This window comes from Hippoglossus stenolepis, chromosome 3 (assembly GCF_022539355.2).
Source record: "Hippoglossus stenolepis isolate QCI-W04-F060 chromosome 3, HSTE1.2, whole genome shotgun sequence".
NCBI classification, from domain to species: Eukaryota; Metazoa; Chordata; class Actinopteri; order Pleuronectiformes; family Pleuronectidae; genus Hippoglossus; species Hippoglossus stenolepis.
The window spans coordinates 30,617,518-30,761,696 of record NC_061485.1 but is presented as its reverse complement, the minus strand read 5'-3'; the positions used below and the strand labels follow the sequence as shown (position 1 = coordinate 30,761,696).

The 144,179-nt window shown below is 40.2% G+C and overlaps 6 protein-coding genes across 9 annotated transcripts in view; all 6 read right to left on the bottom strand.

The window, feature by feature from the left end:
* LOC118104808 (serine/threonine-protein kinase 35) overlaps positions 1-17,956 on the bottom strand; it is a 19,669-nt gene extending 1,713 nt beyond the window's left edge. The window contains exons 1-3 of one of the 3 annotated variants that reach the window (XM_035151995.2): positions 17,279-17,955; positions 14,680-15,421; positions 6,153-8,738 (exon numbers count right to left, since the gene is read on the bottom strand). In XM_035151995.2, the coding sequence (XP_035007886.1) occupies positions 14,703-15,421; positions 17,279-17,768 (1,209 nt within the window). In that variant the 5' untranslated portion in view covers positions 17,769-17,955 and the 3' untranslated portion in view covers positions 6,153-8,738; positions 14,680-14,702. Of the gene's footprint in view, positions 1-6,152; positions 8,739-14,679; positions 15,422-17,278 lie in introns of those variants that run through there. The other 2 variants (XM_035151996.1, XM_035151994.1) reach the window with 2 other exon arrangements.
* A 26,086-nt stretch (positions 17,957-44,042) lies between these two features.
* arfrp1 (ADP-ribosylation factor related protein 1) lies at positions 44,043-59,650 on the bottom strand. 2 transcript variants are annotated; one of them, XM_035152145.2, is made up of 7 exons: positions 59,277-59,650; positions 50,128-50,215; positions 49,604-49,686; positions 46,443-46,524; positions 46,080-46,150; positions 44,594-44,694; positions 44,043-44,274 (listed from the first exon to the last, which is right to left on the bottom strand). In XM_035152145.2, the coding sequence occupies exons 1-7, from the start codon at positions 59,367-59,369 to the stop codon at positions 44,187-44,189; spliced, it is 606 nt and encodes a 201-aa protein (XP_035008036.1). In that variant the 5' UTR covers positions 59,370-59,650; the 3' UTR covers positions 44,043-44,186. The 2 variants fall into 2 exon arrangements, with proteins under 2 accessions (XP_035008036.1, XP_035008037.1); XM_035152146.2 differs by lacking the exon at positions 59,277-59,650 and adding an exon at positions 57,113-57,228.
* A 5,270-nt stretch (positions 59,651-64,920) lies between these two features.
* On the bottom strand, positions 64,921-68,174 carry LOC118104952 (acidic mammalian chitinase-like). Its single transcript, XM_035152274.2, has 11 exons — positions 68,150-68,174; positions 67,995-68,021; positions 67,697-67,901; positions 67,352-67,408; positions 66,620-66,785; positions 66,393-66,517; positions 66,182-66,305; positions 65,914-66,096; positions 65,694-65,810; positions 65,472-65,604; positions 64,921-65,168 (listed from the first exon to the last, which is right to left on the bottom strand). The coding sequence occupies exons 1-11, from the start codon at positions 68,172-68,174 to the stop codon at positions 64,921-64,923; spliced, it is 1,410 nt and encodes a 469-aa protein (XP_035008165.1).
* Positions 68,175-81,052: 12,878 nt separating this feature from the next.
* Positions 81,053-82,819, bottom strand: LOC118104687 (protein ZBED8-like). The gene is made up of 3 exons (XM_035151734.1): positions 82,122-82,819; positions 81,315-82,034; positions 81,053-81,071 (listed from the first exon to the last, which is right to left on the bottom strand). Exons 1-3 carry the CDS (start codon positions 82,817-82,819, stop codon positions 81,053-81,055), a joined length of 1,437 nt encoding a protein of 478 aa, XP_035007625.1.
* Positions 82,820-87,793: 4,974 nt separating this feature from the next.
* chia.1 (chitinase, acidic.1) lies at positions 87,794-93,281 on the bottom strand. Its single transcript, XM_035152907.2, has 11 exons — positions 93,263-93,281; positions 92,380-92,409; positions 92,072-92,276; positions 91,198-91,254; positions 90,892-91,057; positions 90,010-90,134; positions 89,598-89,721; positions 88,977-89,159; positions 88,551-88,667; positions 88,235-88,361; positions 87,794-88,013 (listed from the first exon to the last, which is right to left on the bottom strand). The coding sequence occupies exons 1-11, from the start codon at positions 93,279-93,281 to the stop codon at positions 87,805-87,807; spliced, it is 1,362 nt and encodes a 453-aa protein (XP_035008798.2). The 3' UTR covers positions 87,794-87,804.
* A 3,061-nt stretch (positions 93,282-96,342) lies between these two features.
* cntn2 (contactin 2) lies at positions 96,343-143,936 on the bottom strand. The gene is made up of 23 exons (XM_035152906.2): positions 143,564-143,936; positions 133,662-133,813; positions 127,059-127,200; positions 126,092-126,267; positions 125,759-125,854; positions 125,168-125,380; positions 123,895-123,997; positions 123,487-123,668; positions 123,219-123,355; positions 122,329-122,458; positions 121,166-121,316; positions 116,211-116,338; positions 115,327-115,502; positions 113,744-113,864; positions 112,625-112,783; positions 112,195-112,344; positions 109,448-109,518; positions 106,017-106,251; positions 104,365-104,480; positions 103,854-104,040; positions 102,292-102,404; positions 101,081-101,249; positions 96,343-99,762 (listed from the first exon to the last, which is right to left on the bottom strand). The coding sequence occupies exons 2-23, from the start codon at positions 133,717-133,719 to the stop codon at positions 99,656-99,658; spliced, it is 3,120 nt and encodes a 1,039-aa protein (XP_035008797.1). The 5' UTR covers positions 133,720-133,813; positions 143,564-143,936; the 3' UTR covers positions 96,343-99,655.
* Positions 143,937-144,179: the final 243 nt, after the last annotated feature.

Genomic DNA, 144,179 nt, shown 5'->3' with positions numbered 1-144,179 from the left:
ATCTAACAGAACGAGGACAGACACAAATCCCTGATCTGAAGCTATTAGAAGGTCATTAGTGACTTTTGCCAAGGCTGTCTCTGTGCTGTGATTAGCTCTAAACCCCGACTGAAAGTCTTCATATACATTACTTTCCTGGAGAAACTCGCACAGCTGATTGGCTACAACCTTTTCAAGGATTTTTGACAGAAAGGGGAGGTTGGATATCGGTCTGTAGTTGGCTAAAACCTCCAGATTTTAACCCTAACCCTTTAGGAAGGGGTTTGATTACAGCTAGTTTAAAGGACTGTGGTACATATCCTGATGATAGTGACAGATTGATTGTGTTCAGTAATGTACAATCAATTAGGGGCAGAATTTATTTAAATAATTTTGTAGGAATGGGATCTAAGATACAAGTTGTTGGTTTAGAACATGAGATTATTTTGGTCAGCTGATCAAGGGTGATCAGAGAGAAGCTGTCTAAATAATTGATAAGATTCTCAGCTGTTTCTGAGATTTCTATTCTTGATTGGGTATTAGTGCCAACTGAGGGCAGGAGATGGTTGATTTTATTTGTAATAGTTAGAATTTTATCATTAAAGAAGTTCATAAAGATATTGCTATTTAGGGATCGAGGAATACTGGGTTCGGTGGAGGTGTGACTCTCTGTCAGCCTGGCTACAGTGCTGAAGAGAAACCTTTTTTTATTTTCTTCTATTAATTTGGAGTAGTAGGCAGCTCTTGCTTTGTGGAGGGCCTTCTTATATGCTTTAACACTATTCTTCCAGGCTAGGAGATATTCAACACGGTTGCTGGAGCGCCACTTCCTTTCTAGTTTTCTTGACACTTGTTTTAATTCATGTGTCTTGGAATTATACCACGGAGCTAATTTACTATGTTTTATATGTTTCTTTTTTAGAGGCGCTATTGAGTCTAATGTTAATCGTAATGACTTTACAGAGCTATCGACAAGATGGCCAATCTCAGTGGAGCTAGGGTTTTTAAAGAATTCGTTGGTTATAGCGACGGATAGTACGGGTTTAAACGTAATTGGAATTATTTCCTTAAATTTAGCTACAGCACTATCAGGTAAACATCTAGAAAAGGAGTTTTTTATTAGTGGCATGTATTCTGATCATGAAAAATCGAAGGTTATTAAATTATGGTCTGATAGAATTGGATTAAGCGGAAGTACTCTTAGATGTTCAATTTTGACACGGTATGATAATACAAGGTCAAGTGTGTGGTTACAACAATGAGTAGGTTGGTGTACACACTGACTGAAACCTATTGAGTCTAGTACTGAAATAAATGCTACGCTAAGGCTATCATTATTATTGTCAACATGAATATTAAAGTCACCAACAATAATAATTTTATCGGTCTTTAGGACTAGGTTTGATAAAAACTCAGGGAATTCCGTTAAAAATTCAGAATAAGCCCCAGGGGCACGGTAAACTACAGCAAATATGATTGGCTGTTGGTGTTTCTTGGATGGGTGTGGAAGACTAAGAACAAGACTTTCAAATGAGTTGTAGCTTAGTTTAGGTTCAGGATTAATTAATAGACTGGAGTTAAAAATAGCAGCAACTCCACCTCCTCGACCAAATTCTCTGGGAACGTGTGAATTTACATGACTGGGGGGAGTAGATTCATTTAGGCTGACATATTCATCGAGATGCAGCCAGGTCTCAGTGAGGGACAATAAATCAATGTTGTGATCTGAGACTAGTTCATTAACTAAAGTAGCCTTTGATGATAATGATCTTATGTTTAAAAGACCACATTTAAAAGTCTTTGTTTCTTGAATACTGGGTTCGGTGGAGGTGTGACTCTCTGTCAGCCTGGCTACAGTGCTGAAGAGAAACCTGGGGTTGTTTTTATTTTCTTCTATTAATTTGGAGTAGTAGGCAGCTCATGCTTTGTGGAGGGCCTTCTTATATGCTTTAACACTATTCTTCCAGGCTAGGAGATTTTCAACACGGTTGCTGGAGCGCCACTTCCTTTCTAGTTTTCTTGACACTTGTTTTAATTCATGTGTCTTGGAATTACACCACGGAGCTAATTTACTATGTTTTACACGTTTCTTTTTTAGAGGCGCTATTGAGTATAATGTTAATCGTAATGACTTTACAGAACTATCGACAAGATGGTCAATCTCAGTGGAGCTAGGGTTTTTAAAGAATTTGTTGGTTATATCGACAGATAATATGGGTTTAAATGTAATTGGAATTATTTCCTTAAATTTAGTTACAGCTCTATCAGGTAAACATATAGAAAAGGAGTTTTTTATTAGTGGCATATATTCTGATAATGAAAAATCGAAGGTTATAAAATTATTGTCTAAGTACTATTAGATGTTCAATTTTGACACGGTATGATAGAACAAGGTCAAGTGTGTGGTTACAACAATGAGTGGGTTGGTGTACACACTGTCTGAAACCAATTGAGTCTAGTACTGAAATAAATGCTACGCTAAGGCTATCATTATTTTGTCAACATGAATATTAAAGTCACAGACAATAATAATTTTATTGTTTTTTAGGATTAGGTTTGATAAAAACTCAGGGAATTCCATTAAAAATTCAGAATAAGCCCCAGGAGCACGGTAAACTACAGCAAATATGATTGGCTGTTGGTGTTTCTTGGATTGGCGTGGAAGACTAAGAACAAGACTTTCAAATGAGTTGTAGCTTAGTTTAGGTTTAGGATTAATTAATAGACTGGAGTTAAAAATAGCAGCAACTCCACCTCCTCGACCATATTCTCGGGGAACGTGTGAATTTATATGACTGGGGGGAGTAGATTCATTTAGACTGACATATTCATCGAGATGCAGCCAGGTCTCAGTGAGGGACAATAAATCAATTTTTTGATCTGAGACTAGTTCATTAACTAAAATAGCCTTTGATGATAATGATATTATGTTTAAAAGACCACATTTAAAAGTCTTTGTTATACTATGAGAATTAAGTGTTCCCTTCATTTTTTTGATTTATGTATGTGTATTATCATTATTTAGTTACTTATTCATTTCTGCATTATGTGCTGTTGATTGTCGTTATTATTCTCTTCTTCGGGTGGGGAGGGGGGCACTGTTGGTATGATATTGGTATTATTAATGTAAATGGTAAATGGTAAATGGTTTTGTATTTATATAGCGCTTTTCTAGTCTTGATGACCACTCAAAGCTCTTTACAGTACAGTTTTACATTCACCCAATCACACACACATTCATACAGTGCATCTATTAGCAGCACTTTGTTGTTCTATGATGTTGTACTGATGTTGTAGTGCGCAGGGGTTTAAGGGGTGATGGTGTGTCTTGGTAAAGAAGTCTGTTTTATGTGGAAAATCAATAAATATAGATTTAAAATAAAAAATATGCCTTACATTAATAGCTCTTTTTTTTACCGATATTGACGTTGTGATTAAAGTTGTCATGTGCATTCATGTGTAATGTAGTAGTGCATTATGCAATTAGTGTAACACACCGTCTGTACCATCCATGTGTCTGACAGGAAGTCTTTTGTGTCAAAGTAAATTTCTAAAAGTACTTAACAGACCCACAGAGGTTAAATACACGAAAAGTCCCATTTGTCAATTAGAATTGAAGCCTTTTGATTGAGAGGTGGAAAATCTTCAAGAAAGACAAGCAAGTCCAGTTGCCTATGTATGCCTTCAGAGCTCCTGAAGATACCATGACCTGAATGACTGAGAATCTTCACAGACATAGTGTTGGTTGGTTATGGGTTTTCATGAGATTTTTTGACATTTGATAGATTTTAAACTACACAAGAGTAAACCTACAGCTCTACTTCTTACAGCAGAATGGCAAAAGACAATAAGGTGTTGTTAAAAGTTACCTAGTGTTCATCATGCGGGCACAGGGTAGTATAGGCACACACAGGCAGAGATGGGCAAAAATACATCAAAATGTATTTTGATACAAAATACAAAATACCCCTCAAATAAATGTATTAAAATAAAATACAAAATACTGGTGCCAGAAAATGTAACAAAATACAATACATGTATTTTGTATTTAAAATATAGTTAATACTTTTTCTGGATTTTCCGTTTTCTCACAATTTGGTATAGCAGAGCATTCAGGTTTGGGCTATATAATGTACACAAAGCTCTGGTGAACCCCACAAAAAGGAAGAACAGTCACAGAATGTCAGTGTAACTAAGCAAAGCTATTTTTATTAATGGGACTTAACAGCCCATAAACTTTGGCTTTGTATCAACAAGAAAATATTCATCACATATGAATAGCATCACACATTAGGCCTATGTATACTATAAAAACAAAATATAGAATTAAAACCAGTTGTACACAGGTAAAGAGCCTAAATAAATTACTGTACATCAAGTTCTGCACAGAAAAATGAATAAAAATAAAAGGTAAATAGTAAATCAATACAAAAGTGAACAGGTAACTTAACAAGTGAGTAGCCTACTTATTTCTCTCTTACATTGGCCAGTGGCATGGTAGGCCACATAGTTCTATATTACAGTGTTAAGTGTCTCATACAGGTTCACACTGACATCTTTATGACATAATAATCCTTCCATTTTGGTTCTTGAGACCCAACCACTGAGTAGCCAGTTTAGTTGCCTTTAAGAACAACTAACTTTTCAAATATTTCTGGTGTTAACCGCCTCCTGTGCGGATGGAATATTATTCCTGCAAACGCGAACAGTCTCTCAACCGGAGCTGAAGAGGGGAGGGTTGTGTTAAATCGAACAAAAAGGAGCTTGATAAGTGGGTACTGCTGAAGAGAAAGCCGGTCTTTTCTGGTGTCCTCCAGAAAACGAAGGGTCTCTAACTCAGCTTTGCTGTGGCTTGTGATCTCCTGTCTTTCCTGGACTTGAGTTTCTTCAGCTGAGAAAACAAAGAAGTCATCTTCCTCATCATCTTGGAGGTTGGAGGAAGCCGTTTCACTCTCTGCCACCAGGCCAAGATCCAGACAACTACTGACAACTACTTTTCTCAAAACTTTTCTCAAAACCTACCAAGATGGCTTGTAAAAGGGGAGAGGTGTTAGGTTGGAGGCTTGTAGGTCATGGAGTTTGGATTGCACAGCAAAAAGGGTAGGGGTAAGTTCACCATAGTAGCAGGATATCTGACCCTGTAGCCGATCTATGGCTACTGCAATAGGTCTCAGGATTTTGCAGTACTCTGCCAGGTAGTCAAGCTCCACCTCTTTGAATGGAGGGAGCTGAAGTTTTTCCATCATTTCAGGTAGTTTGTCTCTTAAAGTGGCCAGCTGATTCAAACTGTCATACGTAGAATTCCAACGTGTTGGGCATGGTGTTTTCAACTGTTCTTTTGTCACTTCTGACAGGAGTTCTGCCGTCTTGGGTCTTTTTGATGCATTCCACAAAGCTGAGCACTTTCCCATGGCTGTGTGGTTCAGACGGGAGAGTGTGGGAGAGTCTTTCATCGCCTGCTTCGCATCAGTGGTACACACTAAGCTCAGTGTATGAGTGGCACATCTCACATGAGGTGGTAGGATGATTGCACCTTCAGACACTTCTTCTTCTGAAGCATTGATGGTTACAAAGGATAGTCCATCCTCTTCTGTGTCATCATTCTCGTCTTCATCTGTAACAACAGATATGTTGAACTCCTTAAAGGCCTTTACAAAATTTGACCCATTGTCAGTCACTGTTGCAATGATGTTTTCATTTGACAGGCCAAATTCTGAGTGGATTTCATCCAATATCTCAGCAATGCGGTTGTAGTTGTGTGGACTTGGGAAATGTCTGAATGCGAGAACGACTGATTCACGTTCAGTTGAATCTGGCTTGATCCAGTAAGTGAATCAGCAGTGGTGCAAACATATTGCACCGTCTTCAGTTTCTCTTTCAGATCACTTTTTTTGGCATTGAAATCTGCTTCTGAAAGTATTTTAAATACTAAATTACTCCACTCTAAAGTATTTTGTTACAAATTACGTTAGATTTTTTATCGGCCCTATCAAATACAAATTACAAAATACTCAAAAGTAATTGAAATACGTATTTCAAATACAAGTAATAGAAATACTGCCCATCTCTGCACACAGGTAACCATTATGGAAACATGCCTATAAATTCTTTAACACTGGAGCTTGACTAAATTCTTTCCCATGTCCCTCCACAATACAAATATTACACATGCATATGGGCGAGGGGTACCTCAACCTTTATTGAGGGTGTGTAATAAGTAAAAATAACAGATTTTCATTCCAACAAATGGCATTAATTACGTGTAGAACCAAGGTCTGTATATTCTGTTGAGATAGGGTGAAGTCATTCATATAGTTTCTGTCAGGATGAACAAATGACTAAATTAAAATCATCCAGACCGGGATTGTAAACTTAAGTCAAATAAAAGCAATTCCTTTGAAATCTGAACAAAATCTTAACAGTCCATCACCATGTGCTCATATTTAGTTCAAAACAAAAATTTCAACCCAGCTAAAATATTAATTCAGTAGTGATGTTAAGGTGGTGGCCAGACTTTCAAGCAGTGAACCAAAGTACATCATGGCCTGTGTTGAGCTAGAGATGTGTACACATCTTTATAAGTGTGAACTTATTTTCTCAAAATGAAGCATTAAAACAGAAAGAAACAATCAATCAATCAGCTGTGGCGCTTATACAATCCAATACTTTATAACCACACAAAAAGAAAACTGCACACACCTAACAGATGCTGAAATGACAATAAACAAAAAAGCTGTTTACAAAATTTAACAATGTCTCAGTAAAGAAAATGTGTAGAAACAAGAGGTAGAACAGACTCTGAAATGATTTAGGGTCCCAGCTGAATTCAACACATGATACACTATTACACACTCATTCAGATGAAGAAGTCCTCAGACTTCAAAAGAACAATCTACTGATTTACAACATTTAGCCATGGTCTTTCACATCACATTTTTGATCACAGGCAACACATAAACTAAATAAAAATCCTGTTCATAAGAGTTGAGAAGCTATCATGGCGAAATAAATATGCGGCTCTACTCGTTTCACATAAATGGCACTTGTTCCAGCATAAAGTCATAAGCTCTTTTTACTACCCTGATTTCAATCATAACATAAATGGGGGTTTCAAGGCACCAGAGGTATAACAACCTGGAGTGGAACTCCAACTGTAATTTCAAGTGTCATTTATATGACAGGCAGCCAGAATCCATGTCAGCAGCAAAGAATTGGGCTTAAATGAAATTGGGAATATCTGTCAAGTAAACTACTTCATAACATAACATCCACCATGTCAGGCCTCTAGGTTAGGATGCGTTTATACTTTCACTTATCTACTGGCTAATATGCTTTTTACAGTGAGACATTAGAAATTCTGCCATACTGTTTATAAAAAGGAAACTATCAATTTAATTTAAAAGTATGGTTGGCATCTGGAAATTTAAGGCAATGCTGTGAATCTATGAACTTATTTTTAACAATATTCAATTTACATTTTTTTTTGTCTTAGATTTTTTAAGTTTGACTTTATCCAATATGACATGTACCATGATGGAGGGTTTTATACAAACTGTTCACTTGTTCTAACTGACAATGAATCATATGTAGCATACATCTGTGTAAACCAAGTTGTCTGGAGAAATATAAACTGGAAAAGGGACTGACACTGTTTTCTGTTGTCATCAGGTAAAACTGTCGAATCTCTCTGTGACCAAACATTGTACTGATGCTTACCAGATCACTGTTGTAACAACAGGTTATCAACACAAAATCCACTAAAACAAAACAGCAACTGTTAGCATATAAAACAGCAAAAACAAATCCAGAGTTCATTTTTATAAGTTTTATAAAAAATAAGGAAAATAAAACTATATGGTTTCCAGTAGTTCTATTAAAGTGCTAGCCATGTGGAAGCCCAAATCCCTGTGAACACACACATTCACAAACATATACACTAGTTTCGTTTTAGAGTCACTGTGCTGCTCCTGATTCGACACAGTGCCACTGTCCCGTTTTCTGATGGGAATGTCTCCAGATGTCTAAATGATGATTTGGCTACATCAGAGGAAGTGTTCCACTAGTAGATGCAATGTTTCACTTTATTAGAATATTAAAGGCAGGACAATCTATCAGAACTGACAAATGGCCTAGTTGTAAACAACTTTGCAACAAAAAGAATCCCATTCAGCATCAAAACTGCAGGTTTCAAGGCCGCCCCACACTAAGACAGGAACAAAGATAACAATGTGAGAATCTACACAATATGGATGATGGTGATCTGTGAACTGCTGACTGAGCACTCACTGCACGCTCCAGCTGTGTCTGAGGTTCACACATCCGTTATAAAACAAAACACCAACTCCATGCATGAGCCCCTTCGCACATGACCTTATTCAAGTTAACGTCTTCATAATTTTGATTTCATTCCACAGGAATGTGGTTTTCGGCAGCCACAATGACTCCCTCCAGTGTCATCTGCCACGTTCAACATGACACCCTGTAAATTCAGATGCATTCTCATTGTTTCTTTAATTCATCAAATCACTTACAAGGTGATACCAACATTGTAGCAAACCACTGTTGGTATAGTTGTGGAATGAACTCGGCCAATCACTTGAGGAAAATAATTCTTAGTACGATTTATTTATTATATATAGTTATCATTCTTGGTGTGGACAGCCATTCACTGCTTTCCTTTGCTTCTCCTTTTTTTTCAGGCTTTATATCAACACAGGGAGACCCTCACTGCTGTAGAAGCTCCAGGTAGCAACACGTGTCTGAAAAATAAGAGTTTGAGAGTTTATCTGCATGTGAGACCGGGTAGAAACAAGATGCAGGGTCTCTTATGGAAATGTCTGGAATTGCTGAGAAAAAACTAAATCAGATAGCACCCTCTTGTGTCATATGATTGGGTAGGGGAAAAATCTGCATGTATAATCTGATTACTACATTGCATGTAAACACTGTCTGGTTACCTCCAAAACCTGATATCTTGGAGTAGCCCACTTTCTAATGTGCATGCAAACATCTGGACTGTGTCGTCAGTAAACTGTAAGTTCATAAGACACAAGATATTAGGGCAAAGTTTCCACATGTGCACAAGAATGATAAAATAAAGGGACAAGATCAACTAAAGCTCGAAAACCATTCAAGCTCCTCAGAAGACTGACATTTCAAAAGATGTCATCCAGATGCTGTTACACAGTTAAAAGGGGTCATGTCAAGAAAACCTCACTTTTCAGGGTTTTTGAACATTTGAATCTCTGGGGTACATAGCCGCGCAGAAAATGTAAATATCCCCACAGCAAATTTTTAGGGGATGTCTGAAAACATGGTAATAAGTGAGCTGCTCAGATGGAACCTCTATGTACGCAGGAGCTGAGGAGCTCATGGAATTAGAGCGCCCCCCTCTCTCTGAATTGGCTCAAAGTCTCCACCCATAAATTCAGAATACGCAAATGTTCAACTTTTTCTGCAAGCATGTATATTACTCTGTTTATGGTGCCATAGATGAGCATGGATCTTTACATTGGGCATATCCAGTTGCAGGAGAGGCTCTTCAACTAGCTGAAGAGCAGACAGGGGCATTCCTCAATCTCAACACACACCATGAATCTTTCTTTCTCTACCCCAGCCCTGCCTCACACAGGAACATCACACTAACCCTAACCCTTAACAGCAAGCAAACTGCACCCACCCTCTGGTACATAAGTGCAAATGCGGTTTACTTGGCTTCTGCCATGTAACGGTCATTGAGCTCTGTTCCTCAGAGAGAGACACTGCTCCTTTCGATGCAATCACTGCTCTAAACTTCCCTCCTTGACGCAAAGTAGTTGTTCACTACCCACAATCGCTCAGTCTCTTTAGCTGCTTTGAGACATGCATTGAACTCTGGAGATCCTCCGGACTTTCTCCGGATGGGCTCTATGTGTGTCAGCAAATGCCCAAGTAAGAGCCTCCGAAATGTCTGGGGACTTTCTCCATCTTGCCCCCAAGTATTAAAGCTCCTATAAGGAGTTTTTAAAGGGGACATTGTATGGCCATTTTACCACAAGTTGATATGGTTCCTTGGGGTCTTAATGAAATGTCTGTAACATACTTTGGTCAAAATACCACAAGGATCATTTAAAACAGCACCCTTTTTACCCTGTATAAAACAGCCCTCCACAGAGTGACCTGTTTTGAGTGCCTGTTCCTTTAAATGCTAATGAGCCAGCTCCCCCCTCTCCCCCCATGATTTTAAACAATATAAATTACATATTTTATATGATATAAATTATCAAATATGCATCCCATACTTTGTATTCCCCTTCTGTTGCCCTGGAGTTTTAATTTTCCCAATCACATAATTAAATGTCCCCCTCTGCCCATCCACTACAAGCACACAAGCAGACAGATAGAGAGAGAAAGAGAGGGGTGGGGGGGGCTGTGTGGCGTTGACACAAATTCCAGCTCACGCATGGGAGAGCGAGCGGTCGCGCCCGAGCAGCTGCTGCAGCCTCCCAGTCCCAACGATCCAGACAAATGCCACGTGAGTGAATCGCGGGCTGACCAGCGCGGAGAAATGCTCGTCCCGTGTGAACAGCCAGGCGGCTGCGCGCTTGGGTACGGCGCTGCGCTGCCTCGCAGCCTCGCTGCGTCCGGTGTAAACCTGGCATAACGAGTGTGGGGGGGCGGGGGGGTGGGCCAAGGCCATGTAGGGAGACTTCCAGTGTATTGTTACGACACAATACACAGGAAGCTCATTCGAGTCACTCAAGCATGACGTTTCTGACTTAGAGGAACCATAACAAAACGCGCAAGTGTTTTTGGGTTGGTAGACATGCCAGATACCCACATTAACGTGTAGAAGCACTAACAAAGTGGAATTTGCATGCTATGTCCCCTTTAAGTGGTTATCAAAAAGTGTTATGTTAACATAAGTGCTACTTTATGACCTACAACAGCAATGTGACAATCAGAGATAACTTTATTTTTCTATAAACTATCCTCAATGTCTGTCGCTGGGACGAATTACACGCAAAGTCAGGGCAACGATTTACGACAAGCTTATGTTTATGCGGAGGGAGAGGAAACAGAAGCAGGCGGTTTACCAGTACAGACCAGCACTCCCGAGTTTGTTCATCGCCATCTCCACGTCTCTTACAAACAAGATGGATGAGATCGGATCAGAATGAGAATTACGACACATACCTTATTACCTTTTGATATTCCAGTCAACTTTAAGCACCTATACATGTACACCTATACGAGTGATTTGGTTTTTCTCAAGTAGGATGTTCCATTCGCCCGCAAGAAGAGGGGAGTATGGATTTCTCGTACCTGTATATATTTATTTAATGAATGGATATGTTAAATCAGTTCTAATATTGTTACAAGATTGTCTTTACTGACAAATGGATTGGCTCTGGAATCGCTCTCTGAGATTGGATTTGGAGCTGAGAGACACTGTGGTCTGACAAAAGGATGTAAACAGATGCAGTCCTTGTTTCATGTTATATCATTACAGTAAAAGCAATCCGAAGAGATCTACAGTGCCGCAGTGTTTTCTTGGGGTCTGTCCTGAACTCGCTATACGTGTCTGTTTTTCCACTTCTTCCAAAACAATTGCCATCTAGTGACACTGGTGAGTGTGCCAGTGAAGTTTACACTTGCGCACGCACGCACGCAAACATTCACGTGACAATTTATACTCGATGGTCGCGATATAGTAATTTTATACATCACACGTGGTACAAGCCGCATTACATCCGAGTATATTCGATATATGTCCCACCCCTGCAGCAAAGAATTATAGATGTATATTAGGGCTGTCAACATTTTTTTACGCGGGATGATTAATTTGTGGAGTTAACGCGTTAATTTTTTTAACGCATGCGCAGAATGACCCGGTCCATGTACCCATACCCGCCCCCACTCACTTGCTTGGAGCAACACAGGCAGTGAGATCAGAGCTCGTTCACGTTAAGCAGCCGGTCAGTGACTTTGTAGAAGAACAGTGAAACAGAGTTTCTCTGGTCACAGCTGCTCAGTGATCAGCGCTGCTGCATCACGATCAGTGCAGCAAGTTTTTTAACTTGGTTATGTCCGTGATGATGTGTGTCGACCATCAGGCCCCTCTCCTGGATGCTGCGTGCTGGCTGCCACTGGATCCCCGTATTTTCGTCTCTGATCCTGAAGGCGTAATCTGCGCCGGCCCCGCCTTTTTCTTCAGAGACTTTTCTCGCGCCATCCTGTCTGTCTTTACGCCTACAAGTGGCGTCTTTGTGTGTGTCACTTTTGCAGTGACTACACCATGTCTTCTGCCGACATGTTCTCGCTCTGTGGCCTTTGGTGCCACACTTAAAACACACCATATCTGCGTCTTCATTGTTCCTGTCATATGCACTTGACATGTGCTTGGCAGGCCGCCGTCCGGGTCTAGCTGCAGTCTTCATCACATTATCGCTCGACTCTGCCGTGCTTAATTTTTCTGTGTCTTCGAAACTTCGTAGTTTTGTTTTAAACACTGCAAACGTTATGTTATCATCATTATGTGCCACGTGTATTGCAAATGGTCTAAACTCCACAGGCAGTCCTTTTAAGACCATAGCTATCAGTAGGCCATCACCTAACGTTTCACCTGCGTTCCTTAGCGCTGTGATGGCGGTTTCTGCCCTTATGATATAGTCCGTGACACTTTCTCTGCTTGTCTTCTGAAGCGATGTCAACATGGTGTACAAGTTGATTATCCGAGGTTTTCCCCTCCCGGCATTATACCCCCTTAATATCTTCAGGGCTTCTCTTGCATTGTCGGGCGCATCCCTCATAATTAGCGAGAGGCTTTTATCGTCTAAATGTTGAATTAGCTGATGCGTATGCTATCAGCATTTTTAGCACCTGCACATCAGGTAGACATACACTTCTTCACTAACAGTGATGACACAAGCTTGCGTCCCTACTTAGCGCTTCAGTGCCTCACAGTGGCATAATAATGATACTGCACCCCCAGTGAAATTACATACAGAACAGTACAGCCTGACACAATCCTTCTGTAACAACTGACATCTCTCAACAGAGATGAAGAGGAATTGAGATGGCTTACTTATCATTTCTTTTTTCATTTAGGTAGTTATTTGATGACTACTTTTGTTATTTTCCCAGAGCTGATGGTGGAAATAGGTAACGAGCGAGGAATCTTGCTTCTCTTCTCATCTCTGTGGAGAATTGCACATGCACAGTATCGATTCAAAACACAACAATGGCTGCATTGTTGCGTTTTTGCCGGTCTGGCAGTTTAACCAGGAGTCTCTGGTTTATGCTCTTGTTTAAGCAGCAGATGTTGTGTTCCGCAATATCACCAGACTCATGCACTTTTGAGAGTTGTTGAGTGAAGAGAAACTTCATAAATTTTGTGAAATGCTGTCTACAGCTAATTCTTAATCATTTGAGCCTTCTTGTAAATTTTTCAAACATATATATATATTAAGTTATTTCTTTTTTAGTATAAAAAATGTTTGTATACGTTTATCCAAGTGTGTTGGCTCAGTAGTGTTGGGGTCGGTTAAACCGCAAGGCACTCTGCTTTCTATTCTGTCCTCCTCGCTTGATTCTCTCTGTCTTACTTCACGACAGATGCGCAAGTCCTCCCATGCTCCATGGTTGTCTGACTCGGTGCATGCTGACAGAGCCACTATGCGAGCATCAGAAAGGAAATGGTGAAAATCGAAACACCCTGATGATCTGCTCCCTTATCAATCTCTTCTCTCTTCCTTCTCTGCCACTATTTCTGCTGCCAAAAGCTCTTTTTATCCTCAATTCCCATAGCGACACAGACAGAGAGACAGTCTCTGTGTGTGTGTGTGTGTGTGTGTGTGTGTGTGTGTGTGTGTGTGTGTGTGTGTGTGTGTGTGTGTGTGTGTGTGTGGACTTGGTGGAGCTGTGCATGGCTCCCTGGTGTCTGCCCTGGACTTGCTGGCGCTGCAGACGGGCTGTGCGCCTTCTCCTGGCTGTGGAGCTGTCTGTGGTCTCTGCATCCATAGCCAGGGACTGTTTATGTTTATTTATTGCAAGTCATATCGTCATCGCGATATTAAACAACGTTAGCGCATATCGCATGTTTTCCTAATATCGCGCGGCCCTACTTTCTTCTTTATCTATCTGTGATCAGATTTCCACAGTCAGAGAAGTGTGCGTGCTGCTCATATGGTTCAGTTATAAAATCCTGCACAGCGTCACTCCTGCAGCTGCTGAAAGCCCAGTTGAAACATGTGACACAGCCCCTGTGGTCTTCATTTGCATATAACGCGGGGAAGAGAAATCCGATAAGTGGTCACTTGGATCACCCAAGACGCATCCTAGTCAGGCGTTAAGATGGCCATAGACCCTGTGATGGGACCTAAAAATGTACTACTTCAAACGACCTGTGATCTGCCCCAAAAATTCTCATCGGAACACCCTTAATATATGATCATGAAATCCAGCAAATAGTCCATCACAAAGTTTCACAGCAGGCATTGTCATATGTCAGTTCAGAAACCACTTTCCTACCCCATGTTTCACATTCTAATGTATAATAACGCATGTTTCAGATTGATGAGAAAAAAACCTCTAACATTATGTAAAGGAGCAAGGTCCTTCAGCTACAAAATTTATATTGCACCACACAGACACATAGCTCAACAGACAACTCATTGAAAAGGTCAGAGAAACAAAAAGGGGGAAAATAAAAACACATACCTGTAAATCATCCTGGTTGAGGGTCAAGCAGCACACATAACCTGATCCATTCTGGCTTGCAGCTCGAAAGCATCAGGCCGGTCCTGAGGATTAACAGCGAGCATTTCCTGAAGCAGCTTCTTCACCCCATCAGACATGCATGACCTGCGTTTCTGTGGGATGTTCAGTACCATCTTTGGATTCTCTAGCAATGCCTCACCCACTGGTACAATGTCTGATCCTTGTCTAACATATGTTCCAAGCAATTCCCGCTTAGACTCTGCATCAATGAAAGTTATTCTCTCCAACATAGCCCAGATGATGATGCCTAGGGCAAATATGTCCGCCTTGGCTGTGTAGTGGCCCTCCCACACTTCTGGAGCCATATAGAAGTCTGAGCCACATGCTGATGACAACCAAAACTTGTTGACATTGATGTTTTTGTTCTTATCTTCACTTTCATTGCCCTCATTGGTGTTACCCAAACCTGCACAAACTTTACTCAAGCCAAAGTCTGCCACCTTGAGGACCGGAGTCCCAGACTTCTCTGAGATGAGGATGTTATCAGGTTTAAGATCTCTATGGACAATATTATTTTCATGCAGGAAAGCGACAGCACTGGTCAACTGAAGCATGAAGCTATTATTAGTTTGTGGGTCAGGCTGCCGAGACAGGATAAACTGGTTGAGGTCACCGGCTTCACAGAACTCCATGATGAACCAGAGATAACAAGGCTCTTCTGGAGGACTGAGCACTCTCTCACCTGAAACAGAAACACACCAGTTAATCACAAATGTGACAAGGAGTTACACATGGATAAATAACATATTTTTCTACAAACAAAAAATGTCACATTTACATGGCCACCAGCTACAGATGTGGTAAATTTCCACATCAATTACTCATTGTTAAGGGAATAATGATGGTATTCATTATTCTTGGTCTCACTTCTTGCACTGCTACAACCACTTACACACACCAGCTGTTCTATAATGTCTGTACCCTCTTAAATATTATTTATTCTAAAACCACCACAAACTCCCCCGAAGTAGTGATCTCTGTCCACGCTGAAAAAGTGTTCTACAGACTGTTTTTTCATTGTCTCCCCCTATTCTTGCCAAAATGCTTTTTTTACACAATTGATCAAACTATTTCTTCTTTCTTATGGTGTGGAAAGGAACTGGGGTTGAACCTGGAGGATAATTGGTGGGACAAGGCACTTGACAAGATTCACACAGGCTCAACTTGCGCTCATTTGACACTAATACAGTTCAAGGTATTATTTAGAATAATTTTTTCAAAAGCGTGACTGTCCCAAATATATCCCATGTCATTGAAGTTATGACAAATGCCATTCTTCATCCTGCAATTTAACCCATATGTTTTATTCTTGCCTATCATTATCTCGCTTCTGGCATAACTACTTTTATACTATGTCAAAAATTCTTTCAATAACTATAACAGTCTGTCCCCAAATTGCTACATTTGGGCTTCCTGAAGATTGTGACAAGTAGACATTCTGGCCTTCACCTCTTTACTAGCAAGACACCATCTTCTGCTTCACTGGAAGACCACTAGAGCTCCCTCCAGCTCTCAATGGCTGAGTGAGGTCATGTCTCTTCTAAAACTAGGGAAGATTAAATATTAATAGCGAGGTAATACTGATAAGTTCTTTAACAAGTGGCAATCTTTCTTAACATTCTTCATCTCTCTTCCTTCTCTGTATCCTGATTGATGGGCCCCGCCCTACCCCACCCCTCTTCCTTTTTGTTGTTTTTAATTATTTTTATTTTTTGTTAATTCTTTATTTTATTAATACTTTTTTTAAGACATCTGTAAAAAAAAAAAGAAAATGTAGAAACTATGGCAAATTTTACATTTGACCCATTGAGCCTCGCTGTACCTCTGATTGTACTATCATTATTTCTATAGGCGTTAACGGTGATTCTCGCTGTCAAAATGTAATTTCTATGCATTCCTTGTGCCATATTTTCAATAAAATAGAGGGGGGAAGAAGGGCAGTAGTTGTCAGGACAATGTGAAGAATACCTATAAACCGAACCCACACAGAAGACTCCATCTTGAGTGTGAGCCTTAAATGTGCCCATCCCCCAAGGAGTCAGCGTCATGGCGACAACAAGTCTAGTTGAAAGAATAATTCACAAAACAAAGATTGCCACACAAACTATACCTTGCAGGTGTAAATATAAGTCATTGACACTCAGCTACATGTTGATGCTACAAGTTACAATATAAAAGACAGAACCACCAATGACACGTTCGAGACAGCCTCCTCTGGGCTTTACATAGAAGTACCTCTGAGTTGACTAATAAGACACCCACATAAACTGATGATTGATAGGCACCAGCAATTGAATATCTGGAAAGACCCTATCAATAACATTGATACATGTGACCATGTAAACAGTCTACCAGTTTCTAAATCGAACCCCAATTGTTATTATTACGTTGTATAAATAAGATAAGTACTTCTATGCTAAAACAAAATACTACCGGACATATAAACGGCAACTTCTCTCATTCAACGCTGAGGGAAGCAGCTCTAATCCAATCACAGTCGTGGTGACTGAAACGGGTAACGTTGGAAAACCGGACTGACCTTTTAGTGAAGTCTCTACCAGACGCAGGTACTGTTTGGACAGTTTGTTCCCGTGACTCATTTTCTGGGCCATACCGTTCCTCTGCAGCACACACTCTTCCAGCTGAACCACATTCTCGTGCCTTTTCTCCAGACTCGCTAAAGCCCAGAACTCCTGCAAGGCGAGTTCCACGTTTTCCGGCGCGTCGCACCGCAGTTTCTTCACAGCGACTTTAGCACCGGACCTCCGGGCCACCGCTTCGTACACGATGCCGTATGTACCCCTCCCCACCTCTCGCAAAAGACTGTAGCGGGGCGCCATGACCCTCCGCTCCAGGCAATCATGCTTGAAGGGGCCCGTGTCCTCCTCCATGTCATGGTCTTCCGTATTTCCCACGATCACACACCGCAGCACACTACCCTCGTCAACCCGTGCTCTCTTTTGCTGCCTGCAAACGACTCGCGCTGTCCTGCTGCGTCTTGGCCAGTTGACTCCACAAACTGTATCCATGTGTCCGCGTGACTATGTCACAAGTCAAACCTTGGGTAGAAAAATGTCCACATATTATCGTGTTCCCTTCGCATCTAGTTGAGAAACACCAACTCAGATACCTGCTCAACAATAGGTCAACGAAGAGAGGGGGTAAACTGATAAAGAAACATTAGCTACAATGCATACAAGTGTTCCGGTCAACACCTTCAAAATAAAACCTGGAGTGTTTTGAATGGCACGATGTGTCGCCAATGCGAAATTCACAACTGAAATGTAGTTCGTGACATGGGATTTTTTGTAAATAAAGTGTTTTTTAGTTTTTGCTTTTTAGGTAATGGAGCCCACTGTACGCTCTATCAAACGAAATTCAGCTGTTCAAATTTGGTAACTTGAGCATAACAAGGCAGTTTTTATGTAATTGTGTAATTGTGCTCTAACCTATATTCAACTTACAGAAGTGTGATGTGGAAACCTAAAGCCTTTTAACAAATATTTCAACTATGAACATAAATAACAGCACTTCACACTTTCATAACAGTATTTGCACTTTATTAGCAGGATTTGCACAGAAAATTTTGCACATTGCACATTTGCACATCTTTCTATCAAGTCATTATTTATTGTTTATTGAGTGTTTGTGACTTGTTGAGGAGTAGTTTGACCAGTGAAAGAGCTGTCATCTTGCAGGTGCTACAGTGTGTAGTTGGCTCCGTCTGAAAGAGGAGGGAGTTAGATTAAGTATCCACCAACGCCGATTATATAAACATATATTCATAATTGATGAACGAAAGTTAAACGTGTGTGCATCTGTGTAAATATGTGTGCTATATATCGTTAAAGTGTGGATTAAGTGAAGTAGTTTGGTGTATGTTAAAGTGTGCATAAAAACTCACCCGTCCTTTCCTCTGTCCGCTCCAGGGTGTTCCATCCAAAACAGTCGCCCGGGGAAACGTAGTCTCACGAAAGGGTTCTTAAGATATCTTACGAAAAGTTATGCCCAAACTTTTGTGTGAATTCTACGAAAATGTTTTAGTGCGCCTGCGCAAACCTCTGCAGCAATATTCTCAAGCAGGGTGGCGGAGATCCCCTTATTCTTGGTGGAAACTGTAATATTTTAAGAATGTTTGTGCATTAAAATGCCTTTTGATTATATTTATGGCGAGAAATGTGTGTTTAAGTTTCAATATTTTTGTTAAGTGAATCTATACGATGTTTGGTTTGTTAGTTATTATGAAGATTTTTCACGTTTCTGTTGGTTGCTATGGGCGCTTTTCTCGCTCCCGGCTTTCAGACCAACAAAAACACCAGTCTGACTCTTTTCAAGTATGTGTTGTTATAAAAAAAAAAAAGGTTATTTCCGGCCTATTCCAGGCTCTGTGTTAGTGCTTATTTACGACTAGGGGACGGGTGCAGAACTGACGTCATAAAGTCCACGTGTAGGGCTCACAGGATACAAAAATAGCAGGTTTTCTACAAATGTAGATGTTAATGTGTGTCAGTGAACACAAATTCAGTCAGCCCCCATTTTTAATGTAAGAAGGCATACACTCTTTCCATTATGATGGAAATGCATTTGTCGTTTACTCATTAGTGTATCTTCCTCCCATTTCGTGCTCAGCATGGTACTTCACGTGGGTGTGTCGTAAGACAGCATGAGCACGTGTTCGAGCTAGCTGCCTGCTGGGGGGTTGGGGGCAAGAGTACATGGCTGCGGACAAGATGGCGGACATCCGTCCTCAACAAGTGCATGCGCAGTAGATGTCCATATACGCATGCGCAACAGACATCTCCTCACTTGACGGGAAATACTGCGATCCTATCAGCGGAAGTTGATCTTCTGTTGTTTTCTGTCCCATGAAGTGGAACAAACTCTTGCACGGATTTAACCCAAGAGTAACACACAAATTTAACAAAATACACAAACTGTGATGATTAGAAATGTACTTTAAAAGTCAACTGACACACTGCACTTTACATTCGGTACCGTCTCATCTATACAGTTTAAGTTAATTCAACAAGTTTTTAAAAAGTCTCCAATTATTTTTAAATAATTTAAATCTAATTCAGTTACAAGCAATTTCTTATAAACAATGGGAAATTGGCGATCGATGGATAGATAGATAGATTGATATTTACATATATCAATATTCACACAAAATACATGAAAATACACAAGGTGCAGTGGAAGTCATGATACTGGTGTGCAAAGAATGATGGTAATAAAATACTAATAAAAAGATGATTATGTTCATAACAATGTTGATGTTAATAACAAAAAAATTATATGCTAGAAAAAGAATGTAAAGTGATAGCATAATAATTATAATAATAATCTATATTTTATATCTGTATGTAAGTTTATGTATGTACAAACTCTTACATATTTTTATATAGTATGATGCTAGTCATCTGGCTGTATTATTACTGCTAATACTATTATTATAATATTTTGCTTAGTATCATTATTACTGCTATTATCCATCATCTATCGATCTAACTATACATTGTTTATTAGAAATTGTTTGTAACAAAGAGACTTTTTAAAGAGAACTTATAAATGAGAGGGTACTAAATGTAATGTGCTGAAGATAGCATCAGAAAATTTGGCCCACAATTACTTAAATCACATACAAATGTGCAAAGTTGATTGAAAATAGAAAAATGTAATTTCTAGAATTAATCTTAATTGAAAATGATAATGCAATAAAAAAGGGTCAGTGTAATCTAAACACCTTCAAGATGAAAAGGTCTGCTCTTCATGACGTTACATTGAACAGTGTGTTCGTAGCGTGGTGTAAAATTTTGACATTTGGCCTTGAAGCAAGTTCTTCAAACCTAAATATATATTTTCCAATTTGCACCAAATCTTCACCAGTTCATCCAAATTCTTCACAAATATACTTCAACTTTTAAGCATTTTGCTTAAGAATTCAAAATAACTGCTTTGACTAGCTGTTAAATCACATATTAATATAACCAATATTTATATGCTAATATATACCAATACTGATATGGACCGATATTACTGGATAGGCCAATATCGGCCGATAATTTATTGGAACCAATATTTAGTATACATCCCTAATATAACCGTGTTTATAACGTGTTGCTATTGGCCTCATTCACCTCACTGCTATATTTGATTTTGACCACTAGATGGAGCCCAAGCACAAACTCTGCTAAAGTCCCCCTCCATTAAAACATTTTCTTTCTCTTGTTCCTACAGTTGGATGTGTGAGCTACAGTGCGGAATGATGTATATACAGAGTTTGACAATAGACGGCTGTTCCCACATTAGTCTGCTGAAAGTGGAAAGTTTCTCTGTGCTTATTGAAAATATAAGTTCCAGGGAAGCCTAAGAGCATTATTTGTGAAATTGCTAATATTTTGGAAGCCAATTCTGGTCCAATATTCAACTTACAGAAGTGTGATGTGGAAACCTAAAGCCTTTTAACAAATATTTCAACTATGAACATAAATAACAGCACTTCACACTTTCATAACAGTATTGGCACTTTATTAGCAGGATTTGCACAGAAAATTTTGCACATTGCACATCTTTCAAATCATTATTTATTGTTTATTGAGTGTTTGTGACTTGTTGAGGAGTAGTTTGACCAGTGAAAGAGCTGTCATCTTGCAGGTGCTACAGTGTGTAGTTGGCTCCGTCTGAAAGAGGAGGGAGTTAGATTAAGTATCCACCAACGCCGATTATATAAACATATATTCATAATTGATGAACGAAAGTTAAATGTGTGTGCATCTGTGTAAATATGTGTGCTATATATCGTTAAAGTGTGGATTAAGTGAAGTAGTTTGGTGTATGTTAAAGTGTGCATAAAAACTCACCCGTCCTTTCCTCTGTCCGCTCCAGGGTGTTCCATCCAAAACAGTCGCCCGGGGCAACGTAGTCTCACGAAAGGGTTCTTAAGATATCTTACGAAAAGTTATGCCCAAACTTTTGTGTGAATTCCTAGGAAAATGTTTTAGTGCGCCTGCGCAAACCTCTGCAGCAATATTCTCAAGCAGGGTGGCGGAGATCCCCTTATTCTTGGTGGAAAATGTAATATTTTAAGAATGTTTGTGCATTAAAATGCCTTTTGATAATATTTATGGCGAGAAATGTGTGTTTAAGTTTCAATATTTTTGTTAAGTGAATCTATACGATGTTTGGTTTGTTAGTTATTATGAAGATTTTTCACGTTTCTGTCGGTTGCTATGGGCGCTTTTCTCGCTCCCGGCTTTCAGACTGGAAGTATTTTGCCATCGTTAATATCTTTCCAATTTTTCAACATAAATAATATCAGTTTCATTGATGAACTATAGGTAACTTGATCGATTATTTTATATCATGCCATTCGTTTTTGTAATTTTTCCTTCACTTCTGTAACACGACAGAGCGACCAGTGAGTCTGCGCAAAGCTCTGTAAAATGGACGTTACGTCATTCATCATCGCCCCCTGCCTCGTTCCCGGCAGTTTATGTGAACTGACTGCATTTGCAAACTCCACTGTTCCACTCACTGCCCTCCCCTTGTGCGAATGTTTACTGTGTGCGGCTGGGGGAGCAGGTGGCTCTCTCCTAGGGAGGCAAAGCTGCAGTGCTTCCCCCTCTCTCTTTTTCTCCTCACAAACTTTTCTGCATGGTGGCTACCGCTGGGCCGAATAAGCCTTTTGGGTCCACAGAAACATTGAGGAGTTGGGCCTTTTCTTTCTGGGAGAGGCTAGATAAATATGGCCACCGAGCTCTCTCCTGGGTGATCATCAGGGCCATGGCTCTTCCAGAGGAATTTGACTGTTTTACAGATAACCTGTCATTCGCTACTTATTCCAACCTCAATCCAGGTCTTCATAATGATAAACCAACGCTGTTTTAAGATTCAGCATCTGCCCGTAGCTCTCTGGCTCTCTCTGGCTCTCTCTGGCTCTCTCTCTCTCTCTGGCTCTCTCTCTCTCTGGCTCTCTCTCTCTCTCTCTCTCTCTCTCTCTCTCTCTCTCTCTCTCTCTCTCTCTCTCTCTGTGTATGAGTCAGAGTGTCTTGTTTGTGTGTGTTTTTTATTTGTCTGTCTCCCACGACCCTGCCAGACCTGTCACCCCAAATACAGGGGCATACACAAGAAGTCTCTGGTAAGTAGTACTGTGCATATACACACAGTACTGGGGATCAATACCAGGGGCGTTATTTATCCCCTGGTAGTTTCTGTATGGGAAGAAAAAAACATAGAGTATGATTAGTTAAGACACAGGTTCAAAAGTTAACAGTAACTTACACAAAGTTAAGACAAGGGTGGGAAAATGCATAAGAAAATATAGTAAAAAGTTATTGTTATTTATTATTGTGTGTTAAAAGGAATTAATGGAATTCTGTATTGTTCAAAGATTAAACAATTCGAAATTGCAAGGGAAATATTACAAAATTGAAATGTTGTAAATGTTATAATGTAAAAAATTGGAGGGAACTTCAACTATTCATTTCACAATCTGCATTCCAGTTTCCTAGATTAATTTAATCGCACCAAAAGTAAAAAAAATGTCACTGCTAGGTGTTTAACAAGGGATGCCTTGTTCCCCAAAACAGTTGTGTGGTCTCTGCATGAATATCTTTCTCTCTCCCCTGCCTAGTTGCTTGACTGCTGGACAGCCTGTTGTTTTGTTACAATTAAATAAATCCAATGTGTTTCTTATCTATTTATATTCTGAAATTAGTCTGGCTCACATGCAAGTTTATAGTTAAAACCTAATAATTTTCAGATGAGCAACAGAATCTCAACACTATTGTAACAACACTTGTATGCCAGGGGAGGTACATGTTAATCTATAACTTTTAATTTTCCATGTACTTCCATGTAACTTTCCTTTGCTGTATAAGGTTTGATGTCAAGAACAAAACATTATATTCAAGAACTATGGAAACCTGGCTACTGTGACCATATCACATATTGTGGCTCTAACTTGTTTAATCTGTATTGTTTAGGCACTATGTCATCAGAAGATGCTCAGAAAAGCAAAAACTCTGACAAACGTTCTCAACACAACACTGGTATCGAAACACTTTTAATACCATGTTCCATTTATCTGTTTTCATTAAGTTATTTGCTCAGGGATCTATATGGTTTTATATTATTTACTTAGATTATATTGTCCTTCTTAGGTGAAAAAAAAATCTCAACCTGCTGAACCTTTTCAGTGGTGAAAACGCGATAAAGATGGGAACATTATTGCCCAAACTACCTAGCCCCCCTCCTATAACTCATGTGGTTAGTTCAATATTACAAATTGGCAGCATGTTACACAAAGTATTTGCTGAAAGAAAATGGTTTGTGATTGTTATGAAATATTGCACAATAAGCGGAGCCTCTTCAAACTCGAACAGAAGTGTTTACCAGAGCCAGGTGTTTGGCATCTTTTCTTGGCTGCCAGTTCATTAATGTTTGGATTTAGGCTCTGTGCTGTGGAACCCCTCAAGATGGAGTGAAGGTGTGCATCAGTGAGTCGACTCCTGTGTTTTGTTCATCTTCATCGCAGAGAAAAGCTCCCCACACAGGTATGCATTTTTGTGCCAGTTCACACTGAAAATGAACTAGTTCACGTTCATAGTTAATTTTTTTAAATTTTGAACTAAGTTCATGGTTCCAAAAATGAACTAGTTCACATTCATTTGTTCCATTTTTTATTTGGATGATTTAGATGACAAACCTACGATCATGAGTGTAGTTATGAATTGTTGGTGTCGGATCATGTATGTGTAAACTATTTTATTTAGTTGCTTTATTGTGGAAGGTTGGTGTGCGTTTCCTGTTATAAGCAGTGTGTGTGTTGGGACTTTTGTTGTGAAGGGATTCTAACGGAAGTGGTTCTGTGCTGCGTAGTGAGACATCTTCCGTGTCCTTCTTCTACTGATACCTTGCATTATAAGCGAAGTAAACCTTCGGCTACATATGCGGGTCGCTTCGGTCACTTTAACACTGAGTCCTGACTAAGCGTCTCGTCTCGTGTTGTACTGATCACAAAATGTTGACGAGTCATTTTCATGATGTTTAAATGCAGCCTCATAAACTCTGGAGCGAATCAAACAAACACTGAGTGACTTCATGTACTGATCAGGTCCTGATAACTAGTGATGAGTGTTTATTAGTTCCAGTGAGAGCAGAGTGGAGGAGGACACAGAAACTCCAGCTCGGTACAAACCAACTGCAGCTTCTGCTCTGATCATGAAGCAGCTGATCACTGAGCAGCTGAGACCAGAGAAACTCTGAGTTTCACTGTTCTTCTACAAAGTCACTGACCGGCTGCTTCACGTGAACGAGCTCTGATCTCACTGCGTGTGTCGCTCCGAGAGAGTGAGCGGGGGCGGAGCGCACGCGCACGCACACACACACTCTCTCTCGCTTCTGGTATTTCATATGATGGCCTGATACGATGATGATTTAAAAAATGAGAGAACGTCCAACGCACGTTCATCATATGAAAACTGATTCGTTCAGTTCATCGTTCACGATGCGGCCATTTAAGATAAGACATGATATTTTATTGCGGGCGATATAATTCCTTGAGTTTGACATGTTGGTTGGTTGCGGTTTCTAACTTAATATTGTACATCCAGGATAATCAATCAATAGCATTACATACACTGATTGCATTGTTGTTAATTTGACTTGTTAGGTGAGCACAACCTGATAAATACCTGTTTTTATATGTCATAAAAACAGGTATTAATGTTAAACCAACAGGCAATGATGGGATGAAAAAAGTACTGAATGGTATTTGGTTAATGTCGACGTACTGTAAAATAAATGTTGTCTGTTTGTAACAGCCTGCACAGACATGATGACTGTCTAGATTATGGACTGGAACAAAAGATGTGCAATACCTCGTACTCAAGATTTTTACAAGGTAATTGTCATGTTTAAAAAAAAAAAGAGGCCACATTGCAATCTCAAAACAACATTTTAATTCTCTATTTTCCCCACAGACACAAAGTAATCTTCAGAGGGAGAGGCAGAGCCTAGACACTCTTAAGGAAGACCTGTCTTTAAATGATGGATTTGTGCAGCGGTGGGTCAACGATGTACAGGACTCGACTGAACATGGTAGGTTATCTCATTGTTCAAAAATGCACAGACAACAGACTTGGCAACCTTGCATTACAGGTATACAATGTACATCAAACTTACAGAACTGCTCTGTGTTGTTCAGATTCACCAGCTGGCAGCAGTGACTCTCTCCTGGAAGAGAGAAGAAGAATTGAAGAGTATTCACTGGGTTAAAGACAGCGTAGAGCACACCTTTACAGTCAAACAGGTACACACGTCGTGGAATACACTCAATCTTTCAAAATGTTTTAACAATGGAATATTTAATATGTTTTGGAATGTGTCTTTTGTAATGTATCGCAGACACCAACTCAGGACGCTTGGTGATCCGTAGCCACATGTGGAGGGAAAGGAACCAGCTTGAGGTCTATGTGGCTCAGCATGACAAAATGGTCCACCCACAACAGCAAATCGGTGCTGTTGATCACATTTTAAAAGCTGGCTACTTATTCCCTTGGTTTTTGCTGCCCAGTGGTATATTACATATTTAATTATTTGTCCTGTGCAAATCAAACCATCTTGTTTGATCAGCTTCTGCTGCTGCATTAGATGATTTCTAACCAGATTGACAAACACATTTCATGTCTGGTCCAGGAATGCACGAATTAACACATTAATTAACACATTACGTTGTCAATGCACACATTTCCATGGAAACATTCAAAAATTGCTCTTTTCCCACATTAATTGTAAGATAAAAAGAATAGTATAACCCTAAACGATTTTTATTCAGTGCTTAACATAAATGTGCTATATTCAACCGCAAAAACAACTTAGATTTCGAATCCTTTAAGACAGTGATTCTCAACCGGTGGGTCCCGTTTTCAGTGGGCCCCAGGCCTTTGCTTGGGCAAAAAGAAAAAAATCCTGTGTTTTTATTTTGAAGGGGATTTTTTAATGCAGCGGAGTGCCATCTATTCACACTCCTTAACAGTATTTGTAAAGGAGTGTGAATAGGATCAGTTTTGTTGGTTGTCATAGATTCAGTGAGTGAGTATTCTCAGCTAAAGCTACATAATTTGGGTCTTTTTGAAAGTACTTCTCAGTAGTTGGACTTTTTTATTTCAAGTTTGTGCATGAAAGCACAGTTGAGTCTGTTAAAAAAAGGCTGAAGTTACTGAATTGTTATGTATGTTGTATTACCTTGTGTCCTTAAGATGCACTTTTTGGTTTTTAATTAAAATGCAGCTAATTGAGTGTAAAAGGGAATATTTCCCTCTCTAGCATCGCCACCTGCTGGTCGTTTTGGTTTATCATTTTGTGTTGGCATACTGTGATATTCTGTACTATCTCAGGTTCAAACTGCACCATCTTTTCATCAAATAAATTTGAGAAGTTGAAAATTGTCCTCGATTTGGGTCGCGGCTTGTCATTAAGGGGTGATGGTGGGTCCGGAAGCCAGACCAGTTGAGAACCACTGCTTTAAGAGATGGTTTTGGAGTATGGGTAGCTAGCTACCCATTGGGTTGTTGAAATCGCAGTCTGAAAAAAGAGAGTCAATTTATTTTAGTCCCACAGAAAACACAAAGTAGTAAAATAAATACAAGGAATTGTAATTATTAACATGAAAATAGAAATAATAATGCAGCATGGTTACATGAATGTAGAATGAGTCTTAGTTTGTGTGATGCAATTTACATAGTATGAATATGTGCACCTGCCTTCCTGTATGTGTGCATCCTTGTATACACATCGTTGTTCTGTGGTGGCATGAATGCAGGTGAAAAAATTTGTAAAATGGGGGGCAGCAATGGAAAGAAATTATTATTATTGGAATCCATCACAAGAATCTGTCTCTCTAACATATCCTCTCACAGCCAGTGTATGCACTTGAGCAGGAGGTTTTAGTAGAGAATCTTTAGAAAGACTCGTACCATAAGGAATCTAAATGTATCAAAAGTAAATTTAAATTTACCTAAAGAACGGGAAATGAAATATGTAACTGTTAAATTGTTAAAGGATACAGTAATTACAGATTATTCTGACTATTTTGGTGACACAGCTACACAGTCCTTGCTTGAGACTAATCTCGCAGTTTTAAAATTTTACTTCTTGTGCTTTTTAAATCGTTATGACGTAGTTTTTTTTTTCTCAATTGTCAAAGTGCAAAGGTCAACCATGCTCACGTAAAATTGAAATCCTTTTAGTCAAGCACAGAGACAAAACTCTTTTGAAACCTTGAAGGCTTTAGAAATTTAATGACACTTTCCAGGTCTACAAATGTCATATCTAGACCTAACTTGATATGGTATTTTCTTAATTCGTTTAAAAATGTGAAATGAATCTGGAAAATACAAAATGGCATAGTGATTTAATCTTACCTGCTGGGTTGACTTCTGTGCCTCTTTTGCTGCCACCTATAGGGAGTTGTGGAATGAAGAAAACGTTTGAGACCCAACATATAAAAGATTGTTACTACAAATCTATCTACCAGGCTCATAACTAGGGCAATACATTCTGTTTCCCATAGGCAAAAGTAAAGTAGCACAAGGTAAAGACATTTTCATATGATATTTAAGGGTGACAAAATACATTTTAAAGCTAGTAAGAAAAGTGTATGCGAAAAAGGACAGTATTACACGTGTCCAAGTGTCTTGTGGTGTCATGGCCTAAGTTTTCTCAAAAACTAGAGTCAGATTTATCATGCTGATCCTTATGATGAACTCAAAATTGTATGAACCTTGTTTGAACCATGGTGAAAGTCCACTTACAAAATGAAAATGTGGGGTAAACATACTTTATGTAAAGGGTTTATTTATAGGGTCTTACCTGGATACTTTGGTGAACAGCTCTGATTGGTGTGTCAGTGTGGGGGAGATGAGGATGGGGAACTTGGTCCAGGAGGTGAATGGGATGTGGATGGTTCTGTGTTAGGAGCTGGAGGTGCAGGGTCGAGTGTATAGTTCGGGGGGTTAGAAAGAATACAAATTAAGGACGGGGTAAATACATTTTGATGTATTCCAGGATGTCGACTGAAAGTAACTTGAATGTTAGTTAGATTAGACTTGTAAACATAAAGACAAATCCCTTTAAACAATGCGTGATTATTGGATCGTCCACAATTTATTGTTGCATGCAAAATATGCAGGTTTTCATAGTAGAGCCTGGCATTTCAACTGAAAGGGAATAGAGAAAGAAATATTAGAGTACATCCATCAGAGGCCATATTATCTTAAGAAAATAAATAAATAAGTCTTTCAATTACTATAGTCTCCTCCTAATATATATATATATATATATATGTGTGTGTCCGGATATTAGCAGTTAACATCAGGACTGATATAGAACTAACATTACTGTCCTTTTGATATCCTGGGTTTTTTATGCTCTAGAAAAAGTGTACGGTAAAAATGGAAACTATTTAAACTGACTGTATTGGCTACATTTATGCTATTAGCAGATATACATGATACCATTACTGGATATAGCATTACTGGATACAACTGTGCTAATCAAAACTAACTCTTGTTGGACGTGACACCTCATCTTACTTGAACACACTCTGGGGTTATGTTAATATTACTTAATGTGTTAGCTTAGTGTGTGCAGTTAACTTTAGCAGTCACAACCATAGACTGTATATAAAAGGTCACAATTGACTTATGTTGGTCTTCACACCACCGTCACAGAGAATAAACATTTAGAAAATAATCAGATTCATGCAGACCATCTCATTTTCAAAGAACTGAGTATAATTAGTATTTAAAGATGAACGATTTACTTACTTTTCAATAACGAGTGACCTCTAGGCGAATGATGCATTCTCATTCGTTTGCATTCTCAGTCGGTAGCGTTGACCTCACACATCTACAGCACCATCCTGCGACTTTTTGACAAAACAACTTCTGTACTATTGTTTCGAATTACAAGTAGATGGAAATCATTGCTAATTGGCAGAATAAAAATATGCACTTAGTTTTACAGTGTCTCCTCTTTAGCTAAGTCCTGTTGTGCCTTATCCCGGCTCTCCCTCTCCTCTACTGGAATGGTTGTACCAGTCTCTGCGGTTTTTGGTTCAGCCATTCAGTGTCCTGACTGTGTAGTCAAAATAAAACCTCTAAAACTCAGCGAGGTGAATAATACCAGGCGGATAGTCAGCTGTCCAATGACCAGACGTCCCGGTTTGTCCGGGGCTGTTACGGTTTCCTGATCTAGATATCTATAAAACACTCAAATGTTTTCAACTTTCACTACCTAATTTCCCCCGTTTCAACACTGACAGGTCTGTTGCTAGCCTATGAGCTTGCAGCTCTCTCTGACAGGACCTGTCAGTATGATACTGGTTGGCTGGCAAGCCTGTCAATCACTAATTTTCATGGCTGTTGCTAGCCAATGGCCTTGAGGCTCGACAGACTAATACGCCCATGCTTGCGGTTAGCTGTCCTGCTGAGGAGAAAATGTATGAATAATAATAACTTTATTAGTATAGCACTTATCTAAACGAGTCAAATCAGGACATAATAAGGTCTCGACCTTAAGTTTGTAGAGAAAACCCAACAGTTCCCACAATGAGCAAGCACTTTGGCGACTGTGGAGAGAAAGAACTCCCTCATTAACTGGGAGAAACCTCTGGCAGAACCAAACTCCGTGTGGGTGGCCATCTTGCTCGACCGGTTGGGAGTTGGAGAGTGGAGGTGGGTGGCATAGAGGGTGTAGAAAAGAGAGATAGATGGGGTGGGGGCTGGGAGAGGGGGAGAGAGAGATCAGGAACATCACACTTGAACTCTGTAAGACTGATTGTTGTAATGAAAAAAATTACAAGAGTTCCAGAGCCTTGGGGCCCTGACAGAGAGAGCCCGGTCACCTTGAGTAGCCAGCCTTGGCCTAGGGACAGCCAACAGGGACAGGATGGCCGATCTCAGGTTACAACCGTGATTATAGGGAGTCAAGAGCTGCAAAATGTATGTAGGGGCCAGCCCATGTTGAGCTTTAAAAGTTATTAAAAGAATCTTAAAATCAATCCTGCGTTTAACTGGTAACCAGTGAAGGGACACGTAATATGAGTTTGTTTTTGTTAAAATACGAGCAGCAGTGTTTTGAACAAGCTGCAAACGAGTTACTACGGTTTGGCTGAGGCATGTATACAGGGCATTGCAGTAATCCAGGCGGGAGAAAACAAAGGCATGTTTTAACTTTTCTAGGTTAGGGCGAGATAGAACCGATTTGATTGAATTATTTGATTAACATGTGTTTTGAAGTTCAGATGAGAATCGATTGTGACACCTAGATTTTTAGCTGTCAGCAGGTGCCAGGTAATGAGGGCAGACAAGGGAAGGAGGAGCTCCAGGTTGGCTGGAAAACATGGCACAGAACAAGTTTTGGGACATAAGTATAGTAATAGACATAAGTATAGTAATAGTATTGACTACTTCTTTTAGGAGTGATGTGGGTAGGATGTCGAGAGGGCTTGAAGACAAATGAATGTGCAGCACAGTGTCTATGAAATCAGGAAGTTTCACTTCCTGATTTTTGGGCAACGTGGAACAGGGAGTCAAACTTAACGCAGAGATGGTCAGAGACGAATACATTCTCTAAGGTCAAGGAATTAATGCTCAGACCGAAGGTAAAGACTAGATCTAATGTGTGGCTGCGGTTATGACACCAGTCACATGTTGAACTAGATAAAAAGTATAGTTAAAAATTCTGTTGCAAAACCATTGGTTGGGTCATCAATGTGGATGTTAAAATTACCAACAATGATAGCTCTATCATAGTTTAAAACAATGAAAGATAAAAGTTCAGAGAATTCAGGAGCAAAATTAACATTTGGTTTAGGTGTGCGATAGATTACTAGACCAAGGACCGGAGCAGTGCTGCAAATTATGAACATAGTAGTCTCAAAACTAGAAAATGTCTCTGTGTTAATGGGGCAGCAAGGGCACCTAGGCCACCTCCATGGTCATTATCCCTGGGAGTGCTTAAATATTCAAAGTTTGGTGGGCAAAGCTCTAGCAGCTGGGTGTGATGCCAGGAGACAACCAGGTCTCAGTTAGGAATAAAAGGTCTAAATTGGTGCGGACGTTTGGGGGCGCTAGTTTGGGGGCGCTAGTGGGGGTAATACTCCGCGGTGCTGCACTCGAGGAAGATGTTCCTAGGGGGCGTGTCTGGAAGGTAAACAGTCAATCTTGTGCAGCAGAATGCACAACATGCTGTATGTTAGCCGCCAGCCGTTTACCAAAGAGCTCCAGGACGATTCTTTCACAAAGTACCTGTCAACGACATGCACATCCACAAACAGTTCACTTAATGCTCCCGGTTTGTGAGTTTTAAACTGTGGTCGCCTTATATGTGAGTGTCGGCCTATGGCGACAGCGAGGAAAGCGTCTACAGCAAAAACCATAACAATAGAAATCCAATAAAAGCCTTTGCAAAAACGAACAAACTAATGATCACACACACTATCTGACAGAAGATTATTATTATATCAATAAAAAGCATATTTTCCATTTCAAATTTGATCAAAAACCCATTTAAATGATGACAATATGTAATTTCCCATAAAGAATAAAATGAATGTCCGCTGTAGTGGAAAATTCAACTGACCAGTGTCTAAGGTAGTGGAAATCCCCCTGACCAGGTGTTTAACTGCTGTGATACTGTCTACCTGACAGGATGGAACCCTTATTTGGCGGTGTCTCACTGCTATGCCCTTGATCAACAGGGTGCATGCCCTTATTTGGTGATGTTTTTCTTCCAACTGCTACAGCGGACGGACAGACACAGATGATCTCATGTCTTTCATGTCTTTTTTCATATTATGTTTTATGAAACGCCTCTTTGTATAAGTTCTGGCTTTTGTGAACTTGCGGCCAGTTCCATTTTGAGCACCCGTGCTTGTTGTGTAACCTCTGCAGAGCTTACTATTAAAAAGACTCAAAGGCAACTCCAGTCTGAGAATTTCATTATTTCAAATCTCAAGATGAATTTCCATCACAACAAGCACGTGTGTATATATATATACACATACATATGAGTGATAAGGGGATGTATTCTCCTTATGTTGTGCAACGTGTATCTACACAAGCGTATTGTTGCAGCAATGTTGGTGGTAAGGGAGAGTTTGCTGTTGAGTGTCACACCCAGGTTCCTAGTGGTCTGGATGAGGGCTACCACAGAGTTGTCAATGGTAATAGTAAGGTCTTGGAAGATAAAGTAGTTTGGTTTTGTCAAGGTTGATTTTCAGGTGGTGTGAGGACATCCACTGAGAGATGTCAGTGAGACAGGCAGAGATTTGTGCTGCTACCTGTGTTTCAGATTGAGGAAAAGAGAGAATTAGTTGGGTGTCATCTGCGTAGCTGTGGTAGGAAAAGCCATGTGAGTGAATGACAGAGCCGAGAGAGTTGGTGCACAGAGAGAAGAGGAGTCAAGTGAAAGTAGAGCCGTATCTTCTGCTTCTTTTCTTTCATGTAGTATATTAAAAACTCTCCGTACATTATGGTGTGGTATTGTTCAATGTTACTCACAACAGTTGATTGACATGTAGGTTTAGCCAATAGGAAGCCCCTATGTTGGTAGGTTGTGGACCAATAGGATGAGACAGTGAATGTGGGGTGCGGGGTCAGATACACATGTGAGGACCCAAATAAACATGACAACGTTAGTACACAGTCTGTCTCACGCGCATTATTAAGTAAACCCGACAATGGAAGCCTTTTCTCCCTTTGACAAATCCATTTTGATCCAGCTCAATAATATGTGGGAGAAGAGACTATTTTGCTTGCCAATATCTTGGAGAGAATCTTAATATCTGAGTTTAGAAGAGAGTTTTGGCGAAACGATTGACATTTATAGGCTGGTTTATCTGGTTTTAATAGTAAAGTGATCATAGGTCCACTAAATGAAGAAGGTAGTGAAGCACTTTCATAAGATTCTTGCAACTTCTCAATAATTGGAGTCAAATTATTTTTTATAGATATCAATTGGTAATCCATCAGCACCAGCTGTCTTGCCGGCACTCATGACATCGATTACAGCTATAATTTCATCATTTGTAAGGTCAAAATCTAGGTAGGTTTTGGCTTCCTTTGAAATGCATGGAACTTTCAAATTATTTGTCAGAGTTGGGTGGATATTCTGAGGAGCATAAAGATTCATAAAACTGTCTGAAGGCGTCATTTATCTCTCTAGGGTCGACAGTCATGTCACCCTTCATATTTCAATTTTTTCATATTCTCTTTCTGATTCCAGTTGTTTGATTCACCAGGCCAGAAGCTTTCCTGATTTTTCTCCCTGGTCATAAAATGTCAGTTTGAGTCATAGCAAGTTATTCGCAGCTCTTTCCGCAGATATTGTATTCAGCCTTAGGCAGTAACAGTTCCTGATGTGTTTTTTTTTTAACTGTCCAAAATATTGGTTTTCTCTAGGGTTTTAATTTTTGAATCTAGCATTCTTAGTTTTTGATGAATACGTTTTAAGCTAGGGGAGGTAAAACCTAGAATTTGCCCTCATAACCCTTGTGTTGTCCCTGCTTCCCCCGGCTGTTGGCTGTGAGCGTTTGGGTACTGATTTAACTAACCCTTGTTGTGTTGTCCCCACTCCTCCTCCTCCTGCCCCTGCTCCTGCTTGGACTGTGGACCCTAACCCCCTCACATAGCCCACCACATATTAGCACGCACACGTAGGGCAATAGACAAGTGAGCAGCGCTTGCAGATATTTGTTACACCTGCGGCACACGGTGTGAGTTTTACAGTCATTTTTCGTGGGGCATATCTGACACCTCTTCCTCTTACTCGCCCCGGGCGGGGCTGCTGCGGCGGCGACTAGGGCTAGGGAGGAGGCCGGACTCTCGGGTCGAACGTGGTCAAGAGCTCTCCACGTGGCGGCGGCGGCGACTTTCACAGCCTTCACAACCGCGGCGGATGCTTCCGTGCCGGGTATGCGCTCCCTTCGTGCAATGAACGGTGTCACGAGAGCCTTTCCCAGCTGCTCGAGGAACACCCTCTGCTTGTTCCGCTTGCCCGGCATCCAGTCGGGGTTGATCTCTCTCCATATCACGAAGGCGGTGTACGAAGAGACGTCAAGGATGTTGTGAAAGACGACCAGGGGCCAGCGCGCGGTCATCCTCCTGCAGCTGTACGTTCCGATCACCTTGTCTAGGTTTTCCACGCCTCCTTTGTTGCGGTTGTAGTCCAGGACGATGGAGAACACCTCTCTTCCCTTGACTGCGAGCAAGGAGCTCGGGCTTGTTCTTCCGAACAGTGCCGACCACGGTGATCTTCCTATCCAGGAGCTGCCGCGCGAGTTCTTAGGAGGTGAAGTAATTGTCGCACGTGACGTTGTGACCGCGCAGTCCCTCCGTGACATCGAGCACTACCCGCAACCCCTGGTTCCTCTCCGGGCGTCCGCCGCCCGGCTTTCCGGTGTAGACTTGCATCTTCCAAGCGTAGCTGGATTTGGCGTCGCAGGCCACCCACGACTTGATCCTGTATTTCGCCGGCTTGCTGGGCATGTACTGTCAGAAAGGACACCGGCCTGGGGAGAAGAAGAGATGAGAGGAGAGGAGATGAGGACGACGACTAGCAGCAGCTAGCTAGCTATAGCTACATAACATAACATAAGATAATAGTAATATAAAAAAGCCAACGAGTGAAAATAGGCACTGTGGTGTATTTAGTTAACATGGATCATTTTGACACGTGTGTAAAACATAATGACGTGTTTACAGCTAGCGGCGCCTGGTTTCTGGACTCTCAGACTCCCTAAGTGTTATTACAATATGTTACTTGTTAGTTATCTCTTCCTGAGAATGCTCTTTGACCTGTTAGATGGAGAGGTTCCCATCTTCAAGTAGGAAGCATGTTTCGAACTAGATGCCCCTATGTATGATGTCATTTTATCTCAAGTTTTGGGCGTAAACAAGTTCCCTATATGAATGCTTGTCCGGCACCGGCGACTCAGACTTCTGCATTGGCCGAGAACGTCTCCGGGTATACCTAGGTACCCGTCCTGACCTGTAACTTCTGTGTAATAAACCTTATTATACAAGAAAGAACGGTGTCCGCGGAGATTCCTTCATCATCATCTTCAACATCACTGCTGCTTAAAATATACGACAGCACTTAAAAGTGTGATATTAAAATGGAAAAACAATAGTGACGGCTATATGTAATTTACATCACAGTGCTCCAGTGTGTGTAGGCATAATGTAGGTCAGCCCTGATAAGCAAATCAGCGGTGCAACCATAATGAGTCTGATAATATATAAACAAGGTTGTAAACAAAAGAGCCCGTGATAATAAGGATATACATGTTTAACAGTTTGTAGCTCTAAACAAAATAAGTAACTTGTGTCCTAGTTTACCTTGAGAGTCCCTCGTTAATTTGTTCACGTATTATACACATCTTCAGTCTTCTTGCCAGGGTGAGTCATTGAAGACTTAAAACTGCAGCCGGGGAGTCGAAATAAGAAGTTTGTCCATCATAATCCACACGGAGGCAGGCAGGATGGAGGAGCCCAAAGCGGACATTTCTCTTGTATAGCATTTACATAGTTGCAAGGATGCAGTGTAATCCGGATAGAGAGATATCTTGTGACCACGAAACCACAGGTCATCCCTTCTTTTGCGGCAGCCAGAGACAAACCATTCGGGTTTCAGCATCTTTATTTCTTTAAGCAAAACAAATAAATCCAAATAACTCAACTTAAAGAATTCAGCAGTTTCTACTGGTGTCTGGCTTTGCAGCCCAGTGTCTTTGTCTCTCTGCTTGTCCGTCTCAGTGTGTCTGAGTGTCTCTCCGTGACTATCTCAGTCCCTGTGTTCCTCTTTGCCTTTTTGAGGCAGCTCAGCTGCTGCCTTTTAAACCTGAGGATCAATCAGCTAACAGCTCTCACCTGCGCTGATTGATCCTCTGGTACCGGTATAGGTGCTATCCCAGCCCTCTCACGATTTTCTAAATCATCAAACTTGTCAGCTAACACATCGTATTCAGCTTTCAGTGTAGAATATACTTTCTCAATCTCCTTAAATCTGTCGCTGTGGCCGGATAAACCCATATCCACCTCGTTAATGTGTCAGGCATGAAGGTCCATGGTGGCTTGTATTGTTTCGAGGGAAGGGTTTACTGGGGCCAGAGCTTCATCAAGCAATTTAGGATCACTGGTTGAGGAGCGCCATCCTTGATGAGTGGTTAGCCGATGTGGTAACAGGTTGCAGGCCTGGTCGTTCACTTTTTGTGGCATACGAGGTGTGACGGTACACTATGTGCCTTTTGGCAAGTGCGTTAATTAAAGAAAATATATAACTCGATATAATGAGAAAGAAGTTGGAAAAAATGTTTGGGAGCCAGGGTTCTTGTGTCTGCTCCATTTACACACTCAGACCGAAAGTCTAGAAGAAGACACAGCAGATGGCGATAATGCACCTTGATGTTGGTTGCCACCTGCCAATAAACCGAACAGAAGAAGTATGACACAAGCCTTGAAGACTACATGCATGTTCAGCAATTGAAGAAGGATGTCAGCAATGACCTTGATAACATTGACTAGTCCAAGCTCTGGTGCCTAGAGTTTGGTCTGCTACATTTAGATAATGGTTGGAAGACCCAAGATGTCTGAGCAACATTGGCCTGTATGGTCTGATCTCAAGTCTCGCACAGGAGTTTAAATGCACCAAGACAAGGATAGAGATGACACAACTACACTGTGTGCACAATTATTAGGCAAGTTTTATTTTTGAGGATTCATTTTATTATTGAACAACTACAGTGCTCTTGGTCAATCCAAAATGTTAATAAACCTCAAACCTGAATATTTAAGAAAGTAAAAGTGAGGTTTTGGCTTTCTTAGGAGAATATCAATGTGTGCACAATTATTGGGCAACTATTAGTGTGCAGAATTATGATGCAACTAAATGAAAAACGAAAATTTTCCCATCTCACTTGTTTATTTTCATCTGTTAAAGTGAGAATAATAAACAAACAACTCAAAATTTACAAATAAACATTTAAAAAAAAAAAATCAGTGACCAATATAGCCACCCTTCTTTTCAATAACAGTAATGTTGTGCAATAGTAAGCAGACTTGATGTTGGCTAATTATTAATAATCATAAAATATGATTATTAAAATTATAAAATTATTAATTAAAAACGATAAAGTTATCAATTAAGAATAATGACATTTATAATTATAATTTATCAAAGACGGGTCACCACCCTGGTATCAGGGACCAACAATCAACCTGTAAAGATCAGTCTCATAATATGAAAAAGTTCAATTAGAAATCTCAATATTTAATATTAATGATTATATAATGAACAGTGAAGGTTTTAAGTTCGAGCACTGACTATCATAATCCAGCTGTATTCACATACATATGCACAAATAAATCACAAAATACCGGTACTTTAAATTACAATGGAATTTATTAAAGATAATGACTAGATGTCAACGTCAATCAATGACTATTATCCCAACACAATCCACTATATCAAAGATAAACACCACAAGCACTTATCACAATCTATAACACACATGTAATACCTATAGTGTGTATATCTGTATGTGTGTGTGTGTATGTGTGTGTGTGTGTGTGTGTATGTGTGTGTGCGAGAGAGGAGGGGGATTCAAGATGGTGTACGAAGTCATGTGGGTAGCGTCGTATGGCCGAATTCAAGATGGCGGTCTAACCGCGTGGGTGGCGTCGTATGGCCGAATTCAAGATGGCGGTCTAACCGCATGGTTTGAACAAAGGGAAATCGAGAACAAAGGATACTTTGATCTATCTCGTGGTTCAAAGCGCCGAATGGCGTCGAGATGCGACCGCACTATCTAGATCCCCAAATGTATATAAAACGTGATGTGTATGGATGCAGGTCGGAACGTGTGTGCAGGCGGGTTTAGGAGAGGAGAGAGAGAGAGAGAAAAGGAAATATGCAATGAGTGATCAGAAGAGATCTCAAACACCGCCAGAGACCACTTTGCGGGGACTTTACCACTCGAACTAAGATCCGTCCAGCTGTGTACCGATCTTTTAATAGGTTAAAATCTCTGCAAAATTGGTCTAACGGTAACAATGCAGCGATATGGCCTGAAACGCAGATTCCAAAGGCATTCTGGGTGTTTTTCGGCCTCATGTTAGAGACGAACTCTAGTCAGGCTTCTCAAAGCCCAGGTAGGCCTCATCATCGGCCTTTGTCTGAGCTCGATCCCCAACAGTAATAAGCCATTCATGGATTCTGTCAGTTTCTTGATCTGTTGACGATCAACTTTTTGTGCAGCAGCAACCACAGCTCATCTTCTCTCATTCTCTCATCTTTAAGGCCTTTACTGGCTAGCCACGCAGTGGAGTACTTTGATGCATGCGATGCAGCATTGTCCTGCATAAAAATCATGGTCTTCTTGAAAGATGCAGACTTTTTCCTGTACCACTGCTTGAAGAAAGTGTCTTCTAAAAAATGGCAGTAGGTTTGGGAATTGATTTTGAGTCCATCTTCCACCCGAAAAGGTCCAACTAGCTCATCTTTAATAATACCAGCCCATACCAGTACCCCACCTCCACCTTGCTGGCGTCTGAGTCGAAGTGGAGCTCTGTGCCCGTTACTGATCCAGCCACGAGCCCATCCATCTGGTCCATCAAGTCACTCTCATCTCATCAGTCCATAAAACCTTTGAAAAATCTGCCTTCAGATATTTCTTGGCCCAGTCTTGACGTTTCAACTTATGTGTCTTGTTCAGTGGTGGTCGGGTTTCGGCCTTCCTTACCTTGGCCATGTCTCTGAGCACTGAACACCTTGTACTTCTGGGCACTCCAGGTAGGTTGCAGTTCTGGTATATGACAGCACTGGAGGATAATGGGTTCCTGGTAGCTTCACGTTTGATTCTTCTCAAATCTTTGGCAGTTAATTTGCGTCTTTATTTCTCAACACGTTTCTTGCGACCCTGTTGACTATTTGCAACAAAACGTTTGATGGTTCTGTGATCACGCCCCATATCTTAGCAATTTCAAGAGTGCTGCATCCCTCTGAAAGACTTTTTAAAATGTTTGACTTTTCAGAGTCAGTTAAATCTCTTTTTTGGCCCATTTTGCCTGAGGAAAAGAAGCTGCCTAACAATTATGCACAACTTGATATAGGGTGTTGATCTCCTTAGGCCACACCCTCCCTCATTACACAAATACACATCACCTGATGTGCTTAAATCCAATAGGCATTCAAGTTTATACAGCTTGGAGTTGGAAAATATGCATAAAAATGATGATATGGTCAAAATACTCACTTGCCTAATAATTGTGCACACAGTGTATAAGGGCTGTCCGACCATCCCTGACAACAGAACGGAAATGGACACCAAAAGAAGCAACCCAACACGCAAAGGCAGCACTCCAGCATGCTGACATCAACCACCTTAAACAAGGAAGAGGCAGTTTAGAACTAGGCCAAATCAGACCTTTGTGGAACAAGGCGACCCCATCAGAAAAGCAAAAGTTTATAGTTTTAGAAGTCTGGCATCAGGAGAAGGCAGCGAGATGTGCCAAGGCAGTCACTCAGGCAAAACAGGATCAGTCAGAAATGGAAGCAAACTACAAAACCCTTCCTTCACCCAACAACCTCCAGCAATGGCTGAACAAAAATCCATCCAGCCCCATTATTCTCAACTCCAGCTACCCTCAAACACATCCTCACAGGTTGTAAAGTCAGTCTCTCCCAAGGTAGGTATACATTCAATTATTTTCAATTTAATTTGTAAAGCGCCAAATCATAATATACATTATCTCATGGCACTTTACAGTTCCCACAATCAGCAAGCACTTTGGCGACTGTGGATAGGAAAAACTCCCTTGTTAACTGAAAGAAAATTCTAGCAGAAACATACTCAATGTGGGTGGCCATCTGCCTCGACCAGTTGGGCTTAGCAGGGAAAGATGGGGAGGAGAGGAGAGATGGGTGATATACATGAAAACACACCAAAGTACTCAAATGCCTGGCAGCAACAATTGAAACAAAGACAACGGCTACCAATGACTTGCCCTCCAATACATTTAGCGTAGTACCAACAACATCCTTTATCCGAGAATGGAAACCTTGAGGGCCTACTCCACTGACTATAAAGTGGTCAGTTGGAGCAGGCCAAAAATTGGAAAATGCGGGTGGGTGTAGGCCTTAGTCCAGACGTGGTACTCTGGTCCAACACCCTACAACAGCACCCTGGCAAGATGCTCATGATGAGGCGAATGAGAGGAAGAGGCTGTTGTATGCAGACATGGCAATTGAGACTGAATGTGACTAGAGGGCAATAGTTTGCCCCAAGGAAGTTGGCTACAGGGGTTTCATTGCAACATCCATCAGTTTACTCAGAGATCTGGAAATTCAGACAAGCCCTGTGCCAGACCATAGAAGAAACATTAGGGACTGCATAACTCTGCAGCTTATGGTGTGTTGTGCCATAATGCATCAAACGTGATACCATGAAATGGTGTGCCCTTCGGCATTCAATAAATTTGGTTATCAAAATAAAATATTAAATATTAATATTTTATTATTAATATTAAATAACTTTAATTGATTAAAGTTACCTCGGGGCACCACCCTTCAAAGGAAGGGAAAAGATAGCCAATTTATTGAATAAGTCTCATAAAGGTTCTAACTACAAATTTGGAACTCTGATTAACAATTAAATTAATAACTATAACCAAAATTACCATATAGATAGTTAGCTAAGTTGAAGGATATGGAGTTCTTGACAGTGTAGAGGTTGGCAAAATTCACTTATGCAACATTAATGAAAAAACATTTGTGAAAGAAAAACATTTATTATGAATATAATAAAGTATAAAAACACAAATTACTAACGGTCTAATTGCTAAACAAAGATAGGTATGTGTGTGTGTCTGTGTGAGTAACACCCTTCCCCCACCTATTGGAATGTTTACGACCTGTAGAGATAATGAGGTGAAGAGTTATGCGTGTGTCTGTGTGTGTGCCAAATTAGAGAAAGTTACTAGATTGGATGCAACGAAAGACTGTGAAGAGCATAACAGACTAACATTACTTTCTCAATAACTTGTACCCAAAATATCACAACACCACAAATCAAACTTATAAACATCATACAGAATCGAATAAACAGTCTTACTTAGCCTAGTATAATTATTAAGCCCAGTTGTGTTACCCGTCCGTGGAAAGGGGGAAAAGGAAGTTGCTGTGCAGTTCGAAGTTTTGTGTCGTCTTGCTGGTTTCTGTTGAGCTGTGTAGCTCAGTTGCTGGCTGAAGTTTGCAAGCAGGACATTGCGTCGCTGCTAGGACGTTGGTAGAGCTTGGAGGGCGAGGTTTCCTTGGTGAGATGAGCTGGAAGCTGCACCTTTGTGCTCCTCTCGAAGAGTTGGATGGGAAGAGAAGATGTGAGCTGGAGAAGAGGCTCGACAGCCTTCCCTCCTGTGGAAGGATTGTGGGAAGAGGCAGGAAGAAGCTCGACAGCCTTCTCTCCCTGGAGGGAGTGTAGAAAGAGCAGAAGAGGGGCAAACAGGCTTATATTGGCCCGGTGACCTCACAGGTCCAGAGTGACGAATGGGAGTTGAAACCTGTGTCCCTGGGGGTTTCACCCCTCTGTGTGAAGTTGATGCCCTCTGGGAGACTGAGTTCCTTGCTCTGGTTTTTGATGGCCCCTGGGAGACTGAGTCCTGGGGGAACATGCTGCTTCAGGCTTTGATGGCACATGTAGGCCGAAGTGTGGTTTCACAAAGAACCATGGCCCAACAGGTGTTAGGGACATACACCCAGGTCTGATCTGCCTGTAAAGGCCTGCATTAGAAAAGAGTGTCTTGTGATTAAAAAGCCAAAGCACCTGTTGAAGTTTAGGTAAACTGAGCATATGTGTCTAAAAACCGATAGTGGTCGCTAACATCTGATAACATCAACTGGTGATTGGCATATTAACTAGTGCTAAAGACCTTCAAACATACATGGCATATTTTCTTTCTTGTCCTATGTTCTAAAAATAACTCAATATTTACTAAAAACCTAACCCGCTCCTCTTAATCACCCCAACAATACACAGTATTTTCTATTTTGGCAAAGGTTTGCTCAAACTTCAAATTATTTGACAATATTTAGGAAACCTGCAGAATGAATTCCCCTCCAGAATTATCACCAACATTTGACGTTGCATTTTAAGCTTAAATTAATGAAAATAGCCAAGCACGTGACATCATTGTTCCCCAGCTGGGCAGTCAGTTATTTACCATGTCTGGAGTTACAAAAGTCATACTTGCCAACAAATTAGCAATTCAAGTATACAGTATCCAAATGCTTAAAGCTGCCTACATTCTGGTTATTGTCACTTGTTCATTTTGGTTGTGAAATACCATAAATACAACATAATCGAGTTGAATTTAGAGGAAGTGGAAATATTTTCAACTGAAGAAACTGTCCCTTGAAAACAAAGTTCTGTGGATTATCCAGAAGCATGAGGATGCCGTTTCTGAAGACATGAAAGTCAAATCTGTTTACAGGTTTAGATACCAATGAGATAAGTGAGATAAAATATATTTTGCAATATGTGTGAAATAACATGAAAATTTAACATACAGTACATAGCTTTGGTTTGTTTGAAATAATACATTTACTATACTCATGAGTGATCACCTTTTAACCACATCGCACATGCTGGTATACAGTTATTCAGCAGAGGTCAGCAGGTTCCTGTGTGTTCAGTACTCTTTTTGGGTGTAGTTGTTACGGATATCATGGCCATTTACCAAACCATCTGTAGTGTCTTGGCAAAATATCAGATTAACAAAAGTTAATTCTAAAAAGTGTAGATCAATAAGTGACACAGAGGTCAGGTGTGAACACCGACTTATGATATCTGCAGCGGATTGAATATGCAACTTTCAAGACTGTCCGAACTTTACACTCAGGTCATGTCTGAAAACGGCTTTAGTATGAATGATGATTGAAAAGCACGCTTGAAGATGTTGCAATGCTGGCTATGTCAACTTAACTGTTTAAGGAAACCACACAACTAGAGCCCTCAAGTGTAAATTGTTGTTACCATAAATGTTAAAAAAAGTGTAAAACAGGCACAATAGCTGTAATATTTTACTTAATTAGTTGATATTTAATCAACTTAATATTTTAGTTTTATTTTAGAAATAGGCTTAAGTTAATTTGATTAAGGGAGAACAGTGAACCACATTATCGATAACAAGTGGAAAAGAGACAGCTGTCCAAAGCATGTCTGAAATTATGTCTCATGATAAAAATACTGCCACAATATTTTTAATGAAATCAAAAAGTCACAGCAGACTAAAGAAGAGTGGAGTTTTCATCAGCTCCAGGGTTTTAATGGAATGTCCTCAAGGAGAAACCCTCACTTCCAAATGAGGGTAAAGAGTTTTGATGACTTCTTATGTTATGTCCTTCTGTCTGGGAGGTCTGTGAATGTTCCTGACCACACATTTCACCATCCATTCTATGCCTTCGTTTACTCCGTCCCTGCAAGAGAACAAGTCTTAAGTTAGTTATATATTATCCTGAACAGTTCCATGAATGTCTGAAAGCAGCCCAAGTCTCCAGAAATTGAGTCACAGACTGTCACAGTCAATAAAACGTGATGCTGGAAAACGACTTAATGATTCTTGTTCAAAGAATTGTGAAAACATTCAATAAGGGAATCAATAAGAATCATGCTAGGGCTGTCGTGATATCCTGGTAATGATGATAATTGTAATTTTTTTTAACTAGTGACACGGTGTTAATAATATACACTTCCCATCCCAAGTTATGTACAGTCTATCATAGAGTAGCATCTTACCCTGTGAGGGCAGTACAAGGCTGGACTAAACAGTCTCTCTTTCCAATTTTCGGGGCACAGTCACTGAAGGCTGTTTTAATGTCCGGTACAGACAAACAGTTCTGAAAAAAGAGGAAACACAAGATGTGACTGAAGGCTACAACTGCAAAGATAAAGCTGTCAAAACCAGTCTATCAAGCTGACACAAAAAGTACCTTGGTTTCAGGTTCTCCGATGTGACTGATGCTTTTCATTCCTAAATATACATCTACTGTCAGTTGGATAAAACGACATATCTGACTATGTTAACTTAGACATTTTTTACATTTTTCCTGACTCTTTTTTAACTGAGAAGATAAAAGGCAGAATGACTGCTAGTGGCATGGTTAAAAAAAAGGTGCAAGGCGGTCTGAAGAAATTCAACAAAAACAAAGTAGAGCCTGCACACTTATGTCACTCCACTTTGTGTGTGTTTGCTGGTATGTGTTTCACGTGAAGTGGTTGAAATAGTTAACCACACCAGCCTATCAGCCCATTGGTATTCCCTATAAATATGGGTGGTTCTCTTTCAACCACGAAAAAAACCAGACAAAGATCCCACTCTGTATCGAAACGTTGATTGATTAAACTCTCTGTGGTACGGAGTGGCCTCAGTGTGCAGGCTCTACTATGGTAAAAAAAAAATCTCAAATACAAATTTTGCTAAGGATGACTTGGGTCATCTCTATACTAGGGCAGATGTTAATGCAACTGATGATTGCTTTCATTATTGATAAATATATGAATAAAATAGTCTATAAAATAGATTGAAATGATAAACAATGCAGATCACATGCCTCAAGATGATGTATTCACCCTGCCTATCTTACCAAGAGTCCAAAACCACAAAGGTTTTCAGTTTACAATGATAGAAAACAGAGAGAAGCTGCTGGAAGCAGAGAATGGTACATTTTCCCTTGATATGAGTCAAACAAGTTCACAACTAGAGTTACTGCCTCATGGTTGTATACCTCCACCAACCAGTCAAGTTGAACTTTACATCAATGTCTGTTCAAACTCATATGTATGAAAACTCTAGCTATTTAGAGCACCTTTGGTATGTTTGTAGATCTGTGATATATGGATACATAAATTAAATTGATTTGAATCTGATCTTCTTGCTCTGCTGTATGCCTATTATTAAGTAAGATCATTAAGAAAAACAAACACTCTGGCCCCTTGTAGTATGTGTTCAAACATGAAATTAATGAATTAATGTGATACGTGAGGTCACAGGGGCCCTGACCTTTAAACCACAAAATGTCTAATAACTTCATCCTGGACTTTCACGAGAATAGGATGGACAAAGGAGATGGAGACAAACTGAAAACAAAACTCCTCTGGCCACAACAGAGGCATAATAGAATGTGGATGAAGGGTAAAAACATAATGAATCATATATTTTTTTAAATGATCATCATCTTTAACCTGGACATGGTCTTAATGAATTAAAAACATCATAGAGTACCGGAACATCCTGCTTGTTAGCCAGCACAAGGAGAGGAACACCTTCTAATACCTCACTGTTGATCATTTTCTCTGTAGGAGACAAAATGCAAATATTCACAAAAAAATAAGAAAAGAACATCTATCATCACATACTTTTCTCAGTTCCCTTATGTTGCACGTATTGTTTTATATAATATGATAAAGCATTTTATGTTATGTTACACTGAACTAAAACACTGATCTGTTGAAGTTTTAAATGTTAAAGCAGATACAAACCATCAATAGGCCATTATATCCAGGAAATGAGCATCGAAAGTTTGACTACAGCTGTTTCAGACACAGATACAAATTGAAGTATACTGGAGGACAGAGGGTAACTCACCAAAGGCCTCCTTTGATTCTGTCAGGCGCTCTTCATCAGTTGAGTCTATCACATAGATGATTCCATGTGACTCAGCATAGTACTACAAATACATATGAGAGAGACACAGGATGTCAGAGCAGGGTCCTGTTCTTAAAGAACCAACAGCATCGGTATGAAGGCAGAAGTGAAGTACCTATATAAAACTAGTGCAGTGCCCATTCTAAGCCTGCCTTTTGGAATGGACTGTTTGCTTGGCCTGTGTTGATGCTCCGGAGCTACTACAGAATTATTCCTTAGTGATTCCCCCTCAAAACAGTTCTACAATCTACTGGTATACTATAGTTAATGTTTTTCATAAAATTAAATAGAATTGTGTGTGGCTTAAATATAGAATTGAATAATTTACCGAACTGCTGGCACACAATGTATGCCGGCTATTTAAGAAGTCTGTTAAGTGATCAACACAATCTTCAGACTCAAGTTTACAACTTTTCAGAACAAAAGCTCTGTAATTCAGCTGGATTTGTGGTAAATTATTGGCATTTATGTATAGCTTTTCTTGTCTTTACAGTACATCTATGCATCTTTCTCAATGAATATATAATAATAATAATGGGGAAGACTGGGATCAAAACGCCAACCCTCTCAGCCACAGCCACACAAACATTGCAGCAACAAAATTAATGTTGTGCTTTTACTTTAAAGACAAATTGCCAAACAGGAAGTAATTCTATGAATGTTGTTGTCATGACTCACACGTAGAAGTGATCTTTACAAAAACCTGCCGAATTCATTTATGATGATGATGTTCCTGGATAAACGGAGCGTTGCTTCTTCTGCAACAATGAAGTTACAACACACTGTTCCGTTAATATTTGCGGGAGGAACTTCTCTCCTGTCTGCAGCAGTGTGTGTGCGTGTCTGCACGTCTCTGTCGCACTTCACACAAACAAAAATAATACATTTATTTAGTTATTAATCAATGGTGTCGGATCATGAATCCGGATCGTTCCAGTCACTTTAACCCTGACCGTGCACGTCTTGTCTCGTGTGTGGCAGGTTAACCGCGCGCGCGCAAAATGTAGGACTTTTTTTGTATGTGTTCAAATAAGTGTCTCATAAACCAACCGCTGCTTCTACTCTGATCCTGAACCAGTGGTGCAAATCGTTTTACAATGTTGGTCGATAGTGGAAACCCTGTGTTCACTTTTCTTTTTGCCATTCTTCTTAAACTAATTCGACAACCCACCTCATTGACATTAACGTTCTCTCCTTATCTTCGCTTCACTGTCCTTTTGTCTGTTTGTGTGTGTGTGTGTGAGTGGGGGAAGGGCTGGCCCTGAGGCCTGTGTGTGAGTGAGTGTAAACTCCACTCTCAGACTGAAAGGGGGGAGATGAGAGAAATGACACAATGCAACAGCTAAATGTTTGGCACACCGGCACGACCAAGGAACAGTTTTAGTCATACATTTTGTCAATTTGATCACATGTGCGACCAAAATCTTTGGCGTGAAATGTTATCGATTTCCACATAGTATTTATGGGCTACACCATACCGATAGCCCAGACTAGGGCTTTAGCTATGTATCAGAAATAATTTCGGTCCTTACAAACACAACGAAAGAACTATATCACGTGACCATACACGTAAACTGGGCATGAGCATCATCTCTTCAGGTGGTTGTTAGTTACAGAAAATACTTGAAATCAGAAAAAGCAATGGTGAAAAGTAAGAGCAGGGATTCCACAAGGTGGAACTGTTACTGACAGTAAGCGTTAACAGTGCTCTGCATTCATGGCTGGGATTCAAGTCATGACTGATACACACCAAGCCGGGAGTGAGTGCAGATTTTAGGGGTGGGAAGTATATCATAGATAATTATAAATAATAAAAAATAATATTTAAACACTAATCTGAAGTTTTTAGGACCTTACCAGTACTTGATGTTTACTTTGTTTAATTCACCCTATGTTGATGCATGCATTTAAAAACATTGAAGAAAAAAAAAAAAATTCCAACATTTTGTACACACTCACAGCCAGGACATCAGGGTTAAAGTGACATGAATGATCTGGATTCATGATCCAACCCCATTGATTAATACCTAAATGAATGTGCTGATCCAGAAACACATAAATATTAATTCAGCAGGTTATTACAAAGATCAGCTCTTCGTGTGAGTGATTAGAAAAGAGCAGAGGAATCACTTATTGACGGGGCTGGGTAATGTGCTTCAATGCAGTGGCGCCGCCAAGGTGGTGCCATGGGGGCGGGGGGATAAAGTAATACCGTGATACAATACCATAATCGTCCCAAAAGGAAAAAATACAGTAATGTTAATTTTAAGTCACAGCACAGTCTCATTTCCAAATGTCTCTTCTGCCCATCCATACAGCACAGATTTTAAACTTAAAATTGCAGTGTGTAGAATTTAGTGACAAAGTGGTGAAGTTGCATGTAGCAGCTGAATATCCCTCACCTCATCCTCCCCTTCCAAACATGAAAGACAACCTGTGGTAACTTTCAGTTTTCATAAAAACTCAAAGGGTGTTTAGTTTGTCCACTCTGGGCTACTACAAGAAACATGGTGGCCTCCATATAGAGGAACCCCCCCTGATGTAAATATAAAGTATTTAAATATAAATGGCCCATTCTAGGGTAAAGAAAACAACAATTTGTATAATTTAAATGAAACACACTCGTGAAAACATCACTAGGATTATTTTATATAAAATTTCTGTCAATAGATCCCTTTCACATAAATCTTACACACTGGACCTTTAAATTGGACCAGCAGTTTTTCCAAATCTCTTTATTTTGGAGGCTGGAAAACTCAGGAGTATTGTGGATACCAGGAATAACCATAGCCAAAGAGATGCATTTTAAACCTAAAACATAGTAATGTGGATGTAGCCCTGCTTTAATCTTAAAATATCCAAGCTTTTTTTCCCCCCTAACTGTTTTGAATACTCCTTCATTAAGCCACCTGACTTTGAACGTATTTGTAGTTTATTTTTTATTTTTTTATTAATTACAGAATATAATGCCATCAGTTTGATGTTGGTTTGGTCAGGGTATTTAAAACATGTTACAGGAAATCTAAAAAGAGTACGTGTCAGTATGTGGCTACTGAAGAATTCCTCACAGGATATTGTTGGTGTTTCATTTTTTAACTCACCTTGTCCCACAGAGACTGAAGCTCATCCTGACCTCCCAGATCCCAGAACATAAGACGAGCCTTGCCCATGTCAATTGTACCAACTAGGGAGGACAGTGAGACAAGTGAAAACAAGCACCAATTGTAAACTATAAGATAAGCAGCATCAGGTGATCACAGCGTAAGAGTTAAGTGTAATAAACAGTCTTTCAGAAAGGAGACATATTAATGACTTTCCAAAGTTATGATTACTATTGCAAATTATTAATCACTACATCTTCAGGAGTTGTACATGTCGACGCATACATAAGTACACTTGTACATGTACACCTGTACAATTCCTGAAGATACCATGATTGGATGACTGAGAATCTTTTCAGATATTAATCACTGCTGATTGAAACTGACATGGAACACTGCTACTCTGATTTTAGAAGAGAGGGGCAAACTGTCAATTTTGAGGGTCTAACCGTACAGTGATGCACCCAGGGTAGTCACAAGCGTATCACTCTTCATAAAAAACACTCACTGAAACATTCACTTACTATTAAGACCAACTGTAGTTGTGATCTTTGATAAATTCATTCCCTTGTAGTTCTTACTGAACTTTGTTTTGGTTTGTTCCAGAAAGGTCTGCAGAAAGAGACAACAGTTAGTCTAGAGGATACGTCAGACTATGCATGTTGTTTAACATGTTACATATAATTGCACAAGCTAAGATATTCAGAAAGGTCATTAGATCACATCATATATATGACACATTGCTGTGATTAAAATACTAAGAGTTAGTTGCTGTAGCTCCACATTGAAAATCGACTAAATTGTAACAGTGTTTTATATTTCAATATTCCGAGGGGGGATATTTTTTTTTAAAAACAGACTTTAGAAGTGCTGATTTACATGAACAAATTTTGCAGCAATAAAAGTAATCAGGGTAACACATAGGCATCATAAATACAATTATCATTGGTATGACAGCTGCACCACATAGAACTAACACAATCAAGCATATGGTCAGTCTCGGTGTGGATTAACAAGTTTACACTGTGGTGTCTCAATATCCTGGTCAATCCTAAATAAGCAACCTCTGGCAGAAACTCAGTGGCTAATTAAAAGTATTACGTATTTATTATTTCTAGTATTTAATAATTTAAATCCCCCTTCATAAAAAAGGTTTTAAGTGAAGATGGACTGGGGGGTTTGGATCCCCAAGGAGGAGAACTCCAAAATCATAGAGCAGTTCAGAACCATCTCACGGATCATCTTGGAAGGCAAGATATTTTTCAGCATCTTGTCCCAGTGGCTATTAAAGTTCCTCCTAATGGATGATTACATCAATATGTCAGTGCAAAAAGGTGGGATCTCTGGAACACCTGGGTGCTTGGAGCACAACAAGGGAAATCATGCAGCTTCTGAGAGAAGCAAAGGAAGGGAGGGGCGACCTGGTGGTCCTGTGATTGGACCTTGCCAATGCTTATGGGACCATATAGCACAATCTGATTGAGGAGGCTGTTCGAAGACACCATGTCCCCAGCAATATCAGCAACCTCATCTTGGAAAACTACAACAATTTCTAGATGAAAGCTACCTCTGGGTCTTTAACGGCGCAGTGGCACAGGCTTGAGAAGGGAATCATTACTGGCTGCATCATCTCAGTAATCCTTTTCGCCCATGCTATCAACATAATGGTCAAGTCAGCTGAGGTGGAGTGCTGAGGACCTCTAACGGCCGGCGTACGTTAGCCACAGTCACAACATCATCACTCCCTGGCAGCAGGTAACTCTTACTAGGACTGTGAAGCTAATCTAATGGGCAAGGATGAGTTTCAAACCTTCAAAGTCAAGTTACCTTGTGCTCAAAAAAGGGAAGGTTGTGGACTAGTTCCGTTTCAAGATTTTTGAGACCACAATCCCAACACTGTCGGAAGAGCCAGTCAAGAGCTTGGGGTTGCTCTTTGACTGCAGACTAAAGGACATAGCTGCTATTAGGCCCTGGTGATATGACCAAAGACTTCTATTTCTAACTTTTACCTCAATTACGATTAATGAATTAATATTTTATGCAGGGAATTACCTCTCTCCTGTCTACAGTAGTGAGTGAGTATGTGTGTGTGTGTGTGTTTGTGTGGTTGTGTGTGTCTGTCCTTCACACATTTATTAATTAATCGATGGTGTCAGAACATGAATCCGGATCGTTCTGGCTGTCTGCGTCATGTTTACATCTCATGCTTAGCAGATAAACTTTGTGGCCACAAAATGTTGGACTTCTTTTCAATGTGTTTAAATATCAAAGAAACAAAATTAACTTCAGTAGCCTATAACTTCTGATTAGTGTTGGTGTTTATTGTTACAAGTAAAGCAAGCACAGGTCAGCAGGGGAGTGAGGAGGGTTGGGAGCTGGTTGTGTAAATTACTTTGATTGGAAGGAGGCTTTGCTTGTGTTTTAACGATGTAACTTAATAGTCATTCCAACTTTACCGCAGGGTTTCGAGCCAGCCAATTCTCCTCTCTTATCTCTGCTTCACTCTCCGTGTGTCAGTGTGAGTGAAAGTGGCGGGGCCTCATCTCCCAGACTCAGAGGAGATGAGAGACAGAGCAGGTAAATGCAGGCGCACCGTTGCGACCAAGGAATTTTTTCGTGGCAATTCACAGATTTAAAGTCTCATGTGCTTTTTTTGTATATCTATGAATTGCCTCGCTGACCGGATCACACAATCTTGCATTGATCAAGATTTTTGTTCTAACTAACCCTAACCCTTGCATTGGCCGGATGTTCCCCACCCCTGCTGTAATGCATTGACCTGCTACAGGCGAATATCCAACCTCCCATTCCTTACTAAGATACTTGAAAAGATCGTTTCAGTGCAGTTAAATTCCTTTCTGTTTTAGAATATAGGATAAGATGGTGAATATCCCTTGTAGTTTGAAAGTCTTATGAACAATTTATATTACCAACTACCAGTATAGGTTAGAAGGTGTTAGGGACATATCTTCAGCTGTGCACCTTAGCGTCATCAGGTGTTCTGGCCTTTTAATCACAAGACACCCTCTACTAACGCAGGCCCATCACAGGTTGATCGGACCTGGGTGCATGTCCCTAGCATCTTGGGGCCCATTTGGGATCTTTCCTCCTGATCCAGAGCCATTGGCTTGCCATAGTCTTTTCCTCTCATTCACTTCATCAACATAATCCTCCCAGGGTACTGTCAATTCTACAAAGTAGATGACTGGCAGGGTGTTGGACCAGAGTATCAGGTCTGGTTTTAGAGTGGTAGTGACAATATGTGATGGGACTGTAAGCCGCTGGCCCATGTACACCAACATCTCCCAGTGTTGGGCTTGCTCCAACTGATGACTTCTAGTCAGTGGAGTAGGCCCTCTGTCTTCAGCATGCTGAAGTGCTTCTTTTGCCTGTTGTCCATCATGTTGTCAGTGATGGTCTGACAGCCCGTATAGATGTGTCTCAGGACTCTGAGAGGGTCATCTTCCCGAGACCCCGGCTTTTGTTGCTCACCCCCTACTACCCATTTGGAAGCTTTGATAATCACCTCTGTTGCCATAGTGAACGCTAGTGGGGAGATTGTGCAGCCAGCCATGATGCCAACTTTGAGACGTTGCCATATGGTGGTAAAATCGGGTGTGGTGAAGTAGAATTACAGATCTTTGAAGTAGGCTTTGACCAAATTTATGATGGGCTCTGGTACTTTGAAAAAGTCAAAAGCAGCCCAGAGGACACTATGTGGGGAACCAAATGCATTAGCTAGATTGAGGATGATGACATGTAGATCTCTCTTCTCAATCTTGGTTGATTGGATTTGGTGCCAGATCATGCTAGTTCTAAAAGTCCAGAGAACCCTGATATTCCAGCTTTTTGGACCAATGTATCCACCAGCTTTTTTTTTTTTTACCAGATAGCTTGTCAGCCTTTGGGCTATTAAGCTGAAGAAGATCTTGCCTTCTACATAGAGGAGACTGATGGGCCGAAATTGGCTAATGTTTGAGGTCCTCAATGTTCCTCCCTTCTTTGAGGTGAAGAGACATTTCACAAACTTAAAGGGTTTTAGGCTTCTTGTATAGCCTCTTTGTCATTTTTTATTCTAGGGTCATTAGCCGTGTGGTTCATCAGTGAGACGTTTCTCTTTTCTTTTAATTGCTTTCATAGCAATTAGTGGGTGTCTCCAAATACCAATTTGTTTGATCCTGCCAGCATGGGAAGCTAACCCATTCCAGCCCCAGTGGGGTCCATTCCCTCTTGTCAGCTGTCTTTCCGTCACAAGGTCTAAAAGTGAACAACACCCTGGAGGAGTTTCAGTCTGGCTTTAGATCCCATCACAGAAATAAAAACTGCACCTACTAAAATAAAATGCGAACTCGGACTAAGCTCTGATGAAAAAGAGGTTTCAATTGTAATCGTCCTAGACCTGAGCCCTGCTATTGATACAATTTACCACAACATCCTTATCAATCATCTTGAGAAGTTGGTTTGTTTGTCTGACAGTGTCCTAAACTCATTCAAAATGTACATCAAGAGGGAGGACGTTTTAATACCAGCATTGGAGATCACGTGTCTGACAAATATGACAGCTGTTTTGGGGTTGCAAAGGGGAACTGCATTGGAACTTCATTATTCTCACTGTACATGCTGCCACTGGGTGACATCATCAGAGTGCACAATGTTTGTTTCCATAGTTACAGAGATGATACAAAACTGTACATTGCTGATGAGCCAAATTATGATAATGCTCGGCGCTCTATTACTAAATGTCTTTTAGCAATAAATACAATAAATACAACCTAAAACATAGCAACAGTTTGGCCATTTTGAAATCAGACAAATGCTGAAAAGCCTCAATTTCTAGCCGACAGGATTACTGTAATGCACTTTTTACAGGCTCCCAAAGAAAACAATAGAGAGACTGCAGCTCATTTAGAACTCTGCTGCTTGGCGGAGAGAACACATTAGACCAGTTCTAACTTCTCTGCACTAGTTGCATCAAGGTTCTCCTCCTGTCATACAAGGCTCTAAATGGGCTAGGACAGAGTTACATAGCCGACTCTCAAGTCAACTAGGTTCCCTCTAGAACACTGAGATAAGGGCTGCACGATATTAGGAAGACATGCGATGATGTTGTTTAATATTGCGATGATGATATGACTTGCGAAAATAAACAGACAGTCCCTGGCTACAGCCGGGAGAAGGCGCACAGCCTGGCCGCAGCGCTACCAAGTCCAGGGCAGACACCAGTGAGCCATGCACAGCTACACTAAGTCCACTTACAGTAAATTTGGGGTCTTTTCATACATTTTGAACATTTTAGCGGCTCTGTCAGTAATTAATCACTCCTCTTGTGGCTCTATCACCCGCACTTTCAAACCAAACGTAACGCGACACCATCTCCTACAGCTTTCCATACATTTACTAAGTTTACAAAGTCAGTTGTTTTTACCCAGTCTGAGTTTACAAGTGTGTCCGATCACACTGTTTGAGAGTGTGTGCTGTTACTTTCCCCTCAGGTTCTGGGATCATAAATAAGCTACACAATTCTTCTTTAAAATCAACCGCTAGTGATGAATCTGACTCGGGACAAACGTGATCACTAGAAGTTTTCACAGTAGAATTTAGTTGGAGATTTGAGCCGTGTTGCTCCGTCAAATCTCTGTGGTCAAATGCTCAGTTTTCTCTCTATTCTCTTCTTATTCTCTTTTTCCGACAATGATTCAATCAGATGCAGCAGGGCTCCATCTGATTGGCCAAATGGCACATGGAACACCATTTATCGCAGTTTTGGCCGTCTTTTGCGATAGGTCTATCCCGCAGGTTGATATCGCGATCACGATTTAAAAATAAACCCTAACTGAGATCATCTGCAGCAAGTCTATTCTACATTTTAATATGCTTGTATTTTCATCTCCACTGTCTGTAAAACACTTGAAGAAAGGTGTTATACAGAAACATTTTCTTATTATAATTATTAAACTCAGTAACAATGACAGACAACAGGGCTACATGTGAACAATATGATCACATGACTAGAATAGAAAAGAAACATGAGATAATTTCAGAGTCAGGCTCACAGATTTAAATTGAATGTGAGTTAGTATTTTTGCTGTTTTGTGTGACGATGAACAAACTATGATGAACATGTGATGATACAATAAAGTGAAGTAATTGTAAGACTATTTGTGTAGCCAAAATAGAGAGAGAAAAGTAATCGTTGATGTCTGATGAGTTTAGTCTATTCTATTATAATCATAGGAAACATTGAAAAATGTGTGGATCATTTGACAGCAGCAGTGACAGAATAAGAGTCAACGCATTAGCAATGTCAGGTATTCTGTCACAATCAAAGAATCCTTGTTGAATTCAAATTAAGTAATTAATAATATTTGCGATGTACTTATTTGGTCTGATTCTGTTGCTCTTTATTATTTCTCACTTGACTGTAAACTCTTTTGCTCCCATTAGGATCATGTAGAATGATGACTCTGGTTTTCCAGTGATCTGATTGAGCTGTTGACAGGTTTTGATCAGATCCTCTTAAATGATCCTGCTGCTGCAGTTTAAATGTGCAGCATAAGTTACCAGAGTGATTAACAGCAGTAAGTAGTGTTGCACTCTATACCGATACTAGAAAGGTATCGTGATAAACAGTTTTTGTAAATAAGCATAAATTTGCAGCTGTCACATGTACATCTATAATTACACATAATGTTATTAAAGTTAAGAAGTTATGATCTTGATCTTTACAATAATCCAAATTATATATAGCACAATGCTAAAAAGTTAATGCTACTTCTCCATTGTCAAAAACCCACCTACATGCATGAAAACAGACAAACAAGAAAACACTTAACAGATAAACTACAATTGTATTGAGCATGGACATAATGAGCATTAATGTAAGTCTGGCATTTCATGGTGATGAAGCTCAAACAGCGGATTAGCCTACACACCACTACACACACTTGGAAGGGGCGGTGTTAACTGCGTATGAACAATCACTGATGTGGACAAGTGAACTGGCAATACAGCTTTATCAATAAAGTCATATGGACCTATTTTCAATCATAGAATTATAAAACATGTCTGGTTATCCCGCTGCTAACACACCCAGTACATCAATATAAGTAAATCCCACAAGTAAAGAAACGAAGAGCGACGCAGACAGTCTGCGGTTCTGTTAGCACATAGCTCGTAAGTGTCAGGTTGGTTATGCTCAGCTAACTTATTCCATCTGATGAGAATCTATATCTTTTATAAAGATACTCATCAGAGTAGGTAAACGGATTGTGTCTGTCTGAAGACCCTTGTTCTCTACAGAGACCCTCTAACAATCCACACCCAGCTCCATGGGATCATTTATTTTAATTTTTTCTTGAGCCACAGGATCCTCTAAGAACGGTGATGTCATGTTTTAAAGGAATTGATTAGTCAGTGGGTGGAGCTTTTATGCTGCTTGAGCTCTTATCTCCAACTTAAACTGCTCTGAAGCAGGTAAGCCGTTCAGCATAAGTTACCATGGTGATTTACCCCGATAAGAAGTGAACAAGCTTTGTAGGACCGGAAACCCAGAATTTAACCTGGAGTTCCCCCGATAAGCACAAATCCGGCTTCGTAGTACAGGGCCCTGGAGTAACTAGAAAGGCACAAGATGACAAAACATTGGAAAAAAAATGAACACCCGGACATAATTTCCATAAAAATCCACGAAAAGGTTGACTAATGCCCTATATTGCAATGTTAAGGGGCATGATTTTAAGGTCCTGCCCAGTCATACTGATCTGCAATGAAATGCAAGGGGTTCTTCCCTTGGCTATGCCCTGTCCCTTCACCAAATAGGTGCTGTTAGGCCTGGACGTCCAAGGATACAGCCCTAAATGTTTATAAAAAAATTGTTGTGAATAGTTTTCTTACTCTTGTGATAAAAAACATTGATCTGAAGCTCAATTCTAAGGTTGTTCTGTAAATACTTTTCTAATAAACAATAATATAGCAACTTCTGATATCCATGTCAGGCATAAAATATCAACTTCCGGTTTAGGTCCCGCCCCTTCCGAGTACAGATACGGATAGTTTAGTTGGTTGAACAGATACAGAAAAAGGTGAACTCCCTCATCCCTACTCTCCAAATTGATTTGATTCATTCACTTTAGACTTGTGTGCTGCACCTAAGGCTTAAAAGGACTAAATCTGATTATACCCTCTACTCTAATCAAGGTGGCCATGCCTGGTCCCCCTTTTCAGCGCCACTGCACTGAGGCGTATTATTCCTTGGTCAACAAGTGACTCTGCTTCTCTGATGTTTTTTAATCACTCACACTTAGAATTGATCTTTATAAAAACCTACTGAATTCATATTTATGTTCCTGGATAAACGGGGCGTCGCTTCTTCTGCAACAAAGAAGTTAAAACACTGCGCCCTAATATTCGGGAAAGAACTTCTGTCGACAGGACTGTGTGTCTGTGTTTGTGTGTCTGCTCTTCTCTACCCCTCTTTACACACAATCTGATAATCACGTTTTTAGTTATTAATCAATGATGTCGGATCATGACTCTGGATCGTTCCGCTCACTTTAAAACTGATGTTCTGACTGTGCGCTTCACGTTACATTACATGTAGAGATGTCGGGTGAAGTGATTTTATAATAACCACAGTTTCATAACATCACGGTTTCATAACCGTAAGAACTGTAAAAACTACAATATCTCACTTTGGTGTCCTGCCTTTATTGTTAAAGTGTAAAGTGAGCACTGGTCAGAGGGGAAGTGAGGAGGAAACAGACTCTGACAGAGACTCCGACGCATCTAAGAATCGAAAAATGTTCACCCCTCTGGGCGAAAACAATATGCTGTGTAACATTTATTTTATTTTATTAAATTACTGCTTCATCAATGTGACGTCTCCAATTTATATTTTTATTTCCTGTTGTGAAAGACTACACGTGGCATCTATTGCAATTCTGTCGGTCCTGGGAGAGGGATCCCTCACATGTGGTTCTCTCTGAGGTTTCTACGTTCTATTTACCCTGCTAAAAGGTTTTCAGACCTTGTTAAAACCCTATGAGACAAATTGTGATTTGTGAATATGGGCTATACAAATAAAATTTGATTGATTGAATTTGTGTTTCCTGTCATCATAAGCAGTGTATCTGTATGGGACGTATATTGTGATGGGTCACCGACGGAAGTTGTTCTGATTACGGAGCTTGAGTAGTTGTGAAAAAGTAAACGTGTCTTGGTTCAAGTACACATTCTTCATGTCTTTATTATACTATGGCCTCTCAGTATAAGTGAATTAAACTCTTGGCTACATTAAAACGGTTAATAGAAAGAGAGAGAGATAGAGCAACAGAGAGAGGGGGGTTTGCGAGCTGCTCCTTCGATGCTGGTCAGAATCCTAAAGTAAAAGAGGATTTCTCCTTTCGCGGTGAACTCCTCCGATTGAGTTTTTCGGCCAGTGTTGGTGGAAATAAAGCTGTTTTAGTGGCTCGCGCACGGAAAACGTGACTCGCGAGAGATTTCACAGCAAAGCACACATAAATTACGTGACTCGCGGGAGGCACGACACCATAGTTAGATATCGTAGTTTTTACAGTTCTTACGGTTAACAAATCGCAGTTATCGTAAAATCGGTTAATCCCGACTTCTCTAATCAGGGGTACATACATTTAGCTCAGGTTTTAATGCAACTCACAGTTTTCCCGGCGTTGTCCAGTCCCAGAATCAAAACGCAGTATTCGTCCTTTTGGAACATGTATTTATACAAACCAGATAATAAAGTATACATCTTGGCAAAAATGTAAACAAACAAGTACTAAGTCCTGCCAATGTTAGCTTGTTAACTTAGCCTAACGTGCATATCAGGGCCAGCACAGCGAGTGCGCCCTCTGTTACTTCATTACGAGGCAGCTAAATAAACATGATAAAACCGAGAGAGACGCACATACACGGCTGCGCTCATACAAATAAAGTAAATAACAGACGGTTTTATCATACACACAGCACAAACTCTACGCGTAACATAACCCGGAAGTAGACCCTGTAAAACTTCTTCTTCTGATGTTTAATGGAGGTTGACAAACAACTTATCGGTGCATTACCGCCACCCTCTGGAGAGGAGCCTCTAAAACGGCTTCCTCTTTTTGGTGTTTTTCATGATAGTTGGCAAACAACGTTATGGTGCATTACCGCCATAACTGGTATGGGGTGTCGATCGGGAACCTAAATACATATATATAAATACATATATATATATACTGTATATACACACAGGGATGGGTACATTATTATTTATTTGATATACAAAAGATCAAATAACCTTAGTGTATTAAAACAAACCACAAAATACACCAGCCATGCCATGTGACAAAATAAACTACTGTATTTTTGTATTTTAAAAATACTAAAAAATACTTACTCAAGGGAGCACATAATCACATCACAAACCACCATGTTTGGTAATGAAGGGCCTACCTTGCACCAGCAACACTGACGACAATTACAAACAAGTCATTCATAAGCAGACAACTGATAGCACCTTTATCCATTGCAACAAAGTTAATAGTTGTATTTGAGACCAAATCTCTCTCAACACAAAACAGCCCCCATTAAGTTATACACTTTGACTCAGAGAATTTGGGAGCTACAATGAAGTTGAGCCAGTGGTGGATGGGATAACAACCTGTTGTTTCATGGCTCTGCAGCACAACGTTGTTAATAACAATAAGGCACTCAACACGTCTGCATTTACTATAGCTGTTTTCAGACATGACCTGCGGGTGAAAGATTGACTACAGAGTTTACCCAAAGTTTGCCTTTCACACATACACAACACAGCAGGAGGTTCTCTGCACAGGTTCTTATCATGACAAACTCTGTTAACACAAACGTTAGTGTCTTCCCTGTGTGTTTTTACCAGGAGATATTTGTTTTCTTTTTGTTTTTTTCATTGTTTGCTTCTGTCATGTGTTAAAAGCGACATCAATGCCCCCCACTCTCTTGCATTGAATCATTGAATCCAGTGGAAATTCTCCGCTGTGTTCACACATCAACTTCTCCTGGATTTCGACAGACTTTATATTAGGAAGACAGGCAAAGAAAGTGTCTCACTCTGACATTTGTGTTCAACATGCAGCTCCTCCGGAGAAAATACGGAGGAATGTAAAAGTATGTCTGAAAGCAGCTTAAGTTAAACCATTAAACCAACAACTCTTAAACGCTTTATAGTATTTTTCCTGTACACAACCAACGAAAACTTAACATTGGCTGAAAGTAGCAAGCTAACATTAAGTGTGAGGTCTGCTAACGTAACTCAAGTTAAATAGTTAGCTAGAACACTCACGTAAATCTGATTTACCCTAGGATACTAAAACGAACACCTAAACCTAACACGAACTGTTAAGAATTGTAGAAATTAAAAAAATTCCATATCCGCATATAGATATTCCTATCCCATTGTCTCACCAACTTCAAAACCATAGGGGATGCAGTTGTTCTCTCCTCCATATTTGGTGGTCTTTGTCTGTCCCAAAAACTGCGGAACTCCCTGATTACAGGGTCTTCTGCCTGCAACACAGAGAGATTGGCCTCTGCCGCCCAGGGAGACACCATCCCCATCTGGGAAACACAGTTTTGGAAGGTTAGTGGTGCATGTTCTTTCTGCAAAGCACACCTAAGATCTTCTGGCAAAAGTGTTGTGGGTGCAAGGGCCACCACCTGCTCTGTGGTCACGTTCTGCCTTGACAAAGCATCTGCATTTCCATTTGCACGGCCTGGTTTATATCTAATGTCTAGATCAAAATTTGCAAGCTCTGAGGCCTACCTCTGTTCCACTGTTCCCAATTTGGCTGTTTGTAGGTGACTGAGGGGATTGTTATCTGTATGCACAGTACATGTTTGGCCCAGCAAATATTCACGAAATTTTTCTGTAACAGCCCACATAAGGGCCAAAAATTCCAATTTCATGGAACTGTAATTTTGCATATTTCTTTCGCTTTTTCTTAGATGTCTGCTGGCAAATGCAATATGGCTGATCTTACCCTCACAATCCTGTGACAATACTGCTCCCAGGCCATTATGACTAGCATCCACATCCAAAATAAATGGCTCGTAAAAAGTCGCTGAAGCCAATATTGGTGCTGTGGTGAGTTTGGTTTTGAGTTTCTGAAAAGCTGTGTAACATACCATCTCCAGCCTCTGCAAATGGTGTTCAACATATGTTGAGAAGATTATTACATCATCCAAGTACATAAGCAAGGACTGGAAACTCAGATCACCAAATATCCTTTCCATCAACCTTTGAAATGTGCTTGTAGCATTGCAAAGGCCAAAAGGCCATACATCTCCATATTTCCTTAACACTATCTCTGCAGCAGCTTGGTCTGGGAGTGTCAAATTGGACAGGTCTACAGATTCCAAATCTAAGTCAGGTGCTTTCCCAGCTGCGGCCTGGGAACATTTCACTGTTACTTGGCCCTGGGAATTGACTTCCTCACTGAACACTATTGTTGACCTATTAGTTTCTGTTAACATGTATTTCCCCTCTACTACATACTTTACGGGAAAGGAAGGGCACCCTTTGACCCCATGCTCTGACCGCGGGTTGCGCTGGGGTGTGTTAGTTGTTCCTGGGTGGAAATGTAATAGCAGTGTCCATGTGTTGTAGTTGAAGAGTGAAAAGAAATAAACGGTAAAAGGAAATAAACATTGTGTTTATTAAGTCTAACAGTTTCAACTACATCAACAGAGTGCAACAAGCCCAGGGTAACTCGTGGCTGCAGGTAAGCCACTTCTGCTTACATTGGAAACTGGGACAGAGGCCAAACCATTTTTGAGAGCTACCAATGCTGTGGAGATCAGAAGGCCTGCAGGAAGGTTATTTGTGTTATTATCTGGTTCTAATAGGAGTGTTTATATGTGGTATTTGTTACCTTTTCGGCCTGTGGCTGGGACCATAACTGTAGTGCCAGCAGTAATCTGGAGGGGGCCATCAGCTTGCATCCGTAGGTGACCAGAGTTGCCATCACTGTGCATAGTTTCTATTAGCTGACACTGTTGTAGGGCTTCCCACCAGCCAGGTGCCGCCTGTGTGACCTGGGGAATAGAGAACAAGGCAGAGCCGTACTCCTCATAGAGGAGAAAATTGCTCCTTTTGTTTGAATAGTGCTGTGGAACTGGGTGGATCTCTGACAATTAACACCCCACATCCTGGCAAAGTCCTTCCAGTGTGTGGAAGAGCCCCGTGGCATGGTCGACTGCCACAGTGTCGAATGCTGCACTAAGATCTAACAGAATGAGGACAGACACAAATCCCTGATCTGAAGCTATTAGAAGATCATTAGTGACTTTTGCCAAGGCTGTCTCTGTGCTGTGATTAGCTCTAAACCCTGACTGAAAGTCTTCATATACATTACTTTCCTGGAGAAACTCACACAGCTGATTGGCTACAACCTTTTCAAGGATTTTAGACAGGAAGAGGAGGTTAGATATCGGTCTGTAGTTGGCTAAAACCTCCGGGTCCAGGGTGGATTTTTTGAGAAGGGGTTGATTACAGCTAGTTTAAAGGACTGTGGTACATATCCTGATGATAATGACAGATTGATTGTGTTCAGTAATGTACAATCAATTAGGGGCAGAATTTCTTTAAGTAATTTTGTAGGAATGGGATCTAAGATACAAGTTGTGGGTTTAGAACATGAGATTATTTTGGTCAGCTGATCAAGGTTGATCAGAGAGAAGCTGTCTAAATAATTGATAAGATTCTCAGCTGTTTCTGAGATTTCTATTCTTGGTGGGGTATTAGTGCCAACTGAGGGCAGGAGATGGTTGATTTTATTTCTAATAGTTAGAATTTTATCATTAAAGAAGTTCATAAAGATATTGCTATTTAGGGATCGAGGAATACTGGGTTCGGTGGAGGTGTGACTCTCTGTCAGCCTGGCTACAGTGCTGAAGAGAAACCTTTTTTTATTTTCTTCTATTAATTTGGAGTAGTAGGCAGCTCTTGCTTTGTGGAGGGCCTTCTTATATGCTTTAACACTATTCTTCCAGTCTAGGAGATATTCAACACGGTTGCTGGAGCGCCACTTCCTTTCTAGTTTTCTTGACACTTGTTTTAATTCATGTGTCTTGGAATTATACCACGGAGCTAATTTACTATGTTTTACACGTTTCTTTTTTAGAGTCGCTATTGAGTCTAATGTTAATCGTAATGACCTTACAGAGCTATCGACAAGATGGCCCATCTCAGTGGAGCTAGGGTTTTTAAAGAATTTGTTGGTTATATCGACGGATAATATGGGTTTAAATGTAATTGGAATTATTTCCTTAAATTTAGCTACAGCACTATCAGGTAGACCTCTAGAAAATGAGTTTTTTTATTAGTGACATATATTCCGAATGTGTTTATTAGTTAAAGTGAGAGCAGGTCAGCAGGAGTGTGGAGGACACAGGAAACTCCAGCTCAATACAAACCGACCTTCTTATCATTGAGCAACTGTGGACCGCAGTGGAAACTCAGTATTTTCAGTTTGTTTTCACTGTTCTTCAACAAAGTCACTTACCGGCTGCTTCATGTTAATGCTCCTCTCATCTCACTGTGTGTGTCGCTCTGAGCAAGTGAGTGGGGGCCTGTTTGTGTGCATGTGTATGTTGAGGACACACACACACATTTTCTCTCGCTCCTGAAATAAAGTTAAATTAAATTGAATCGACCACTGGCTCTTGAGAGCTGGGGACGGGAGGCGGTGAAAGACGCAGCTGCAGGTGCAGCGTGTTTGACACGTTCCTCAGCATTTAACATTCCGTCCTAGGCAGTTGCCTAGTTCGCCTATATGGACGCGCCGACATTGGTTAAGGCCTTTTGAGAGCAGTGAAATGCTGGTTTGACTACCACTCAGTTGCCCTAACTATTTACTGAATGTCATTCCTCTACTCTTGTTCCTGTCTCACTTCATCCTCATTGTGAAAGATACTAAAGAATAATAATAATGACTATATGATATAAAAGTCAAGTTAATCAAATTAAACCTGTTTTAACATAAGCACAAATACAAGGGTATCGTGCTGACACCAGTGCTGAAGAAATATACCTAGCGTTACAGCTGAACTGTGTGCAGGGAGAAACTAGTAGATTCAAATGAACAAATAAATGAGTAGACTGAAATAATGAATGTACTTCAATTCTTTTAAAATGTTTCATATTTCACAAGAAAATATATTGGATCTATACACCAATGATAGTGATTCATGTAAATTACTTTAAACATGGTGTTTATATTTTGTTTAATAGATGTTTAATAGAATTTGCATCAGTTATACATTTGGTCTTCATTCGTGGTTCAGGGCCAGTTGCAGCACTTGCAGGTGTCATCAAAGACAGATCCATTTCCACAGTACCTCACGTGGGTGATACCATGAGCACACATGTAGAAGCTGCTCTTGTCATCTATGTTGGCATACAGGCCGTCAGGTTTGCCATTGCAGAAGCCAGGTCCTGGGGCATGGGTGGTGGTGGTGGTGGTGGTGGTTTGGGTAGTGGTGGTAGCACCAGGTTTGGGAGTGGTGGTTGGGGGCAGTGGGGGCAGCTCTGGATGAGAAAGGGAGGAGAAATGTATGTTACATTTGATGTAATGAATAATCCAGACAGCACTGTGCATTGTTTTATTTCTCCAATACATAGTAGAGAGGATGGGTCATTCAGAATATCATATTATGGTATTTCATAATATGACCCTTCATGTTGGCAATTATAGGCATCTGAAGTACCAGATTTCAGTACAAATGAAACTTAAATCATAAAAGGATATAAATATCTTGAGGGAAAATTACAAAAATGTAAAAAAAAACATAACTTTATGAAAAAATCTGGAGAAACATACAATAAACTCACCAATATCAAGAAGCTTGTGGAGGTGAGCCAGCAGAGGGTGTTTGCCCTCTCCGCAGAATCGTCCAGCAAAGTCATCCAAATCCAAGGCCCACACGAAAGCACCACCAAACTTGTGCTCCTGCAGGTATCGGACCTATTGGGGCAAAATTTAATAGAAATTGGTGTAACTACCCTGGAAACATTGTAAATGTGTTTAAGTTATAGTATTGACATACAACATACCTTGATTTCATAGCTCTCCCTGGTGTCAAATCCAACCCACTCATTGTTCTTAATAGCATAGGGCACCTTCTGGTCCTCTATCCACTGAATGGTTGTGTCTTTCACAAAACCACAGATCTAAACAGTATGATGAGTGATTAAAACCATTTAATGCCAGTGTAACCAATATATTCCATACATCATAAAAAGTTAACTTCCCCCCTATCTATATGAATGACACCTCATAATAGGACCAGAATCCAGCTTCACGTGTGAATTGACCAGCTGAAGCAGGGCCACTGGCTTGGGCTCCAACTCCAGTGCTTGATGATGTTAGACGGAAGGTGCGACCGTAAGTAGCAAATCCCATCCTCAGCTTCTCCACTGGGGTGCCATTATCTCTCCAGTACTTCATAGCAAAGTCCTACAAAGGTTGGGGGCAGATGCAGTGACATTTTTTTAAAGGGATTCTTTTGAGTTATTATTTTCAGTCCTCAATTTCTACTCACTGTGTTGAAGTAGATTAAGTCTCCAAAATCCTCGGAGCCACGGTACAGAGGACTGTTGTGTCCTGTGAACATCTCCCATGTTCCATGGAAGTCATAGGTCATTACATTGATGAAGTCCAGTTCCCTAATAAAATGAAAAAAAACATTCTCAAAAACCTTTGCTGAACCCTCACTTTTCCCTTGAAAGAGTTATTTGAGAAAGGACACTCACTTTGCAATCTCAGCAATCTCATATCCACCATCGATGGTTCCCTTTCCAGCAGACACTGCAGCAGTCAGCATGAGCTGATGATTGCTAGTGGCATTTGCTTCAGCTGCATAGGCTTCAACAAGTTCCTGCAAATTCACATACAAAAATGACAAATACACAAACCGTGACCATGCAACCTTTGCTGTGGGTTTCCGCTTAAAACTGAAGCAAAAGAGATCTACACTCACCCTGCAGAGTAAAGTGAACCTCTGTTTGTCCTCTGGAGGACTTCCACGAGCACCAGGGTACTCCCAATCCAGATCCAGACCATCAAATCCATGAGTCCTCAGAAATTTGATTGAAGACTGGATGAATGACTGACGGTTGGCAGGAGTGGAGACCATAATGGAGAACCTGCAGGGAACATTGAGCTTTGTTATTGTGGAGGTGAGGGGGCTGGGAGAGCAGGACGAACCCAGGAGGAACTCAGAGACTCCGAGACTGGAGAGACGCCCTGACTGAGCTGGAAAGCCAGTCTGATTTATGTTTGATTTCAGTTTATGTTTGGTGACGTTAATAAAGATGCGTAAAAGCAACGCGTGTGTCTCTGGCTGTGTGTGGGAGAGCCCCGTGGCAAGGTCCATTGCCACAGTTATCAAATGAGGCATGATGCAGAACCAATTTTACAGCATTTAGTAGCATTTCTTCCATTTTTATGTGTCAGCTTGATGGCTGCCAATCCATATTCTGTTGTTAGTTATTTATTGCTGTTCTAAGCATGCAGTAAATATATTTAAGAATTAGAAGTGACTAGGTGTCAGCTATCTTACAGAAAACTACATTTTAGCTGTCACACTTAAAACTTTGGTAGGCTTTCAGAATGTTTCAACAGTAAAGCTTATAGGGCATGGACATAACTCCTGTCTGTACATGAATATAGTAATTGATACATTGTGTTAATTTTTTTAACTGTTACTCACTGTGTTGAACCAAAGTTCCACCCACCAACAGCCAAAAGAGTCTTCAGGTGAGGATTCCTGGAAACAACAGAGAGGGTAGATTACATTTCTATCACACTTAAGCCAAGCATGTTATTGCCTCTAACAGGTTACATGAACAATGTATAATTGAGGCTTAATTAAAACTAATGCTTTAGCATTTTGGAAACAAGAGTCTTGAGTCAGCAAAAGTCTCATTGAGCAAAAATTAACCCACCGAAGGCTTCTTTTGAGGGAACTTCACTTCTGCAAGTCTATGGATACTTTGTCTTAGCTTGACCTTTACCCTCTATGCAATACAAGTGTACCTCAACACTGGCAACTTACTTAGTCTTTAGAGCATTGAAGGACTTGTAGAGGACATCATCATTCCACTCATACGTAACCAGCTCATTTTTATGGTTGATCATGGAGAAGGCATAGATCAGGGTGGTGCAAAGGAAGGGGTCCACATCTTGTGGCATATACTTGCCTTCACCAGGTCTGTACTGGGACCAGTTGGTGAAGTAGCACACCATCTGGCTGGCAGATCCTGTGTTGGAGCTTTGATTTCAGTAATGAAATTCAAATGAAAACATTAAGTCATATTCTGGTTGATCAAAGCAAGTTAACAGTTAGGACTTACCCAGCTGGCACATCACCAGACATAACCCTGAAGAATATAGAAAGGTAAGAGTTTAAGAAATAAAGCGTGTGTGTGTGTGTGTGTGTATGTGTGTGTGTGTGTGTGTGTGTGTGTGTGTGTGTGTGTGTGTGTGTGAAAATAAGGAGGATAGGTACCTGCTAGAATTGTGAGCCTGGTCATCTTGAGCTTGACCTTCTCTGGATGCTAAATAAAATAAGATGAAAACAAAATAAAATTAACCAGGGTCAAGAGACACAAGGAAGATGCAATTCTCAACATAATCCTCTGTAAACAAACCTTGGGACTGGATGTGAGAGCCAAGCAACAGCAGCTAAGTTTGGGCTTTTATACAGTTGAGTGTGCACAGAGAAAGTAGGAGGTGTAGCAGCCTTTGATAAATTGGGGTAATAAACCCAATGACTATTAGAACATGTTTTGATAAGATCCTGCTAAGTCTGAAACATATGTAGGCAATAATTTACTCAATGCAGCACTCTGTACACACATTATCAGTTTGTAATTTAGGTCAGTGGATGTATCACTCATTATATCATTAATCAGCCAAATGACCTTAGAATACTGTGGATCATATTCCTGATGAGTAAATTGTTATCACTGTTGTTATGGTAGCTTGACTCGAGATTAAACTGTAATTTAAAGTATGTAAAAGTTCATCAATTGAAACTGAGCAATGGGTGTATGTTGAGGACTTGTGAATAAGTGAGTAACTACAACAATTAAATGTTGACTATTATAAAGTAAGTTATTGTTATTACATCGGTTTTTACGAAATGTTAATATTAAATTAAGATGTAAAACTGTGCGATAATATGAGAATGAGAATATGTTGAAGAAGATTAGGTTTTTTGTCATCATTGGATAGTTTATTTGGGAGACATAGATTATCTTAGGAAACATGGAGAGATGGAGGGAAATGAACCAGAGATATTGTACTTACATGGTATGTATCTTACATCAGGTCAACATAATATTAAGAAATTAGTATTTAATAAAAGTAAAAAATACAATATTATTGTAACAGACTGACAACTATTTTATTTAGTAAGCAAGTAATTCTTAATTTATAAATGAAGTTTAATTTTATTATTTATGACTTTCAAAATAAAATAGTGCTGTATTTCAAAGAATTTAAACTTTTTTCATACAGTTATGGTATAAATACTTTCCCACTGAAGTAACTACTGATACACATGTGACACGATGAAATTCAAAACAAATATAAAGATACATTATGAAATAACTTAGACAAGGCTCTCCTGTTGTAGTCCGTACAGCAGATTAACAGTTTGATCACGTTATCTCTGTACTTTGTTGCACACCGGCCATGACCATTGAACATCAAGATGTTCCGCAGCTGTCCATTTGGCTTTATGGTCCACAATATTCCATGGCTGAAAGTGAGATAAGAGCGGAGCTGGCTGGTAGACCTTAGAACACTCAAGGACTACTCAATGTGAACACCTCAACTATCAGTAAACCTCAAACATTTTATGTTTACAGTAGGATGACATGGGTAAAATTAGCAAATTTAATAAATAAAATAAAACAAGGCACTTCACATAATAAGGTCAAGACCTTAGAATAGTGTGGAGAGAAACCCAACATCTCCCACAATTAGCAAACACTTTGCAACAGTGGAGAGAAACAACCTTTATTCTTAGAAGTTCTGTTTACAGTTAAAGTGAGCTGATTCAACCCAATAGTTCTTATTTTTGAATTATTTATTATCATATTCAAGCAGGGTAAAGTGTGTGTGCAGGTAAATATGTTTTGTTTTCTATAAGTCTACATGGAATGAACATAAAATGCTATAAAACCCTCACATTTCAGATAACTCTTACTCTTACTAGTAGTTACTTGTCTTTCGTAAAAAACTCTTGTTCTCTACCTTAATCTCAGACCCATGAAGGCACTGGAATCACGTTCCTCTGTTTTTACTAACACGTCTTTTAATATTGTATTATTCATACTGAATGAGTATAAGGATACCTCTCTCCTGCACCATTTAACTGGGATATAAACTGACTTATCTCTTCATCTACCATTTGCACCTCTCAGTCTACACCTCTCTGGCACCTCAAGCGAGCCACACCACTCGGATCAGTCTCTCTCCAACCTGACATACATTAAGTGACATACCTCACTCTCTATAATCATCTATAATACACACCCACTCTATTAGACGGTCTATTTCAGCAGATATAATTTCCCATCACTCCCTTTGCTTGCCCCGCTGCTGCATGAGTATTCCTGCAAGTTGCTTCAGCATCTCAGCTGTTGATCATGTGATCGTTGTGCCCCTGGGCTCCGCGGGTCACTTTTTTCTCAATCCGAATGAGTCCAGGTCATCAGGGGAAGAAGTCCGCTTTATTCCTGAAACTCGGGGCTTAGTCCCTCGAGATTAACTCTGAGTCTGAATCAAACATCAGAGCTGTGCACCTGCAATATTCATTTATCAGGCCTTAACCACGAGGAAGTCTTCAACTACTTCCCAACTCAAGAAAAACTACAGCTGAATATTTTAATTCGAACGCTAGTAACAGCGTTAGCGACAGCGTTCCTCCCAAAGCTGAAGCTCTGGCAAAGAAGCCTTGCTGCTCTACCAACTTCTCCCACACCTGAAGATATTAACCCTCAAAGGCAGAAGAAACACACCTGGATCCGCTGAAGATTCCATCCTGTCCTCTCTGCTCGAATGAAATCTGCACTTTACGTTATGAATGCAAGAATTCAATCTAGACGATATAACGCCATCTCCCCTGCACGTGATGTAAACAACACTGTAGAGCCGGTGTTCCAGTTTAACTGGGGATCATGGCAACTGGTGATACTTGTTTACACTCTCTGTGCTCCAGATGTTTTCAGTGGAAGATCCGGTGTTGCAGCTCACATAATTGTCATCGTTTATTTAGTGTATAGACACAGCACAACCTGCACACTCATCTTCACCAACTTCAAACTGCCATGGCTGGATTGGGTTTGGCGTTTATTGTTAAGCTGCATTGTTGGTTGCTTTAATTTGTGGGGTGTCAGCTACAATTAACGTTAAATTAATAGACACCAGTTAGACACTTATATGTTTAAATGCACAGTGGGCAATAAAAGTGACCATCCACTGGTGGTTGCCCAACACAGCTGCAATGGAACCAGCTGTCACAAAGTTTACAAGCATCTGAAAGTAGAGAAAATAATCAACATGTATGGCAGTACCATAAGTAAGACATGAATCAACTGAAAGTGCTTAAAATCTGCCTTACCCATTGCACATCTGTAATCTATACACCACACACTCGACATAGGCAGGACAAATCATCTGTTCATTACACATAGTTATGTTATTTTCTCAAATAAATAGCTCCTGTTTTACAATAACTAATAACAAAAAACTAACCTGCTTCTTTGATTAGCCTTTGGCCTATCTGCATTCTGATAGTTGTGATCCCAAGCTTAGTAAAAATTACATCCAAGTCCTCTTCATTTAAAATAATGTCTGCTAACTGTAACAAGAAACACGTGGAAAACACAGGAATGCGTAAACGGTCCAACCATTTATTTCTGAACTGATTGATTCAAAGCACGTTCATTTACTTTACACACAATAATGCCACATGAGGTTGCATCCTCTTGATGAGAGTGTGCAATTGTGTCACAGGACCAGCGGGAGCAGTTGACGCCTCGATGACTCATTAAAGTCCTGTGTAGCAGAGTAATAATGAATAATACCTCGTTCAAAATCTGTGAACCCCCTCTACACCATGGCCCCCTCTACCTGGTCACTGCTATGCATTTTTTAATGCATCCTTCTGTGCTCCAAAAGGATCCACATACTCTGTTTAGGATACATCATCTGGACAAATGTAAAAACAAGGAATTATTCAAACAACAAGAGCTGTATATTGTGATTATAGCCAAAGCCCCTTACAGTTAGTGTCCAATGTTGGTGCTCGCAGACAGCTCCAACCATGACCTCATAGTCCAAGGTATCTACCTGCATTAAGGCAATATAGTCCACAGAAAATGAATCAGGTTTATACATGAGCAATCTGCTCTAATATTTAAAAATTAATAGAATTAATAAACATAGGACATAGAAAAAAAACATATAGGCCTACAAGTAAAGGAGCATGAATAAAAAAAATCCTCCCTAATATTCAGTGCAATCACATTTTATCACTTACCTTCCTCAGTCCTTTGCTCTTCCCTTGCCAAATGTCATTTGGTTGTGTGTAAACACTTTGTATGGACCCATCTTGGTTAACAACAACTCTGGTTTTTCGGCAGACCACATTTTCTGTACCACTATATAGAAAAAAGTTGACAAATGACTTGCAATAAACATTTTACTTATAATTTGCTATTAACTGTTTCCAAAGTGTCTGACTGGACTTTGATGCCAACTCTTGCAGGGACACACTGCTGGAGATGCGGGTAACGGTGAGGCGGCTGGAAGTGAGGGTGAGACGTCTGGAGATGTGGTTGAGGTGGTTGGAGATGTTGGTGAGGGTGAGATGGCTGGAGATATGGGTGAGGGTAAGACGGAAGGAGATCCAAGTGAGGGTGAGACGGAGATGGTGGATGGGCAGTCAGTCATCATTTGTGGGGGATACGTGGCGTGGGCTCAATATACCTGCTTAGCTGGTCGATGTTGACTTAATGAATAACCTTACTTTTAGGAGTGACAAGGTCAGCACTTTCCCCTCCAATTTCCCAATCATGAAGGGGCCGAGCATGGAGGTCGCCACCTCCCCCCCTCCGTTGCTCCTGGCGTATATTGGCCCTCATGACTTTTTCTCCAACTTTGAAGTTGTCATCATGTTCCATCTCCTCTCTCTTTCTCCCTCATTTTCCCCATGTTGGCTTCAGCTGAGGTGTAATGGGCAGGGAGGTTCTGCATTCCCACAGATTGCGTTTCCTAGGCAATAATAGCCTCCACACCATCATCTGTCACCTGTGTCAAGAAACACATCAGAATGTTGAGTTGCAGCAACCATGAAGTTAAGCATCATAATTTCCATTTTTACCAGAATACACACATTAAATGTGTACTTTACTACATACCACATACTCTTTGGGAACCTCAGTAGGGTACCTGGCCCTTGACCAAACATGAGGAAAAAGGGGGAGTATCTGGTGGTGAGTTTTTTCTTGGTCCTGAGAGCAAACACTGTTGCCTGGAGGTGGCCATCCCAAGTGTTGGGTTTGTCATCCACAAATTTAGTCAAGGTCCTGTAAGGTCATACACACAACATTGTGACCTTAAGCCTGCACAGTGTTAATGAAGACACAAATAGACATTTACAATACCTTTGAGTAGTTCCATACATTTTTTCCACCAAGCCGTTAGTCTGGGGGTGGTAGGGAGAGCAGAGACTTATTTTTATTGCCAGCTTCTCACAGAAATTATAGTTGAGCTGAAAGAAAAGTGGAAACATTCATATTGACCCCATATAATTTAAGATACAGATGGCATGAGGAGGTCTTAACTTATTAACAAATTCTCTTCCTTGGTCTGTGAGAAGCCTTTTTGGTGCACCAAACTTATAAAAAAATTCGGGGATGCACTCAGTGACCTCAGCAGCAAATTTGGTCCTCAAAGGATAAGCCTCTGTCTATTTTGCGAAATAATCTATTATTACACAAATGTACTGGTGACCATTTTTGGTTGGCCTCAGTTTGCCAACCAGATCCATCCCCACAAGCTCAAGATGCTCAGTTACCTGAGGAAAGAGAGCATGTTATTGAAATGTGTTCTTACTCTGGGGTGGGGACTCATTTCAGTGCAGTCACCTCAATTGGGATGTAAGCCTTTTATATTTTTAGGACATTCCTTCTGGCCTGGCATTGAGGACACTCCAGTACCCAAACAAATTTAAGAAATCAGTAAATGAGAAAAAAAACCAATTGAATATGAAAGAGTGTTTAACTTAAACCACCATGCACAGAGAAACAAATTTAGATCAAGCTCACCCATATTCATATGTCCTTTTCCATCCCAGGCCAGTTGTACCGCAAGGAAATGGCATCTGATGTTTTTTTCATCCCACGATGGCCTCCATGCTCACTCGCATGGAAAGCCACAAACACTTCATCTGCCTCCTCTGATGAGGTAACAACTTTGGCAAGATACTCGCCCTGCTTCCGTTTACGGCAAACGTAGTGAAGCTGCCCATCTGAGGGCCATGGTGATATTAGTAACTCAACATTAGTGACTTATTGTTTGGAAGGACAAAGCCTACTACTTACCCTTGAAAGTGTAATTTTCACATCTCCTCTTTATAATATACCGGTCTTTGGAAGATGAAGCAAAAGGATAGGCATTATGCCCCAGGAAGTCATTAATTTCCCTTACTATTTTTGGGTGAGTCCTGAACCATCCCTTAGTTATGCTGCTATAGGTCTAGACTGCTGGGGGAATTCCTATCATGCACTGAGCACTTCTCCCCTTCTCTCTTCCCCCGCATTCATTTATTTATTTTACTACATGTCACTAACTGTGTGTTTTTTTCCCTCCCATAGTCTCTCTCTCTCTTTGCAGGTATATCTGACTTCAGAGATGCAGAATACCAACAATTATTTGTTTTATTATTATCATTATTTTATTATTATTATTATTAGCAATAATAATAATTATTATTAATTAATTATTATATGAATTGTGGCTTCTATCCTCATTATTATCTTTAAAAATTTTTTCATTATAACTAGTCAGAGCTGAAACCTGTAGGTGCACAAGTGTTCCTGGTCTCTCTCTCTCCTCTCTCTCCCACTCTCCTCCCCCTCCCCCTCCCCCTATCTCTCTCTCTTCTCTCCCCTCTTTTGCACCCATCTCTCCTCTCCTCATTTTTCCGGATGGCCGCCCACATTGAGTCTGTTTCTGCTAGAGGTTTCTTCCAGTTAATGAGGGTATTTTTTCTCTCGCCAAAGTGCTTGCTCATTGTGGGGACTGTTGGGTTTCTCTATACATTCTAAGGTCTTGACCTTCTATGTAAAGTGCCTTGAGATAATGTATATTATGAATTGATTAGAACTTTCCAATAGAAAAGTGAGCCATTAAGGAGGTGGAGTGTGGGAATCTCCACCCAAGGTCTCAGGATCCTCAATTACCTTGACGACTGGCTGGTCTGCTTCAATTCCAATAAACTTAGTAGGCCCTTATCAAAGCCTAGACTATCCCACTGTGTTGTGGACAAATTCAGAAGTCATATGAGCTCTCAGGTTCGCCTGCACCTTCTGGGGTTCGAGCGCACTCCAACCGTAGTGTGGCTATCTCATGGGCTTTGTGGTGGGATGCCTTGCTTGCTTCCATATGTGCAGCAGCCCCTCCTTTGGCAAGAGGGTGCTAGGTGTGACTCGCCGATATGTACAATGTATGTAAAAATATAGCGGAGATGGCATTAGACATTCCGTTTCTGAACTGCATCTGATGTGACAGGCACACATAATGATCGGGGCACACTGGATGCCAAACGGCAGCGGATCGGCTGGGACGCTGTTCTGCTGCATCTCGCTGTTGTGTGCCTGTCACACCGGAAGCGGTTCACTGCTGCTATATTTTTACATAGGGTTTGCCTTGAAAAAGTATTTTTACTATGATGTCACTTTACATCAACATTTGAGTGACATGGGACGTTTTTTGTACCGCATCGTTTCGTGATTTTTGCTCAGCCTGTGTGTGTGTGTGTAAGAGAGAGAGAGAGAGAGAGAGAGAGAGCCTACTCCCCATCACCTGAAGATCTTTATGTGAAATTTACAGCCCTTGTGAGGTTTCTTGTATTATCACTGTATTTTAAAAGTATGTGTTTGCAAATAAATGCCGGTACTATACAGTATGGCGCTGTGCATTTTCCACTCCTGCAAATATGTCAAAATAAAAAAACTTTTTAAGACAAATTAATGGATTCAGTCAACAGGAACGCAGGAGTGCTTTTATTTTGAAAAGGGGTATGGGAAGTGTTGCAAACATTTACGTTTGTGACAAATACAATAAAACTGTGGTAAAAGATCATTTTCAGAGTTTATTTAGCTGAGAACAGCGCTTGGAACGCGGGAAAAATCGTTGAGACCTCTTTTCTCTTGAACAGTGGTTTTCAAACTTTTTCTGCTCAAGGCACACCACAGGGCAAGCCTAAATCGCAAGGCACACCTGTATTCTTTTTCACGCAAAACCCTTGTTATCATTAAGTTGCTCTCTTCACACTGGCTGTCAGTCAAGGTCATCGATTTGTCAAGCACTAATAATTCCTACCATCTGACAACTGCGCCAAGGGTGAAAAGGGGCTCAGAAGGTTTTTTAGCGAAAAGATTTTACCTTTGTATTGAGAAATTAGTGCATAAATCAAAAAGTAAGTCATAACTTTTATGCCCAGTCCCATTTCACCCTTTCTCTCTACCCCTACCCCTTGTTTTCAAGGTCATTGTAATAACATTTTTGAGATCTTAAATAAACCAATGCTATTGTTTGCAGTTACTAAAGTGACAAACCTATAATGTCCAAAAAACATCAATGCTAATGCAGGTGAATCAATGACATTTCCAATTGACAAGCTTGGATGAAAACGCTCTGCATTATTTCATGTATGGATCAAAAGCGCAGGTCAGCAGGAGTGTGGAGGGAGAACACCCAGACAGACTCTGACACGATACAAACAAACCAGGATCAGAGCAGAAGCAATGTTTTACAGTGTTGGTCTGTACAGGAAACTGTATAAGCACAATCTATCTATCCACTATCTGTTTTGATTGGAGAAGGGGAAACTGTTAGCATGCTAATTACTGTCGGTGAATGTGAATTATGATGCCAATCAATAGTGGCGTGACTGTGGCAACTTTCATGCAGTTTCTATTTTTCAGAGTGATCTTTTAGGTCTCGCAAAACAGCAAACAGGTGAAGCAGTAAAATACTTACACCACATCCAGTTAGTCACCTCTGTCTCTCATAACAAGAGCAGGACCCCGGGTGTAAGCTCGTCCTCATCACTTGCTGTTGAATCTGTAAATCAGGTCGGTCCAAGCTCCTTTATCTTCTTTTTTTTTGGGGGGGGGGGGGTTTTGTAAAGAAATCACCAGATTGGCCGCAGTTCCATTAAAAGTCACTGTATGTTTACCGGTCAGCTCAAAGCGGATGTAGCTCAGTGACATACCTGAGACGGTGTCAAGGGTCCACCAATCACATTAGTTTTAAAAAGCGTAAATCAATACCTATTCACTGTAAATAAAAGTGGGAGTGTCTGGGGCGCAGAGAGCTGTGTCCTATGGAAAATCTGCAACAACCAATTCCCACACCAGAATGCTACTCCGGTGAGTTGGGGTCTTGCAGACTATTTTTGCTCCAGTGCTCTCTGGTGTTTGATAATCAATACCACATGTACATTTCTGATGGAGTTAAAAATAGCTTTTGTCGTGAGTCTGCTCTCGGGCCGGGCAACACAGTGGGCCAGGGCGGCTGGGACCCGCTCGCGTTACAGAGTGTATTTTCCCAGGGTCTAGCAGAAAATATTAAAGATGAGCTAGCTGTCAAGGATGACACTAAAATCCGTAGATGGATTGATTTCCGTAGCCATTAGACTAGACGATCGCATGAGAGAGAGAAAGCTAGATGGCATGTCACCTGCAAACCCCAGCTTCACTCTCTAGAACCCCACCCTGTTCACTGGCACCTGATCCAGTACCCTGCTCTACCTCTGCCGGATCCACTGAGGAGCCCATGCAGCTGGGGAGGGCTCGGCTCACGGCAACAGAACGACAGCGGAGAACGTCTCTGCCTTTACTGCGGCCAGCCTGGCCACACATCCAGGAGGCGCTGGCTGGAGGACTCATTACAGCTTCTTCATCCCCTGTGGGGCAGGGTTCTTCTTTTTTTTAAAGAAAGATGGCTCCCTGCAGCCCTGTATTGACTTTTGAGCCCTCAACAATATCATTGTTAAAAATAAATATTCACCTGGTTGAGTCAGCTTTTGATCCCCTGCATGAAGCCTACATCTTCACCAAATTAGACCTCCACAACGCTTATCACCTGGTCCGGATCAAAGAGGGCGATGAGTGGAAAACAGCCTTTAATACCCCCCTGGGACACTTTGAGTACCGGGTCTTGTAAAAGATGTTCTACATGATATGCTTAATCGCTTTGTGTTTTTGTACTTAGATGATATCCTCATCTTCTTCAGGAGTTTGCAAGAACATCAACAACATGTCAGGTTAGTGCTTCAGAGAAAAAACTGGAAAACAAACTTTGTCAAGGCCGAGAAAAACTCTTTCCACACACAGTCTGTCACTTCTCTGGGCTACATCGTGGAGAAGGGTCAGGGCAGACCCCGCCAAGGTGCAGGCTGTGATGGAGTGGCTCATTCTGAGACCAGGAAACAAATACAATGACACTGCTGCTGTGTCACTTATTATTTGACAAGATTTCAGAAAACTGTGGTTTAGAACAGATTTAGCTACATCACAATCAGGCACATGTTAAATGGGACATGGCTCCTTCGTCAAAATGAGCCACAGCTAAAACTGCTTATATGATGTAGTAGCATTATGAGGCTGGCTTAATATAATGGAACTCATGTTGAAATAGGTTATCAAATTATTACACCTTAAATAGTAAACTCAAAATATCCCATGATTGATTGTAAAAAACAATCAAGGGTTGCTAACTGAAAGTTGACTACTATCAAGCAAGGCACAGACAGTAAAAAAACATGTCTGTGCTCTCATGCCAGCTGAATGGAATAAACTGAGTAGTGTCCAAAAGTGCTTTTGGACTTTGCCAGCTAACACAATATAGTCATCTGTATAAACGTATGTGTGTAGTAATGCCAAGTTGTGAATTATTTCATAAAATCACTGTTGTCTCGTGGGTTTTCCAGGAAAAATTTTCAAATTCCAGTGTCCCAATTAATTTTGTTGTTATAATGCAATATGATTTTTTTCCAGACCCAAACTCCCTTCAGCCCTGAAGACCGCTGACCTCCTTACCCAGCATGTGTTTTGGTTACACGGTCTACCCATGCATATTGTTTCAGAACGAAGGGCCCAGTTCACCTCTCAGGTGTGGAAGGCATTCTGTCTGGCGCTGGGGGCGTCAGTCAGCTTATCCTCCAGATACCACCCTCAAACCAACGGGCAGACCAAGCAGGCCAACCAGGACCTGGAAACAGCTCCACGCTGTGTCTCCGCCCGACATCCCTCTTCCTGGAGTTCCCACTTAGCTTGGGTGGAATATGCCCATAACTCCCTCAGCAGCTCTGCCACAGGTATGACACCCTTAACCATTATGTTTGGCTTCCAACCGCCTTTGTTTCCCTCCCAGGAGGAAGAAGTGGACGTCCCCTCTGTTCAGTCACACCTGCGCCGCTGCCGTAGGATCTGGAGAGAGGCTCGGGCAGCGTTGGTTCGCACGGCCGCCAGGAACAAGAGGATGGCCAACCGTCGACGCACCCCCGCTCCCACATGTTGAGGGGTGGTGGTGGTGGTGGTGGTGGTGGTGGTGGGGGGGGGGGTTAGGTTGCCCTATTCTGATCAGACAATAAACTCCTGTTAACTTTCCACTCTAACAGTGCTCCGTGTCTCTGTCTCTACCCTGGGGTCCTAAGACACGTAACAGTTGCTGTGCTTTGCTGTGATGCACCTGAGGTGAGTCACTGGTGGCACCCCTGGGCACTCCTTTGGTTAGACTGCCTCTCCACATGTGGCCTTAGCTCACAGCCCCCATTTTTTCCTTTGTTAAGTAGGGCTGACTTTTAAAGTTTTAAGAGATGTGTTATGGAAATTTCAGAGTAATGTCTGGATGTTTTGGGAGGGAGGCATTTGCTCCGCTACATACAGTGCCTTGCATAAGTATTCACCCCCCTTGGACTTTCCTACATTTTGTCATGGTATAACCACAAATTAATTATTTCATTGTGATTTTATGTAATGGACCAACACAAAATAGTCCATCATTTGGAAGTGGGGGGAAATATTACATGGAATTCAAAATTATTTACAAATAAAAATGTTGAGTGCAATATGTATTCACCCCCTTTACTGTGAAACCCCTAACAAAGAACTGGTGCGACCAATTGCCTTCACAAGTCACATTTCCAAGTCACATAATTAGTAAATAGGGTCCACCTGTCTGCAATTTAATCTCAGTATAAATACACCTGTTCTGTGAAGGTCTCGGAGTTTGTTAGAGATCATTACTGAACAAACAGCATCATGAAGACCAAGGAGCTCACCAAACATGTCAGGGATAAAGTTGTGGAGAAGTATGAAGCAGGGTTAGGTTATAAAAAAATATCCCAAGCTTTGAACATTTCACGGAGCACCATAAAATCCATCATCAGAAAATGGAAAGAATATGGCACAACCGCAAACCTACCAAGACAAGGCCGTCCACCCAAACCGACAAGCCGGAGGAGCTGCAAAGATCCACAGCTGAGGTGGGAGAATCTGTCCACAGGACAACTATTAGTCGTGTACTTCACAAATCTGGCCTTTATGGAAGAGTGGCAAGAAGAAAACCGTTGTTGAATGTGAACCATAAGAAATCCCGTTTGGAGTTTGCCACAAGCCATGTGGTAGACACAGCAAACATGTGGAAGAAGGTGCTCTGGTCAGATGAGACCAAAATTGAACTTTTTGGCCTCAATGCAAAACGCTTTGTGTAGCGGAAACCCAACACTGCCCATCACCCTGAGCCCACCATCCCAACAGTGAAACATGGTGGTGGTAGCATCATGCTGTGGGGATGCTTCTCTTCAGCAGGTACAGGGAAACTGGTCAGAACTGAGGGAAAGATGGATGGAGCCAAATACAGGGCAATCCTTGAAGAAAATCTCAGGCTGGGGCGGAGGTTCATCTTCCAGCAGGACAATGACCCTAAACATACAGCCAGAGCTACAATGGAATGGTTTAGATCAGTGGTTCTTAACCTTATTGGAGGTACTGAACCCTGCAAGCTTCATCAGTGCATTCACGAAACCTTCGTAATTGGAAAAATAAAATATGATTTCTTCAAAACATAGGTATATATTTTATTAGTGCACAAAATGAACCATGCATCAGTTGCACACAAAATCACTGTGTTCAAAGAACAAAACCAACAAAACATGAATTTCACACAAAAACATAACTCAATGAATATTTACTGCAAATCAATGTGACTTTTGCTGTTGCCTTTCAGATACAAGTTCAGAAATGCGCGGCTTCACCTTGGCAAGTGCCACTCTCATATCATTTTCACAACAAAGTCTGTTCCTTTTCTGAGTTTTTATGTCTACCATCCTCGAAAAAGATTGCTCGCAAAGATACGTTGTAACAAACGGTGTGAGTATCTCAAGGGCTTTCTTAGCAATAAGAGGGTATGGTACGATTTGGTGACACCAAAACGTTGAGAGCGTTGTTGTTCTGAAGAGTTGCTGTTGAAGCTGGCTCTGCTGAAGTTCAATGATTTCCTCGAGGTATTCATCGTTGACATCTGCTGTCGCAACACTAAACGTGAACGGCTGTCTCACCCATGCTGGATATGACTCTCTGGTGGGGAGGTATCCGTCGAGAGACTTTGCGAGCTCATCTAAGTGCATGGCAATTGCTTGCTTCAGCTCCCCAGGTACAGAAATGTCTCCAATTCCAGACACGTCTTCGATCTTACCTACACAGTCGTCCAGCAGGGGAAAGTTTGCGAAGTTATCATTCTCTGTTCGTCGTTTCCATAAAGGTAGCTTTTTTTTAAACGCCTTCAGGTTTTCTTCCGCTTCGATGATGTTGACTCCACCGCCCCGCATCTGTCGATTGAGATGATTGAGAGCATCGAAAATATCGGCCATGTACGCCAAAATGAGAATGAACTCAGAATTTTCGAAGCAATCTGCGTGACAATCTTGGTACTCATTGAAAAACAGGGCTAATTCCACACGCATGGCAAAAACACGATTCAGCACCTTTCCCCGGGATAACCACCGAACGTTAGAATGGTACAGAAGTACCTCGAATTCAGAGCCCATTTCCTTACACAGCTCTTTGAAGATGCGGTGCTTCATAGCACTATTTCGCACGTAGTTCACACATTAAACTACAATTTTTAATACTTCTGCCAGTTTTGGAGGCAAGGTTTTTGTTGCCAACGCATGCCTGTGCAGAACACAGTGCGTAACAATGATGTGTGGTGCATCGGATTTCACCAGCGCTCCAAAACCAGAGTGTCGTCCCAGCATGGCTGGAGCTCCGTCCGAACAAACTGCAGAAACCATATTCCACGAAAGATCGTTGTCTCTGAAGAAGTCATCCACGAGACAAAATAAAAAATCTTCCTTTATCACGTCGTCTTTCATATAGCGCACGAATACAACAAGCTGGCTTAGATTGGAAACGTCGGTGGTCCCGTCGAGTTGGAGGCTGAATTTTGCTGGGCTTGAAATCAGATCTGCAACTACTTGAGCCAAGATGCCATCGCTCATGTCGTCTATTCTGCTGCTGATAGTGTCATTTGAAAGAGGAATTTGGGATAACTTATCTTCAGCAGCTTTTCCCAGCATGATATTCGCCATCTTCAATGCAGCTGGTTTTACGAGTGTTTCACCAATGGTGTGTGGTTTGCCCTGCTTTGCGATCAGGTACGCAACTTCGTACGATGCTGTGAGGATTGGTTTGTCGATGGGTACAAAGCCGAGAACAGGCAGAGTAGCCTTTTCATCGAATCTGGCTCTCTTCACCTTGAATTCAGCGAGCGTTGTGTTCTTGCATTTCCCATCTCCATGCAGCTTTAGGAAGTGTTCCTTTAGTTTTGCCGGTGCTAGACTAGAATTGCTCAACTTGGCATTGCAAATCATGCATCGAGGACGCTGACTCCCATCACGTTCCTTTATACACGTGAATCCATATTGTACGTATTCGTCCAACCACTTTCTTTTTTTGCTCGTCATAGTTAGTATGAAGGGATTGAAAGATTAAAAGAAAATCACAAATGACGTACAATCACAACAGCCACAAGTCGACTACTGAGCGCACCAAGTTCCTGATCGCAATGTGGCGTGATCAGCTGCAGCCAATGATGGCCAAGCGGAGCGTGACGTCACGAATAATACGAGTGGGCTGAATTTATCTCACGCCGGGTTTACACCGGACGCTGAAGCGCCGCGCCGTGCAGCGCCAGGGAAAGCCAGGCGCCTCCTTTCCGCCCCCCTGTTACACAAATGTGCTGTTCACATCGGCTGCGATGCGCCGCGCCGCGCCAAGGGCGCCTCGCGCCCTGCACCGATGGTTTCGGCGTCGAGTCTATTTTTTCTGCTTGCCGCGAGCGTATCGCGTCAGGAAACACACTGAAAAATGATATAAATGACATATTTTATATTATATAAATGATCAAATATGCATCCCATACTTTGTATTCCCCTTCTGTTGTCCTGGAGTTTCAATCTCCCCGATATTTCCCCTCTCATTATTAACTTTCCCCATCTGCCCATCCACTACAAACAGACAGACAGAGAGATTCTCAAGCTGCGCGCTTGAGAATGGCGCTGCGCGGCGCTTCAGCGTCCGGTGTAAACCCGGTGTAACACGGCGAAGAAAAATTGTGTGTTGCCAATTTTTTGACGGCCCGACATTGCTAGTGCGAACCGAGCTATACTGTGTGTGTCTTGACCCCTGCCGAACCCCGGAGAGTGACTCAACGAACCCCTGGGGTTCGATCGAACCCAGCTTAAGAACCACTGGTTTAGATCCAAGCATGTTAATGTCTTAAAATGGCCCAGTCAAAGCCCAGACCTAAATCCAATTGAGAATCTATGGCAAGACTTGAAAATTGCTGTTCACAGACGGTCTCCAGCCAATCTGACTGAGCTTCAGCTTCTTTGCCAAGAAGAATGGACAAACATTTCCATCTCTAGACGTGCAAAGCTGGTAGAGACATACCCCAAAAAATCTTGCAGCTGTAATTGCAGCGAAAGGGGGTTCTACCAAGTATTGACTCAGGGGGGGTGAAAACTTATGCATCCAACAGATGTCAACTTTTTTGTTCTCATTATTGTTTGTGTCACAATAAAAGGTATTTTGCACCTTCAAAGTACTATGCATGTTGTGTTGATCAAATGGGAAAAAGTCTATTTAAGTCTATTTGAATTCCAGTTTGCAACAGTACAAAATGGGAAAAAGAATACTTATGCAAGGCATTGTATACTTGAGTAGTTATTTCAAAAAGTTGTACTTCTGAGAGTAGTTGTTTTGCAGTATACGTTTTACTCCTGCTCAGTTACATTTAAGATGAACAAAATTTACTTCTACTCTTTTACATTGGGCCACACAATTCTTGCTACATTTCCATGTCTATGATTTATTAACTATTACACTAAGCTGAGTGATTCCCTGGCACTGGCTGTGTGACGGCTGCTCCATGGATCTGCTGCGTGTCACATTTGTCTGTTGTTAACACAGGCATCATGTCTGCTGCGGAGATGCAATGTGAGGTTTCTAGTATAATCACTGTATTTCCTTGAATAAAAGTACAGCTATATATGCATCTAATTGTCAGGAAAAAATGCTAAGAAATCTTTCTTTTCCGGTCCTGCGATAACACTAAAAATCTTGTTAAAACGAAACCTTGTTATCTTATTATCTTAAGGCACTTTATATTGAAGACCTTGACATTTTTTATAGAGAAACCCAACAGTTCCCACAATGAGAAGCACTTTGGCGACTGTGTGGAGGAAAAACTCCCTCATTAACTGGAAGAAACCTCTAGATACAGAGAGAACCAGGCACAATGTGGGCAACCATCTGCCTCGACCGGTTGGGGTGAGCAGGGAAAAATGGGGAGGAGAGGAGAGATGGTCTGCCTCCCAAACCCAGCTGGTTCCACAGGAGAGGAGCCTGGTAGCTGAAGGCTCTACCTCCCATTCTGCTCTCACAGACATGTCCTGGTCAAACATAACTCCAAGGTAGATACATCAGGCTTCATAGATAGGAAGTATTGCAAATATTTATGTTTGTGACATACAACAGATAAACATTAAAACTGTGGTGAGAGATCATTTTCACTATCTATTCTGTTGGGATCCACTGGGTATGCGAAGAAAATTGTCGAGACCTTGATTCAAAAGAGGGATGTTTTAAAAACAAGTGGAAAATGCGAAGCAAACTGTCTATTACTGATAAGCTAGTGAATATTTCCTTCCTTAATTTATGTAACATATTTTAAATTGTAAGAATTTTTTGTTTTGAAGATGGCACTGAAACAACAGAATGTGCCTATATTTGTGCTCTTAACCTTTTTATCGTTCGACCTAGTTTTGAGGATTGTATATCATATGGCATAGATTCTATATTTATTGGATTATTCTGTTTACGCTACCCTCCACTGGTTGTAGCTTGGATTCAGGGACAGCGTGAATGTTATCGAATGTTGGACTGTAAGTGTTCTGGAACATGTATGTAGTCCTTTTTAATATGTTAAATTGAGACTATAATGGGCTAACCAGACAGTTTTGTGTGACTTCAGTAGATTTGCCAGGATTAGGATTAATTTGCATTGAAAATGTTTAGCCTAGAAAATACAAACTCTTCTTTCCATTTCATAATGCCAACAGCCAACATACAGTCTGCAGTAGGCTTTGTAAGCAGTCCACAGTTGTGTGTGGGTGTTTTGTCCTGAGGGTGAACATACTGTTGTCATAGTGTATTACTTGGCTTGAAATGTACAGGTATGTGGTGTTTGTTTTTTAGAGACTCACCTGCACATTTTAAATGTAAGGGCTGCATCTGTTTCTCTACCAAGGCTTTGAACTCTACTCTTACAGTGAAGTTTTCACCAAATACTGAAAGGTATAAATATGAAGTACTAATTTGCTATTGTTCTTTTACTTTTACTGTATATATTACTATTACTGTATTTATACTCACTACATATTAAGCACTAGAGATTCATCTTTTGATAATTAAGATCATGTTTACCTTGATTTACAACTGTATTACATTTTTTGTGTGCACATCAAACCATTAATTTAAAATCGACAAAGTTATGCGTGAAACTTTAGCTTTAAGTCTCATGATTTTAAGGAACACATATGGTATAAAGTAACAATAACATCCACAGTATTGTAATAATTCAAGAACACATTGATGTCAAAATTTGGAATTAATCACAGACCTTTTACAGTTATTAGAGTTAATACTTTCCTTATGCGTTTTATGATGTATCAAATTTAATGAAAATGAAAACAATGATTCACCGGTGTTCTATTTAATTTATTATAAAATAAACTTACAAAAAACCAGGCAAGTCTCATATAGTCAATAGAACATGATTCACATAAACTGTGGCTTCAAAATTGAACTATCATTAAAACACATAAGAGTTTGTATATCTTAAACATACTTTTTAAGTGGTAACAGCAGTTAAAATTTGCTATCGAAATCACACATTTCATTTCACCTTGGTAAACAGAGTTGAACCATCACCTAATTTCAGTATAATAATTCTGTCTGTAAAAAGGTTACGGCCACCTTTTAAAAGCTGAAAAAAATTATTCATAGGCAACAAACTGTACCTGTGAAAACAGAGAATGATGCAGGGGCTGCGTTTTAGGTGGCACTGTTGAGCCATTTTGCCGAGCCCATTTAAAATTACTCCAGAATACGTAAATTTATGCCACTTTTGAATTTTGGCAAACTTTGGTGAGTTTTCAAGCATGTTTAGACCCTGAAAAAGGCAATTCATTTGCCGGAAAAATAATAATAATCATATAAATTTTAATAGGTTCTTCACACTGTCGGTGCTCTGGCCCTCATAAATAATTCACATCAGGATTTATTTGGATATGAGACTCTTAAGTTATAAGATTAAATGGGGCCACAAAGAGAAGTGTAAGATTATAATGTTATGTTATCTGCTACACAGTATATGAATGGATGTTGTCAATCGGCTGATCATCACACTGCTTATTAATGAGACATTGAATGTGATGCATGAATGAAGTGGCTAATAATGATGCAGAGTTACAGAGGTCTGCATGAACTACTGCAATACTCCTTTCAAAATGATAATCATTACATTACATTTCATTTAGCTGACGCTTTTATCCGAAGTGACTTACAATAAGTGCATTCAACCATGAGGGTACAAACCCAGAACAATAATCAAGTAAGTACATTTTCCTTCAAAAAAGCCAAACTACAAGTGCTACATGGAAGTGCCATATAAGTGCTACTAAACTGAATATTTTATTTTATTTTTTTTTACTTTTTTATTAACCAACATGTAGTCAGAAGAGATGTGTCTTTAGTCTGCGGCGGAAAATGTGTAGACTTTCTGCTGTCCTGGTGTCATTGGGGAGTTCGTTCCACGATTTGGAAGCCAGGACACAGGACAGTCTCCCGTATGAACAACAGTTGTGATTTTGTTGAGTGGCTAGTTCGCAGTGAGGGAGCAGCAAGCCGATTGGCAGATGCAGAGCGGAGTGGAAGAGATGGGGTGTAAGGTTTGAACATGTCCTGGATGTAGACTGGACCCAATCTGTTCACAGCACGGTACGAAAGTACTAATGTTTTGAAACGGAGTAGTGTGAGTGAATTTAGGTTTAGTTTCACAAGAATGAAAAAAATAAGGCACATCTTTCATCAGGTCATGACACACAAGGTTCTGTTTATTTTGTTTTCAATCAGACAGGAATTTCCTCAATGGTTTATATTCTATTCCTGTTTCACCATGAGGTGAATCAATGTAAACTGACAAACAAAAGGTGAAACGATTTTATTGAAACATAACTTGCTGTCTTGTACATCATGGACTTAGTGTATATATTGCAGTTCACGTTTCTTTGGCTCAGGGCCAGTTGCAGCACTTGCAGGAGTCCCAGTAGATGAGTCCGGTCTGGCAGCGGTGCAGGTAGGTGTTTCCCTGGAAGCACTGGAAGTAGGTGGTCTCATCAGCAGGGTTCTCATAAAGCCCATTAGGGCGCCCACGACAAAAGTCGACCAGGGCATCCCTGGTAGTGGTGGGGGATGGGGTGGTGGTGGGTTTTGGGGGAAAGCCTGCAGAGACAGACGTGTGAAAGGAAATGTTATAAACACATTGTGCAAAAAATAATTTTGATGTCTTCTCTTTTTGGCAGAATGATGAAATAACCCTACTAATATGTGAGCAAGTTTTCAAATTTCATGGATTGCAACTGGCCAATCTATTCAATCATAGAGTCAAAGGCATCCTAGTGAGCAGAAATGGCTTTCTGAGCAAGTTGAACGACAGTATATACCCATTGACATTCTAAGATGGTTGATGAGAGGATACGCCCCAGCTGAACAAAACGATCCATCAAAGTCATCCATGTCCAGAGTCCAAACATGAGCACCTCCAAGGTTGTTGGCAGTCATCCACTGGACCTGCAGGACGACCACATCAGTTACAAAGATAAGAAGAACAGCACCTGTCAGAGACTTATAAAATAGACCTAGAACTACGCTTTTGTCTATAATATTTCTTTTATTAAAAAAAAACAAGACAACCGAACCTTTGATCACGGGTCACAGGAGTGAGAATTGACATTATTTTAACATTGGGCACCTGGTTACCTTAGAAGAATAGCTTTTCTTGTCATCATAGCCCACCCAGGAACTGCCAAAGGTGGCATATGGAACCTCTTGTTCAGTGATCCATTCCACAGTAGCACTAGAGATGAAGTCACAGATCTAGTGCCACAGGAACATAAAGAGTTACAACAGAATGAGCAGGATTTCAGATGGAGTTAGTCTAATTAAGTTATGTTCACCCACAATGTAACATATAATCTAAAGGAAAACTTTATTTTCATGGTTACATTTTGAATCATTTAGTTGTTCAGGGGTGTGTTTTTTCTTGTTCACATGAATGTAGATGACCACAAGTCATGCTGATTGCATCAATGAGCACACCTCAGTGCCCAAAGACGCAGGAGCTAATATTGAGGATTATTGAATTCCAGTACAAACTTAGCTGAGTATCATTTGAATGTACTGTACCTCATAGAAGGCCCAGAAGCCAGCAGTGCGAGTGTAGGGCCCAGCATCTGCAGGGCCCTTTGCTGGTGCTCCGAGGCCAGTAGCAATACTCCTAAGGCGGTAAGTTCGCCCGAAGGTGGGAAAACCCAACAGAAGCTTCTCAGCTGGTGCTCCCTGAGCCAACCAGTGGGAAACAGACGTATTCTAATAAGGAAAGGAAAAATGAGATTAATAGTATATTTCTTTTTCTATATTAACATTGAATCAGATGCCTTGCTGTTAAGTAAAATATTTGCTAGTGCTATTGATTTAACTACGAATCAACTTTGTAGCACTTCGTTCATTCTTTATAGGTTTAGTAGCAAAAAAAATGGAATGGTGACTAAACCAGAGCTGAAAGGGGAGTGAATCACACAACTATATGTTGAACATTATTGTCAAACATTTTGTGAGACCCACTGCTTCTGAAAGGTCAAAATCCACTTTAAGTCTAATAAAATCTTGTTTTCAATAACAAACCCCTAACCCCTAACCCTTTCATCCATTAAATATAGTGTACTTCGAACAATAGACAACATATACACAAACTCGCGAACATGAACACTAAAGTCAAAGAGTTAGTGTAGTTTGTGTGCATCATACAATATTGTGATGAATGTGTGAGCCAGAGTCCACAGAGCTGCTGTACAATGGGCTGTTGTGTCCAGTAGTTGCCTCCCAGTCTCCATGGTAATCATAGCTCATAACATTGATGAAGTCAAAGTTCCTGTTGGTTTATAGAGATTTTCTTTTTAGAAGATTTGTCATCATTGATGTGGAACATAGTATAAAATGCAAACAACAAATCTGTCTACCTACTAAGAATAAGAGGAAAATTGGTATATTGGATATCTGTCCATTCAGTGAATACTGGGCTCCCATTTATTTCTTATTATATTTCCTACCAACTGTAATTCACTATAAGCAGAACTGGTTTATTAAAAGTATTAGTATCAATTGAATTACTATATTTTACATCTGATACCAAAATTCAGTCAGGTGGAATCAAACTTACAGAGAAATCTTGCTGACTTCATAGGCTTTGTCAATGGTGGGACGTAATGCAGCAACGTTGGCTGACAGCAGCAGCTTTGTCTTCCTGTTTTCTTTGGCATCAGCCTCAAAGGCCTTGGACAGCTCCTGTAGGCACAATGAACAAAATACCTCAGATCCTTCACATCTAATTGTTTATGTCCATCTCCAACTACAACACTGTTTTTTTTTTAATGAAGAGTAGGAAGACTATTTATTTGTCCATGGCACATCATCCAATAGTCATATTACTCTTTTTTAACCTGCTGGTTGGGCTTGAGGTCAGAAGTCATTCTCAAACAGGATCACTAAAGTCAATGGGATTCATCCTCTGTGGAATGTGAATGACTTTTGAAATATTTCAGTCAGGACGAGGATGGTGGACCGACACATTGACATTCCAGTCCTTTCCAGTGCATCACAACGCTAAAATAATAATTTTTATTACTGGATATTTATCACTGGCTGACCCATATTTAGTTCTGTGTGTTTTTCATCATGAATTTGACATTTTGTTTTATATTTTTATTGTGAGTTCTAAAATATGAGCAGTAAAATTATTATTTTGGAATTAAGTCTTCAACACCACTACTTTATTTGTAGGATTTGAAAAAAGCTCCATGTGGATCTATGTGCTTGCAGACCAAAACAGTGGTGATCAGTAATCAAGATGGATTATCCAATGATGGGCTCAAAGGCACCAGAATTGTGTAACTTTCTACAAACAAAGTCCTTTGCAATTACAATAATTGAAATCACATAATCACTGTTTTTTAGCAAGTTTACATGCATGATACCTTGATTATACATCAATTTAAATGGTCTGATTGTCAAGAAGTACTTAAAAAATGGGGACTATGCATACCATGACCAGCAGAGTGAACCTCTCCTTGTCTTCCTGTGGGCTGCCATTGTGTCCTGGATATTCCCAAGCAAGGTTTAGCCCATCAAAGTCATGGGTGTGCAGGAAGCTGATGGCAGATTTGATAAAGGCTGCACGACTTTCAGGCTTGGTGACCATGGAAATGAATCTAGTGGGATTGAGAAAATAAACACAGTGACATCCATTCTTGCAACATAGTAGCAGAGGAAGGAATAAGATGTCTGAGCTGAAAGAGTATCAATTACATTGGGAATGTGTGTAGGAGACTGGCGTCATATTTAAACTTACGGGCTCATTCCATTGACTGTGCCTCCAACTGACAGCAGAGTTTTCAGTGCTGGATTGCTAAAAGCAGACATTATTACATCACAGAGTTATGCTGATGACATAACACAATTTCACTTCTTTACTTAACTTTTTGGCCCAGAACATATATCAACAACATTCCCCTTCAATAGTGAAAAAAGTCTTCCTATCAACAAGTTCTCCAACCAAAATGGCCATATAGCTCACTTGACTTTGGCTCACTGGACCATTCTCGTCATAGTATGAATAATAGACAGGTATTTGAATGTGTTTTCATAAAAACTTCATGATAAGGTTTAGGAAAAGATTGTTTTGGGTTAAAAATAAGTACTACTGTTAAGGTCCAAGGACCTTTGTGGTCATGGTTACAATAATAAATACACAGTTAAGTTTTTGGAACAGTCATGATGAAAAGAAACAACACTGATGAACTATTTCATACGGGAGACTGTCCTGTGTTTTGCTGACATATTACCCCACTCGTTTATTGTTCTCTATTCATATATTGTATATATATGCTTGTTGACTGTGAGCAAGTTACAACACACAGATACATGTTAGGCTCAGGATAGGCTGCGTCTCATGGTGGTCTAAATAACCAGTTACTTCAAAGTTGAGAAAATTATCAAACAGAGTCATTTGCATTAATGATGTCAAATGATTTCCATATAATCAATTTGAAATTTCCTTCATGCTTTCAAGTAAAGACCACAAATGTATGCCACATTTTATGTGATGACTTGACAGCAATAATTGAATACTGCCACTGAATTTTGTGTGCTTTAATCTTAAAGAAACTATATCAGCTAAGTGTTGCTGTCCACGCTGGCTGGCTGTAAAGACTGTGTAAACTCACACATTCTTTAGGCTGTTGAGTCGATTGTAATGCTGCTCATCATTCCACTCGACAGGGCTGATCTGGTTGAAGCTGTTGATGGTGGCCATAGTATAAATGACATGGGTGCACAGGAAGGGGTCAATGTTGTCTGGAGTGAATTTGCCAATGCTGGGCCTGTACTGGGCCCAATTGGTCATATGGCACACCAGCCTATTGGACGACGCTAAACAAAGAGGCACAACATCAGTGACAATTTGAATCTACGTGTAATTGGACTGAAAGTTTGATAAGGAGCAGTCAACACCTGTCATAAAAGAAATGCTTACCGGTGTGCAGAGCGAGCAGAACACCCACTACTGTAAAACAGAGAGACAATATGAAAGAAAAATTAAGAAGTTATACTAATTATTACCGGCGATTTATATATGAAATATACTACTAAAAACTTAAGTTGTATTGTTTGCACAATGGTACTGTCATTATTACATTTATTATGAACATTTAATCCATCTCTGTTTAAATATATGCCCTGTAAAGTTGTGTACCTCACACTTCTACTTTTTTATTAATAGCAGTAGTGTAAATAAAATACATTTAATTTCTAAGAAAACAGAAAAAAATTAATTAATAATCATCAAGTGTTCACACGCAACCACAGTCAGCAGGAAAAACTACTATGAAAATAAAGTTACCAGTTAATTCAAAACAATATTGTTACATTTTAATTTACTTTTTTTTTTTATGAAATTGGCTTACTGACTGTAAGCCAACTACTTACTCAGTTCAAATTATTACTGTAAAATTCCATTGTAAAATACAAGTATACAATGTGACGATGTAAAATAATATATAATAATAAATGTTTTATTGTTATCATTATTATTATTTTGTTTAAGTATAATTTGATATTACTAAAATATACTCTTTGACCTAATCATACTACTTCTACAAAACTTAATGCAATCCTCAACTGCAAGTACATGCAAATCACTACTCTGTTTGCATGTTTATTAGGCATGATCCTTAGTGTCCACTTCAGATGTATGTACCAATCTAGGACATGTGTGGATATGAATTGGGCTTGTATGATTTCCTTACAAAATCCTTTCTCAGTCTGTACATATTTCCTTCAGATCACAACTTTCTCTTTCTTATTTTGTTTATTATTATCATGATGACGATGATGAATGAATATATGAATGTTTTTACCTGTGAGGAGTCTCAACATTGTTCTTCCTGGCAGTCCAACAATTTGCTGCGGCAGTGATGATCCTAATAGAAACAATTAGAATATTATGATAACTGGATTATTGTAATGTTTTTTTGTATTTTATGTAGTTGTAAATTTGATAATTTTAGTTTTTTTTCTCAGACAAAATAATCTATTTTAAGACACAGATTTAGTCTCATGTACTTCGACAAATTCCTAATTATTAAAATGTAATAAATTTCGTTCCTTTTTTAAAATATAATAATTTATGTCATAACATGCAACAACCTACAATTAGTAGCTAGTATATGACACAAATATAGACATGGTGATGATTTCATTACCTTTTTTCTGGAGGAATGGAAGCAGGACCAGTGCTCGGGGGAGTTGGGTTGGATTTATATTTTTCACATTAATGACTAATAGCTGGTGGCAAAGTGCAGCAGATAAGAGCTCAGCATGGTGGGAGTCTGGCTGGCACGCCTAATAACCTCACTTCCAGGTGAGTCTAGGACAAGCCTTGATAGAATTTGACTTGGTGGGTGATGAGCTATGAGTTCAGTTTGTAACACCACAGCAAATAGCAGAGACGTTCTGCACTCAGTACCCTTCTGCACTCCCTTGTGAATCTTGAGACAGAGTGCAGACCACTTAATTGGTTGGTGCATTAGGTTTAATAACAGTTGAGCAAGATTTTATTTGATTGTCTACAGCTCTAACAAATCGAGCTGGAACAAGCTGATACAGAAATACAGAGTATACAATATAAGAGTCAGGCTAGTAGATATTTTTTTAAATATTAAAGCTACTACAGGGGAAACAATGTCGACAGCTCCATCCCACCCCTGTTAGCATGTTAACAAGATAAACATAAATGGTTAATGTGGTGAACATTATGCAGGGTCAGACTACATGATGAATTATTGCCTAACCTGGGTGAGGAAACGATCAATCGTCATTGGCCTCAACAATCAACAGTTCTATCTGGTGGAGTGTCGCATTGGGTGACAAGAAACATTTGGGAACATGGATTGTTTGAACTTTCCATGACAGTGATGTTGAACACTTTGAGTAAAGCTGAAAGCACTCTGCTGGAAGAGACGAAGCCGCACACAAATGTAAACACGTTGAATTATGTTGTTGTGTAGCAAGGTGGAACTGAAAAAGAGGAAAGGTCTTATGGCTTTCTCAGTACAAGACAGCTGTTATCATACAAACTGCTTCAGACACTATGTTTGGCCACATGCTTGTCCCCTGAAGTCAGTTGCAAGTGCTATTTTTGTAATTATACCCCCACACTGGGGGACAATGTTTTTGGACTTGGACTCAAGGATGAACTAATTTGGTTTTGATGGTCAAAGGTCAAGGTCACTGTGACCTCAGAAGCAAATGTTTTAGTTTTTTCTTGTGAATGCAATATCTCTGGAACACCTTTAGGGAATCCTTTCACATTTGGCACAACCATTCAGTTATAGTCAAACATAATCTGATTTTTATGGTCGTAGGTCAAAAGGTCAAGGTCACATGACCTCACATTGTTGTGAATGTGATATATCAGGAACGTCCAAAGTGAACTTCTATACATGTGGCACAAACATTCACTTGGACCCAAAGATGACTTTGATTAGAATTTGGTGGTCAAAGGTCAAGATCACTGTGACCTCACAAAACACATTTTTGGCCTTTGTACACAACATCTGAGGAACAGCTAGATTAGAGTCATAAAATTGGTGGGTCACAGTGAACTTCCAAAACACTTTGTTGGCCTCTTGAACATGATATCTTAAGATTGGCTTCAGGGAATTTCTTCAGATTTGGTATGAACCGTCATTTGGACTCAAACATGAACTGAGTATATTTTGGTGCCTGGAGGTCAAAGGTCAATGTGACCTCACTTTCCTGTAAATGTGTTATATCACAACTGCCCATAGGGTATTTAAGAATTTAATACAATCTGGCACAATTCACCTGGACTCATGGATGACGTGATGAGAATTTGGTGGTCAACGGTTTAAGGTCAAGGTGACCTCTCAAAACAAATGTTTTGCCTTGTGAATGTAATAATATTATCTAAGGAACATCTCAAGTGTATTTCCTCAAATTTGGCACACATATTCACTTCGACTCACAGATTAATTGACTAGATTTTCCCGGTCAACAGGCAAGGTCAAGGTCACCTCACGAAACATGATTTGGCCTCTTGAACATGATACCTCAACACTGCCTCGAGAGAATTTCTTTCACTTTTGATCAGTTGCCACTTGGACTCAAAGATTAACTGATTCGATTTCAGTTGTTAAAGGTAAAGGCAGGGCAGTTACATTTGCTCCGTACTTGAGTAGTTATTTAAATAAATTGTACTTCTGAGAGTAGTTGTTTTGCAGAATACTTTTTAGTTACATTTATGATGAAAAAAAAAAATTCTACTCCCGTTTCATTGGGCCAGACACTTCTTGCTACTTTTTCATGTCTTTGATTTATAAATCTTTACACTCAGCTGAGCGGACACAGCGATTTCCCAACAGTGACGGCTGGGCCACACAGCTGCTCCGTGGATCTGCTGCTTGTCACGTTTGTCTGTTGTTCACACAGGCAGCATGTCAGATTTTGGTGGTCAAAGGTCAAGGTTACTGTGGCTTTTGGTTTTGTAAATGCAACATCTTAGGTGCACCTTAAGGAATTTCTTTAAATGTGTGACAAAGGTTTACATAGACTCAAAGAGGAAAATATAATTTTTTTGTGAAAGCTCCAACATCAACATCACTGTGACCTCACAAACACTATTCACTTTTTGCCCTGTGAATGTCTTGAGAGAATCTGTGACTCTAAGTGAATATCTGTGCAGAAATTTGAGAGGATTACCTTATTAGATTTGGGTGGTCAAAGGTTAAGGTCATAGTAGCCTCACAAAACATGTTTTTGGCCTCTTGATATATAAAGTCTATCCTTAGGTACCTTTATCAAATTTTGAAAGAAAATGGTACCTGTAAACAACATATGGAATTATTATAAGTATCAAAGAGGTGTTAAGCAGTATTATGTAGTATTGTTACTGTAGTAAATGCACACATTTCTACAATAGAATTCCATTGTGTTTATTTTAAATTATATTTACAAGTTGCACCCCTCCCACTAGTATGAAAAGATCCAAAGCCAACAGTAGCTAATGCATCAACCCAACCATATTAAACACAGACTTGCTGATACCATCTTCTTGAAACCAGTCAGTCCACTAGTAACCTTTAACATTAAGCCAGAACATTCCATCCATGACTGAGCACTCTGACATGGTGAAATGACTTTATGGCTCCTCAATGAGAACTTAAGGCTTTGAAATACACTTCAGACAGTAGTAAAGCACAAAAACACAAAACCTGCACATCATCTAACAGTTCTAAAAGCATTTTTAACTTGTGAACTATATAGTGCAAAGATGAAGCAACTGTGTGAGGCTCAACCTATCTGAATGAAAAACAGTGATGAGCTTTAAATTTAGTTTGAGAACAATTCGAATAGAAAACTGACACTTCTAATTTATCACTGAAGCTGAGAACTAATCCAGGTCAGTATTCATAGCATTATGGGATACTATAACAAAAAGTGTATTGGGTTTAAGTGCTTATAGGCCAAGAGGAGGACCTGATAATACCTGAGATTTGTTGACTAACAATATCAGTACACTTGTACACTAAAGTGGAATTAATCAAAGAACATGTGGATGATAGTGACAATAACTGCAGCTCTACAAACTAAAAAATTGAAATTCAGGGTACACATTATGTTTTGCTCTGCAGTTTAACAAATACATTTGTTATAAATTCTGAAGCACATGATGAAAAGTTATTTTTTTCCTGACAAAATAAAGCACAGCATAATACAATCAAGTAGTCTAATCATTCAACCACTTGCAAAGTGAAACAAATAATACTGAAAATGTTTAAACAAGCCATCACACATAATAAAATATTTGTTATAATATTATTAATAATAATAAATAAAAGAAGACAGGTTTATTTGGATGTCCAGAATTAAAGGGCTACAGAAGAATCTTCCAGTTTAATGCACCAGCTTGTTCACACATGGTTTCTGTTTCTATCCTCCTTCAATTACTTTCTTATGTGATTCAACAACCCTTGATTCTTTGTTTTTCCTTTTTTCTGCTAATATACAAGCACAAGACTCTATGTAAGAAATCCTTTCTCGGACTGCAATCAAATCAGTTGTGTGTTACTTTATCAAAGTAGTGGTAACAATAAGGCTAAGTGAGGGCTACAACTTGAATAAAAATACTTAACTATGATGTTTGGATGTTTGGTTGCTTGTAAAATTGTAGGGTTTCATTTTGTGTATCATTCAGTTTTGTCCCTTTGTCAAATAACACCAGACTCTTTTCTCTGACTTTCAACCATGCCACATTTTCCCAGGAGATCGATTTGGCTGAGTGCGTTCTGTGTGTTCAACAGCTAAGTCACATCTGATCTATCTCAATAAAGCTTAGTAAAACTATATGATGCCGTTGAAAGATAGAAAAAGTAAAAAAGATTATTTCAATCCAGTGTTTGCAGGTTCAAGGATGAACTCTCATAGTCTACTTTGTTAAGATTTGGGAAATTCTCAGGTCAAAGCAACTAAAACACAGGTGAGGTTAAGGAAAGATGATGCCATATAATCAAAAATATCAACACTAGTGCGAGATGGATGTGGATCCATCCGACAGATCTAAAACAAAAGAACACATAGGAACTCATCCAGGACCATCAAAGTCCTATTTTAATGCACAATAATTAACTACTTTATGCACTGGTGTTGGTTTTTGGCAGCTAATATAAACCAGCAACAGAAAACAGAATAAACTTAAAATAAACTCTGTTTTGTTGGCAGTTATACAAAACCAAAATCAGCTCTTCCTCAAGCTTGGCCAATAATCGCAACCCAAAGCATCAGTTCCCTTCAACCCTGTGAATATTAAACTGGTCTTGCCCTTCCTTTTAACTGTACTAAAGCAGACACGTTACATACAAACTAATAGATGTTGAAAGGTTTACAATGAAGATGATTTATAACACTATTAACTGTACTGATGATATGATAACTTTGGTAACTGACTCTTTAACTTCTTTCAGTGACTCATACCGGCTGCCCTGGATATTTCAGATCAACCTATCAGTAAAAATCAGCTGCAATAAACCCAATAAACACTGAATAGAAGCATTATCACATTGTCATCTAAAACTATGTAGGCACAGCAAATGTAAACACATAATTACAAACCCATTTATCCCTCCAATTTCATTTCTCCCAAAAGGAAAAATACATTAAAAAAAACAAACATTCATTTGGACCAGCCCTGTAGTTTACTAATAATTACAGGTGAGGCAAAAACACAAACAAACAAACATTGTTTTATATCATCACAATATATGCTAAGTAGTTTTTGTTCACAGGCTGAGCAACAAGACCAGCAGGGACCACAACAAGTTCAGTTGGGTAGATCATTTAACGGTGTGTTTACAGAGAAAAGAGAGCCAGACATTCACATGGCTGTCACTAATATAAGCAAGAGTGATAATGTAGAACAGAAATTGTAGGTTCATAAATCTATGTAATGGGAACCATCACTAGAATGTACAATCATTTTTGAAATGGTTTTACTTAAGATGTCTTCAAGTATTAGAAATAGGTGCTACAATGCAGTAACTAGTTTGACATTTTGGGAAATATACTTAATTTGGTTTCTTTCCTGGCTGTGTTTGAAGCTTGCACAATGCCTGGAAAAGCCAAACTTCTTCTTTCTCCTGTTAAAAGTTGTACATGTGGGAAATGAGCTTTAATGCAGACAAAGGGGGGAATGTCTGCTGTCAGGAAATACAAAACCTAAAGTTGCTTGCAAAATGTTAACTGTATGTACATAATCTATTATATTCCTAAAATACTACTCAACTAGACTGTTTTTGGAGAAGGAACTGTGCTTGGAATGGATGACCATAAGAAGAAATCTGCAACTTCCTCGTTAAAAATCAGTTGGACAGCCTTTGGATGCTCACAGCCGTTTCAAAGGGATGACTTTTGCATACATATATTTGAAACTTTGGCCCATTCAATTGTAAATTATTGGGGTAAAATGTGACAGTCCCCATGATTTTTATTGACACTGGTACACAAAATCAGAGAGGGCTGCTCTGCTTCCCCTTCTCCCTGTAACCCATTTGGGACCCTCTTTGTTTTTATTACAAAAAAATCAATTCTGAAGTTCCTCCCCATTCTTCTCATCCCTGCAGTGTTACAACCTTCCCCAAATGCAAGAAGGCACCCCAAGCCAAAACACAGGCTGGGACACAGAAGGGCATTAGTTTGAAGCCATTCAAAGTAAAAAGTCCGATGACAGGCGGAGATTACAGGCCTGACAAAGACATAAGAGTGAGGAAAACCAAGCCTGTGAAGAGGCAAAGAGGACTGGAAAGTATAGAGGAGGCCTCGTTCTGTACCATCATACCAGTTCCTGTGAAATAGAGAGAGAGAGAGAGAGAGAGAGAGAGAGAGAGAGAGAGAGAGAGAGAGAGATTAGGGAAATCGATTTTACAAGGTGTAGTGCCGCTGACTTTGACATAAATATTCCCAGTTTTGATAGTCAGCATCTCACACTGTTAATAGGTACACAATTAGGTTCAAACACACAGATGAGATAACAATTTATGTCCACTCAGAGATAAAGCAAACGATGTTGATTATTCCATAGCAATGATAATGTCAAGTGTCGAGTATCAGACACAAAGAGCAATAAGAGACCAGTAGGTTAATAGTCAAGGGAAAAGATCAAGGATTGTGGGGTGCTCCTAGTCAGCAGTTGTGTAACAGCTCAAAGGTTAGTTGTTTTTATCAACTGTTGTAAAACTGTAAAATTAATTAACATGACAAAAATCCAATTTGAAATTTAGGTCTGTACCTGTGCAGAAAATTCAGTGGATAATTTTGAGTGACGAAGTTACACAAAGACACAATAAAAAAAATAAGAATGGGACATAGCAAGTCCCTATAGTGTATACCATCACCATTTTGTCTCTTGACTTGCAGAGTTGTTTTAAAAATAAACTGTGTTCTTGTTCTGATGATTCACGGTGACAATAGAGAAGTCTGCGTATCACAAACTGTAAATACAGACCATCTGTTCACTTTGTTATTGTATCTTCACATGCCTTCAATGGCTTCAGTGTATGATATAAGTTGAACTACAAGTACAGTACAGTACTCATACTGAACTTTCTTCCAACCTCACATACAATAATGGGTTTTAACCTACATTTTGTCACAGCCCTAAATATTGAACCATATAAGATGATATTAAAATATGCTGACATCTTTATGACAACTGATATGTCTCTAAGATAAAATGGTCTTGGAACAAGAAAGCCTTCAGTCTCTGAGGAGGTAACTTTGCCTCTTTTTCTGCTTTTTAAATCTCACTTTCTGACCAGGATTTAAACACATACTCACCCTTTTTGGAGCCTCAACACTGACTCATTCTTAGTGTGTTTGTATGTACACTAATACCTTAGAAGCTAGTTCTATATAAAACCACTGAGTGATAAGTATAAATCAGCCTACACTGAGAGGAACTAAGTTATGTAGAGACATTTGATCTTGGGACTCTGCTGTAGTTCCAAAGACTGCAGTGCAGATACATTTTTATCAGACCGACTTCTAAAGGTCATCTAATTTAAGCTCTGCCAGTTATTTTTCCTCACCATTGATTGTCACTTTCAGGATATTACTCTTAAACATCCAAAGAAGGCTCTGGAGTGTGTTTCTTAGTTTCTCACCTGAGTCCCTGGACACAATGATCTCATGTGCTGGCCCATCCCCGCCCTCTCCCCAGGACCGAATCTCCAGCACAACATAACCATTGTCTTTTGGCAGCGGTAGACTCACTGATGATTTCGCTTTGTCGAGAACTTTCAGCGCTGTCTGGCCCTCATGTTTGTACAGGACCTGACATTACAACACATAATCATGTACACATAATTAAATGGGGGGAAAAAAAACATATATTTACATATGTACATAAATATATATATACACACACACAAACACATATGGCAGAGGGCTGGAGACAATCTATGATATACACGTACACATACACGCACGCACGCACGCACGCACGCACGCACGCACGCACGCACGCACACACACACACACACACACACACACACAGAAATCAAAGGACTGTTGTTGCGGCACTTATCTTCTGATGGTCATCTTTTCCTCATGCGTAAGCAGATATAAACATGATCTTTGATTTTGTTCCGCAGCATTTTTACTGCTTCTCATATCTCACGTAAAAGGAGATTAAAGTGCTAGTACTAATCAAAGCCAGTAACCTGCAAATAATTATCTAATTGTAATCTAGCCTCAGAACATGATCAAGCCAGCTGAAAACAATATAGGCCTCAGCTTAAATGGTTCATGCAGTTTTATTTGAGTGGTTGTATGTGTCCATACATAACACACAAAAGGACATTTTCAGTAGTTTGGCCAAGTCACAAGCCATCATACGAATGCTGCAAGTCAACGTTTATTCTTTTAAGTTTCTGAATGCAAGATATAAAAATTATACAGTCTTTGTTAAGGTTTTACATTGTTGACACCAGGTCCTTCAGGGCATATACTTTAACCTAATAACATAAGGTGTGCAGTGCCAGACAAGCTTGCATTGTCTTATCCCCTCTGTTTTGTTCCCAGACTTTATACAAACTGTCAGAATTCAATGTTTTGCTCTCAGTGTTATGTCTTTATGGAGTACAGTCTCAAATAAGTCAAGTCTCACAGCGTCAACCAGCCTCTTCAGGACTGTGTGGATGTGGTTTCAAATATGTTACTTGCAATTAACAAAACTTTGGCAGCTTTTACATAAAATCCAATTACTAATAGAAGAAGTTCATTAAGAAGTCATCACTCTTCTAGAGAAATCCTTTATGAAAGAAACCTGAGTACAGTGTAGATAAAAACAAATACATAGACTTTTGTCACTCACTTTGTAGCCCAGCACAGCTGACTCGTTGTGCATGGCCTTCACATGGTCCCACCGCACCATTACCCATGAGTCATCCGCCTTCCATGAAATGTTGCCTGGAGGACGATTAGGAGCTGGACAAAGACAAGTTATAAAAATTACATTAAAAGTAGTTACAGTAGGAAAAATATGGGGAAATAATGCAGAGAGAAAGAGATAGAAAACAATTGGCCTCATTGAAGAACCATTTGTAGAAACACATTTGTGCTTTGAATTTTCATTGTGGAATTTTTATGGTAGAAGTCATGTGACATTAGTTAGCTGCTAGTCAAATCCTTTTTCTCACAAGTGACTTTCATTAGTTTGGATAAGCTACAACTAATAATAATGTTGACATTCTGTTTAACTCTGCAATTCAAATTAATATGACATGTTTCTGCTAAATGTCATTGCATGATGGACAGAGGCAAGCAAAACTTCTTTGTTCAGCAAAATAGTGCAGTCAGCATGCATCTTGTGTGTGTGCATGGTGATGACTGGCTTGACTTGTAAATTGTTAATTGTCTCCCTGCAAGCTAATCTTAGATCATTTACCTAAAATTCACAGTTTCCTTCAAGTAATTGATCTAAAGCGTAAACTCACTGGCTCATGACCACATAGTAAACAGACAAGACAGGAGCAACCGTACAACGAGTGTCACATGTGCACTTGTGCTATGGTAGAGCACACAATTGGGGTTTTGCAGGTCAGGTGGGTGTGCCTTCACAGTCCACACTGCCGGTGACAAGCAGCCAAGACTTTCTTTTCTAGATCTCAAAAAGCAAGGCTTCAATCTCCAAAAATGTCTTCTTTGTACACTCTCATGACATTTATATGAATGATCACTTCTGACGTATGGGGCAGGAGGCGTAGCCTTATTATTAGGTTGTAAATGGTGCTGATTTGCTATCCTTGTGCATGTTCACTGAAATACGTACAGGTGGCATTCATCATATCAAGAAGGTCATTAAACACTTTTCTGAAGTAAGAATTATTTGCTGTATCTGATTGGTCCGAACTCACCCTACGAACAAATGTACGCCAAATTTAGAATAAGAAGACAAACATATTTTGCATGAGGCCGAACGACATGACAAAGAAGACACATGGCACATTTAAATGCATTATAATGTTCCTACATTTCAGGGTTATTGTCAATTATACAGATGGTAACAAACGCTGCGCACTTTGCAGAGACTATAAAACAGTGCAGGTGGTACTTAAATCCATTCACACCTATAAAGAGGGGAATCTCAACATTCCCATTCTTCACACTCAAATGATTTACTGACTAAATAGTGAGCTTGGTAAATGGTCTGTATTTATATAGCGCTTTTCTCTTCTTGATAAAAACTCAAAGCTCTTTACAGTACAGTTTTTTTGCCGTTCACCCACTCACACACACATCATAGGGTGCATCTATGTGCATTTTTTCCCTCAAAACTTCTTAAGCACCTCTGGGCTCAAGCGTAATGTGTTTGCAGTTTCCTTAGTTGCTCTGTTCATAATAAACGTTCAGCGTGTGTGAATGCCACAGCCATACGTGGTTTCCTGGTGGTGACGGTGGTGCGTGGCGAAGGTGGCCCGGTGCCAGCACTGTTGTATGCCAGTACTGCGACGTGGTATCGGGTGCTGGGTCGAAGTCCAGATACTCTGGCTGTCGTTTCCAATCCTGCTGTCCTCACCCGGTCTGCTGCTGCTTCCCGTTCATGCTGTCGCCAGTACCGGATCTGAGCACAACACAAAACATAAAAACACATTTCAAAACAAACCTGAAACACTGCACATGAACCTTACACTGCCAGTTTATTACAGTTTCAAGATCTAATACCCATCACATTCATGAATCTCTTTGTAATCACAGTAGCAGTTGCACAAAATATGCCAATATTAGTGTCTGTCTTCTTATATCTTGTTATATTATATAAAAACAAGATTTCTCTTTGTAGAATATGTGGGCTGTACATGATTTTTACACCCAGGTTACATGTTACATCTGTTACAATGTGTTGTGTTTGTAAAACATCCAGAGGTGTATTTATGCAGTACTTCACCTCGTATCCTCTGAGGATGCCATTGGCACTCAGCTGCTGGACAGGCTCCCATGAAACCTGGATGTCAAAGGCGGTCAGTGCTGAAGCATTAATGTTTGATGGTCCCACTGTTGGCTCTGTGTGGAACAAATAAGAGGCCAAGGCATCAGAAAATGCAACATGCAATGTAATATTTACTTACAGAGTTACAAACTCACAGCCATGTTCATGTCTACAGTACTGTCAGTGCACTTACCGTGGTGAGGCTATTGAATGTTGTGGTGCTCTCTGGTGGTTATATTAAATACTGCAGGTAGACACAGTTTATTTAGCGATAACTGGGTAGTTCTCGAATTCAGGATACATTTCCTGTCTCCTAAATAAACCTTTTGTTATTGAAAAAAATAAACCTCAATGAATTAGTTTTGAGTAATAATACGAATTACATAAAACTTTCACTAATAATAATGCTTGATGCATATTTTAGGCACAATTTATATTTATTGGTTATAAAATAATAACTAAATGACTCTCACCCCACACATTATTGACTGTCTTCGAGTCCTGAGTCATACATTCAACTTCAATGTAGATGAAATATTTCAGTCAAATTTTTTGTTTTCTTATGCTTACTCTGGTCACTGTTATAAAATCAATTGTTTAGAATATTTTTTCCATATAATATAGAATTTCAGAAATAAAAATATATTCTGTGTCTGTCCCAATTTTCCTGTCAACTCTGTTATAAAACTGCATAAAAATGTAGACTTAAAAAAAAACAAACATGTGACCTGAAAGGGAACAAAGGCACAAACTGAGGATATACTTGACAACACTTTGTGGTATTTATTTGATGATGTCCTCAGAATCATTCCACAACCAACCTCAGTGACAGGACGTCATGTAGAAATATTGACAGAAATTGTTGTCAGTGCCCCTGAATTTGCTATAATATGATGCCCATTAGAACAAAGTGTTTGCAATTTTATTTTCCAGATCAGTAAAGCATGAGACACATGTTTGATCTTTTAATTGCGGGTGGCCAAGAATGTCAACTCTGTTACTGTCAGTGTCAACTCCAGTGGCGGCTGGTTAATAAAGGGTGCTGGGGTGCTTGGGCACCGCCCCCTCCAACATCCTAAGACAATAAAGCCTATATAAAAATGTTATTAAACATATATATGTTAAATATAATTTAAATTTATAATAATAGTTTGCTTGTACAATGCACCTGGTAGACTGTAAGTGCATGTGAGCATTCAATATAACTTGTTTTCAAATTGTATTTAGTTTCTGTCTAAATACATTTACGACATGTGAATGAGGGTCCTTAAAGTTTCAGCAACCACGGCACCTGAGGCTGCTCTTTAATTGGGTGTTTCAGATTTTCCGTTTTCCATTTTCCGATGTGTTGTCTTCCTAGAAACCAAAAACTGTTCAATGGCTGGTAAAATACCTAATATATCTACTGTATGGTTATGTCAGATGATGAAGACTGTGGATTTTGTTGTAAATGTTAAATAATACCAATATAGTTCAATATAGTAACAGTCATTTTTATAACACCAGTGATATGAGTAGGTTTGTTTTGTAAAGCAAAAGTTAACAAAGTAGTAGCAGTAGATATTATGTGCAGTTGCAACATGAACCTTGATTGGAATGGTTTACCTTACCTTCCTCTGCAGAGTGCACCACTGCAATCTGGCTGAACGGACCTTCTCCTCTGCGGTTATAAGCTTTGATCTTCACCTCAAAGGGACTGTATGGTGTCAGGCTTTCATTGTAGTAAACATAGCGGGATGACTCCACATGAGGAATACGCACCACTGTCCATGATAATACGTCTTTCTTCCTAAATGCCAGGATGTAGCCAAAGCTGTCCCCGTTCTGGTACTCTCTAGCCATAGGCTGGAGGGATTCAAGAGAAAAATTCATCTTATTATTATTAATATTATTATCTGGTGTTAATATCATTACTAAAATCATTACACAGCACATACATGCACTGAGAACTTCTCGCTCTCACTCTCTCTGTCCCCCCAATATAAATTGTGTTTGTGTGTGTGTGCATATATTCATATTCTGCAGGTATTTCTGACTCCAGAGCTACAGGATCAAGACGACAAAAACAAGAACAATTATAATTATTAGGGCCTGAGCAGCAACTGCTGCAATTAAAATTCAAGGAATAATTTTTCTGCTTCCTAGCAATGAATCGCATATTTGGCGGCCTAAAACATGCATAACATTTGCCCAAACCTTTGCCCAAAATTCAGATTCACAAGAAATGTATGCTTCAAATGGGTTTCAAGCATGGGCTGACGCATGATTGATTTAAAAAAAAGTAATCATCACAGGTAATGAAACAAAGCCATAAGATTAAAATTCCACGTTATTCTTATTTTATCTGACCTATATATCAGATGTCATTGTATTTGCTGACCGTCACATTAACACCTGAACGCATCACGCATCATTAGCGAGGAATCATAGATGAGGGAAAACTTTGTTATGTACTGGGTCGAGCAAAATGGAGCAGTGGCTGTCAGGGCGAAAGAGGCAAGCTGTTTATGATGAAGGGGAATCAGAAAATCAAACTGAATCATTCAAAACAAAAAAGAGGACTCGCAGAAAGTACTCAAGTGAGTACCGGTCGCTGGGATTTACGAGTGCTGGCTCAGAGGACAACCCCCAAGCCTGTGTGTGTGCTATGCTCTGAGATGCTAGCTAACGAGGCCCTGAAACCATGTAAAGTGCGCCACCATTTAGAAACTAAACATGGACATTATTTATCCAAGCCTTGAGATTTTTTGGAAAATAAGTTGAGAGAGTATCTGAGCCAGCTACGCAATATCACCCCTCTCATTAGGTGAGTTACAGGTAACTTTACGCGATGTGTGATATCCAGTATATCGAGATAAACTGCTTGAGGTTTCAGACTGGAGGAAATCTGGACATTTATCCAGAGTCTATACTATTGTGTCTGTGACATTAAGTGTAATTGTCCTTTCCTGTTTTAGTACTTGTCGTCAAGACAATAAGGACGGCGTGGGTCTCTGCTTTATTTTAATGAATTGAAGGTATGGCATAACGATGTGTTTTATATTTAACGATATAAGTGATATATTATATTTTATATAAATGATTCAAAATGTATCCCATCATTTTTATTTCCCCGTTGTTCTCCTGGAGTTTAAATTTCCCCGATTTTTGTCCCGCTTTGATGAAATTTCCCCATCTTTAATTATGTACTTATTCCACACATTTGTCAGTTGCCATTCTGAAATCTCGCCTAGGGCTCCAACATTGCCAGGGCCGGCCCTGCCTTCTCCCACCTGCGCAATATCAGGCAAATTAGGAAAATCCTGTCCTTGCTTTTGTTACATCCATATTACTCCTGTTTTAGCTTCTATTCATTGGCTCCCTGTAAAATTCAGAATAGAATTCAAGATCCTGCTTCTCAACACACAACGCCCTTAACAATCAAGCCCCTTCATATATCAAAGAGCTCATAACACCGTATTGTCCCAATAGATCACAACAAACAGAGGGCGACTACGTAAGAATAGAGTGGAAGGTAGAGCCTTCAGCTACCAGGCTCCTCTCCTGTGGAAACGGCTCCCATTTTCGGTTCTGGAGGCAGACACCATCTCTACATTCCTTTTTGATAAAGCCTTTAGTTAGGGCTGGATCAGGTGAGTTCTTAACCATCCCTTAGTTATGCTGCTGTGGGCCTAGACTGCCGGGGGAACACCCATCATGCACTGAGCACTTTTCTCTCTCTCTATCTCTCTGCCCCCCCATTTATTTCATTTACAACATAAAATGTTGTTAAACTAAATTTGTGTTTTTTCCCTCCCATAGTCTCTCTCTCATGTTCTGCTGGTATCCCTGACCCCAGAGCTACAGGATACAGATGACAACAATTATATTATTTAGCATCATCACCATTATTATTGTTATATGGCATCTATAATTATCACATTGTCATTATAACAACCATTGAGACAGAGCTTAATTATGATGGTTACACCACTGTTCCTGGTCTCTCTCCCCCATTCCTCACCAAAATGCATGAAAATCGGCAAACGTATCATGCCCAGACGTACAAAAAGTGATACGTTTTGGTGATTCATACACATGGTACATCAGATCGACTTCAAATTTTGTTAGTGCAATTTAAACACCTTTATAATAAAAAGTACTCTTCCTGAGTTTTTGTCAGAGGGTGTGTCCTTGGTGTGGCTTTGAATTTCAATGTTTCGCTGTGAAACAGGAAGTTCTTGCAAATTCAGTGTAGAATATCCAATCGGCACCAACTTCACATGTTTGACAAGAGTCACTTCTTGCAAACGTCTATATGCCAAGATTCAGTCATAGTGCCCCCTACTGGCAACAAGAAATGACATGTTTTATAATGTGATGTAATGTGAAGCAGGTTGACCACATCCATCTGAAATATGGTCAGAGGACCCTTTAGACGTGGTCAATGATAGGTTAAGAGTCTTGTGAGTTTTAGTTGAACCCTGTTGTAGTGGCCGCCGAAAGTAAATGTTTAGTATCTATAACTGGTCACATTTTTAGGGGGCTAAACATGCTCGAAAAGTCAAAAACTCATCAAATAAGTTGGAAATTAAAAAAATGTACTTGCAATATGGGTTTTACATATGGTCTTGGCAAAATGATTCAATAGCAACCCCTACAAAATTTTAATGAAGCAGCCTCTGCGGCCTGTTTAACCAAAATGTATGAAAATCGGTAGATATATGTATATACAAAAGTGTCTTGTAACCATACCCTAAATTGAACAGCAAGTTGGCGATGTTGATTGCAATCTACAATTTTTGCTAAGTTTTTGCTATTTGCAGCCATTCTACTTTAATTAACCTCCTCCTACAGAATAATAATGTATGCTTCAAATTTGGTTAGTGCAAACAAATAACACTTGACATTGAAAAGTTGTGCTTATTGGACATTTTTCTTCAACAGCATGCCCTAGATTAGACACTGGTGAGAACTGAAACTGAACTTTAATATGCTGTAATGCTGTATCTTGTGCATGCACATGTGCAATGTAGAACACACACATGCACAATCCACTCACCGTCCAGGTAACAATGAGTTCATTGTGGTCTCCTCCTCCTCCTGCAAGTCCACTGGGGGCCACTGTGGGAGCTGAGGGCCAAATATACATACACAAAATAATCACGAGTGTCTTTTATCTTTGTTGCCATTTCTTGATCACATTGAAACTATTGCAATGTCTATATGTTATGGTCTGCGCCGTGGCAGCCCTCTTCCCCAATTCTGTGTCTGTCTATCGCACCCCCCTGGCTCAGCACACCTGTAGAGCATCAGAGTGAAATCAGCGGCAGTACATCTATGCTGGTGGCTCTCCTACCTGTCGCCAATCACAGATGATTCCTGTTCTGTTTGGACTCTAAACGCCATTCACCACGTGTCTGGCCACGCCACGCGCACCTCATTGAGCCCCCCCTCACCATTCTCACACAGTTTCTCTAAAAAAATCCCTATTGTTAATAATTAATTTGCTGGTCTCAGAGTCTGTCTCCATCTCCAACTGACGAGGAGCGGAACACACAGTCAAACCCCCAAAAGCAACCAAACCAGCAGCCGAACCAGTTGCTGTACGGGTGGGTCTACTACACCTGCTGAAGCTTCATCCACCATACCGAGTTCTTTCTTGGCTGTAGCAGCTCAGGAGCTTGAGCTCTGCATCTCCCACTGCTGGATTCAAGAAGCCATGTCAGCCAAAATCAAGGAGATTTGGGGAACATATTTGAACGGTCATTTTAGCCTGGCTGGTTCTTAAAGTGGCAGTGGCTGCATTATGTGTCGAATAAAGACTGCCTTTTGCTTTGTATGCTACAAGGCAAGGGAAAAAGGGTTCCGCCATGTTGAAGGAAAGCTCAGTTCCTTCACGAGTGGAGGACTTTTTAACTGACGTAAGTTTGCCCACCAAACTCAGCCACACACCTATAACCACCTTGCTTTCTGAACAGGTCGAGGAAGACCAGAAAATTAACAGGGACAGTTTTGGAGGTGATTTTTAGTTCAATCAAATGTCTTGGACATGAGGGAGTTCCACTGTGGGGACACGGCCATCAGGATTTTGTGGCAGCTAATGATGGAGCGGACATATGATATACCAAGGGCACGCAAGTCGCTTGAGAGAATATACAACTCGATGTGCACACAATTCAAAATTAAATATTAGAATATTTAGCACATGAAATCCAGACAGAAATTGTGTCTGAGGTGAGCGAGCACGATGGTACGACTGATGTAAGCCTATCTGAACAGTTTTTCTGCAGCCTCCAATATGTGGACAAAAACTTGTCCGTCGCAAATATTTTTCTCACGTTCTACAGTGCTCCTGACACCATGTAAGATACACTTTCTTCCTGCATCAGAGACATCTTTATGTGTCTGGACCTGCCCATGGATTGCCTTCAATGCTTTTGTTTTGTTGGCGCAAGCAACATGTTGGCCCGTTTTGCAGGTGTCCAGGCAAAACTGTGGGCACAATGTCAGACTGCACTGTACATTCATTGCAGCAACCATGCGCTGGATTTGATCCTACAAGAGGTTGCAAAGGACATTACAGATGCACTTAATTTTGTGCAGAGCCTCTCTGTTGTGATAGGGGAATCGTCAAAGCGCAAGCAACTGTTCAGGCTTGGATAAGATTGGTTCCCATCACACGACTTTACTGCACCTCCATCAAGACATTTTGGACTGGTTGGACATCGAGCCTTTGATCAAAATCTCCGGCAGCACACAGCAGAACGGAAGACCACCTTCTGCACCGTTAAATAAAGGTAATCAATAATTTGGGGTATTGATGTATGGTTGTGGGTGGTAGCAAACGGAAGTAACCTTCCAATATCCATAAATAGTAGGTGAATGGACCTTGTACCTGTTTAATGATAAAGCATTGGTTAAAAGAGAAACAAAACAATTGAATGTGATTGACAGGTGTTTCTTGTTGCTGATGCATTGTTGTTGTTGATAAAAAAGATAAAAAGTAGATGGATGAATGTGTGTGTTATTTTTGTTGCCTCTAAAACAACGAAAATCGAACTGAACTCCATAACCTGGTAAACCTTGTTATTGATGCGCAGTTGTTGATTGTGTAAAACATTAGGGGATGTCGACCTATGTAGGCTGCGGTTGTCGTTTCTGTACTGATATTTTGGGGAAATGTTGACCTACTTTTAATATTTAATATTAAAGTGTTTTCTAGTCACTTATATCTTGCGTTTGCTTCATTTTGAAGAGATTTCATATTTCCTTTGATTATTGTAACATACTTGTAACATGAGTTAGCCTATTGCCAATGGATGGAAGGTTTGGTTTAATTATATTTTTATGTCTGTGAATAACTGATTTAGTATTATTATCATTATTAACAAACAACAATTTACAAATTATAATAATAATAATATTATTATTATTAATAATAATACAATTATCCCACTTAGGTGGATCAGTGGAATTTGTACAATAAGTACAATCACAATGACTGCAACACTAAATCAAGTTATACCTAAATTGCCCGCTGAGCTCCACAGACAGTATTTTACCAGAAAGATTTATTGTAATTTGTATCTACACTTTATGTCATGAAAGTGATTTTTCTATAATGCCACTCTAACAGGCATCCGAAAAAACCTGTGACTCTATTGTTTATGCCTTTTCAAGTATTTAAATCATCCTGCTAAAGTCAAGGGCAAAATTAGGTTAAAGATGAAGAATCTACCAGATACTTTTTCCATTGGTTTTTAAAGAGCTTGTGTAGCCTTCTGGACAGGAGCTGTGGCCTCTGACCTGCTTGCTGTGTGCGAATAGTCTGTGAAGGCACACTGGGCTCTCCACTTCCCAGGATGTTGCTGGCGATGACCTGAAATTCATAATCCATCCAGGGCATCAGTCCCATCACACGAGCTGATTCTGCGTTCCCCTCGATGTTTACTGGCTCTGTACCGGGAGGAGTTAAGACATGTGAATAATCAATATTATATTCATAGTCTGTAAAATATCAAACATAATGACAAATGTCTGTCACGAAATAACAGAGACATCCGTCAAAATCTTGTGTATGTTTTTATTGCTGTTGTCAAATAAAATTATGTGTATGACTTGAAGTTATCGTTGGTTAAAAATTTGTTGTTTTAGACACACACACACACACACACACACACACACACACACACACACACACACACACACACACACACACACACACACACACACACACCTGTCCTCATGTTCTTCCACTGTGATGACAATGATGATTGGCCCATGATGATATATTTGCCGATGGGACTGTGATTATCGTAGCCACGACTCCACCTCAGCTCCACCGATGTCTCAGCAACATTCTTCACTAGTAAACCTCCAGGAGGTCCTGGGGGTCCTTGAAACAAGTAGAGGAAAGGGAGTCAGCAAAACTAGTCAACATTTTGTGTTAATGGAAATATAGTGCAGTACTCTTTTTAGCTACAATACACTTACAACCAGTTGTGAACACAATATTGACATATATACCCATATTATGTCATTGTAAAGCTCCATAAAGCAATAGGGAGATGCAGAGTCATCTGTTAATTCTACCAGAGACTCCCATAAAATTGGCCCATTGTATAAATGTAAACTATTAAACTGCTATGGTTTTAACCTGACCACATTTTACATCATGAACTTGATATGAGGATTTAAATGATTTGAAACAATCTTTTTCCTTTTATGCTATTAATCTACTGCTCCTGTATGCCTGACTTCTTCTTGTGGCAGTAATAACTGCCATGTGATACACTGGTTTCCGGTTTCAAAATCCTAATTACTACATAATTTATATAAAATGATGGTTTAACTACAACTAGAATTAACTACACTAGAATGACTACAGATTTGATCAGTCACTGATCACTTTATCAAGGTAAAATAAACCAATTCAGAGCTGGTGTTTGGCCTTAAAGCATGATGTTCAATTATTTTCCCTGTAGTGGTCTTAACAGGCAAAGCTTATGCCACACTTTGTATGCCCCCACTACAAGCAGCAACAATTAAAGCAAAAACTGTATCATGTGTCAGGAGTCAACAAGGGTTGAGTTACCAAAATATTGTATTGTTTTATGTTTAAGAAAACCAAGATAAAATGTTTCAGAATCTGTCTAAAAGAGAGAAAATAATAGGGAAATTGGATCCATAATAAGAAAAGCTGGAATCAATGATGTCCCATCTTTTCTGTATTCACGTTTACTTCTGTTTCTAATCATTGTGCTGCAGGTCTGCATGACTGAACTGGAATGTGATAAAGGTTTCTCTTTCCATGTTTCTATAGTTATGATATGACATAAAAATAAACTCCTCTTACCTCGTACCACTAGTTTAGCCGAGGCTAAGGCGCTGTCCACCACAGTCTGAGCTGTACAAGTGTATAACCCTGCTTGACTCAGCTGAGTGTTCACAATCAACAGGTCACCAATGTTTTCTTTCTGAAAGAGTACAAGTAGAGGGATGGAGATAACCAAGTTGACCAACCAACACTGAAAATCAGGAGTATACCTGACAGAGGAAAAAGAGGGGTCTCCTTTTCATTAATCACTCACTCAATTATTTCATCAGAATGGATCAAATTTGCTGCAGGAGAACTTTACCGTGCTGACCATAGACAAAGAAAAATCAGGACATGCACAATTAATCTGGTTCAGGAGCTAATTTCTCCCTGGCCCTGTGGATAAGAAACATGAAATATTGCTTGCATATAGTGTAATGCTGTGAGCAATGTTGTCTTGCTATTTAGAAAAGAGCCAGACCTCAGTTTTCTGTGTTGGTATTAGAAATAAGCCACTGAATAATTAATATACAGTCTCATTTTTGCATAGTCCTACATGCTGTCCTGCTGCCCAAAATGCTCACTTAAGCACCAAATGTAGATTAATCTGCCACTGAAAATTCTCCCTAAAAATGCTTAGTTTCTTTCTTTTTGAGTAACACGTATTTATATATATAGAGTATAAACACAGAATCCCAATAATCGATGTGTGTTCATCGTCTTAGAGAGAAATCCTTTGATCAAAGACAAAGCAAGGTTTTCACAATTTTTTTTGTTTTTTTATTTAGAAACTAACAACACCCCAAAGCTGAGGGTCAAGGTTGGACAATATCTGCTGTTTGATATTTTGAAACATGGATGGAACTAATGAGCAGGAGCCTCATTTATAGAACAGTGCTTAGGATTAATACTAAAACTTTGTATGTGTGCACAAAAGTCAAAAAAGGCATGTGCAAAAATGATTAGAATGTATAAATCTGTGTGCACACACACCTGAATGCAATATCCCTTTATAACACAATCCACCTGGAAATGTGCATACGTGGATCTGCCCTTATTTTCCACTCTCTACACGCCCTCATTCAACGATGAATGGTCAATGCAAAGCACCTCATGAATATTAAATTATCCTGCTGACCAACGGGTTTTCATAGTGAATCACTGCAATAAAAAATTTGAATAAGAAGCACAACCTTTTTGTTGCGGAATGTGAGTGAAGCGGAGGTAAAGAACGACAGATTTGATTCACTAGGTGTTAACGTGTTGCTGCTGCGTTAATGCAGCGAGTAAGAGTGAGAAGAGGATGGTGCCAATTGTGTGGGACAAAAAAACAATCAATTATATGTTTAGAGCAATCTGACTGATTACTTGACACCTTAACAAATTGATCAAGTTAATCATTGATATCCTAACCTTCACCCCGGGGACATTATTTGGAAATAGAAGTTTGAAAGTTTGTACGCACATTCTCCTGTCAAGTTTGTTTTTATAGATCCCAAGTACCGTAAGCATTAAATGGGGTCTAAAATGGTGGGTATGCTACAGATATAAATGAGGCCCCAGATCTCAGAGACTAAATTATCCATGTTGAAAACAGCAATATTATCCATTACAGGACTTACCCCGTCCACCCGATGGAATGGCCCGGCAGTGTTCTCCACATCCAGCAGGACCCCGTTGAGGGCCCAGGTGAAAGTCAGATCCATGGTTGGGTCGTGGGAGGCATGACACTGCAGGGTCACATTCTCCCCCTGATTGATGTCAGCGTTGGAAGGAGCCAGTGTGATCTTTGTAGCATCTGCAAAAGGAGAACTGGTTCAGATGAAAGCTAGCAGCTTTCTTAAGATACAAAAAAAACCTGCTCTTTGCTTGCTGTTGTATGAGTGAATCAATACTACTACGATTAACCTAGCCCAGTGCAAACACTAACATGATAGGGAAAAGGGTAGCCCATCTCACTCTATATCAGAGTTCAAACTTAGCAGTGCCTTAAAATCTCCCTAATCAAAGTGCTGTATCTCGTTTAATCCATACAATTAGAAGAATGTAAAGTCTTAACAGTTGCAGAGCATAACTCCTAAAACCAAAAACCTGTTGTTTGTACGTTTCTAAATAAACTGATGAGACACAAAATGTAAATCATTGAGCTTCAGAGAGGCTTCCAGTTGTTTAAGACGCCATATTTTAAATCGTAAAGAAAAGACTGGCATGGACCTTACTCTTGACAAATATCAAATTGTTCGTTTGTAACAGTAAGTACGATCCTATAAAATCTTACTTTGCAGGCACTAGTTTAAAATAATAAGGCTGACAATTAACAAATTGTCTGCCTTATTCCAGCTAACATCCTTGACTTGTTTGGGTCTTATAGCTGTCAGAACATTCCAAAGAAAATCAGCTCCTATGACGTATGAGGCATGACATTTCGGTAACATCAGGTGTATACTAGGGATTTTAATTGTTATCTGGTTCCAATTTTTGTGCCAGACTGTGTGTGTGTGTGTACCTCTGACAGACAGGTGACCAGTGCTGTTGGCTTTGCCCAGATAGTTTTCAGCGAAGCAGGTGTATTTCCCTTCATCTGCTCTGCTGATGTTGTGGATCCACAAGATTCCATCTGAAGTTACTGTGACTCTGAGAACACACAAGAGTACAGACAGTGAAGAGCACCTGTAGTTAGCTGATTACGGTACTGCAACCCACTTAGTGCATGCTTGTGGATGGACAAAATATAATACACAGTAACTGTCAGGTAAGGCAAACAAATACAAATTCCCAAACTGTGACATAATATAATCAGTATTCTTGAAAAAACATGAATACTATGCAATTCAAAGAGACAAAAAGTGAGTATTTATATCTCCTGCTATTATGTCCACCCTTCGTACACCTGTATGATTTACCTTCATGCGGCAGAGCAGTGACCAAGTGATGTTATGACACTCACTTTGAAATATACCCCTGCATGATGATGTACATCCATTCAAGCTGTATCCTACAGCCCATTAATTCTACTCAACTTTAACATGGTTAATGCTAAAGGTTAATTTCCCTTTCCCACCTACTTAATGTAGCTGATGTGCTGATTTTCAGAAACAGGTTCATTGCTCTACCATTTACCTGCTGAAATAATTATCATCTGCTCATCTCAAAACTATACTTTAAGGAAAATTATGTTTATTTACTGTTTATTAGTTTTATTCTTGAGTAGTGATTCCTAAAGTTAATTCTGGGGATGCGTCAAAGTTTCAAGACAGAGCTCTATACCTGGAGTGACCAAGACAAGTCACACCACAAATTTAAACCCATCCTTTCTAGATGATAAAAGAAGTAAATCATTAAAGTTAGGATTTAATGCTGTATGTCCATTTAGGGACTCTGACTAAATCATCTTTGAACAACTGTACACAAAGGGTACAGATAGATTAGTATGTGACCTTGTCACTCTCTGCATCATACAGTGAAGAGCAAACAGAGAGAGACTTAAGAGTGATGATAACAGGAAGAATACAAGACAAGAATAATACAGACACATTTGAGGGTGTTTCACAACATAGTACACGATGACATAAAAATGACATGCAGATGTACACATCAATACAACACAATCATTCACACACACAGAATATATAACCATATATACACATAGATACTGTATATATAAAAGTTTGTGCTGTGTCATATTTAAACTACACAATATTATCAGTTGGACACAGCCTTATCATATCCAGGATTGTATCTTGTATTCATTTTTGGCAGGATAACAGTATGCCTTCAATGTTTTGCAGATATATGCAATATGAAAGGTTATTGTGAAAAATAATACATTACACCATTATACATTGAAATGATATTAAACTAAGATATTACAATCAGTATCGTAATTTTTTAATCCTTATTAATGGAGAAAATACTACATTTGTAAGTCTCTCTCCCAGCTTGCCGATGATTCGCAAGGCATTCTGGGTACCCCTAGGTTTGAAGTGTGGGTCTGAAAAATCTCCGTTTGGAGGGGTATAAAGCCCTACCCCTTAGCCCTACCCCTCCGTCCCAACAGGTATTGGGACATCCTACCCCTACACGTGATTGCCCAAACGAAGGGGAAGGGCTAAGGGGTAGGGCCAAGGGGTGAAATGGGATTGGTCCTTAGTCTCCTGGTAATCCGAGGGTTGCAGGAGAGAAGAGCCACCATGAACATCATGGAAGCTGCAGAAAAAGCTTCTAGGTGGCTGTGGATCAGGAGGGGCGAACCATGGCGCAGAGAGCAACTTAGACACAAGCTAGGGACTGATAACCACCGGCTGAGTCGCCCAGGTGAGGATGTATGATGATCAAAGACCCAGAATACTCTATGACCCTCGGTTCATCACTGATGATGTGTCCAAGTTGCACCAGAGCTGCTTTATATACAAAGTACCCTGAGATAACGTCTGTTATGATTTGCTGCTTTGTAAAATTCAAAGTGATTTGACAGCTGTCTTACCTGGACACAGCTCAATTCTAAGGATAAAACTACACAAAGGATGTTTTTATGTGGGAATAAACCATGAGAGTGACTGTACAGTCCACCATCATGTCTATGCTTCACATTGAAGATCTCCTTTATTCTCATCCTGCTTGCTTCATCTTCAAACCATCTTCAAGTAATTGTGTGAGGAGATAAAATACAGGAGGAAAGTAGTGCACTTATCACTGGGTACTTTTTTTAAAAGCAGGCTTGCCTTCAACTGGTATGCAACAAGAAGAGAACTACATCCTATTATTTTTATTGACACAAATTCTCCTGCAAAAGCTTCCTCGCTGTATCACCTCTATTCTCACATTTAAATCCACTGCTCACCATAGCAGATCTCAGGCCTGTTTAACTCTAGTTACCCCTCTGATAAATACTGAAATTGGGAAGCCAATTTGCGACTACCTTATTTAATGGAATACATTACAGATGATTTTAAACAAGACGATTTAAAACTTTTAACTTATCATCAATTTACCAATGTCTGAGAATTTCTAAGCTGTTGTGAGTGCTTGTTATGTCAGGGTAGGTTTGTCTTTCATTCTCTTTCCTGCACTAAAATCTCTCTGGCAAGCATATCTCATGCACGCATACATCCATCCATTATCTATACCGCTTATCCTTAGAGGGTTGTTGGGGGGGCAGGAGCCAATCCCAGCTGACTTTGGCCAAGAGGCAGTATACACCTTGGACAGATCACCAGTGTATCACAGGGTTTAAAATCAACCATTTATGATTACATTAACACTTAAGGGAAATCTAGAGCCACAAGTTAACTTGCATGTCTTTAGACTGACGGAGTACCCAGAGAAAACCAACAGAGACACAGGGAGAACATGAAAACTCCGCACAGAAAATCCCTGGCCAGCCGTTTACCAGACTGATGACCAGAATAATTTAGGGTTATATAAAAGCTTTATATAGTTGAGACTTTTGCAAATAATTTTTTATTATTATTTCCTGACTCAAAATGTCCTTGTGTTTGTGGACTTTTTTTGGCTTTGGAGAAAATTATTTTTTATTATTGTGTGCATTCCATAATCGTGGGATTGAAATTACTTATATATTTGTGTTTAGTTCATCTGATGATTTTGTGAACTATAACTTCAATATGTTTGTTGTTCACTGCCTGGACAGATGACAGAGAAGAAAGTTTGAGGATTTACATCAGTTTTGGATCGTGTCAAGAGAATAAAACATCTGTTCATTTTATTTTATATTTAGGTCTGTGTGTCCAGGTGCAACTACGATGTTTGGTCACTTGCTGCCACAACGAATTGTGGGATGACATTTTCTAATTTCCTTTTGTGGTCCGGTGTTTCCTATGCTAAAGGAGATAAGTTAGGAAGCAATGATGCTCCTTTCATTAAGCTGCTTTCCTTATCATTTAGAGAAATCAAACAGATCTTATTCTGGTGGCCGCTGAAATACCTCTGGGTCATTTCACTCAGTTAGGAAGGTTCCTAAGCAAAGTTGACTATTTGAACGCACCCCTGGTTTCCCTTGATCCTGCATTTGGGTCCTGCTTTGCAAAACTGGACAGCATAATTGCATCAGTGAAAGGGACAACAGAAGTATGGAGTGGAGTGGAGAAATGTGGGTGAGAATATGATAATAATGGATGTGACACTGTAAAGATAATGCCTCCAACCACTAGCTGTAAACTGTTTGTCCGAACACTGGCATTGTGGCTGCAAGCCCGATGTTATCTGAGGTAGATTGCTTGATTTTAAAGTACATATATTGTACAGTAGTCTGGACATTTGTGAGTTTCCTGTATGCATATCTAGTTTTTCTGTTATTTTGATGTGGTATGTAACATTCTTATATTTTCTATATTTCAGTTTATGTTGTGTTACTTATTTGTTTAACTTATTTTTCAAATGTGAAGTAAATAAAATGAAAATCACAGTAGACACGTTTATATTGACACCCAGTGTTGTACATGAACACGTTCAAGTTTTATGACACTGTTTTATGGCTCCATAGACAAGGCCCAACATGGCTGGTGCTAGCGGTACAGATGCATCTACTACTGCTGAAGCCAGTTTGTTTGAGTGTTTGAAGCTGTTTTATGAACAAACAAGTGAAGACTCAGACGAAAAAAACAACGTTCGTATACAGATTGTGGGCGCTGGGTCTGAAAAAAACAAGTCCGGACATTAGCCACATCTGCATCGAATTTGATACGACACATCACAGTGCTCCAGACTGCAACCATTTAGTCGCATTTTGAGACTATTTTGGAGACAGTGCGACTAAATTGTATAACTAGGCGCACCAAGACTACTCAGACTGGGAGCATGTTGGAGTTTACAACCACACACAGGCCCCAGGGCCCCGCCCCCCACTTACTCACACAGAGCAGTACACAGTGAGATGAGAGCCCGTTATTGTGAACCAGGCGGTAAGTACCTGGGTAAGAACAGTGGCAACAAAAAGTTAAAATACAGAGTTTCTACTACTGTCCACAGCTGCACAATGATCAGAAGCAGCGGTTGGTTTGTTCCGTGTTGGAGTTTTCTGTGTCCTCCACACTCTCGCTGACCTGCACTCACTTTAACTAATAAACAGCTGCATTTAAAACATAATGAGCATAGAGTTGTCAACATTTTGTGCATGTCTAGTCTCGTGTTATACTGAGGGCGCACAAAATGTCAGGACTCAGTGGTAAAAGCGACCGGAGCGATCCGGATACATGATCCGACACCGTAACCATCTGCTTGACAATGCATGATTTCGAGTCTTAACCAGTTGTAGGACATAACGTTGACATGAGTCATAATGAGACTATGCTCTGTAATATGTAACCGGGAATATGAATGGAATATTCTATTAGTAAATGATGTAAACATCATAATTGAAATAATGTCTAATTCAGAATAAGGTCAATAGAATGAATATTTCTTTCTATGTACAACTAGTCAGTGACCCAGCTACTGTACTACCTGCTGCTGTTGGTGAGTAGCTCTGTGCCACGGCTCCAGAACAGACTAGGCTTTGGGGCAGCTCGAGGGCGACACTCGATCATCACCTGTCCTCCTCTGGCTGCTGGAATAAGCCTTCGTACTGGATTCAATCGGAAGTCTGGGGCCTGAACTGGATGAATAAAGTTCGAGAGCAACACAGCACAGGAAGTTGAAAAGAAGGTGATTGATGGAAGAGACACAAAAGGGAAGACAGACAGAGGAAAGGATGGAGTTAGATTAAAGGGATAGTTCACCGGAAATTTTTAATTCACCCATTACCTGCTCACCACTAGGAGTCTCAGGGGTAAACAGTGTTTCAGCCAAAGTGACCTCTTCTTCAGACGTAGTAAAACAACAGAAAAAATACACAACATGCCACCACACTGCTCGGGTGGTGACATCCAAGTGTCCGTAAGCCCCAACATTCATATTCGACTCGAAACAGCGCCTTTTACACCGTGTTTTAAGCCTAAAAGTCAACTACCGGAAGGTGGACTCAAAACACTTCACCAACCCCTCCATCGAATTTTCATTTTTCGTTGAACTATCCATTTAAGGAAGATGGAGGAAATAGGTTATTGAAAGATTAAATGTTGTTAATTTGAGCAGAGAGTGTCATAAAATGTGACTTGTATTTGCATAAATACAGAAAGAAAATTCCTTAAAACTCTCCTACGAAATCCCTAAAAGGCAAGCAAGATAGTTTTTCTTTGAGATGTTGTAAAATGCCTTAATGATTCCATCACATTTGAATGACAAAAAATGTATATAACTTTATAACCTTGTACCTAAGAGTAATGGAGATATTAAAAATCACATGAAAATAAAACACCAGTTTTTTCCACAGAAGAAATAAATGATGAGGAAGAAAAACATAATTTGAAAACTAAAAATGCTTGCCTTTAATGGCGTCCATACTTAACTGATATACAAGGTCTAATAGTTCTTATTTTTACTAGGTATAACAGGTTTTTATTGTATGTGTCACTGGATAGCATGGAAATTGAAAAAAATCTTAAAATAAAACAATTTAAAATATGCAGCATGTTGTTCCTTAAGAAGAGAACTATATTACATACATTGATACAGTCCCAGACAATCTACTGAAAAGTGGCACTATTGAATGTAGAGCTTCCTCCTACCCTGGACTCTGAGCTCAGCAGTGGAGTAGATGGTGCCATGCTTGTTTTCAGCCACACACTGGTACATTCCAGAATCCTCCAGGGCCAGGTTAATAATCTTGAGACGAGCTCCATTCACCTCCACTCTGTCCTGTGGGGGTCAACATGAGAGGTTATGTCGGAGGTGGAAAAAGACAAAAGCAAATTAAGGGAGTTGGGTGAAGTAAAAGGATGTCTGACATGTAAAATGAAGCATATTTACACTGTATATGTACACCCAGTAAATGTAAAATAAGTAAAGAAAAACCACAACAGTGTTAGTTGTGTTAAGCCTGCTAAAAAGTTAACTTTATATCATTATCCTTCCAGATGTCACTCACAGATGCTAATAATAATAATAATAATAATATCTATACATATTTATGTTCAATACAAATTATGGTGGAGTCATACTTTTGTCGTCTTATACAAGCCTCCTTTGAACTAACCACTAACAAGCACTGAGAAACCACTGAGACATTTCAGCAGATCACAGTTTTACCCCAGAGACAGAAAAGAAAAAACTAAATGTCTGTTTAGTCATCAGCAAAGTTTTTTTCTGATTCTGATTGTGTATATGATCTCTTGTTTATTTTCATTTAATCATTTCCCTGTAACACTGTGGTTAAGTGTATATTTTGATCAGAAATGGCAGAAAACTTTACTTTCTTATCTGTCCTGGGTTTAATTAATCACCTAATATAAAAGAAATGCATTTGCTCTGAGTGGAAGTTTCATGTAAAATGGCAATGATAATGATAAGAACATTAGACAATAATACAGTTTGGTTTACTGAACATTAGTGGAGGTGGAGGAAGATGATGGAGAGGACTAAGAAATGGTAAATGGGCTTGTTTGCCTGCATGTGTTACCTGCGTGCTGAGTGGCTGTCCATTGCGTAGCCAGTGTATAGAGGGTCGTGGTTTACCAGCAGCAACACAACTCCAATGCAGCTCTGAACTGATCTCCACCTCTGAGTCACTCATCACCTGCAACCACTCTGGCTGAGCTGGGGTTGGAGAAAAAGTAAGGAGAGATTTGGAAATCTGGACATGTAAATTAAGTGAAATGAGGAAAAACCTGATAAAAAAATTCTTAGCTTCAATATAAACAGATGTTCACAGCACATCCTTTCCTCACCTTGCACATTGATGCGTCCCTGGTATGTATCACTTCCTTCTGAGTTGTAGGCTTCACACTCGTAAACACCCTCATCATCGAAGGAGAGCTCTGGCAGGATGAGGGTGGGACCCTCTGCAGAGGAGCCAGCCTTGGAGGGCATCAGTCCGTCCACCTTCTTCCATCGCAGTTTCGGTACTGGACTGTTAAAAAAAGTAGAGGTGATATGAAAATTGGAGGTAATGTAAAGTGAAATTATGTAGTTTAGAAAAGAAAGAGCAAAGGGACCAGAGTTGGGTAATCAAAAGAAAGAAAACGGTTATGAGTTGAGTATAATTAAAAACGTTTGACAGACCAAAAATTGAACAGAGCACAACTGAGAATAGTTTGCAGACACATCATTGAAAGATTTTCGAGTTGGAAGCTTACTTTCCATAGGCAAAGCACTCTAATTGGGCTGTGTGTCCTGCCAGAGCATAAGTCTCAGCTGGGAAGCGCACTTTAATGCTTGGAGCTGACTTCCTGGGATTGGCTGAAAAAAAAGTAAATATTGTTATACAATAAATTCTATTCAAATTGTACACCTATAATCTCATCTAAGAACTGGATAAAGTAGCCCACTACTACTGCTACTATAATGTACAGTATATGTAAAATTTAAACTGTATGCTAAGGTCTTGTGGACCCATGCAGCAGGACCTCTCTGTATTTGTCTGCAATTATCCTTGCCTCAATTCTGACCAGTCTCCCTGTTTGCTAAGCGGTGCCTCATAGCTTGTTGCTGCTCCCATGCATGCTTCACTGTAGAGATGGTATTAGCCTACATGAGCAGTGATGTTTGGAGGTCTGCCCAATTTGATTATGTCAAATCAAACCAGAGAATCTTTGTCCTCAAATCCTTAAAATGACAATAGGCAGCAGCGTTCGTTTACTCAAAGTGGTCTCTATCTGGTCACTCGAACCCAAGGCCTGATTGATGTAGAGCTGCTGAAATATTGTAGGTTCTAACATCTCTGCAGAAGACTTCTGAAGCTCTTATTGAGTGACCATTATGTTTTGGTCACTTCCCTAAAACTTTGGCTTTCTTGCCTGGTTATTCAATTTGGCCATTTCTGGACTTCTTCCATTTCACAATTATTGAGGCCACTGTGTTCCTGGAAACAACCAAAGTTTTAAAAATGCTTTTATGCCATCACCCTGATCTGATATATAATTTTTTCACAGAGGTCAACAGAGAGTTTGTTGGATCTAACAACTTGACATGCAAAGGGAATTGTGGAACCTGATAAAAGTGTGTGTCTTTTTTAACAGTTTTCAATTCAGTTTCTTCAGTCTTCAGTCAAGTTCAGGACACATCTCAAGTATTTGAGTGCAACAGCAAAGGGTCTGACAACCTTCATAAATGAGATTCATTTTGAATAAAATTCACTTCATCGTTATAGATTATTGACAGTAGTCTAGTGGTTCCTAATCTAAAATATATTTCTATAAAAATTAATTAATCAAAATCAAAGCATATGTATTATTGTATTATAAAATGTCTTAACGTTGTGTATGGCTGATTATAAACAAATATAAATTACACAAGCAAGCCTAATGATAGCCTGTTGAATTGATTGTGCTACACACAGGCAGGCTTCCTGCAGTCCATGTGAAGCTACATGTTGCCATTAGTATCAGTGATTCAACTGCAATGTCATACCATCAGGCAGAACAGTGAGCTGGTTGGCTTTGCTGAAGGTGCTCTTGGTGCTGATTTCCATGTTGATAGTGGTGAAGCAGAAGTAGTTCCCTGTGTCATTTGGCTCTGCTTTAGCCACATACAGGTTCCCCGTGAGCTGCGACACAAACCAACGGCTATTTTCTTTCTTGATGAAGTTGGGAAACTCATTGATGAACCAGCGGTAGGACAGAGCTAGAGAGAAATTGGTACAAATAATGCTTATAATCCAGTGGGAATATACTAGGGTTTTACTTAATGAATATAAATCAGCAGAGTCAGTTTAATGCATACATTTATTTCCTTTACACATTTGATTTCATATGCACCTGGTTAATAATCCTACCCATTCAAAAGCCCCTGACACATGAACCACCATTTGACTTAAAACCCACATGTCAGCTGTATCTTGTCTCTGTTCTATGATAACTCCTTCTCAAGGATGTTAAAACTATTTTCCACCTGCCCGAACATAGCTTCTGTGCTATTTCAACGTTTCTGTCATTTAAAACAGTAAAGTAACACTGTTTAGATTCCCCAACAGTAGTAGGAAGCCTGAGGAAAAGGGAATACCTGGGTAATGTGGAGGTGGCTGGCAGGCCAAGAATGTTCCCATACCCTCATATGCTGTCTGCGGACTCCTGCTGTCAGGAGGGAAGTCGTGGACGTCTGGAGAAAGATGCAAAGGTAGAAAAAAGTAAGAAATGGAAAAAAGATTATCATTACATAAGATTAATATCCTATACACATTGGAACCAATAATACAGAATTGAAAGTAACCAAAAGACAAGAAGAGTTCAATCAAATTCTTTATTGCTTTCTGTCTAATGCCTTTTATCTCTGCCTCAGTGACCCACTTAAACAGCTCAAACTGTATTAAAGGTTGGAAGCCCCTTGCTTTCTCACAGCCAAATTTGAGGTTTGCTGCTCTGCTGATGATAATTCCACAACGGTTGATGGCCAGACATTGGTAGGAGCCTGTGTCTCGAAAAGACTCAGGGCTGCTGATCACCAGGTTACCAGCCACAAGGGTATAGCGCAGGTCCAAACCAAGTGGGACATCCGTGCCATTCACAAGCCATCTACAGGATAAAATGATAGCACAATTACAAGCAGAAGATCATAAACATAACACAACTAGAACTCAAGGAGCACAGACCTCTGCCTTCATAAGTCTCCTTATGAAACTACGGTTAAATTCACAAAATCCTTTTTTTTTATTGGATCTGCACAATATTGCACACACTCATATATTAGTCCCCTAAAATGCCCAATTTTGTCATCAAGATCCATGAGAAATCAACGAAAATGTTGCCAAATGCCCAATCTGGATCGGACCCCTGATCTGTATCCACATCAAAACTTAGTGGGTTCTTTCCTGACCCATATTGCATCCTTCCACCAAGTTTAGGGTTAATTCATCCAGTAGTTTTTATATTAGTTTTACTAATCCTGCTGAATAACTGACAGGAAAACAAACGAAAAGGCAATCACAAGGGTCCAGAATGTTCGAATGTTCTTACAATCCTTCTTTTGTATGAATGTGGAGGACTTGAATTCTGTAATATTATTGTAATAATTATACTGCTAATAATTTCTTATTTTATGTAAATCTAGGCTTTTTCCAAAATTGTTACTTGGGACTGGATACAAAAGGACTGCATGGCTCATCAGTTACATTGAATATTTCAACAATTCAATTTGTAGTTTATTTGTGAGTTATGTTTCCTAACATCCTGGGAGACATTTTTATATCTAAGAGAGATATTTAAGCCTTGAATAAATAAGGCGTGTGCGTCTGTGTGTGTGTGTGTGTGTGTGTGTGTGTGTGTGTGTGTGTGTGTGTGTGTGTGTGTGTGTGTGTGTGTGTCACCTGTAGGAAGCAGCTGGACTGGCTCTGGCTTGACAGCTGAGGGTAACTTTCCCTTCACTCAGGCCCTCTGGGTAAATTGAACTGCTTGGCTGTTCTTCAAACACTGGCCCACTGTCATGACCCGACACACACACATCGCCACCTGGAAACATTTGCACAATGTACAGAACTAGAATTACTGCATTTACCACAGATTCATACAAGGTTACTGTGACCTTTAACTTTGACCACTGAAACATAATTACTTTATCTTTGAGTAAAAGTGACAAGAGATCAAAGTTGAAGAAATTCCCTCAAGTCGATGTTGAGATATCACATTCAAGAAGCCAAAAACATGTTGCCCTTGGTTATCCATATTGTCATGTGCTGGCTGACGTACTGCGGTGAGCGTATTGTGTGACTCCCGGTGTTCACTGTTGTTTGTGTATCAATCTCTTCTCTTCTTCATCTCTTCCAATTCTGTTGTTATCTGACTTACTGAGGCTAATTTAGAGTATATTCTTCACACTCCTATCTCTCCCTCTCTTAGCGACTTGTTCGTTAATTCACGGTGATTTCCCCTGCTCTCCCCTGCTCAGTGGCCTTGATGTTCAGTTGCTCCTCTGCCTCCTTTAGCGATAACGGTATGTGTAGTAAATGAAGCTTATTTGACAGGATGGAGGTGAGGATTAGCCATTTGGAATTGTGGCTCTGCACCATGAAGAGTAAATCTTTAGCTGATATAGTTAGCCAGTCCCCAGTAGCCGGCGCTAGCCCCCAGCAGCTCCAGAGGAGCCGGGAAGCCAGGTCGGCTGGGTGTCTGTGCGAAATAAGAAGCGTCAGTCGGAGGTCACTATTGATTCGGTGTGTAAACATACAAAGACAATGTCCGACTCTATAATTTTCTCTGGACCCCTGCCTAATATGACCAGTGATGACAGCCGCACGTCATCCTTTCACCACTGGCTGTCGAGGTGGTGTCCACAAAACAACGTGGGCTTCGTAGATAATTGGCAAAGTTTTTGGGGAAAACCTGATCTGATTTGGAGAGTTTGCATTCATCCAACTTTGGATGGAGCGGCTCTCATATCTAGATATATCACAACGTTTATTAGGACGTCCAAAACATGACAATCCAGAAATGAGACCTGGAAGCAGAGTTGCAATCTTACACGCTTCTCTGCTCTTCTATTAGAGCCGTCGCCCTCACAATATACCTCACACTATCCTATAGAAACTGTGTCTGCCCCCAGACCACCTAAATTAATTTAATCAAAAGTAAGTAACAGGAGTAATACATTCAAACCTAACAACCTGGCTGCAAAATGGTGAATATTTAGGTTTAATTGAAGCGACGCCCCCCACCCATATTAATACTCCTATTCCTAGAAGCACAGGCAGAGGTGGAGGGGTTGCAGCAATCTTTAAATCTGACCTATCTATCAACTCTCGACCTAAAGGTAGTTATAACTAGTTTGAAAATCTCATAATCAGCCTCATACATCCAAGCCTGAAATCACATAAACCAGTTCATCTAGTTATCATATATCATCTGCCTGCGCCTTACTCTGAACGTTTTTTCTGAATTTCTATGTGAGCTAGTTCTTAGGATAGATAAAGTAATAACAGTAGGTGATTTCAACACTGATGTAGATGTTACCAATAACAGCCTTAGTTCAGCATTTAATTCATTAATAGACTCTCTGGCTCTTCACAGAGTCATCACCAATTGATAAAAATGTATACATTGGAGATATGTTCTGGATGCATATTTTATATGGTTTCTTAAATTGTGAAACTTCTTAATTTTTTTTGGAGTTACTTTATGGTGAGAAATAGCATAAAGATAAGGCTGAAACTAGGGAAGCATGATATATATCGGTATGATATATTATCGGCCCAATAATGGGAATTGTATATTATTATTTATTTATCGGAATCAGAAATTATAGCCGATAAAATGTCCGATAAACACAGCGCGCCGGGTCACGCTCATGATGTCATTCATAAAGCCATAAATGAGACAAATTGTGATTTGTGAATATGGGCTATATGAATAATATTTGATTGATTCATCCCTGCCTGTCCATACCAGCGTAATGTGTTTATGTCGTAACGGAAACCTGCGTTGCCATTGTGAAAGTTTTTTACACTTTCTGAGAGGATTGCAATTTGCAAAAAATGTGCAAAGGTTCCGAGACGGGGTAAAAATGTAACACTACCAATCTCATAAGTCACCTTAGAGTCCTTCATCGCTACAACGATGTTTGCCAAGAATACGAGGCGCTTGCAGCCAGCGTTAGTGAGGGGGAAAAAAGGCCAAGGCGGTTGTCAATGCAGCAGTCCCGCAAGGGGATGCGGAATCAGAGCCGTGATCACCACCAGTTTTAGCTCGGTGTGGCAGGCAGGAGCAGGAGCTGGCCCCGACCGGACCAGCAGACGCTCCATCAGCGCCGTCTTCCTCTCTGCCTGCCTCTGGAGAGCCTCCAGCCACCGTCTGCTCTCCGCTGCCTGCTCCCGGTACGCGGATGCAAAGTCCTCCGCCAACCGTACCAGTGCCATCTCTGCTTGCTGGTCCACGTCCACACACAGCCAGAGACAGTACTGGTGCTTTTCAGCATCTTTATTAAATCAACCAGGTGAAAATATAAACTTACAAACTCTTACACTTAAAGCTGCTGGTGACTAGCTTTGCACTTCAGTATTTTATCTGAATTACTATTGTAATACATTGAAATGTCTTATTTGAGATGTCAAAATATTAAATTTAAATTCTTTTGAAGGAGAAATCTTCCTCCTCCACCTAAAGTTGTGTGAAGTTTTCTCATGTACTTCACCAAAAACTAAACGTACACTGGAATATTAATTCATCGATATTTGCTTACGACAGGTCCGCAAGTCCTCTCCAGCTCAGTGGTTGTCTGACTCGGTGCGCGCCGACAGAGCCACTATGCGAGCATCAGAAAGGAAATGGTGAAAATCTAAACACCCTGTCGACCTGATCACCTATCAATCTCTTCTCTCCTCTTTCGATGCCACTATTTCTGACGCCAAAAGCTCTTTTTACCAAGCTACAATTCAATCCCCATTTTCGAACCCCAAAAAACTCTTCTCCACCTTTTCCTTGACCCCCCCAGTTCCCCTCCTCCTTCCACCCTTCTACCAAGCCACTTTGTCAACTACTTTACAAAAAAGATAGATTGGGTCCAGTCTACATCCAGGACATGGTCAAACCTTACACCCCAGCCCGTCCACTCCGCATCTGCATCTGCCAATCGGCTTGTTTGTCCCTCACTGCGAGCTAAACACTCACTCAAAATCACGACTGTTTGCTGTCTTGGCTCCTAAATGGTGGAACGTGCTCCCCAATGACATCAGGACAGCAGAAAGTCTACACATCTTCTGCCACAATCTAAAAACTCATCTCTTCCGACTATACCTTGAATAAAAAAATGTAGTAGCACTTATATGGTACTAACCTATAGCACTTTGTAGTTTGGCTTTCTTGAAGAAAATTGTACTTTCTTGATTCTTGTTGTTCTGGGTTTGTACCCTCATGGTTGAATGCACTTATTGTAAGTCGCTTTGGATAAAAGCGTCAGCTAAATGAAATGTAATGTAATGCTTACTATATTTAGCAATTTTACCCTCAGGTGTGCATAAACTGCAGGCCATGAACTTCTTTTTAAGAAAAGTTAAATTATTATCGTATCGGCCATGTGAAGCATGTAATTATCGGTATCGGCCGGAAAAATCCATATCTTGCATCCCTAGCTGAAACTATTCTTTATTTTTATTATCAATAAATCCGTTAATTACTTACATAATTAATTGATCTATGAAACATCAGACATGTGCCAATCATAATTTTACAGATCCTACATTGATGTCTCATATTATGATGTTCTGTCTGACCAACAGTCCAGAACCCACAATAAAAAATGCACTATTTTATAAATAGCCATCCGAAAATGTAGCAAATTCTTATATTATCCTTTTTTGCAATTATCATGTTGCTTAATTTCTGTTTGTTGACTAGTTGTTGCAGCTCTAAGTGAAATATAAAACCACATCTCTCAATTGCTATTGGTCATTGGCAGACAAACATTTTTGGTGGACCAGATAGGAGAGCATTACAGCTGTCCAGCCTGCTCGATATAAAAGCGTGCATCAGATAAGCTAATGCGAAGGGACTAATGTTAGACACTGCACCAACAGTTTCTAGGCAATTTTACAGTCAACACTAATATTTAAATGTCTGTGAGTTGTAAAATGTCAGTCAGCGTTTTAACTTTGTGAATTAAACATTATGCCTAAATAACTTTTACCACGATCAACAAGTTTGTAGAGTTAATTTACTACTTTAATGAAGAGATTGTAAAAATTTGTGTCCAACAATATTTTTCACCTACTCAATGGTTATAATCACCATTTTGTTCGCTGAAAATTGACTTTTGTAGGGGAGTGAAATTTGTATTTGGCTTCTACAAATATACAAATTTGAGCATATTGTCTGTATTTTCAGTTGTAATATATAAACTACTGTTTAAAGACCACTTCAATTATTAGTAATTATTTACGATTAAGTTATTAGTATTAATTGTAAATTAGGGCTGAGGCGACGCGTCGACACAATCTACATAATCGACATCATTGATTGTGTAAATATGTTGATTTGCGTAACGTGGTCTGTTCATATGTGAAGTGTAGTTAAGAAAAAAGAAGAAAAGGGGAAACTCAAACTACATCCTTTTTTTCTTCTTAAATTAAGCAATTTATTTTAAGATGCCTTTTTCAAAAGCTCTTAATTTTGTTTTTAAATGCAAACCTTATTTTACTTGAAACGAGAAAAGAACATTTATTTTATTATTATTTCATTATTAGAGTAAATGTGAAAATTTATAATAAACATTGTGAAAATACTATTGAATTGTAAATGACAGACACTTAATTAATTTTCACTTTTTGACTTCATACAGACATTGATACAACTACTAGGCTACTTCAAAATATATGGCTATGAATCATAACGCATGTTAGACATTATAATGTTTCCCACCTTTGCTTGAGGAAATCCTCTCTAACTGGACTTCTTTCAATTTTAGTTGATTACCCCTGAGCTAAAGTGTGGCAGTTTTTAGTCAGAGACCGGTTTTCATTTATTTTGTTGTTGGACAGCTTAATGTAGATTGATATATTTCTTTTACATGAATGCACTAATTTTATTTTGGCGAGATTTTGTGTTAAAGGCAGATTAGCAGTTCAGACTGGGCTATTTTTTGGGGGGGGAATAATGCCTTGCAGTGCATACTTAGTGTTTTGTCATATTGTTTGTATTTAAGAGAAGATGATTAAATAAGTGTAAATGACACAACTTTTAAATTTTTATTTTTGATAAATTCATTATTATATTAATCGAGTAATACAAAATAATCGTTAGATTAATCAATAAAAGAATAATCGATAGTTGCAGCCCTACTGTAAATTCTATTTGTATTAAAAAGATTCAGAAACTTTTTTTTGTCCGACATTATAATGAACATAATATTGAGCTGGCAATCAACATAGACATTCCTTTTTTATGATCTTTGATCTTAAATCTTAAATTTTTTTTTTTATAAATAACTGAATTGAATAACTGGCAGGTTAAATTATTTGTAGCTGTTGTTCCTTTAGATTATTTTAATGAGTGAAAGAAGACTTGAGTATGTTGTTGCAGGAACCATTGAAATGGGTGATTTTGATTAGGAGATAGAGCGGGATGTCTACTAACCAGAAGGTTGTCAGTTCGATCCTTGTCTCCCCTATTCCGTGTGCCAAAGTGTAAGATACTGAACCCCAAAGTGCCCCTGATGGCTGTGAATAATGTATGAAAGTGCTGCACAAATATGCACACTATGAATGTGTGTGGGAATGGATGAATCGGTGCAAAACAGTACTGTAAAGTGCTTTGAGAGGCCATTAAGACTAGAAAATAGAGACCATATACCATTTGAGTCCAACACCCACAATCACCCTGAACAACAGTGATAGAAAGCCTATGAGTGATGGCGCTTAAGTGGATGTCCAGATAGACGGACAATGACAATGCTTCTTTTTTATGTAATGAATTTTTAGCACAAAAAAAAAGGTATATCAATAAATAGCCAATTTTATAATCTGATCTGAATGTGCATCTTAAACTAAAAGCATGTTATTAAAGGTACTGTGTTGACAGTATGCAAACGCTTTGAGCTGTAACGTGGAGAGATAGACACAAATAATACGACTGGAGCTGAACCACGCCTGTGTCTCCTTTCCTGTGAGGAAAAAAATCTGCAAACCTGTGCCTCACTCACTAACTTCACAGCACAACAATGCAGGAGCAGAGAGTAGTCTGCTACCCAAACACCAAATTCTAGTAGTAGTATAGAAGCAGACTAGCAAAATGCTAAGTTTGAATTCAAAGTCTGAGGCTCTTTGTTGTGTTGGGCATTGGCTGTTTTCTGGCTGGTAGTGTTACCATCAGCCAATGACATTGGCTGGCCAAATAAAGAATCTTTGGAAAATACAGAGACAACCAGCACTGATTCTGAAATCAATAATACCCACACAGACATTCATGTGTATTCAAGTGGAACTTACCAGCAGCTTCCTTTAGAACCACTGAGCTGAGGACCAGCAGACACATCAAATGCTCCATTTTCCTGGACCCAGCTGGATTACAACAGGATCACAATCAGATCAGGAGCAGATGGCTTCAGATGGTTTCCCCTTATCTCACAGGAAGAACAGGCCTTTTCAGACAAGAGAACAAGAGAGCATTCATTAGAAACTCATTGAAGTCTAATTCATTAAAGGGGACATATCATGCAAATTCCACTTTGTTAGTGCTTCTACAGGTTAATGTGGGTATCTGGCATGTCTACCAACCCAAAAACTCTGGGGAAAAAACACTCGCGCGTTTTGTTATAGTTCCTCTAAGTCAGAAACGTCATGCTTGAGCGACTCGATTGAGCTTCCTGGGTTTTGTGTCGTAACAAGGAACTGGAAGTCTCCCTACATTTTTTCCCTTCAAACTTGTAATTTGTATTCCTCATCCCTTAATCATGCATTTATCAAATGGTATCGATTACATGATGTATTGCTCCATTTACTTTATGCACAATCTTTGGTAGAGTACAAACACACACGAACACACACACACACACACACACACACACACACACACACACTTCAAATGTATTCACAACATTGAACTCAAAATGTATTTTGTGAAAGGACATTTGTGGGCACATATGGGGCAGTTGTGGCTCAGGAGATAGAGCGGGGCCTCCAATTACCAGAAGGTTGGCAATTTAATCCCCATCTCCCCCAATCCACTCGCCGAAGTGTCCTGTGGAAAGATACTGAACCCCAAATTGCCCTTGATGGCAGTGCAAGCAGTGTAACCGGTCGAGGCAGATGGCCGCCCACATTGAGTCTGTTTCTTCTAGAGCAGGGATTCCCAAAGTGTGGTGCCTCTAGGGGGCGCGCGAGAGGAAAAATGTAATGGTGGTCTAATGGTGTAATAATTACAAAATTACAATGTAATTTTTGTGGGATTTTTCACAAAATAAAAACTGTCAGGTGGGACATCTAAAGTTATCAGTCATGAAAGAGGAGAGGGACAGAGAGAGAGTGAGAAACAGAGAGGTGTGTTTGGGAGAGACCGGGAGAAGAAGTCGAGAGGGAGTCAGAGAAAGATGAGACGGAGGAGACCGAAAAGGAGGAACGGATAGCACAGAGAAATCAGGAGCACATAGGCCCATCGCCGAGGCAAGGAGAAAAAAGAGGCAATGAGAGTGAGCATCAGACTGGAAGAAAAACAAGGAAATATGATGAAGATTATCTGGTTCTGGGCTTCACTTGGATTGGCAATGCAGATTGCCCAAAGCCACAGTGTGTGGTGTGCAGTGAGGTTCTGGCTAACAGCTGTCTGAAGCCCTCTTATTTACGTCGCCACCTGAACACCAAGCATGCCAGTGTAAGTCAAAAGCCCCTTACATTTTTTATATCAAAATTGGAGGAGTTGCAAAACAGCCAAAAACAACTGCAGTCTCATTCAACTGCACTACGGGGTTCATATCTTGTCAGTTACAGAATAGCAAGTAGGGGCTACCTCACACAATCGCCGAAGACGTGTGCTTGCCAGCTGCCAAAGAGATGGTCGAATGTACGATTGGAGAGAGAGAAGCAAAAAAGTTGGACATGATCCCGGTGTCCAACAACACTGTGTCACGCCATCGATGCTTTGTCCGAAGACATCCTGGCTACATTTGTCGGTCGCGTGAAGAAGAGTGAGTTTTACTCTCCTCCTATCTTAACCACAATAACCTTCTTGATCCTCACCAGTCTGGTTTCAAGGCAGGCCACTCAACTGAGACTGCCCTCCTTGCTGTCTCTGAGCAACTTCACACTGCTAGAGCTGCCTCTCTCTCCTCTGTCCTTATCCTTCTAGAGCTCTCTGCTGCATTTGACACAGTGAACCACCAGATCCTTATTTCCTCCCTTCAGGACCTGGGTGTCTCAGGCTCTGCTCTCTCCCTGCTCTCATCCTACCTCAATGACCGCACTTATCGGGTAACTTGGAGAGGATCTGTGTCTGAACCTTGTCCTCTCACTACTGGGGTCCCTCAAGGTTCCGTCCTGGGTCCCCTCCTCTTCTCTCTGTACACCAACTCTCTCGGCTCTGTCATTCACTCACATGGCTTTTCCTACCATAGCTATGCTGATGACACCCAACTAATCCTCTCTTTTCCCCAATCTGAAACACAGGTAGCAGCACGAATCTCTGCCTGTCTGACTGACATCTCTCAGTGGATGTCTGCACACCACCTGAAAATTAACCTTGACAAGACTGAACTACTTTTCCTTCCAGGGAAAGACTCTCCCACCCATGACCTGACTATTAACTTTGACAACTCCGTGTTAACCCCCACCCAGACTGCTAGGAACCTGGGTGTGACACTCGACAGTCAACTCTCCCTTACTGCCAACATTACTGCAACAACACGTTCCTGTAGATTCATGCTGTACAACATCAGGAGAATACGCCCCCTTCTCACTCAGAAGGCGGTGCAGGTTCTGGTCCAGGCTCTGGTCCTCTCACGCCTAGACTATTGTAACTCCCTCCTGGCAGGTCTAACTGCTAGTGCCATCCGACCTCTGCAGCTCATTCAGAATGCAGCAGCTCGACTGGTTTTTAACCTACCTAAATTCACTCACACTACTCCGCTCCTCCGCTCCCTTCACTGGTTACCGGTGGCTGCCCGCATCCGTTTAAAAACATTAGTACTTGCGTACCGTGCTGCGAACGGATCGGGTCCAGTCTACATCCAGGACATGGTCAAACGTTACACCCCAGCCCGTTCACTCCGCTCTGCTTCGGCCAATCGGCTTGTTGCTGCCTCACTGCGAGCTAAACACTCATCAAAATCACGACTGTTTGCTGTCCTGGCTCCTAAATGGTGGAATGAGCTCCCCATGGACATCCGGACATCAGAAAGTTTACACATCTTCCGCCGCAAACTAAAAACACACCTCTTCCGACTATACCTTGAATAACATTTTTAAACTAACAATTTAGTAGCACTTAAATGGCATTTACTTATAGCACTTTGTAGTTTTGCTTTTTTGAAGAAATTGTATTTTCTTGATTCTTGTTGTTCTGGGTTTGTACCCTCATGGTTGAATGCACTTATTGTAAGTCGCTTTGGATAAAAGCGTCAGCTAAATGAAATGTAATGTAATAATGTAAAGTAGACAAGTCTACAGATGTGGCCAATCTGGCCAATCTTCTGGTGTACGTCCGTTACCTTTTCGAAGGCACGGTGCAGGAGGATATTTTGTTCAGTCAGCCCCTTGCTACCCGAACAACAGGACAAGATATATTCAATTTAATTGACATCTTTATGAGGACCAATGGGATCGACTGGACACGCTGCATGGGAATCTGCACTGATGGGGCAAAATCCATGACGGGGAAGCACACAGGGCTTATAGCTCACAACAGGAAATTCTGTCCATCCATTCTCTGGTTACATTGCAGTGTTCACAGGGAGGCCCTCGTAGCCAAAAACATGCCAGCTGATCTACTTTCAGTCTTCAATGATGCTGTGAAACTGGTGAACTTCATTAAAGCGCGCCCACTAAATTCAAGACTGTTCACACTGTTATGCAATGAGATGGGCAGCGAACACAAAGCATTGCTGCTGCACACTGAAGTGCTTTGGTTGTCCCGCGGCAAGATGTTGACAAGGATTTTTTAACTGTGGCACGAACTTCAGCAGTTTTTTGAGGACAACCCGTTTCATTTGGCCTCCAATCTGCATGATGAGGACTTTCTGCAGAAGCTCGCCTATCTGGCCGACATCTTTTCTGTTCTGAATGAACTGAATTTAAGTCTGCAGGGAGTCAGTGTTACTTTGTTCAACACACAAGACAAGATAGAAGCTATGATAAAGAAGCTACGGTTCTGGACAAGCTGTGTGAGTGGGAATACGCTCCTGTGTTTCCCTACGCTTCACACGTTCTTGGAGGCAAACGACGTGATCATGGGTGAACATGGGAAAAGTCTCATAATTGAACACCTCAAACAACTTGCCGAGCAGCTACGGAAATATTTCCCACCTATGGACACATCTCAGACGTTGATTCAAAACCCATTTGAAGCTTCCCTCCCTGTCCCACAGCTGTCATTTCAGGAGCAGGAGCAGCTGATTGAGCTGTCATCTGATGGAGCACTGCAGTTGCAGTTCAAACGAAAGCCACTTGTGGATTTTTGGACCAAGGCAATGCCAGCTTACCCAGTCCTGGCAATTTTGATGCCCTTCGCCACAACTTATCTGTGTGAGGCTGGTTTCTCTGCTCTGACAGCAGTTACGACTAAATATCGGCAAAGACTGGATGCTGTTGAGAAAGATTTGAGGCTTAAACTGTCTTCAATTGCACCAAACATCGGAGAGCTTTGTCCAAAGATGCAGGCCCATCCGTCGCATTAATATATGTAAGTATGTGGCCAAATGTTATTGTTATTATTGCTACTAGGTTACTGGGAATACTCACATCTCTCTCTCTCTCTTGCTGCAGGCTGAGCCACCTGCGCTGCACTTGAAAATCCTCAAATGGATCATCTTTTTTATCCATATCTGTTTCTGAGCCTATGCATGTGCCACTCTTTGTTCTTTACATGGTGGATTGTGTGTATCTTTATTGTAATTTGATTCAGATTAATGGTGTTCTAATTTCCGTAACCGCTGTTATGTATGGTTAATTGTAAATTAAATTTGATGCAATTTTTCTATAATGCGGCTGAAAATATGACAGCATTTTTCCCCATGTTCTCTCATGATGGGCAAATCTGCCTCTGAGATCAGTAAACTGCTATGCGGATGACACCCAATTATACTTGTCAATAAAACCTGAACAATGTAATCAATTAACTAAACTCCAAGCATGTCTCAAGGACATAAAAACCTGGATGACCTGCAATTTTCTCTTATTAAACTCAGATAAAACAGAGGTTCTAATACTTGGCCCTAAACACCTTAGAGCAGGGGTATTCAACTAAAATATAAAGAGGTCCAGTTAGAGAAAATTTCTTGAAGCAACGGTCCGGAAGATCATAATGTCTAACTATTTAGTGTGATATATATTTAAGTAGCCTAGTAGTTGTATCAACATCTGCATGTACTAAATACCTGACTGTCAAATCAAATGAATTCAGTACGATTCAAAAACGTTTTCACAATATTTATTGTCACGTAACATAGAGCTGAACATATATGTATGATTGCAGATATGTATAATGTTCTCTCATTGAGTAAATAAAAGTAGGGCTGCATTTCAAAATAAGAGAAAATAAATAAAATGTGAAAATTGTGCATGTTCAAATAAAGGGCTTAACTTCAGAAAAATAAAATAAAGGGAGCAAAAGCTGGAATTTCCCTTTTTCTGTTTCACATCTTGACTCAAAAGTCTCAACCAATTTTACAGATAATAAATCTCAACACATCTTAACAATTGAACAGTTTTAGAATCACTTTCTTCCCCTCTTATATCCCACTCCCCCACTTTGTTCGTCTGTTTCTCTCCCTTTCTCCGTCTCACTCCTGTTTCTCTCCCTTTCTCCGTCTCACTCCTCTGTTTCTCTCCCTTTCTCCGTCTCACTCCTCTGTTTCTCTCCCTTTCTCCGTCTCACTCCTCTGTTTCTCAACTTTCTCCGTCTCACTCCTCTGTTTCTCTCCTTTCTCCGTCTCACTCCTCCGTTTCTCCCTTCTCCGTCTCACTCCTCTGTTTCTCTCCCTTTCTCCGTCTCACTCCTCTGTTTCTCAACTTTCTCCGTCTCACTCCTCTGTTTCTCTCCCTTTCTCCGTCTCACTCCTCCGTTTCTCTCCCTTTCCGTCTCACTCCTCCGTTTCTCTCCCTTTCTCCGTCTCACTCCTCGTCTCTCCTTTCTCCGTCTCACTCTCCTCCTTTCCGTCTCTCTGTTTCTCAACTTTCTCCCTCTCACTCCTCTGTATCTCTCCTTCTCCGTCTCACTCCTCCGTTTCTCCGTCTCACTCCTCCGTTTCTCTCCCTTTCTCCGTCTCACTCCTCCGTTTCTCTCCCTTTCTCCGTCTCACTCCTCTGTTTCTCTCCCTTTCTCCGTCTCACTCCTCCGTTTCTCTCCCTTTCTCCGTCTCACTCCTCTGTTTCTCTCCCTTTCTCCGTCTCACTCCTCTGTTTCTCTCCCTTTCTCCGTCTCACTCCTCTGTTTCTCAACTTTCTCCGTCTCACTCCTCTGTATCTCTCCCTTTGTTTTCTCTACCTGTATCTCTATCTTTCTTTTTCTTTCTACCGTCTTTTCATGTGTAACTTGCCTCTAACTCTCTCATCTGTCTGCACTGTAGAGTCGCAATGTTTACCGCCTGGAATGCACAGACTTGATTGGCTGAGTAGTATCACGTGGGATGGCTTAACTCGCATGCAATTGGTCTGTGCGTTTCCTCATCCGCTAAACCACTACCGTAAAGACTACAAAAGCTGCGCCGGTTACAAATAGAAGCGCCCCGTCAGGTTTTAAATCATAACCTTCTGTTTTGGCTGTAGGTCCGGGTCCGTACGGGACGGCTTCTGGGTCCGGACTCGGACCGCGGTCCGCCTGTTAGTGACCTCTGCCTTAGAGATACATTATCTAATGATATAGCTGCACTAGACGACATTGCCCTTGCTTCCAATGAAACAGTCAGGAACGTGGGAGTGATCTTCAATCCCGATTTGTCCTTTAATTCTCACTTAAAACAAATTTCTAGGACTGCCTTCTTCCACTTGCGTAATACCTAAAAAATCTGACATGTCCTTTCTCAAAAAGATGCAGAAAAACTAGTCCACGCCTTTGTTACATCCAGACTTGATTATTGTAATTCGTTATTATCAGGCTCCAGCAGTAAGTCGTTAAAGACTCTGCAGCTTGTCCAAAATGCTGCAGCACTTGTCCTGACAAGAACAAAGAAAAGAGACCACATTTCTCCAGTATTAGCTTCGCTACACTGGCTTCCGGTTAAATCTAGAATAGAATTGAAAATTATCCTCCTCACCTTCAAGGCCCTTAATAATATGGCACCATTATACCTCAAAGAGCTGATAGTACCTTATCAACCCACTAGAGCACTGCGCTCCCAGAATTCAGGCTTACTTGTCGTCCCTAAAGTCACTAAAAGTAGAGTAGGAGCCAGCTATCAAGCTATCGAAACCTTCCTTTATGATAAAGCTTATAGTTAGAGCTGGTCCAGGCTTGTCTTGGACCTGCTCTTAGTTATGCTGCTGTAAGTCTAGAATGTCGGGGGACACATGACACATCAAGCTTCTCTTACCAGCTTCTCTTTCCACTTCTCCTTTTTTATCACATTAAAGACATAAATGTCTCATCAATATATGTTACTGACATGACTAGGGCTGGGGCATCATCGATTACGTAAATACGTTGACTCGCGGAACGTGCGTCGACACATCGTATGGAAAGTGGCTGCGCACAGTCAAAGCATGGACTTACCTGACGAGCAAGCTGAACTGAAAAAAAACGCTGACGATCATCTGGCATAAGACACCAATAGTCGGATCGCCGCCCGAACCTGACACAGAAGCCGCTCTACATGGACCCAGACGCTGTTATTGGATTTTGACGGATGGTGGATCCTGATGGCTGCAGTGGATCATGATCGTAAAAACACTAAATGAATGATGTGCAGGAGTCAGCACTCTGTTTAAACCAGCTGTTGTTAATTATTGTTGTGATTAGCCTATATGTATGTGTAGATTAATGACTGGCTTAATTTTTGTACAGACATTAATCATCTTTATATAAAGTATCTCATATATGGCCATCTCGTGCTGATGATGTCATTTGGAGCCAGTCGTGACTGGGTAACAGAGCCACGGCATAGAGGTCCTCCTGTAATCATGATGTCTCAATCTGTTTTTATACCAACAACAGCTTATTAAATTGAAATCAAACCAAACAAATCAGAACATGAAAGGACACGAAAGTTAAGGTTTGATTGGGAAAACATTTATTTGGTGTGTCCAATCTTCTACCATTAAGGGTTTGGGGTTTATGATCTATACTGCAGCCAGCCTCCAGTTATGGCTTCATTTAGGGGAGTTGTCAGGTAATGTATACATAGTATGTCCACCAGAGGTCAGTGATAAGTATATTTTTCCACCGTAACAGTCATATATCCATCCATCCATTATACCGCTTATCCTTCGAGGGAGGGGCTGGAGCTAATTCCAGTTGACATTAGGTGATGGGGGGGGACGGTACACCCTGACTAGGTTGCTAGTACATCACAGTGCCAGACAAGATTTCACTCTCAATTCACACCTATGGTCATTTTAGAGTCACCAATTAAACCAACCCTAATCTGCATGTCTTTGAACTGTGGGAGGAAGTCGGAGTACCTGGGGAAAGCCTCCGCAAACACTGAGCACATGCCATCTCCTCACAGCTGAGCCAGGATTCAAGTGGCAACCTTCTTGCTGTCTGATAACAGTGCTATCCACCGCAACACTGTGCTGCCCATTTCGTCACAAATACATTTTTATATTTTGATCAAAATCTTTCTGTCATGTGTTTGTTGTACAAAGCAAACATGATCTAATATTGTCTTATGTGATATTTTGATAATCAAAAATCATTTCTAGTGGCCCCTCAAACCCCATGTCATCTTTTTCTCTTTAAAATCTCAAATATTATTATAAACAGTTGCCTCAGAATCGGCATTTTTATGTTAGCTCGTGAGCTACACCAGTATCAGCCACACTACTGTCGCAGACACAAATAAGCTCATGAGCATAATAGTTGAAACATGAAATTCAAGCTAAAAGTAAAAAATGAAAAACCCAAACTGTATGTAAAATTACTGAGATGTAAAAAACTCCAGATGAGTATTTTCGGATATAATGAATAATATGCACTATTACACTGTATCACCAGCATGCTATATATTAGGAGAGGATGTGACTGTAGAGGACCGTGATTTTCAGTACAACAGCGATTAGTGATCCAGTCATTTAACTCAGAACTACAGACTTATTTAAGATCCAGTTTAGTCTGAAGAGTTTCTATAAGTGGCATTAATTGTTAGATCACTTAGCACTCCATATGGTGGATGTAGTATCTGCAAACGTGATGCTTGTGATAGTGACAATTATCACTACAACACAGATTTATCTCTGTACAAAAAAGTATTCACAATCAATCCCCATGTTCTCAAGATCCATCATTGATGAAATTCATGTATGAAGGCATAAAATAGAAAACTATCATCTGTGCCTCTAATCAGCCATCGTCTCATTCTTAGCTTCTATTTTGGAATCAGCGGTAGTGAAATACATTTTTCAAGCATTTTTTCATATGGTCCTCCTGACCAGGACCTGTATGCACCCACACAAAGAGCATTTCAGAGAACATTGCTCAAACTAATTCAGAGCCCCAAATGAGCTTCAACATAAGAACGTCCCACCACACAGTTAAGAACAGGGCGCTTGGATTCGACTATCCCCAAACACAGAAGAACCCTTCCTTATTAAAAGAAATTGGATGGGATCGTATTTATGCAAACAACGCAGCAACTAATTAAATAAAATGTCAGTTCCTTCACATAAGTTTAGTGTGTTAATACAAATACAAGTAGATATTTTACTAATATGTCAGTTGTTTAAGATTATACCAGTTATGTGACGTTACTGCTGCAAAGTGGCTTCAAATTGCAAAATTTTGAATGAAGTTTGAGGTTACGTTCACCACCTCACACGTTTAGTAAAACTGACGGTGCCAATTGTGCTATTGCGTCAAAAATACAAATGGGCAGGATCTTCGTTGTTCTGTATTAGCTAGCTGAGCCTAAAGTATAGCTTTCAACAATAGCCTGAAAACCCACATCTGCGGCTGTTTTTTGCCCCAACTATGATAAGAGAGGGGGATGGATGGACAAAGGAAAGGTTAGAGGTAGAGGTTTGTTTACCTTACTGAGATGCAGCAGTGGCGATGCGGAGTCGCGGGTGTTGAGCAGTAGGCGACGTGATGCTGCTCGGTGGATCAGATGATAGAGGCTGCTCTCACACTTTGATACTATCCTGTTCTCCTCTCCTCCTGAATCCTATGCCCTGTACTCTCTTTCCCTCTCTACGCGTCTACATGTTAGACAAGGCGCATGCAAGGGTAGGCCAGTCAGTCAGTCAGTCGTCTCTCTCTCTCTCTCTCTCTCTCTCTCTCTCTCTCTCTCTCTCTCTCTCTCTCTCTCTCTCTCTCTCTCTCTCTCTCCGGTCTCTGTATTTCGGTCTCTGTATTTCAAAATAAATGTGTCCCAAGTTCCGCCTGAGCAAAGCAAACTTGACGCAGCGTGTCGGTAGTCAGATGAAGCGGCTGCAGTTTCCTTTTGTTGTAGGCGCTCTGAAGGCAGGTGTTTCCTCCTCCTCCTCCTCCTCCTCCTCCTCCTCCTCCCCTCCTCCTGCTCCATGGTGACCAAAGACCGCTCTAATTAAACGCCAGCTTGGGATGCTATTACACCACTCGTCCGTAATTATACTAGGATTTAATTTCATTTCATTTAAAGTTTTAATTTAAAGTATGCCTTAAGC

What these genes read in the sequence shown, in the direction of transcription:
- arfrp1 (XM_035152145.2), bottom strand. Translation starts at nt 59,369, where the DNA reads ATGTATACTTTATTATCTGGTTTGTATAAATACATGTTCCAAAAGGAC. An exon ending in TGGACAACGCCGGGAAAACT is followed by an intron (nt 50,216 to 59,276) that starts GTGAGTTGCATT and finishes CTCTTTCTGCAG; the next exon opens with ACCTTTCTGGAACAAACCAA. An exon ending in AGAATCAAAGGAGGCCTTTG is followed by an intron (nt 46,151 to 46,442) that starts GTGAGTTACCCT and finishes TGTCTCCTACAG; the next exon opens with AGAAAATGATCAACAGTGAG.
- LOC118104952 (XM_035152274.2), bottom strand. Translation starts at nt 68,174, where the DNA reads ATGACCAGGCTCACAATTCTAGCAG. An exon ending in GGTTCACTTTACTCTGCAGG is followed by an intron (nt 66,518 to 66,619) that starts GTGAGTGTAGAT and finishes GTGAATTTGCAG; the next exon opens with GAACTTGTTGAAGCCTATGC. An exon ending in ACTTAATCTACTTCAACACA is followed by an intron (nt 66,097 to 66,181) that starts GTGAGTAGAAAT and finishes CAACCTTTGTAG; the next exon opens with GACTTTGCTATGAAGTACTG.
- LOC118104687 (XM_035151734.1), bottom strand. Translation starts at nt 82,819, where the DNA reads ATGATTTGCAATGCCAAGTTGAGCAATTCTAGTCTAGCACCGGCAAAA. An exon ending in ACGCACTGTGTTCTGCACAG is followed by an intron (nt 82,035 to 82,121) that starts GCATGCGTTGGC and finishes CGTGCGAAATAG; the next exon opens with TGCTATGAAGCACCGCATCT.
- chia.1 (XM_035152907.2), bottom strand. An exon ending in TCTGCTCGCTCTGCACACCG is followed by an intron (nt 92,277 to 92,379) that starts GTAAGCATTTCT and finishes CTCTTTGTTTAG; the next exon opens with CGTCGTCCAATAGGCTGGTG. An exon ending in ACAGTCAATGGAATGAGCCC is followed by an intron (nt 91,058 to 91,197) that starts GTAAGTTTAAAT and finishes CAATCCCACTAG; the next exon opens with ATTCATTTCCATGGTCACCA.
- cntn2 (XM_035152906.2), bottom strand. Translation starts at nt 133,719, where the DNA reads ATGGAGCATTTGATGTGTCTGCTGGTCCTCAGCTCAGTGGTTCTAAAG. An exon ending in GTGGAAGAACATGAGGACAG is followed by an intron (nt 112,345 to 112,624) that starts GTGTGTGTGTGT and finishes CTCCCGGTACAG; the next exon opens with AGCCAGTAAACATCGAGGGG. An exon ending in GCATCCTCAGAGGATACGAG is followed by an intron (nt 104,041 to 104,364) that starts GTGAAGTACTGC and finishes TGTTGTGCTCAG; the next exon opens with ATCCGGTACTGGCGACAGCA.